The sequence below is a fragment of the Phyllostomus discolor genome, chromosome 4 (assembly GCF_004126475.2).
Source record: "Phyllostomus discolor isolate MPI-MPIP mPhyDis1 chromosome 4, mPhyDis1.pri.v3, whole genome shotgun sequence".
NCBI classification, from domain to species: domain Eukaryota; kingdom Metazoa; phylum Chordata; class Mammalia; order Chiroptera; family Phyllostomidae; genus Phyllostomus; species Phyllostomus discolor.
In genome coordinates, this window is record NC_040906.2 from 163460559 (window position 1) to 163596529 (window position 135971).

The 135971-nt window shown below is 35.8% G+C and overlaps 1 protein-coding gene across 4 annotated transcripts; it reads left to right on the forward strand.

Annotated features, from left to right (window-relative positions):
• Window positions 1-6235: 6235 nt before the first annotated feature.
• Window positions 6236-119402, forward strand: LIN28B (lin-28 homolog B). Of its 4 annotated transcripts, none has more exons than XM_036024527.1 (5): window positions 6236-6481; window positions 15601-15649; window positions 23157-23344; window positions 76055-76239; window positions 118621-119402. In XM_036024527.1, exons 2-5 carry the CDS (start codon window positions 15613-15615, stop codon window positions 118988-118990), a joined length of 780 nt encoding a protein of 259 aa, XP_035880420.1. In that variant the 5' UTR covers window positions 6236-6481; window positions 15601-15612; the 3' UTR covers window positions 118991-119402. The 4 variants fall into 4 exon arrangements, with proteins under 4 accessions (XP_035880420.1, XP_028365317.1, XP_028365318.1 ...); XM_028509516.2 differs by lacking the exon at window positions 6236-6481 and adding an exon at window positions 7073-7388; XM_028509517.2 differs by lacking the exons at window positions 6236-6481; window positions 15601-15649 and adding an exon at window positions 22074-22321.
• The last annotated feature ends 16569 nt before the right edge of the window (window positions 119403-135971 follow it).

Here is a 135971-nt window from a genome sequence, read left to right on the forward strand (position 1 = left end):
AGCAGCTGAGATGTCCCTGGCTCTGTTTTCCTAAAAACCTTAATTCAGAATCACAGAAGCCTGGCATTGGGGCCTGGACATCAGCATTTCTAAGAGTTACTTTGTGACTTCTTGAATCATATATTAATCCCCATCGGATAATTTAACATAATTAATTCACATAGTTAATCATTACTTATTGAATCTCTTCAAGCAAGGTGAACCTAGTAAGAATCTGCATGGCATTTTATTTCTGTTAACTGTATATTATCACTGGGAAAGAAGGTATAGACTTCAGGCAGTTGTCAGAAGTGCTTGTCCACAATTATTCTATCAAGCCTAAAACCGGGCCCCCGGGACTAAGGCTTACTAAATTTTACTTCGGTCCCCATTTTGTAGACTGGGTCCTGCAGAGGTAAGGCCTGCTTCAGTGTGGCTGGTAGGGTAATAATATGGGTGTAATAATTTATAGTTTTAACTTGAACATTTCACCTAAAATGTCATATGGTATGCTTGAGTATGATTTGTTATATTACAGAATTACATGCTTATGATTTTGTAATAAAAGATTTTGTAATAAGATGGGGCATTATTTGTGCCAGACTTATAGTTATATACATACACAGATATTTAGTGTGTATATAAATTTTAAACATGTCCCAATCACACATACCAACCCCTATACCCAAATTAAAACTATCTTCTATAAACATGGTTGGAAGCTACTACTTGTCTCTGTTACCACTCTTTGGGCTTGATGTTTGAAGCAGTGATTCTAGGTAAGTGGGTCAGTCCAAGGTCTAGATTTGGTAAGGAGTATTAGGAAGCTTGAGTGGTTGTTGATACAAGCCCTACTCTTCAATCTACCTTTCTTGCTTTAATCTCCATCTGTCTTGCTTCTCTCTATATACCTTAATTGGTTCAGAACTGAGAAAAGAAAAAGGGAGTATTATTCAATGTCTCATCAAGCCACCAGAAATTAGTGACAACCCCAAGGAACAGCAAGAGAAGAAACATTGGTATACAATAAGAAAGTAGAAAAGAGGCTAAAATAAGGAAGCAAAATAAAAAGAAGGATATATTTTTAAAATAACTAGAGTGATAAGAGTAGCTTTAACAATTGCTTTTTGTTCCATTCTGAACAATCAATTGAGGAAGAAACTAGGAAGATACTAAGGTCCAGAGTGTTGATCTTTTTCCTTAGGTGAAGAAGATGGGCATGAAGAAGACTAGCAAAGTGTTCTCTATGCTCCCTAAATACCATTTCCTACTCCCCAACCCTGTAAGTGACTCAGAACAAATTTGCCTATCCTGGAAATTCTTCCCCAAGAGTCCTGGTTACAAAGCAAAGTGAAAAATTATTTTCAAAAAAGTTCAGTCCAGATATACACATAATTAGCTAAGTGGGTGCTTACTTATATATCTGTAGCACAGTATCCCAGAAGAGGGATTACTGGCCATAGAGTATATTTATCCTTTGAATGTTTCCCCAAATTGCCCTCTCTAAACCTTGTGCCCCTTTTGCACCCTCAAAGGAGTATATGAAAGTAGCAATTTACCCATAGCCTTGCCAACAGAATGTGTCGTCAAACTTTAGGATTTTTGCCAATTTCACAGGTGAGCACAAGTTTGTCATTTTTATGAATGTTAAGCTTTTTCCCCATTTTTCATTATTCTCTTTTTTATGTTAGGGAGAGTTAAACAGATAACTTATAATTTGGATGATAGGGCTTGCTTCATATTAATTCCAATAAGCATACAGTAGTCTAAAACAAACATTTGTGACTGATCTTTTTTTTTACTATAATAAATGAGAAAAAAACACCTAACTATGTGGATCTATTCAGTTCTCTGCAGTCATTTCATTTTTCAGTTCTAACTGACAGATTATTAGTTGAATTGTGACCCTCCCAAGGATGTTGGAATACTAACCTCCAGTACCTGAGAATGTGACCTTATTTGGAAATAGGGTCTTTACAGATGATCAAGTTTATATGAAGTCATTAGGTTGAGCTCTAGAAAACAAATACTATTACTTCCTTATTTTAAACTCTATTTTAAAAATGGTTTAATGGCAGGAGAATAAATGTAATATGTAAAGATTTAGTTTTTTTTTAAAGATTTTATTTATTTATTTTTAGAGAGGGAGGGGAGAGAGGGAGGGAGGGAGGGAGGGAGAGAGATATCAATGTGCGGTTGCTGGGGGTTATGGCCTGCAACCCAGGAATGTACCCTGGCTGGGAATCGAACCTGGGACACTTTGGTTCCCAGCCCGCACTCAATCCACTGAGCTACGCCAGCCAGGGCTAAGATTTAGTTTTTTAATATTATAACATTTAATCTAATTCATAAGTAAAATGACATGATGTTTGGGATTTACTTTCATATACAAGGTCTGTCTAGAAAAAGTCCAGCCATTGTTAACGAGAACTGTTTGCGCTGCATTGATGTATCCTGGCAATAAAGGAGAACAGACTGGAATGTGCATGTGTGAACAATGACGACTTTACTGTACCAGCCAGTGGGGGCATTAGATGCCATTGAGTGAGCATGTGTACTGTGTGGCTGTCACATTCAAAATGACTGAGTAGAGCAACAAATCTGCATCAAATTGCACATGAAGCTTGAACATTCATTCCTCCATGGGAACTATTTGGATGATTCAGAAGGGCACAGCTATGGGCAACTGGTGATTGGTAGCTTCAAAAGAACAACATGCCTGCTCATGCACCATGTCTCATGCTGAGTTTTTTGGCAAGCCATCAAATTACCCAGGTTGTCAGTCCCCCTGCCGCCCAGATTTGGTACCCTGTGACTTCTGGCTTTTCCCCAAACTAAAATCACCTTTAAAAAGGAAGAAATTTCAGACTGTCAATGGGATTCATGAAAATCCAATGGGGCAACTGATGGCAATTGGGAGAACTGTGTGTGTTGGGAACCGCCCTGCCTGGTATCAGAAGCTGTAACCCCCACCTAGGCTAAGGCTAAGGGAACGCCCTTGGAACCCTAAGCCAGCAAGGAGACAAAAGCTTATCTCCTTGGCAGGAGCACTGCTTTTGCTGCTTCATTCATAACTGAACCCCAAAGCTTGGTCAGTTAGCCAAAGACGGGTAAGATTCCAAGGGGGGAATGACCTAACACAGGCACGATCACGTGAGAGGCCCCCAAGAAAGGACTTTGGGGGCTACAGCAAAAGGGGGTGATGGGCCTTCGCTCCTCGGCTTTGACATAGCCTGAGTCCTCATCATCTGGGAGAAAATTTCCTTATCTCTTGGTTGCCTTAGTTCCCTTGCTCCACCTAAGCCTGAAACAATGACAGGGTGGTGCAGCTCTGTGCTGAAAAGGGCGGATTCCCGGGTGATCAGGCCTAAGAAAGAACATGTAAATTACTGTGAAACCTTTGTTTAGAATGCTCTCAGTTGAATGAGAAGGGTCCAAGGAGGAAGTTAGTTTGTTCCTCAAAGTCTTACAGCTCTTTGACCCTGACTCAAAATAGACCCACAGAGTTCCTTGTTATCTATTGTTCCTTACTTCCTCATAATGAGTAATAGTACCTGAATTATTATGCAAAACGAACCCAATAAAAGCAGGTTTGGACGGTATCAGAGTGCTCCCTACTAGAGGGTGTGGCCATTCCGCCTACTTCTCCACAGAAACTAGTCTGTCTCTGTGCATGTTTTTTCTCGCGTTTCGTCAAGCCATCCGCAGAGTTCTGTGATCACTGCTGGCCGGTGACCCACGCGTCATGTGTGAGATCTCAAGGTGCCTACTTTGAATAGGGACTGAGGAGTCATTGTCCTATGTACTATGTTTTTGTATCTTCTTCAATAAATGTTTCTATTTTTCATATTACATGTCTGGATACCTTCTGAACAGACCTTGTACTTTGGTGAAAAAAGGGTGGGACATAAATAACACACTGCATGCTATATTTTCCAATGTCTTGTTAATTACTTGCTTAAAAAATAACCATGGTACATTCTCTTGCACCAATTAAAAAGCAAAATTTCTTTCACACACACTATGTGCCCAGCACTGTTATGGGCACTGGAGGCACTGAGAAGAATTGGATCTTGTTCTTTCAGGGAGTCATTATCAGATATAATCTTAAGAGTAAATTATCACCATGGTCCCAGGTAAAAAGATACATTTTAGAAATAAATTGCTGAGAGCCATATATAAATGATAAATTCATTTGCCTTTAACTTTCTCTTGTGGCTTTTCATTCACTTTTAATTATGCCAATTTTATTCTTTGGTAATTGCTTAGCCTATCGAGGTTCATTCTCTCCCCATCCTGGCACCTAATATAAAGTAATACAGTAAGTATTACAATGCCACGTTTTTCATTTTTCTCACAGCAGCATGATGCCATGATAATTAGTTTGAAATCAAAAAGGAAAATGGCCTCTTGACTATTTGGGATACCAACTCAAGGTTATATTTTAATCTGTTTTTATTATTTTCTATTTACAATACTCAAGACTTTAAACAAGTACTATATCAATATATCATATGTCTTATAAAGCACCTGACATAGTTATTAAAAAAAACACAAATTTCATTCTGTAAGAGCATTGACTATAAACCCCACTCATAAATAAAATATTACTATAATGCTTTTAAGTCAAAGCATATCGTATTTCAGATGGTGATATATAATTAATTGCTGTTTTTCACTTTTGTGATCAATGTCTGCATTTTTCATTAAATTATAAATGGTATCATAACATAAAGTATGTAGCATTATAACAAATCAATTGCAATTGATTGATACAATGGCTATAACTAAGAATTTCATGTGAACAAATTCTCTGTACTACTCAATGAGTAATATAAATACTTTATATACTCACTAATGAAAAGGCATCTTTAAAGTCAGTCACACTCTACACAAGCTCAATGGAAAGTTGGGCAATCATCTAGGAATGGACCAAAGGTAACCAATGGGGAAAGTTCTTAGGGGGTCACAGTGGGATTTTGCTTCTGATAAATTTGATTCCACTCATCTCACCCCCAAACCAGAAGTGTTTTTTTCTAGACCATGGTTATCCCTGACAGATGAACTGGTTTCCTAATCTAATCTAGGAATTGGAAAGAAGCATATGGTCATCATTATACAGTAATGATTTAGAGATTTGTCTTTTAGTAATAAATTATCCAGCTAACTGACCTTTATTAGTAATGTTCAAAGTTTTCCATTTTTAATTTGTTGTTATACCATATATAAGGTGTATACATATATTAAACATTTATTTTGAATATAACTGGATTTATTTTGCTGGAATATTTAATCCCTTAATCAGTTACACCAAATAGTCCATATTTGTTTGATCAAACCAGATCACAGATTACAAGGCTGTTTGATTTTGTAACTGGTCACATGATAGTTGACCAGGACTATTTGGTTCTGAGTGAATAAAGAGAAACTTTGAGTGACAAGAATAAACTACAAAGGCATTAGGTGAGAAGGCAGTGACATTTTGGGGAGATATACCAAAACAACAGAGTTAGGTATGCACATATTACAGTATTTTTGGCCACAGATATTTTGGCACTTTGAGAGGTAATGTATGTGTTCAATTTGAGGTTGAGTATTTTATTGTTTAGGAAAGTACAATGTAGAATACAGCTGATAGTAGGTTCCCCACACTTCTGATACTATCTACGACGCTCACTGTATTCTGAGATACATTACTAATTATAACTTTGAATTGCACAATTAGGAATTTACTATCTGTAGGTACCAGCAGAGCGTTTGTTAGTTAAGGAGAAAAAGAGCCGGTACCTTCTTACAGTTTCACTCCTGCCTCCCTCGAGGTGCCTCCTGGGGACCACCAAGTGAGATTTCTCCAGGATCCTGTGCTGGCGCTGCAGGACCAAGCGACAGGCCCTGACATTCGCAGCCTCCGCGAGAACAGCCCCATTCTGCTCTGCGCGAGAACGCGCCTTCAGGTCAGAAGAAGGCAGCGCGCATCCTGAGAGCTGGTGGGGAAAGCTCCGCCACAGCCGTGCGCGCCCACAGAGCCCGAGAATGAATGGAAAGTTCAATCTCGCGCGCTCCGCGTGAGCAGCCAATGACGCGGCCCAGAGCTGCAGCGGGCAGGTGTGCGCGTGCCGCCGCCTGACGCAGGGCTCGAGTCGAGCAGCCCGAGCCACCGCGGCTTCCCGAGGCCCCCAGCCGGCTTGGCCCGCTCCTCCCTATTCCCAGCCACCCGCCAGGCAGCGGGCCGCGGAGCTGCGGCCACAGCGGATTCTGCGTCCACCAGCCGAGCACCGCCCTCCCTCCCCGACCCCTCCGCGCCGGGACCCCTTGCGGGCTCACAATGTGCTGACCCTCCTGGCCCCGCCGGGCACACCCCGGGTCTCCGGAGCTCCCTCAGGAAGTGACAGACTTCAGGCCCTTTTCTCCACCCGGTCCCCTGGACTGAACGCCACACGCGTAGTCACACGCTGTCCCCCGCTTACACCCGGGCTGGCGACGCGACCATGAGGCCCCAGAGGTAAGCAGCGCGCTCCGCGGCTGTGCGAGTGCGGCCAGGTGTGAGTGCGGTGCGGGCGGCTCGCTGCCCCTGGTCTGGCACGTGAGCAACGTCGAGCGGAGCTCGGTGCCATGGGGCAGGAAGAAAGGAAGAGGTGCGAGCGCCGGTTAGGTTAGGGAGAAGAACGGGGCAGGCTAGGGAAGTGACATGTCTCGCAGCAAGTTGCTGTTCGGAAGCAGGACCCCACGTCCTTCCTTCACCAACCCTTTTTTAATGCCCTCTTGTTGTCACTGAGATGCAGGCGGTCGATGTACTTCCGGGTTCACACCTTTCTCAACCCCGCTCCGCGCCGCTGGGTTGGCGCTTGTTGCAAGCGAGGTGTTGCTCATTGCCCAGCTGCCCAGTGTCACTGCTGCGGTCTCCGCTGGTCAGCCAGATTGGGCTGTGAGCTATAGTGCTGGGCGGGGAGGGGTGCAGGCGACTCGGGGCACTATGGTGAGACACAGGGTCTTGGTGGCGGGTCTGCACGGCTGGTGCAGGCGCCTCGCACAGGCGGGGCCGCGTCGCCAGGGGGCGTCCGCACCTGCCCTTCACGTATTCCGCTAACGGAGCTGCTTTGTAGCCTGCAGGAATCGGAGATCGGCTTTTGCTTTGGTGTCGGTGATGTGAATTCATGAATTAAAGTTAAGGATTTGTGGAGGACGGAGAAAAATGCACTTGGATTTAGGTTGCTTTTGAAAACGACCAAAGAGGAAATGATACATTTGCAGAAGCATTAACTACTGACTGGAACACTGGATGCGGGTGCATTACGAGGATTTGTACTACAAAAACTTTTTTTTTAATTGCACGTTGCTAGACATTGAGTGTTTTCGAGTAACATCTTGCAGTATGTATATAATGTCCTCATTGCGGAAATTTCTTAAATGTAAGTAATAGTAAGTCCGCCATTTTGAATTGGTTCATGTAACACAGACTGAAATCTTAGGTTCCTGTGTTTCCTTGAGTTCCTTTTTGTTCTTTTTGTAAATTTGTTTTCATCCATAGGTTTTTTAGGTTACCAGGTATTGTTACTGTTCATAGGACTAAATTATCCAGTGAAGATTTTTATACCTACAATTGCTAATGCAAGGGAAAAATAAATTATGCTTGTGTTTATTGTTTTTATTTCTTGGCCATAAATACTGCAGAAGTTAAAAGTACACATAACTAATATTAGAAAATGTAAAACATTTTACATTTCTAATGTAAATGTTTACAAAACATTGTTGGCAAAGTGTGACATTAAGTGAATTTTGCCCTGATTAAAAAAATTCTTGTGTCATTTTTGTGTAGATTATTACTATATTTAGGTAGGTGGTAATACAAATGCATCTTTTGGTAAAACGAATTTTTAAGTTCAAGAAACACTGAAAAACATCACAATTTAATTTTATAAAGATTTCAGGCAAACTAACATTTAAAATTGAATTATTCAAAATTTGAAAGTATAAATCTGGTATAAATGACACATTTTTCATGTGAATCTGTTATTTGACATATTTTTTTCTGCTGTGGTTTTGTACAGTTTGATAGTCATAAATTAACAACAGAATATGTAATAATCAGTATTCAGTTTTGAATTATAATTAGATCCTTGGCCATATGGGGACAATTCTTGCTTCCCACACTCTATCTCTGAATGTATGAAATAGGACAATCCAGTGTGTCTAAATTTCCTAAAGAGCTTTAGCAATTAAACTGACACAGGCCTCTTTCTAGTCTTTGGAGGGGAGGTAAAGGTACTTCAAAGAATAAAATACTTTATTTGACTTTGCCATTTTATAAATAGGATCAACTAATCATTGCTTGTTAATAAAATGTCAAATAAATGTTAATACGAATTTAAGGATCTGAATCAATTTGTAATGCAAACTAATTAGAGCTGTTTATAGGTACTTTGTGATAATAGATCTGGAACCAAATGATCCAAAGATAAATTCTCATCCTTGTTAAACTTTTTAATGTCTTATTATATGTCTGTGCCAAACTTCTTTCAGAAACAATGAAAAATTTGTTGTGAAATTAATCAGGATTTAAATAAATCCAGGTTATGGGGGGAAAGACCGTCAACTACACTTCTTTGTAAGTGAAGGAGGTTGAATTTTAGTATAGTGGTGCTCAAAGTTAGTCCAGAATGACTTAAAGTGTGTTGCACATGTAAATTCTAAAAAACCACCAGAATTTTAATGAATATAGTGGATTTAAGAGTTCCCATTTATTCTGAAGAGAAGATTAAACAGATCTTATCTGTCATAGTTTGATAATGATTGATATCTGATCATGTCTCTTTTTCCAGTATTTGTAACACTGCTATCATAATTTACAAACTATGATTAAGGGAAAAATAAGTTATTAAATAAAACATGCATAATAGCTTTCAGGTATAGCATCAATGTTTCTTTAAAATAATTGAAGTGTTATTCATAAGTATCAAATATGTAGACTGTAAATGATCTTTAAACATTTAAGCTATAGTTCAGCTGATTAAAAGAGGGAAGCAGAGATTCATAGATGCATTAGTTTAGAAATAATAAAGGCTATTGAGTATAAAAGGGACATTACAAATTTTTGGTCAGTTAAAGATTTTCCTTATTTGGCAATTTTTAGTAGAATCTTATTTTCTTTTAAAATTTTATAGCCCATAAGTGTCCAAGTTTTATATTTAAATGCTTGAGAACATGTACCTGATTTTTTTGCCTTTAAAGGAACATTTTCTTTACCAATAAGTACTGTTTTCTGTGACCCACGAGGTAAAGAATTTCTAGCTTTCTAAGTAGAACAATGAAAAAAAAATTCTTTATATTAAAAGATTAAGATTGATTTACATGAACATATCTAGGAATATGTGAAATATAAAATTACATTGATTTGAGAAACTTGCCCACTAGATACATGTATACTGATTTGGATTTATCTGACAGTGACTCTGTGAAGTCGCTGACCATAGTGCTGAACCAGGACAGCCATATTGGTCATTGCTAAATCTGACTGAAAACCACACAGAAATTGCATAGAGATTCAAGTACTGTCCTCACTGTAAGAAATATATACATATGCTTTATATATACCTTTTAATGTGGTCTTTTTACCCAGCTTCATTGGAATCAACCAGAAATTGTAATAGAGAAATTTTACCCTTAACTGTATAACATTAATTTTGAATGTCAGTATAATCAATAAGATCAATGCTAGAGGTTTTCTCTTTCTTTGAAAGCTGCCACTTGCAAAGGAAGACAAGATTATAAAACCAATTTAAGCAACTAATGAATTCTCAAAAAAAGTACAATTTTAGCTGATACTGCAGTAAAGTTGTGTATGAATTTGATACCTGGAATTTTTGATTCAAGTTCATAGTCTGGCACTATCCATACCATCATCAAGACATGTGTTATCAAATTAATCAATTTAGAAATAAGTCATGAAATAAATTCTACTTGGAAACAATAACAATATATAAGCAAGTTTATAAATAGAAAAATATATATTTTTACATTATAATGATCTTGAGTTAGTTCTTTGGGGAAATTTTCTATTGTTTGAACCAGGACAGACACCAGGCTGTCACTGCTTATGATATTACTGTGTTTTACATTGTGTAAATTGAACACTGATATGAAATCACTGTAGAAATTACTTGAAAAGGAATGTGTAATACATTTTAATATTTCAGTAAAAAGTATCATTTGTACTATTTTAGATGTAGAACTTGACAATTTTTCTAAAAATAGAATGGGTTGATATGCAGGATCATCAAATTAAGGGTCAGAGGTGACCACCCAGGACAAAGGGCATGCAGCTCATTTTCAAGCAATCAGTTTCCAGTTTTTTCATGGCTGAACAAAAGCTTAATTATATAGAAAAAAGGACATAGTGTTGTATGACCAGTTGTAATGGTGGAAAAACACGTTTTAAATTTTCTAAATACTTTCAAATCTGTGTTTCTTTTATAAACAGTAGAAATGCAAGAGCCAAAATGCTACTTTTATATTTTTCAGATATTTCTTTTAGGTAACATTTTTTTAGATTCTATAAAACTATTTCAACTAAAATATTCTATACTGTATAGGTATAAAACAGACATACTTTTTTGTAGATTAAATATTTTAGAAAAACTATAAATGTTTTTTTTTTTTTTGCATTAATCTCTTGGTGTAATCTCTGCCAGTGAAATTCCTATTGTTTTTATTTAATATTATGTTTATTATACCATTAGATCGCTGGCCATGGCATAAAGATGAGCAGCCTCTAAAACATCTCTTCATGTTTATTATGTTAAATAGAGATATTCAGGTTTACATAAAATCTTTTGTTTTTGTTACCATACCAAAAAGCTGTGATAAAGTTTTTGGCTTAAAGTTGTGGAGGGCATTAAAAATATGTTATTAGCTTTTTAAACAGAAATTTTGCTATTATTTGGATTCTGTAATTTAAAACCACTTTTTTTCTTTAATTTTATGTGACCTTAATGAATCAGCTGTAGGCTTTATTGTATAAAACTATTGTTTTATAGAGTAGGAAATACAAACTATTTGCATTAACAAAACCAACTGTGCTGTTGCTCAGTTGTGCTACAACTTTCACATTTAAGTTAAAGAATTGTGTTTACAGTTAAGAATTGTGCCATACTCAGTGCCTTAATCAGTCTAGACAATATGTCAATTGACTTAAATTAATATTCACTGAGATTTATTTTCTAGAATAAGTTATTTTTAGTGCACTTTTTTGAAGAGAATGCTAGAGCTGCCTATATCTTATGCAAAACCAGTAAAATTTCAATTTCACAGTGGTAGAGAAAGTTACCATCTCTGGATTTAGCAGTACTAGAAATATTAGCCTCTAATTTAAAGTTAAGTGTTTATATAGTGTAAGTAATGAAAAATTAATGTATTAAAATGTAACTCATAAATATAAAAATGCAGTATTTTTGTAAATATAAATTTCTTTATTATCTCAAGAAAATGTTCAAAATATTTAACCAAATATAAAATTTCCTGTCTTAACATTCCAGTACTCATTATTTTTCATCTGTATAAAGTTACATGTAAATATTTATCTTTAAAGATAGTTTTTTAAAAATTGAACCTGTATAAACTTGATGGTACAAGATTTCCACTTACAAGGGGGACACCCCAAAAGCCCAGAATTTATTAATAAAAATTGTGTATTTATTCTTACATGCCTAAACTCCAGTACTTCAAAGTACTCTCCATTTGATGGAATACACCTATCAAGACATTTTTTTCTACTACTCAGAATAGTTTCTGAGATCATCGGTTTTGATGCCTTTTAGTGCTTCTGCCATTTTTTGTTTTATCTCTTCCACATTGGCAAAACATTTCCCTTTGAGGGTTTTTTTCATTGCAGGGGTGTCACTTGGGGAGAGATTGGGTGAATAGGGAGAGTGAGGCATGGGGGTCATGCCATTTTTGTTTAAAAACTGCTAAACTCTCAGTGCAGGGTGGACAGTTGAGCTCTAAATCATCTATCATGAAATGGGCAAATGCACCAAAAAAGCTTTTAAAAAAAAATCACTAAAACCAAACGCATCCTCTCACAACAATGCCAGCTGGTATACTGATACAGATGGGTTCCTAGAACACTCACCTACGGGGAGAAGCCCGTACTACAAGGGGCCTGCCCTCCAGGAGATAATTCTGGGGTTTTGGGGGTCCCCCTTCATATATACAAAATTACAGGAGAATGTTCAGTTGAATTGAAAAATAATTCATCCCAATTTTGCCTATGTAGCACTTGATTTGTCAGTTGACTAATCTGCAAAAAATAATTAGATCGAAGGTTTTTTTTAAAAGATTTTACTTATTTATTTTTAAAGAGAGGAGAAGGGAGGGAGAAAGGGAGAGAAACATCAATGTGTGATTGCCTCTTGCACACCCCCCACTGGGGACCTGGCCCACAACCCAGGCATGTGCCCTGACTGGGAATCGAACTGGCAGCCCTTTGGTTTGCAGGCCAGCACTGAATCCACTGATATGTAGTAAATGTTTCTTCAGAGGACAGTGTTAGAAAACATTCAATATTAAAAACTTCAACATTTAATATTTTATTTGATGTATGTTTATGTTATATTTGTTATAGTAAATCTAAATAAGTATTGTGGTTTAGGTTTCAGTCTGGTGTTTGTGTAGGATGTTTGCTATATGGTTTGAAGTTATTTAAAAACTTCTCCCCAACTATTTTTCTAGTAAAGAACAGTCACATTGCTGTCTACTTTACTTTTCAAAACAAATGTATTTATTTCAATGATAGTTGAGTCATACTGTAAATATACTATAATTTTTGTTATAAACCATAAATATTTTTGTAAACTATAATGTTTTATACTTACATTATTTTAGAAAATACCAGTACTAAGAAACAAAAAAAGTTGTTTTCTTAAGTATTTTTTAAATGTTGAGAAATTATAGAAATGAGAATAAGTAATGAAATAATTTTCCTTTTATTTTGGCAAATATTCTTGATTGCTAAATTATTTTGAGAACTAAAAGTAACTTAAAAAACACAATAAAGATTAAATCAATACAAATAAAATTCTTTTGGCTTAAAAAAAGTAACTTACATATTATTAATTTTAGGAGGGAAAACTTACGTGATGTAAATTGAACTGAAATAAAAATCTGAGTAATATGGTAGTATTGCTATTACTCAATTTTCTGGACTTAATAGCTTAATTGTCAATTTTTTAAAAAGCGAGTGTATAATGTGCAATAATAATAATTTTCCTTTACATTGCATAGTTACAATAGTGGATTAACACCAATATGTAAAGTACTTGAGAAGAATATTGTATGTTTTAATAGGAGAAAGTATGAAGTATAAAAGTATTTGTAACAGATAGTGTTTATAAACTAGGTAATTTTATAGCAGAAGTACACATATTTAGCCAAAATTATTGAAATCATTTTGTATGCACATATTTTATATTTGCAATAGTAAAAGGACTAATTTTCTATCATATCCTCTTTATGAAAAGGTGGTTGTTAAGGAAAATTTTTTTAAAAATATTTATTTATTTATTTTAGAGAGCAAGGAAAGGCAAGACATTGATATGTTGTTCCACTTATTTATACATTCATTGATTGATTCTTGTGTGTTCCCTGACCAGGGATCAAACCTGCATCCTGATGTATCAGGATGATGCTCTAACTGACTGAGCTTCTCTGCCAGGGCTGAAGAAAATTTTGTATACAAATTAATTTATTTCATAAAAGCATTCTAGAGATGGTCAAGCTAGGTTTGGAAATTCATTAAGTCATTGATTTAAAAATTGTGTATTAAACACTGAAGAATGCCTAGATTAAAATGATGAACTGAATATATACAATTCCTGCCACCATACAGCATAGAGTGAAGTTGGGAAGAGAACATCATCTTGGGCTATTACAGTCAATTACAGTACAGTATCACATGGTAGAAGCATTGGTGCTCAGTGTGCAACAATAAGAAAAAGAGATCAAAGTGGAGATTTAAATGATGAACAGGGATTATTCTAGTGAAGGATCAGAGAAGTATATTCTAGGATATCACAACTTTAATTAGTTTTTAATATTTACCCCCAAATATAGTATTAAATAAATATACCTGTGTATAAATTATAAATAGCTGTTTTTGATTATTCATGTATTTAAGGAATAATTTTAATTCCTTATTGTTATTTCAAATAGTCACCTATATTAAGAATATGAACATTTAATATTGTAAATATTTTATATAGCATTTACCTCCCTCATTCCTTTTTTTTCGACATGTTTAGAACATGTTGGTTTGAGCTTTTTTGTAAATATAAGCAGAGAAGATTAAGCATGGGCTGTGGGCTATTAGAACAGAAAAATGGGCTAGGGTTTTGCTGAAATTATGTGTAATGCCTAACATAAACCAAATGTGCAAAATAAAACAATGTAGTCTTACAGTAAAGGAAAGCTCTATTTAATAAGTTTTAATATTGAATTTTGGTAACATTAGGATCTGTCATCTTCTGTCTTTTAGTGGGTAGCACAGGATAACTGGAGGATTTAATGTACAGAGTTTCACATACCCTTTGTTCACATTCTTCCTCTAGTCTTTTCAAATGTTACTCAATGGGACTGTCATCCTTTATAAGAAGAATCTTGGGTCAACATTCATTAGAACTCTGCACTTGGAAAACCATCTGTTTAGTTTTGAAAAGAAAATTAGATTGCAACCTAAAGAATTTGCACATAATGGCTTATTTTGTGTGAGTTGATATAGTAGATATAGCGTGTAAAACTTAGTTAAGGAACAAAGGTAACCCTGGGTGGTAGTAGGTGACTGGATGTGTGTTCAAACAAATTATTTTCCAGTCCTTAATAACTCTTACCTAAGGATAAAAATGATAATCCAGTGGCCATTGGGAGTTTCTCTTCCAATTGCTATACTTCACTACTGGGTGACCTCTTCATTACAAGTTTTATTGTGTTGTGACATCTGCCAGCAGATCTTTTAGAAAAGTCAGTGCTTACTCGTGTTGTAAACAAGAACTGTTTTTCCTTTTAAAAATCAGGGTTAATTCATAATAAGAACCTTTAATTAAATATACTTAATGGTTAAATGAATTACCATTAAAGTAAATTTTTATTTTTGCAAAGAGTATATGAATGTAACAGAGAGCTCTAATATCAATGGTGTAGGTACCACAATTAGATTCTCATGATTTATCTTTTAAAATATATTTGAAGAGAATAGTTAGGTAAGTTCATCAAGAAGCACAATATTGTGGATTAGCTTGATTCTTAATTGTGTTTTTAAAATAGAATGGAATTATTGAATTACAGTGCAATAAGTGTTTTTTTTAAATTTAATTTCATTGTTCATGAAATCAGGATCTTTGACTACATCTTAACGATTTTGTTTAAAAGGCTTTTTAAAATCAGTGTCCTTTAATAGGAATGAAAGGCAAGTTTATGGCAATTGGTTATCTAATTTTGCTAGGTGAGTCTTAAATTTGACTTCACAGAGTCAAAACCTGGGCATTTTATTGCTTTCTAATGATCCACTAAGCTGAAGAAGAGGTAATTAAAAAGGCTATTAATGTAGTACTAACTTGAACTTTCTGGTTCTAGGTTCTTCAGAAGATGATGAGGTCATTCAACCAGGTTTCATCAGCCCCAGGTTAGTCTTTTTTTTTTTTTTAATAAATTAAATATTTTACTTGATGAACATTTGAAAAGATCACTAAAGGTATATTAGGAAATTTGGCAACTTTCAGGAATTCACTTTGGCTAGATGGGTAGCGTATCCTATTGGATTCCAGATCATTCTGTCTATAAACTGTTGCTCCCGCCTGAATACATAGACGAAATCTTCTAATTAACCCCTTTTCCTCTTGATTTTAGTAGTATTGGGTTTTGTGATTCTTTTTTCTATAACTCAGGGAAAATTGATAGATATTTACATGTTTATGTAGCTGAATGAAGAGTATTTGTAGTTTGTTCCTTTTTTAAATACCCATAGCAAAATAGGCACTCACAAATATAGGTTGAATTAATTTAAAAATAGAGACTTGGTGCTATTTTCAAATAATTTATCATAACATGAATAGCACAATGTATTAGACATTTTTCAGAGAATTAGGGAATTTTGCTACTTTAAAGAAGCTCCATTTATTTGGATTTTCATGAACTTGTATCATGTTTGTTCATTATACTGCAAAAATGAGTCATTTGAACTTTTAACATTTTAAACCTAGTATATGTATTTTCCTTTATGTAGATGTACTATAAAACCGAGATTTTTGATAAGTGTTTTCTTAAGTTACCGACATTCACTTAAAACTTACAATACTATTGTCAGTAACAGTTTTATTTGATAATGTAATACTCTGGGTTATACTTTGATGAATTTAATACTTTGGCTCTAGTCTTAACTGATACTACTATGAAAGCATTTAAAAGCTGTGATACGACAGGGTTTATGAACATTAAATACAAGTAAAAAGATGTTATTCTATCATTAAACTTATCAAATTCAGGATTATAGACAGCAACATGAAAATAACAGGGATCAAAAAGTTGAATGAGGAAACTGTTGATAGGCATTGCCATTTCACTTTCCTTTTTTTCTAGAAGGATTCTAGTGAATCCTTTAACATGGAGATGGTGCTCTAAAGAGTGTCATGAAAAAGAAGATACTGAAAAGATGCTACAATATTTTAATTTACTAACTAGTTTCTGATTACTGTTAGATTGTTTTTTTTGTGGGGACAAACTGGAGACAGTCCAGATACCTTTTTCTTTTCTGTTGGGAAATAATGTTAACACCAATGTGTTAAGTGACTGTAATAAAGTTTCATGTCTGTGTTTCCTTGTGAGTAAAAAGGGGTTGTTCAGGAGAGGTTCCACTTTCACCAAAAAGAAAGGTTATTTCCAGGGATTACATTTAAGATGAAATACTTGGACTTCAGCTGGTCCAGTCTCCTCCTTTGCAGATGAGGTAACTGTGGCCCAGAGAAGGTTAGTGATTAATAAAGCCAGCAAGTGGGACTAGAACTCTGGCTTCTAGTTTCTAGCTGGATGCTCTTTCTCCACAGATTTGCTTCTCACACAAGCATCTTTAAAGCCTGAAGATTTCTTTCCACTTCCCTCATCTTTTACTCCCCCACTGTTCTTTTTCTTTCCATTTTTCATCCACCTGCCCCCTTCTCCCAAATAAACCCAAAGTGAAAATACTAAAATAAATACGTCGGAAACAGCCCATACTTATTTCATTTTGATGAGATTAAGTTATTAAGATTTCTTTTGATGAGATTAAGTTATAAAGAACCAGCTATCATTGCTTTGGAGGGGAATTACATGTTTATACTATATAGTATTATTTCTATAGATTTAATATTTACTACAAAAAGATCTTCAAATTATGAAGCATACATATTTGACTCATGCAGGTGAAATATACTCATTTTTCAAATAAAATGAAGTTTTGTGCAATTTGGGGCAAAGTAATGTAGTGCTTGTTAGAAAATGATTTTTAACCCATTTCTGTTCTGATTAAAATCATTTAAGGAAGTATTTGTTAAACACAGTTCAGAAAATATTTGGGAATTATAATAAAAATTTTTATTTTTCCTTTTCATTGGGGGAGTATGGTAATAAAACAGTATTGTTTTGTTATTTCAGTTTTTTAAAGAAACTTTCTATAAAATGATGCTTCTAAAATGTCTTTCTTCTGATTTAATTTTTGTTGCTCTAAATACTTTGCTGAAACATAACTGATCCAAAAAGAAGGAAATGTTTGCAAATCTTTGTTCTTTTTTAAGTATGAAAGCAATTTGTAAAATGTAAAATATATGCTAATAAGTTCTTGTGTTTTCATAATTTAATTAAACCTGGGTAAATGTGTTAAGATATTTAAGAAAAAATTTACAGAGATTTGCAAACGGTGTAAAGATTCTCAAATTGGAACAATTGGGTTAATCCAAAGCATTTTGTTTCTAGATAAGGAAATTAAATGAGAACGGAATTTTGCTTTTTTAAAACAAAAACAAAATGTCCCTGTATTCTCAAGTGCTTTTATTATAAGACCAAGGCACCCAGCAGAGTATTCCTTTCATGGGATTCCGTATTGTAAGAATTTCAAGCAAGTTATTTGCCAAGTAGTTTGCTGAAACCGCAGTGGGAGGGATGGGGAACAGTTTGCCCGAGGTGCCGCTTTTGGGTTGGAAACCTCATTGGGGAGGACAAAGTGGGTTCCCTAAAATCATCTCCAGCCGCCCCCCACCCCACCCCCTTCCCGGAGGAGTGCTTTTTCTGACTCTCCGAAGGCGCACAGCGATGTTTTCGTGGCTGCCCTAAAGTACCGGCGCCAGCAGTCTGAAGACCTCTCCATTTTAGGCAAGGCCTGGTGGGGGGAAGGGGGTAGTGGTCATTTTTTCCAGGTTCTCCCAATTCCTTCCCCCTTGACTTCACTTCTCTTAGGTTTCCGAGACTCTTGACATCTCATAGATAAAGAGATCAAATTATAAATGTTATGTCTGGAGATGCAGTAGAAGTAGTAGACCGCGCCAAGTGTTGTCTTCCGTAGTGGTGAAGGAAAGGGTTTTTTCCTTTGTTTGGTTTTCTGGGGTGGGAGTGGTAGGGAGGACAAACGTAAAAATCCATTAATTAGTGAGAAATCATTAGCCGCCTTAGGAATGGCTCCACTTGTAGAGAGGACGTGGTGATGTGCTGAATAAGGGAAAGGTGACTGGAGAAGGGAGAGGAAGTGCCGGGCCGGAGGTGGAGGGAAAGGGGAGAGCCGCTGGCTGGGGGTCTTGGCGACCTTGGGGCTCGGACTGTGCGTGAAATTACAGGGCTGAGAAGGCAGCGCTGGGGCTGCAGACCCCGGCCTCATTTGCCAGGAGGAGAACCCGGGTGGAGTCGCTCGCCGCAGTGGCACAGCCCCTCCTCCTAGTTTTAAGAAGAACCAAAGCATTGTTTCTGCTTTGATAGAAGTCACTCATTGCTTATAGAAAAACAAGGACGGTGGGCTCTGGCATTTCTTTTGGCTCCTTGCATTGTACTGTTGGAATTAAAAACAAAATCGGCTGAGAGTGCGTGCACTTTGCTTTTTTTCATGGAGAAGCCTTAGATTGTGATAACCAGTGGGCATATATGATCGGTTATTTCCTTGATTTTTACCCCCAGTGCGTTAATGATCTATGTACCTACTTGAACTCATTTTATAGATATTTTGAAAGAACTATGATAAATTAACCTAGTGAAATATTTGGCTTTCACAAGTATAAAACATGCGTTTTGAGTCAAGCACAGGTCTTTCTGGCACTAAAAACAAGTAGGAAATGAGAAAAAAATTAAAACCAGGAGACTTCGGGAAGGTGACAAATTGGAAAGCATTCTAGGAGATTCATAGGGCCATTTTATGTGAAAGAGGCACTCTGAGCTTAAAGAGATTATGTTCAGTTTTATAAAAGGGTTTTAGACTCAAAAGGTGGGGACTGGAGGACAGAAAAGATGAACCTATGTAAAAGACAGTGCCGTATCCCTGAAATGGTGATATTTTGTTTCTCTTGTCTGCTTCCCTCACTTTTTCCCTCAACCCTCTTCCCTCCTCTTCCCTCTCTTCCCTTCTCTCCCCAGTTCTTTCGCCTCCCCCACCTCAGGTATGTAAATGCAGTTGCCTTAAATTCTTTGTGAATGAATGTTAGAGGATTTCTCAGAGTTCCCGGTTAGAAAAAGCCCTCTACACAACTTGAAAGGCTGATGTCCCCCTCAGGAAATGAATGAGTCGATAACCTCTGACACCAATGACCAGTCCAGTGAACCTTACCTTAATTCCACTAATACTGGAGGCAAGACTGAACCACACCATTTTATGCAGTTCAGTTATGGCATTTCACAGTTTTAATCTGTGTTACAGGTTTGAATTTCATAAAATGTAACAGTAAACAAGGATTCAGAATCCATCTATATATTGTTTTTTATTAAACTATTTTGTAATTAAAACAAACTTACAGATAATATCATTTACTATAAATGTGTGTCACTGACAAAATTAAACTACTGGTCTGCATTTTATGACAGTTTTACATAAATAATAGCTTTCTCCTTCAATTTACATGAATACTTTGCTAGATTGTTTCTGTTAACCAGATGTTGATGTTTAAAGTAATTCTTTCATTTAAAATATTTCAAGAAGCCACATAACTTATTTTAGTATTTTTTACTTTGTATTCTGTGAGAAGTTTAACGTGAAGTGCTATTGTTAAAGTTACTTCACTATAGGTCAGCGTAATCAGTTGATTTTTGTTAAAATAATGCCTAGTAAATATTTTGTTAGCAAGTAATTTTTTGAGAGGTTTGAGCCTGTGGTACTCTTTCTAAATCATTTTGGTTTCACAGTTTTTCTTTTCTACCATGCTTATTCCCTCTAAAGTAAATGAGAAAACTTTGCCCCCTTTCCTAAGAAACAACAAAATAAATAGACAAAAAAATTTTCTAAATTCATCAATTTTGTTTGAAGCCTTTTACCACAAGCATCTGAAAGTAGCACACACTTATCTACATCCATTTATTTCAGATCTGAACCAAGTAGTATAAATTTATATGTAGGTATTTAGTATGGGGAGGAGGTATACATAGGTGCTGTATGTGGATATTCAAAAGCTCTTGAATTCAAGATCCCTACAATTTAGTTTGTGTGCTAGTGTTAGGAGTGCTAAGAGTTAGTGTGGACCTGTTTGGAGACACCGGAGGGGATTGCGGGTTTGGTGGGGGAGGGTTCACTCAACTCGGTAGCCGTGCCTAAGGGAAGTGGTATCTGTACAGTTTCCCAGTAAACTGCTTGTTTAAGAAAATGGGGGTGGGGTGGGGGAAAGAGTGGTGGTGCGTTTAAGTGTTTCAAAAACTGATTATGTTTTTTAAAGGAACTAAGGCATTTCTAGTTGATCTAGATAACATTTAGTGTAGTATTCGATGAGGGTGGTAATATTGGTGTCTCCATGTAGTAGTCTGCAATCATTTGAACTGATCTGAAAGGTAAAGGGAAAGCATTTTAAAATAGGGTGGGCCAGGGACGGCGGTAGGAGCCTAATCCGTTATTAAATTTTCGTTTATTCTACTTTTCTACCCACTGGTAGTTGACTTTTAAAATGTAGGGGTCCAGTCAACATTATATAAATTTACCTTTTTTCCTCCCACTTGCCTCTCTTTCTTCGCCCCTCCCCCCACCAGCGCCTGCTTTTTCTCCCCCACCTCTTTCTCTGGCTCTGCAGCCGCCTCTGCTGGCGGCTCCTCTTCACCTCCCCTGCCCGGCGTACCCCTCCCCCTCCCTGCCCTACGTTGTCTTGCTCTTGGGGAACAATCGCCACTGATTGAGGTTCACTCTATGTTAGGCTGAAAAACTGGGCTGTTATTTAGGAAGTCATTAATCACATCTCCTCCCCCGGAAAAGAGGTGGTGGAGAAACCTGTGAAGTACGATTTCTTACCAACCTCTTCCAAAATGTTCCGAAATTATAATCCTAAATATGATTTGACTACATGAAGGTGGTAGAGATTTTTTTCAGTAGGATTTATTTTACATTTGAAAAATTTTAGCGTAGAATCAGGTAATTGTGTGCTTTTGTCTTATTGTAGGTGTATAACATTATCATTATCTAAACTTTCATGGGGATTTCATTAGATTTAATTAGATCTTTTGTAAATTATATATTTTCCTTTTAAAACTGAATAAATACGAGATTTGCGTCCAAAGCAGGTTTACTGCTATTGAGTAGGTGAATTCTTACGGGAAAAAAGCCGTAACCTCAGTTGCTTTATTTAAATGGCTTTTTCCCCTAAATGAGATTATTTGGACTGGCTTGTGTGTAAGGCACGCGTGTGCACATATACGACTGTGCCGTTTTTCTAAACGATTCACAAGAACCCTCCATTGTGTTTAAGTAAAAGCACAAAGTCAGCATTCTGATTTATCGTAAAGAAGCGTCCTAAATTGTCTTTAAGATAACATGTTTGAGTTTTTCGTGTTCATTCATAAATTATTTTGATGTCAGCATAGATGAAATGGCGATTGGTTATCTCTTCCTCTTGCCGGCCCCTTAAGGATCCGAGGTGAAATTAGTAGCAAGAAAGCATGTAATTGACAAAGTCACGTGTGCTCAGGGAGCCAGAAACTGGAGAGAGAAGAGAAAAAAATCAAAAGAGGGAAAGCACATTAGACCATGCGAGCTAAATTTGTGATCGCACAAAATCAAGATGTTAGATTGATGCAGAAGATCACTCCGTTGCAAAGGGAAAGTTTTCATCTCACGAGTTTGGAGCAGAGAGCCCGTGGGGCAACATGGCCGAAGGTTAATTTTCTTTTCTATTGTTTTACTGTGATTTTCTCTCTTCCTTTCTCTTCCCCTCCCCCTCTCCCACCCTTCTTTGCCGGTCCCCCCTTCCCGGTTTTACCCCAATACTGGGCATTACCCGCACCCCCCATCGCACAAGGGGGCTTTCGGCAACCTATTGTTACAGATCTCCAAAAATGTTTTGTACCGCCCACACTGATTCACAACTTGAAAAGCTTTCAGGGGGCTATTGTTTGAATTGTTTGAGTGTGATTAAGCGCAGTTTCAGTTAGAGAGCCCAAGAAAACTTTTATACACCTGCCCCCTCCCCCATCCCAACTTTAATCTAAAGTTATGGGGGAGGGGAACGCACAGCGCAGACAACCCTGGGTTCGCTGCGGCATGTGCGTTCAAGTAGTTCTAACCTTCTTCGCAATTTCTTTCCTACTCGTGCCTGCCAGAGAAGAGTTTTGAGGAAAAATTCTCTGTGTAAATGGGATCAGTGTTAAATCAGCACTATGCAAGTAAAGTATCTCATGCTGTACTGTAATGTGCGAGTGAAAATATGGAGTTAAATGAAAAAGTACACGTGTGTACGGAACCGTGGAAGTGGATGTGATCGATAGAACAGTGTGGCTCCCCCTCCCCCTCTTTCCTTTTAACCCTTTCCATTAAATGTTTTCTGTAGAAGAAAAGAAGGACTCAACCATTTAATCGCGTTTTAGTATTTCCTTCTCTCCCCGACTCCCCCACCCCCACTCCCTGAGCTCTCAAGCAGTTTTTACCCCCTCTTTCCATGAACTGTATAGCAATACAGACTAACTGACTTTTTTTTTTGTCCCGTTCTCCTCAGGCGGGGCAAGCAAAGGTGGTGGAGAAGAGCCCGGGAAGCTGCCGGAGCAGGCAGAGGAGGAATCCCAGGTTTTGCATGGAACTGGCCACTGTAAGTGGTTCAATGTGCGAATGGGATTTGGATTCATCTCCATGATAAACCGAGAGGGAAGCCCCTTGGATATTCCAGTCGATGTATTCGTACACCAAGTAAGCCAAACTTTTCCACCCTCTTCACTTTTTTCCACGTGGAGGAGTTCATCAGTAGTTTTGTCAGTGGCTGTATAATAATGTGCCCTTAGGTATATTGAAAGACAGAAATCTTTCTTACAGTCTCGAGTTAATACAGTTTTTAGGGTATGTGGGTGGGCCCCTTCCTGGGTCTTTTTCTTAAAGAGAAAATTAAATCTTTGAAATTTTACTGCTTTGGTGATGGTTGACGGTATAGCAAGTTCCCTCCCTTCATTCCACAGAGAAATTGCAGTGGTATAGCTTCCGGTGTTATCGGTTACAATGTATTCTGTCACTGACGCCTAGTGAATCAGTAGATAAATGAATGAAGGAACGGTGATCGTTTTAGTTTTAAAAAAAATAAAACACAACACACGGTTGCTGTTAAATCTATAGGTTCCTGTGTTTTAGACACCTCTAGTCAGTAGTCAGTAACTTTCCCTGTTATTTCATCTCTGCCGGCCCGGGAGTCATTTGTAGATTTAAGTCAAAATAATTTGATTTTACAGTAAAATAAAGCAGAACACTGTTGGTCGAGTATGGATGTGAAGAAATGCAAGAGTGGATGCTTAGTAATCAAACATTTTAGAAATGTGCGTCATGTAGGGCATACGTCCAAGAATACTGTCTCTTTAAGAGACTGAACTCAAAAAAGCATGTGGCCAGAGGCGGCTCTAGCTTGTGTGTTTAAAATGTGCTAGTCTGCTACTTGGGGGTAAATTTCCACCATTGCTTATAGTGTGTTGTAATTTTTTAAGATGCTTAATACCAAACAGAATGTTATTGGTTCTCATTTTTAAAATTTTACACAGAAATAAATTAATACCTCATCCCCTTTTAATCCACTCCTCTCTATTGCTTGATCTCTTTATAGTAAAAAAAGATATTTAGAGTTTGCAAGTTTGATCTTTTCATCAAAGAAGTTAAAGAACTATAAATTCTCTATAATTAACTCTGAGACAGAAGTAAAGGGATTTAAGAGTAAAGGGGTTTACTTTGTCCTGACATCTAAGTTAAAAAGAACTGAATGGCTATCAATACTACTGGTTGACAGACCTGGATACATACAGGAAATACGTCGTCTGCATGAAAATTATGTATTGTATTTGATACTATGTTTCATGTTCCTGGGTAATATTTACAATCTCCTTTTCCCCCAAGGAATATCATCTCCAAATTAACTATATAAACAATAGAAACATATGAAACCATTCTGTTTTGATCTGTTGTCCTGTGGTGCTTGGTAGCTTCCTGACCTTGCTGTGTGGTGTGTGTTTTCCTTTCCTAAAGGCCTGGCCATCATTATTGGCTGTTTATATGTGGAAGGATCAGCATAATCTGTGAATTGAAACAGTTTAAATATGTAACTAGACATCGGCAGACAGGCTACTGAATTTTATGCCTCCTACTTTATATTGCAAAATGAAGCCACATTTTCTGCTTTTTTTCTCCCTAGACTGAATGACTGAAATCATTGACAGATTCAGTTCTGTCAGGCTCTGGCTTTCCCCACTTTGAACCTTCTTTGGGTTGTTAAATTGTCCTTTACGATCTCATAAATTTGTTTTATAGATGAATGAAAAAAATAGCTCTTTTCTCCTTTGATCACACCTTGTTATAATTTTGTTTTCTATTTTACCCTTAATATATTCAAATTTTAGACATCTTGTTACTCAGTGTTTAAAACCACAAGACATCCAAATTTAAGCTATATAATGCTTATATGTTGATCATTCCTATATCTACTAAATTCAGGAATTATGCTGCCGAAAAAGTTTTATAGATAGTAGTTTCTAGTGTATAATAATTGATTAAGACTTGCTTTAATCTTCTGTTACACATTATGTGTTTACTAAAGAACAACGTTAAAATGACATGTGATAAAAATGCTCTTTAAATATGTGTATTTGTATTCTTCCTAGATATATTCTTAGGAAGAAGTATGTAAAAAGTCAATAAAACTTAAGTATTAGTATTTTTGTGATGTAAAAAAGACAGTGGTAATCTTTAACTTTAAAATTAGAAAGTGATTTTTAGGGGGTTTTGTATTTGTTTTTTTCAATATATGTCTTTTTTTTTTTAGGGAAAAATCACTTAGGTATTATCACTTTATTTATTTAATTTTTTTGCTTCTTGACTGTGATACCTGATTTTCTCTTATGTTGGGCCTTAAGATAAATTGCACATAAATTATGTGAATGATTGTTTGGAAGGCAGGAATCCTACTAATTTTAGCCCAGCAACTACAAGTAACAGACGGTCATAAGATGTGTATAGGTATCATGTGAGCATCCCTTTTGCTTATACAATCAGGTTGCAGCTCAGGACAAATTTATAAATGCCTTTTAAATGTTCTTAATTATTTTTGGTACCATTTTTACTGTATGAGCGTTTTTTAAAGCGTACTAGGCTTTATGAATAATTATAAATTAGATTTTCCCTCCATTATGTGTGTACACTCTTTTGTTATGAAAAATAGGCATGGCTATTTAGGAATTTTATATGTTCTCCTAGACCAATATCTACCCATTATTTTAAATATATAACACAGGTGTTTTCTGAGTGTTCAGAAATATATGTGTCATTGGATTTTTTTAAGTATTCAGAAACATGTTTTTCATAGTATATGGTTGGTAAATAAAAATAAATTATTTTAGTTTCTTAAAAATAACATTTAAAAGTTTATGCCAAGTCACCCAGAATGTACTTTTTCTTTTGAAAATATTGACTGCAAAGAACTGTACCTCAAAAACAGTTCAGCTGATAGAAATTTATATGTATTGTTTAAAGTAGATTTATATATTGTTATATGAAACTATTTAAAATTCGTTGGCAATAATAACATCAAACTTCTAGTTTTTCTAATATCACCAGCTCATCAGAAAGAAACATATGACTTGGGTGCTGTACTTTACCTATCCCTAGACTGTTTGGCAAATGCAGTGAGATTCTGGTCTTTGAAGATAGTGTGTGACCACTGGTGGTTTAAAATAACAGTCTCATTTGACTTCCTAATGTTAACTTGTGATTTAAATGATCTTATTTATATGGACTATTAATGAATATATATATATATATTCTGAAACATGTCAATACTTAAATATTGATAGTGTTCAATAATGAACATTTTACTTTTGCAAACTTATCAGAAATATAATTTGTGAATTTTGTCACAGTGCAGTCTTTGAGGTGATCCTTATAATATTTAATATTTGACAATTTTGATGATTAAGTATGTCAGTAAGATAAATTTGTAGGAATTTCTTACCTAAGAGTTCAATGAGAAAAGATTTGTTGTTTCAATTGCAGGACAGGTATACATGGTTAATACAGATTTGTAAGTCTAGGTTAGGTTCCTACTAAGGTAATTTCATCAATTAGAATACAGCTATTTGTAAGTGCTAATAATATTCCTGTCAGTTTACTGTTACTAATAAATTTTTAAAAACTGCACTCATAGTTAGAGTGTGGGCTTACATGTTTAAATGACCTGGAAAGATCTCTGGCAACTTTCTGAAATATTGTAAGCTTTTAATAGTACTTAAGTATTTGATGGTATTTTAGATAAATTTCATGGTAATTAAATATGAGGTCTTTTCTGGAAAAGGGCAGTATTCCCCAATAACTACCTGTTGATATTTGTTATCCTGTAAGGTTTTCTTACATATATTTTGACATTTATTTCCAGCCATTATCTCACCTTATAAGATAAAAGGGTCATTTGAAATTTATTTTGTTTAGGGGAGGAATTGAATCCATTCTTCCTATTGCCTTCTCTTAAGCTTATTTGCATAGCAATATTTCTTCACTTGTTGGGTTATATTTGGAATTCTTGGATTTTTAACATACAGTACTTTTTTCACAATTTATGTAAGAATTTATTTCAAAGAGAAATAAATTAATCAATCATTAATTAATCAATTAATGATTGTAGCTAAATTACAATCATTATTAATTCATAATGATTGTAATTTAGCTACATTACTCAATAGACTTAAATATATTTTTACTAATTTGGTTTTGAATTCTTCATTTACCTTTATAGTACTGATGTTTTCTCTTTATGCTCTGTATTTCTGACTAGTAGTTTGATCTTTATGGAGGCTACAAATGTATATATTACAAAGATTTTTATATTTTTAATGTTCTTTTTAACTACTTTGCTTAGAAAACATCTCAAAGAGTAATGGAAATAGAAGCAGTAAGAATGATTATTGTAACTGAGATCAATTTAAAGTATTTTATTGATAGTATAAGATGAAAATATTTGAGGGTCAATATGTATGAAAATTTTTAAGTATTATACATATTTCAATTGACATCATAAAGTTCATATCAGTTTTAATATTATACAATTTATGAAAACATTTAAAGATTTACTTAAGTATATTGATATTTAAGGATTTTTCATAGTATCTCATCACTAATTTATTAGCTATATCTAATTTTGTCATAGGCATGAAAACATTTTCACATGCACAATAGATTTGATTATTATTTAAACAAAGAAAAATCTTAGAAATTTTAAAATGTAATCATGTAATAGTTAAAGCTAATTTGTTAGTAAATTATGCATTTTAATATTTTGAAAATAGTTCTTAAACCTACCAAATTTTCATATTTGCCTAGTTGACCAATTTGGAAGAATCCCTAGTTAAATACCTTAAATTTAATCACACTTACAGGCATTTAAATAAAAGTTTTATACAACTTTGTTTTATAAAAGATACTGGATACTTTCTGTCTGATTTTCAAATGCTGGTCTATTTCCCCTTTTTGTGTACTTCTAAAAAGATGTTGTTCTTCTCACTCAATTTAAACATGAAATGGGAATTGGGTGCATATTTAAAACAGCCTTCCTCCTGCAGATTATTGATATAACTCTTAAATACTTTACTCTTTTTTATTTTTCAGTATTCTTTTATTCTTATGAGATCATTCACAATAACTGAAGGCAATTCAGCATAACATCTCTAAGGTTAAAGATGTATCTTTGACTCATTTCAGAGTTCTTGTGTTTCATAGGAGTTAAAAACTTTGTAACCTGCACTCAATATGGTAGATTAAAAAGTGTGCCCTTCATTGTAAATTTTGTTACTTTGGTGTAGCATGGAACCCTTATTACATGAATGTGATTGGATTATTCTTTTTGATTAATTATGTAAAATTGAGGATAGTTTTATGTATTTTAACTGAGGAGTTTTTTTGATTATGTGATTGATATAAAAGTTACTAGTTGAAAATATGGGGTATTTTTATTTCTGAACTAAGGTATAACCTAAACAAATAAAGTGATATTTCTAATTAATTAAACTGGAAATTTAAACTTGATAGGGAGTTAAATATGAAATAAGTTAAGTTAGTTATTCTATTCCTCATACCTTGAAATATTTCTGAATAAGTTTTAAGTGACTAGAAGTTCAGCTTGTTCATTATATCGTTGCTATAGGTTATAGCATTGTTAATGAGAAACTTAAAAGATTTTTATTTTTCTCTAAAATAATTTGATTATATTGTAACATCTAATATCAGAAGAGTTGATAACAATAATATATTCAAGAAAATAAATTGCAAAACAGGGGGATACAATTTAGAAATGATCTTTTTAGTGAGCTGCCAAAGAATACATCATGATTAATCTTATCTTCTATCTAGCAACAAATAGAAGATAATCTGATGATTTCTCCCCCACTTCATCCCTCAATATCTAAGTAATTTGGAAATGCCATCTAAAATAAGATTTATAAGTAATTGATAGATTTAGTCTTACATTTTTTTCTACAATCAGCTGTAAATAGGAGTAATCATACCTCACTTTTCAGTTTGTTGTAAAGAGTAAAGATATTATACAAACTGCCTAGCAAGTGTGTGTTGGATAAATGAACTAAAATGGAAATTAGTCTTTGTCACAATAAAATCATGGTTATCTTCAATGGCATATATTCATCATAGAAAATTAATTGGTATCTTTTATGTGCTCTCCTTAGAAATGAGCAAAATACGTTGTATAATATTAATAGCTTAATTTCTATTTTGGTGAACTACAAAGCTTTTTATTATGATTGTATGGTATTTGATATTGTTTAATGCATCAGAGTATAAAATGAGGCTTAGAAATATTTTTGTCACATAGATATTTTTAATAGTTTGCTGTCCCATGAGATTTTACCTGTGTATTGAGGTGTACATATCCAGTTTGTTCATTTTTCAGTGTAAGTTAGGGAAACACTGTTTTAAATAGACCTGCTGTGATAATTTAATGTCTATTGCTGAATTAATAATTAATTAATCCTAGTGAGCTCATATATTATGGCATAGGATCTGATCAAATAGATCAATATTCAAATCCTAGTTTATTATATGTCTGGAGGGGAAATAAGTTACTTTGTCAGTGTCTCAGTATGCTGTATATGAAGGGACAAAAATGTTTCATACTGTAGAGGGTTATTGTGAGGATTAGATGTTATTACACACATAAAGCCTTCAACACAGTGTGGAAGATAGTAAAGGCACACTCATGTATGTTGTACATAGTTATTACAAAGCAGTAGTAGTGCGGTGGAGTGAAGGAAACAAAGATTGGAAATGCAGATTTGGGTTTGGCTCTGGGGCTTGTTTGATTACTTACTATTGGCTGTTCACTTCCTCAGAATTTCACTGTGCTTATGGGTAAAATCTTGTCAATAATATCTTTCCTACCTATATTTAAGGGTTAGGGTATGGATTAATTGATGTAATATATATATAAATAACTTTGAAATTATAACAAGCCCAGGTTTCAGTTTTAACTTCATTTTGGGTACTATATTTTTACTAATACTTTAATCATGTAAAAAGTCATTGTCAGAATTTTTAAAAGGTGGTAAATAAGCCCATGTCATTTATTTTATTTTTTGCCTTAGCTTTATTGAGATACAGTTTGAGATATATTGATATATCTCAATATTATATCTCAATATATAATCAAGATATAATATTGAGATATATTAGGATAAAATTCACAAAATTTAAGTATTCAATTAGGTGAGTTTGACAAATTGTATAGCTATTACCATAATCATGATATAGAACATTAAATCATCCCAGAAAGTTCCCTTGTGTCCATTTGTAGTCACCTTTAAAGAGAAGAGGCTCAGTTGTACTATATGATTATTGGTGTGTTATATTACTGGTTAACTGACCTGGTTCCTTTGAACATCTTGTTAGATATAGGCTGCAATCTAGTATCCTTGATCAAATCCAATTCACATTTATTTTCATGTGTTTTGCTGGTTTCTCTTTAGTTACTTCTGCTTGGAGATTATCTTTACATGAGTAGTTTCTGTGCTTGTGAAAGTGAGATTAATTAGTATGGGTTTCACTAATCTTCAGTCTTAATTTCATTTATTCTTACGGTGTTTTCCATAGAGTATAAACTCATTGCTTACCTAAAGGGAGGATTTCAGTTTGTTTGCTTGTTTGTTTCATCACTAGAAGTCATGTTTACTGATTTTAGAGAGAAGGGAAGGTGGGGACAGAGAGAAAGAGAGAGAGAAACACTGATCAGTTGCCTCCCATAGACATCCTAGTTGGAGACTGAACCTGCAACCTAGGCATATGCCCTCACCTGGAGTCAAACCCAAGACCTTTCAGTTTACCAGGATGACTCTGACCAACTGAGTGACACCAGCCCCAGCAGATTTCATCTTACTGATATTTATGTTTCTTTTGGGAAATATAATGACTTTCTGGCTTAAATGAATTTTTGTATAAACATTCTTAGAGGTGTAAATCAACAAGATGACTTATTCTCGTATAAAAGTATTACCTTTTCATTTATTCAACTTCTTTTTATCGATCACATACTAAGTGTAAAATGTTTTATGATAGATTTAAGAGTTCTGTTCTCTAGTTTGCTATATATTTCTGTTTTGTTCCTTTTAGCAAACTTGTTAATAAAAAATTTTCAATTCTCATTCTTTTCATACAAGGTATAAAAGTACATTTTTCTCATGTACTATTCAGTTTCTTTTGACAAAGTCTAATTATATATAACCTCTACACATTTAGTTTGGGGATAACTATGAATTTTAAAAATGTTAGTTTTTAAATTTTGAGCTAAATATAGTGATTTCTCATCAGTTTTAACATAGTTTTCAGATTCTGTGCATAGAAACTATCATTACCAGTGCTTAGAATCATATCATTTTATTTTTTACTTAAATACTTAATTTTTACCAGCTGCTTAAACCTTTTGTTAAGAGTCCACTTTTAAAAATCAAAACCCACTTATATTTATTACTTTTGTCGATCTTAAAGTTGGCCTCTATTTCAAAATCTTGTAAGTTTAATTTGATAATAACTAAGATTTTTGTTCAGTTTATTGTGCTGTATTATGTAAAGACTGTGTCAAATTTAAAATTAAGTTTATTTTGGCCATGTTTGTTCATGATCATTTCTTAAACTTTGCAAGCAATTCCCTAGGTCATTACTTATATGTTCTCCGATATTACAATGCCTAAATTATTTTAACATTTTCCATTCAAATGAATTATTTTTATCCTTAGTTGAGTCTGTAACAGAAGGCTGATAACACTCATTATATGTATCCCTTAAATGCTTAGTATATTGTTGATATCTTTTAAAGCTTGGAATGAATTCTGTCTACTTTTTTCTGAAGGTTTGATTTTAATAATACATGATTTTCCTTACAGTATGGAGACGCTTGTGCTTGCAAACTAATTCCTCTTTTTAACAACTCCTCTAAATAGATTAAATGATATTAGAGATACATACCTAACACAATTCAGTATGTTATGTTTAAAAAAATAAATGAACAAATCTTTAATTTTACCAAGAAAAACAGCTTCCCTTTTTAGGATTGATTAAACTATGAACCAGAAATTTAATCACAGTATTGACCTCATTTTATTTTTAGCTCTCCAGTTAAAATTTTTAGTTCAATACTAAATCTAAGGACAGTTGGATTTGCATGTTTGCCCCTTTCACTGTTTCTTCCCCCATGCCATTGAAGATATTTGAATGGTGAGGAATTTGCGCCCTTTGGCTCAGGTTGCAGACCCACTTGATCAAGCCAGAGAAGCTGAGGTCAGAACTATTCATTGCTTATCTTTTCCTTGGGCCACTTGTAAATCCTGCCTTTCTGCTCTGAAAAAAACAAAACAAAACAAAAAACCCAAAAATCTTTATATTATGTTTATAATAAAGCCTGGAGTATAAAAAAAATGGCTGGTACTTGATTCTGACTCCACGTGGGTTAATTTCACTATTTTTACAAGTTTTTCATTGCATTGCAGCTTATTTGATGTGTACAATTTTATTTCAATATGTTATTTCATAAATATTGTAAAAGAATCCTGTTGGTGATGAATATATCTCAGATTGAGATTTTACATCTTTGAGATGTAGTGATCACTTTAAGTAAATTGAATTAGTTAATTTGAATCAGGCCTATAAAAAAACCACAAAGTATTTTGTTTTGATGTGCTTAATTCCCAACATTTATGCTGACACTAAAAACTTGTCTGAATCAATTATACCACAGGTTTACGAATTGTATCAATAATGGTATAAAGAGTTTAAATATAAACCCAGGTTTAAACAAACACAAAACACTTTGTTCTTATCGCAGCATCCTTTAAAAGTATACAGCTCCAGCTCTGGTTCAGGACCTCAGGACCACCCATCACCCTGGTCATTGGATACTATTTATTCAAGAAGCTTGTGAAGTGTCTGTGTGCCAGTGGGGGGATGGTCTGTGTATCTGTGTAGGATATCATAGTTAGGTGATTTTACCCCAACAAAAGCAGTAACGTTGCTTATAAACTGAATTATGTCCTAGTAGCATTTTCTAGTTCTAAAATCTAACTTCATTTAAATACTTGTTATGTTTTGTAAGCACTGGTTGCAGTTTTCACATTTTTGATGCTTTCAGGAGACTAAAGTAGGCCCCCATTAAGATTAACCTCAATCCATTACAGCTTTTGGCTTGCAGGCCCCACCCATTGGCCTTGGATAGCTAATACCGAGCTTTTGTTTCTTCCTGTAGAAAGGAAAGAAAACTGTTCTTTCTCTTTCATTGTGTAAGTCATGTGACTTCCCTTTTAGTTACAGATAGTGCTGAATGAAGTGAATCTCAAAATGAATAAGCTATTAAAGTTTTATGTTTATACGAAATATTTATTGAAATCTGCTTCAATTCATGCTTTTTTATGCATTAAAATATGTTTTGAACCACTATACTAATTTTATATCCATACTGTTGTTTTTCTAGGAAGCCTACAAAAGTTTACTTAAATAGGTTTTTTAAATAATACTGATCTTTTTAACTGCATCATGAGAGTTTCTCAGTGTACTTATTTTTCTTATCAGTTATCTTTTAGTATCATTTGAGGTTTCTGAACCACAGCTTATTTCTCAGAATTCAGTGTAAAGAAAGTAGGGGTAGTGGTTGGGATGATTTTAGCAAGGAAAAATTGCTGGTAGGGAGAAAAGAAAAATGTTATAAAACTGCATACAAATATAGGAAGGAATTAATTGAATATATATATATTTTTGCTCTTTTGTGTCACCTCTCTATAATAAGCAGTGTAGCTAGTTACTAGGGAAAAACTGCTCTCCAGCTCTTAGAATATTTATATCAGACTAATATTTTGTTATGATATTAGATACCATGAGGATAAGTGATATTTAGTCCCAATTTGGTGATGTAAACATAATTTACTATTACATATTTAATCTTTAAACTTATTATACTTTTTGTTAGCTATTTTCCCAAACATTTGAATTCTCTTTCAATGAACAGTATAACTGCCCCCATATAGTAAGTAAAATGTTTGAAACAACAGTAGTTTTAAAAGAAGTATCTTCTCAATGATTTTTCTGTGTTTTTTGGAGGCACATTTTCATGCAAGTACTTTTAAAAGACTTCTAAGAATAATACTACTATTAAATTTAATATGCATTTCTTAGGGGGAAGTGTCAACACAGTATTTTTTAAAATACTATGTTTCAATAAAATGTTCCAGACGATTGCTACATAAAAAAGCTTTGTTCCTTACATTTTCATAGTCTTATAGATCTTAAAGGGCAGTGATATTTAATCCTATGATTTTGCTTGTATCAATCCAAAATGACTTGGTTAATTTGGTTTGTAAAAATAAAAGTATTTTTTGAGGTATATAGAAAAGCTACTTAAGTTTCTGTTAATAACAATGGGTTATCAACTTTTCAGTAATTAGGACTGGTAATGAAACTTGTAATGTGCTGGTTCACGTTTTCATTGACATTAAAATTTATAGTGAGTGATTTATTTTACATGTGCTTTACAGTTGAACATATCACCTTCAATTTAATTAATTAATTAACTTAAATATTTAATTGACATTTTATTTACTGTTTATTTTTGTCACTAAAATTTTGCTTTGGGGAAAGGTTTAGGATACTAAACCTTTGAAATATGTGATATTCCATTTACTATTTGGATAGCGAGGTATTTAGTAATGGCAGTTATTGTTGAAATAAGCCATTTGGAATCTTAGTGTTATTGTGAGTTTAAAATAAAAAGATTAAGAAATGTAAACCTAATTTTTATAAATTGGTACCAGGTGTTTTTGTGTACCACATCATTTTTCCTCTAACAAAATTTGATATTAAAAATGAAAAGTTGAGATTTTTTTCTTTTATAATTCTTCCTGCGAAAGCTTTCTTTATATGTGTAAAAGTAGTTTTTAAAATGAATTTATATGGCTTTAAGTATCTTCACATTTAGTCAAACGTTCAAGTCTCATTTGTGGGAGTAACACCATTTGGGATATTGCTACTTGTTTTCATGTGATTTGTTTGTACATGCATAGTTGATGAATGGTTTGTTTTCTGGGTTTTCTTTCTCCTAAATAAACTTCATAACAATGGGAGATAAATTTTCAAGTCATAGAAATGTGGAAGGGCCAAGTAAAGATGGACATTTGTCTCAGTACATAGTCTTTAGTTTCAGGTTGTGTATTTATTTTTTTAAGATATCATGATATTAAAACATTTAACCAATAATGTTTGGGAAATTGTCTTATTGGGTACTGACCACAGTGTTCACTATTACACCATTAATATTTCTGAAGGTAGCCAGAATTTCCAGTGAGATTCAATGTTCAACATATATTCCACTACCCAAATTTACAGAATTCAAACAATTTTTGGAAAAATCTCAAAGACAAGAGATAATGTTGTCTCTGTGAGAGCTTAATAGAATGGAGTTCATTATTTCAACTTATATTTTTTTCAGTTTTTAACTGTAAATTGAAAAAAGGAATTACCCAAGTTATTAAAACATTAAGCTGTTTCCAAATTGTTCCCTGCCCTAATATTACCATTTGATCTGCCACCAGGAATCATTAGGAACTCTAAGAGGTCTCGCTGTTTAGTCTCCTCCTCCTTTTCTCCTCCCTTTCTCCTCCCTCCCCCGCTCACATTCGGAAGGAAGCCTGAGGCCCTAGCTTCAGAGATATTGGGAAGAAGCAATCATTCAGCAGAAAGTGTCTTGTCTTCAGCAGAAGTGAGTCATCCCTTAGAGAAGAATGTAGTTGAGAAGAGGTTAATATATGTGAAGATATTAGAGTTTTTCAAATTTATTCTTAATTAATTTAGAATATTTTTGTGAACCTGGATATTGTTGTCATTATGAAAAAAGAAGTTTACTTTTAGTGTTAGCAAAGTCAAATCCAGCCCTTCACTTTTCCCTGTTAGCTTAGCTTTGGTTAAATCTTTTATACTTTTTCTAAAGGCTCTTGTCAGTGATTTTTTTAATACTGAAGAACAGAGTGTGTTCTGAACAAAAGTAATGGGACAGGTTAGGCAGTTTTAACATTTCTAAACAATGACTGATATTTGTAGTACCTAAATTTCCAAAGAAAGTATATATGAAATATTTCACTCTCCATCTTTTGTCATCTTTATAAAGATAATCTTTTTGTGTCTAACATTTTTGCATAGAGGCTTTTAAAACTACAAACTTACTCATATAAAATAGGCTAACAGTGAAAATAAGATGATATTGTTGGGTCCAAAAATGTTTTAATAATTTATTTCCTTAGACAGACTCATGAAATCACTTTTATTTGTTTACTTGGTTGGTTGGTTTCAGGGTGAGTAAGAAAATGCAGATTCCCTAGAGAGATCATCATGAAATTATTTTTGATTTGGCTGGTTGGTTGGTTGGTTTCAGGATGAGTAAGAAAATGGGGCAAACACTATGAACTGAAGGGCCCAAGTTACTTCCATTGTGCTCTGGCTATTTTTGGTAGCATTTCTTCTTAAAGGGCAGTCTCTTCCCTTAGCTCCACATGCATTTGTTCAGGTCTCTTATATGGTTGACTCTAATTTGAAAAACTAGGGTAGAATGATCACAGAATCTTACAATTAGCTTTAAGAGGGTTTTAGAAGTCATAATTTATATCTGCAAAATAATAATGTGAATATAACCTAATACTTATATTTTATGGAATGAACCAAAGATACTTTGAAATTTTTTAATGTTACTTAAGTAAAGGGCAAATATAAAAATGTAACAAATATATTTAAGAGAATATAAGAATGGTAAGGGTAAGTAATCTTTTGATAGAACAGCTTTAAAAATAGTTATATTATAATCACATACTATATAATCACATACTATATTTCTTTGTATTGGTCCAATGCCTCACCAGATCAAGGAGCATTTGTATTTGTTTTGTTTTAGCGGCGTACTGATACTAGATTGTCACTGTTACCATTCCCTGGGTAGAGACCCCAGTTTGCCACTATTTGATCCTATCTCCCAGTCATCTCAAGGCTCTAGGGTAAATTCTCCTCTACCAAGGCTTTTGTTCTGCACTTAAATTCACTTTCAGAAATCCATGCCATCTTTCAGAATCTAGCCCCAAATTCAAGTCCTTCATTCCCTAAAGTCTTTCCTCATTATTCTAGTTAGAATTGCTTAATTCCTTTTTATAAACTCCCGAACTCTTTATAAATGGGTCACTTGAGTTTTATATTCTCTGCAATATATAGGCACATGCTTTTTGTATAATTTCTACTCAAAAACACTTTTAAAACAATGATACAAGTATAATACAGTAGAGCTTTTTTTCCTATCTGCCATTGGATTAAACATATGGATTATAGGAAAACTAGCTGGATTTATATTGTTGAGAGCATTTGTGAACTCTTCTTGCTCTCGTTTATAAAACCCTAGTGTTCAGCTAATATTTAGTTTCTCTTTAATGTTACTATTATGTGTTCATTATGCATTCAGTATTATATGATAGACTGTGGGCCCAGAACACCTTTAGGCTTCTGGGGGTTTGTTTGTTTGTTTTTATAACAGAAAAGATGTTGGTTTCTGTACTATGTTTATTACCTCACTTTACTGCTAAGTCTAAAGTAAACTGCAGTTTATTAGAAGGGAAGGGCTTATCTCTCTAATTCTCTTAAGGACAGAGAACATTGACATGAATGTTCAATAAATGTTTTAAGTGGCAATATCATTAAGGATATGAGATGGCAGTAAATGTAAATAGTGGAGACCGTGGCATGACATGGACCTGGGTTTGAATCCCAGCTCCACTGTTTGAATTTTGCCACATTACCTTAGATAGCAATACTAATTTTCTGAAGTTGTATTTGAGTTAATGTATTTTTAGTCTATGTAGTTTAGACTATGTAGTTTAGTTAATGTCTAACCTAGTGCCTGAAAAGGGAATAGAGGGTATCCTTACTGTCATTTTCTGTTTGTTTTGTAGATTTTTTAAAAATGTAGATGTGCTACAGTTAATATAATGCAGAGAAGGATCTCTGATACAAGGGTGATGGGGTAAGACGTAGCAGGTAAATGAGACCCACCACACAATATGAAACTTAATGGAGAAAAAGGTAGATTATATGCATCTTACTTAGTTAATTAACAAAAGTCAAGAGCATAATAGTTCCCCAAGTATAGGATGAAGGTAGTCTTTCTTGGTATCTGTGTGGTTGAAAAAGGTCTGAGGTTTTTGTAGTAGATACTGGTGGTTGCATACCCAGCATTCATTTCTTCCTTTTTTCTTATCAAAACCCCTATTCTTTCCTTCATGTGTCCACCTCTGTCTCCCTATGTTCCTGGGAAAGAGACTCTGTCTCTGACATAAGGAGTTGTTCCTATCAATTTAAGGCAGCGATTTCCAGCTTTTTTCATCTCATGGCACACAAACTAATTACTAAAATTCTTCAAAACACCAAAAAATATATTTTTGCCACTCTGACAAAAAATAGGTATAATTTTAATTCATTCACACTGGACAGCTATTGCCATGTTGGCTGTTTTCACTTTTTTTTTAATTTGACAATCTAAGGGAAAAGAGGTCAGTGCTTCTGACTAAATAGTCAGGTATTGCATGTTTTAAAAATTCTTGTGGCACACTGGTTGAAAATTGCTGGTCTGAGCACATAGCATTATCCGTGCAGCTATTAGCTACTGAGTCTTGAGGGAACATTTATTTACATTTTACTGTTAACAGACTCCCTGTTCCTCTACATCTGTGATTCTTACTGTCTCTCTGCCTTTGTTTTTTTTCCCCCTTGGGTAGAACTTCCAGCAATAAGCATTCCTTTTTTATATGTCCTGATTTCCAGTCTAGAGGACCTGCCTCTTACCTTTCCCATCTCAAGCTTTTTCTACTGAATTAGCTTATTTGATGTCATTTAGTGTCATTTCTGACTCAAGGCTCTTCTCCATCCTTCATGTACAAACAATAATTAAGTTTCTGTATAATCTCAAAATGCCACATACATTCCTATCATCTGTATTTGAGATATTAATGATCAGAACAGAGTCTTGATTGGCTCCCCTAGAGTCTGTACTTAGAACTGGGACAAGAAATTTAGGCAATCAGATAAAAAAGCTTTATAATTAAAGACTGGCCTATGATAATAATTTGATGTTAGGGCCTTCGAGGGGTGAGCTTCTGCAGGTAGATAACCTTCTAAAAGGAATCTGGTGGCAGTCAGTCTCCATCAAGACTTAGCTCCATCAATTTATTCAACAAATAATTATTGAACACCTAGTACATGATTTTTCTATATTCTGTCTCCACTGTAAAAAAATGGGAACACAGACTAACAATATTCAGTGTAAAATATCTTTAATTTTTAAATGTCACAGGAATATTTGAACTCTCAAAATCAATCTTAGGAGAATTTGAACATAAGCATAAAAGAAGGTACTTTAATTGAGGGGCATGGGAAAAGGTAAAAATAATATTTATGAGATGATGACTCTAAGTCTCAATCCCAGAACATTCTAAAAATTATGCTTTGAGGTACGTGTAATACCACTGTTAGTAAAGACAAGAAGTCATTAATGAGCCACAGAATTTCTTAACCTCAGCCCTTTGGGTCAGGTTAGATTTTTTAGGCCAGATAATTCTTTGCTGTGAGGGGTTATTCTCTGCTTTATAGACTATGTAGCAATATTCCTGATCTCTGTCCACTAGATTCCAGCAGCACACCTCCCCATTTATGACAACCAGAACTGTCTCCCAGCATTGCTAAATGTCCCCTTCGGGGACAAATGCCCCCATTTGAGAACCTTTAATGACTATGATAAGTGTCTACCAAATATGTAATACTTTATGGTTATTATTTATAATCCTTTGTTTAGACAGAAGTATAGTCTAAAATGATTTTAGAGGGCCTGAACATTTGGGATAAGAAATTACCAATTAGTTCATATTTTAAGTAGCAATATGAACTGAAAGCTAAATATGAAACATTTTAACATTTTTATTTTCAGAATCTTTTATATTGTGTTATTCAGATTGTAAGTGTAATACATGTTGCTTATAGGAAATTTAGACAAAGAAGAATGTAAAGACAATAAGAAAAAGTCACTCATTACCCACCCTCCCAAAGATAACCACTGCTTACCTTTTAGAATATTTTCTTCTCTTTGTAACTTAAAAACAAAAGCTGGTTTTGAATCATTTAATTTTTATGTTATTTGCCTAAACATTTTTCACAAATGTGGAAAATAACTTTCAATTCCCTTTCAAATTATTTCCAATTATTAATTAGAGGAGTTTCAAATTAATTAAATTATAATAAGAGAAATAGCATTTTATAAGTTAATTTTGAAGTTGGGAAAAGAAAGTATAGAGACACATATATACTATGCACTGGGTGACAGATTTTAAATAATGTTTGTTAAAGTGCATTTTTGAAATAAGAATAAACCTAACATCCTATATTATTTCTTATTTTAATCTCAGTTTCACAAGTGTGAATATGTGACACATTTTGAAAATGTAAATCCTTTGGGAAGTTTTGTCATCTAGGAAACTTGGAAGAAACATAAGTATACATGTCTTTATTTTCACATGCAAATATAAAAAGAATTGCTATATGTATTTATTTTGTATAAAAATTTAGGAGGTCATTAAATCTTTAGCTAGCTCTTTAGTTTTATAGGCAAGTTAATATAGGCAAGTTAGTAATCTTATAGGCAAGATTTTTTTCTTTTAGCTGAAATGGAATTCAGTTCTATATTATAGAGGTGACCTTCACTTCTAAAATACATTATTTAAAATTCTGTAACACAGTTGTCTTAAAATCAAATGCTGTGGAATATTAAAATGTATGAGTTTATACAAGTTTTGATGAATCTATATATAAGCATGTATACTGTATACATAAATATGTATACTGAAGCATATTAAGTAACTTGTCAGTATCATTTACAATTAAACAGAAGGTGAATTTTTATTTCTTTGAGAAAGGAAGATCTTTGGCCACAGAGCAAAGAGGAAAAGCATTCTGGGCAGGGAAATGATGCAGGTATTAAAAGGCAGAAGTAGTACTTTGCATTTGAGAGTTGTATGGACATCGGGAGTTTCTAGGAGTCCCTTTCAACTTTAAATTCCCAAATTGTTTTCAGAGTTGCACAAATGTATATAATTCTTTTTATGTCCAGATCTCATCCTGACCTAAATTTAAGTGTCATATATACTTTCAGGTTCTGTCTTGCATTATAGAAATTAAAAATCTCTATTAAAAAGGCACAATTTTTATTTAATATGAAAAGAAACTCTTTAAATGCCCCTATCTCAACAGTAATTAATTCATTACCTGCTCACCTAATGTTTTAGTTGTCACCCAGGTATCTTCTCTATTCACTGAGCTTGTCTCTGCACTCAAACCGCATTAACCTTTCATACCATCTCCACTTACGTTGTTGGCCATCCTACTCATTTACTCAACACAAAGAGTAGGGGCAGCTCATCTCTAACCTGCTACTAATTTTATTCCTACCATACATTGAAAAGTATGCCTATTGCTATCATTTTCTGCTATATATTTCATGCTATAAATTTTCTCTTGTCTCCTGGTTGTTTGGCCAATTCTTAATATAATACTAACAAGAGCTGAGGTTGGAAACCACAATAGATTCTGGAACATCTTATTTAACTAGCAAAAATATAGCATCACAAAGGATGCAGGACATATCCGTCAACACTATAAAGTCACCTTAGCCTTTGTTTCCTTTGTGCAATTATTTTCCATCTTTTCTAAAACAGTGCTATTTTAATTTTTTTACTCATTTTTCTCCTCTCACCACTTTGTGTATGTTTTTCTCCTCTTTCTCAGCTTCCACCCCCACTCCCTCTTCCTGGTGTAAAGAGTTTCTGTAGGAAATTGATAATGGGTGTCTTTCTGCTTCAAAGTCTTTAACACATGGAGCTGGCTGCTAAGAGAAATTGACCAGGTTCCTGTGATGTTGTCAGTTTCTCTGATTAATCAATTTTCCTTTACTGGAGAAGCTGCTTTTAACAAAAGAAAACTAGCTTGAAATTTCAATCATTTACCCATTTCTGCCAAGGTTGTATCTGTTCTTCAGTTGCTATCACTTCACCTTTTTATGACAAACTTTTAATTCTTCGCTTTCATTTACCTCATTTTGTACCAGAGAATGAAGAGCCAATTTAATGAATTTATATCTCCTCAATGATACCAGCTAATTCTAACACTTGTGCAGTTTAATTTATAAATCTGCTTCCTATTCAGAAGGCAAGGACTGCAGATCAAAATGAGTGTATTTCTTTTCTCATTCTTGTTGACTTTTCTATAAAAAGCAAGGCAAAGCAATTACAAAGCACTTAGGAGGAAATCATGCTGCCATAGAAACTAATGCAATGAGATCCAGAAAGACTAGGGAGAATTACTATATTGCTTGTTTTTAAAGCAGGGATATATCTTTAAATATGTCATATACTATTATGCTTAGATACAAAGTTAAAAGAATTTGTCTTTAGGTCATGGACAAGTTTGATCACTCAAGTTAGTCCAGAATAAGGGTGTAAGATCTGATGAGAAAATTTACAAAATGGCCAGAATGTGTTGGAATATCCCTTAGGCATTATTACATAAAAGTGTTTGCACCTTGGGGTATTAAATATAGACAGGATTATCATAGGAAGGAGCTAATTTGATTACCTTAGGCTCAGTCGTGAAATTGAGTGATGGCTAATGCTTGTAAGCATGTTTTGCCAACAAGTGCTACTCTGGTATATTAGTAAGTGTTCCTTGAGAGGAAAAAAGCCCCTTTTTAGTAAGTTTGAGAAATTCATGGTTATACAAAACTCAATCTGTTTCTTCATCTAGTATATGACTTCTCATTGCTATATTATACTATAGTATGCTATCAGTCTCCATGACAGGGATATAGTATGTAGTATTTTCCATAAAGTACTGGCTCATGGGACATAGTTCTATGATAGCAAGCACTGAGAAGTTCTTAGCTGATGGCCAGTAATCTGTGTATTAATCAATTTTAACTTCTTAACTCTTTAGCTCATAATTTATCATTAAGTTAAAGGTCTTTAATTTTTTAACTTTAATTCAAAACATATTCTAAACATTTTTAGTAATATATTTTTATTTTACAAAGCCAGAGACACAAATAATCTTCAAGACATATAGAAAGGTTGGGAGCAGGGTTGTTCATCATATAAAAAACCCTAACAGAACTAAAATCATGTGAGTATTTAGAAAATATCATCCGTGCACATTGGCATCTTAAAAGGAGAGTGAAGACAGCTCAAGATTGGTAAATGGTGGTAGTGGTAGTGGTGGTCGTGGTATAGTATAAGGAACCTGAAATTTGCTCAGGGTAATTTCTGTGTCAGGAAAAAAAAGGATAAGTGATACACATTTGTCTTCACTAGCAGCTTCTGGGAATGGCCTATGGCTTGTAGCACCTGGCAGACTTTTTCCTCCCCTCCTCTCCCCTCCCCTCTTTCCTCTGCCCCCTGCCCCCTCCCTCCTTCTCTCTTTTCTCCCCTCCCCCGTCCCCTCTTCCTCCTTCCCTCTCCTCCTCTCCCTTCTCCTCTCCCCTCCCCTTTCTGTAGAGAAATTTGCTTGAAGGCAGCTACTCCAGTTACTCAGCAGGACAATATGAGCCTGGCAAATTATGGTATCCTAGAGCATTGATTCCACGCGTTTTTTTAATTTGTGAAATTTCTGATTAGTTGCAGACCAAATATATTTGTACAAATGCTTTCCTCAGTTTATATACTTGTCATGGTCCAGTAATGAACAGCACTGGTTCTCAGACCAACCAGCACTATTACTAGAGAAAGGATCACCACCTCTCTGCTGCTCCAAACTTGGAAATGTCTCATCACTTACAACTGTCTAGAGTTCTTCCCACTGAGAACTAAATTTTTATTCCACAAGAAGAGAAAAATCATTTAAAGATATAAAATCTGTATCACATTATAATTCTGGTAATTTGTGGATCAGTAAACATGTAAAAAAACTGGGAATTTGGTAAATGCTTAATAATTGGCTTTCTAAAAGCAAGCCAATGTTATAAATTTCACTTTTATAAAGAATGTAGATCACAATTTACAAATAATAATACATATACAATACTCTCTTATAAACTCCTTGTAACAAATTGATTCCCACAGATTGTATTTGTTGATTTTTTTCTGAATTCTTACATTTGTAGCTAAACTGTGCTTATAATTAATGAACAAGTGTAGTTCTTATATGAATGTTGAATGATTCTTTAAATACTAATGAGTACCACAAAAGTAAAATAAGAAAGGCAAAAGATGTATGTCAGAACTTTATTGTGACTGCTGTGCTGAATTGGATAATAGATTTTTGAATTCTGTAAGACTATTTCCTCAATTTTTGTGCTATTTACAATGTAACAGCTATAGACAGGATGCACTGTTAAATTTATCTACATTATTAACATTTTAACCATGACTTCCATCAGTGTCTAGATAATCAACAAAGGAATAAATAAAGCCTTATAGCACTTGCCAGTTTCCTTGAGGTAAATACTTGCACCAGGGCCAGTTTCAAGTGATCAATGTCATAGAGATGAATGTGGATTTCAGGAGAAATAGACTGTGACATGCCATCATGTAGTTAAATTCCACTGTATAGATTCAACAGCTGTAACCTCAAGAACATAGGTAATAATGAAATGTAGTAAAATAATTAAGTAATGACTTATTTTTTACCATTTTTCATTTTTCTTTATTTCTTTGTATCATTTATAATTTAACTTTTCATCATAGCTGTGTTTAACAACTATCTCATGGATTATAATGATAAATTTAGAAGTCATCATATTTAGATATTAGTAGAAGTAAGGTAGAGAGCATCATAAAAAAGAAAATGTAGAGTGGGAAGGATCCAGGAACAAAATTTTGGGAAGTGCCTGTAAATAAAAGAAATTCATGATATATCTACAGCTGTCTTGTAGTGCTTTAAAGAGACAAATATTTAGATCCTTAAGGGCTTATCTTTTTAATGGGATTAAGGAGCAAATGTGTATGTGCTTGTAATAGAAAAAAAGAACATGTAAGTAAATCCATGAATGTGATATGAACAGTAAAAATACATACTAAAACTAAAAATAGCTTGGTTTTAGATAATAGAGACTTTTTAGATGTGTTTTGGGCAAGATTAAAATAAATAAAAATATTATATAAACATATGAGGTCTGTCCAAAAGGTATCCAGCCATGTGATATGAAAAATAGGACACTTATTGAAGAAGATACAACAAACATTGTACATAGGACAGTGACACCTCAGTCCCCTTCCAAGTAGGCACCTTGGGACCTTACACAGTTCTCCTAATTGCCATCAGCTGCCCTGTTGTGTTTTCCTGAATCTCATTGATCACCTGAAATCTTTTCCTTTTCAAAGGTGATTTTAGTTTTGGGAAAAGCCGGAAGTCACAGGGTGCCAAATCTGGGCTTTAGCAGGACTGAGTCACCTGGGTGATTTGATGTTTTGCCAAAAAACTTTGCAAGAGATGTGATGCATGAGCAGGTGTCTTGTGATGAAGCTGCCATTCACCAGTTGCCCATAGCTGCTGCCTTCTGAAACATCTGAATAGTTTCTAGGGATGAATGTTCAAGCTTAACACAAAATTTGATGCAGATTTGTTGCTGTACTTGCTTAATCATTTTGAATGTATCAGCCACACAGTACAAACACAAATGGTCACTCATTGGCATCTGCTGCCCCACCTGACTAATACAGTGAAGTCATTGTTTATGCATGTACATTCCAGTCCACTCTCCTTGGCTGCCAGGTTACATAGACATGTGCAAAATGTTCTCATTATGTTAAGAATGGCTGGGCTTTTTCTGGACAGATCTTGTATATACTATATATAGTGTGTATATATATAATACGTGTATAAATAAAATGCCATCAGGAATACACTTGAATCAAACAAAATTGGATTTACTAACATGTGACAGTGAGGCACAGGGCACATCATGTGGAACCTTCCAGTGTCTCAGTGAGGGGGTGTTAAAAAGGATTTATAGGATTTAGGTTTATGTTAGATGATGTAAGGGGGAGATCAAGGAAGCAGGGGTTTGCCCTGGATTGGATGCTGTCAAGAAGCAGGAATAATTCTGTGATTGGGTGTCTTCATAACTCTTGTTTAGAAGGCAGAAAGAACATAATAGTGTCAAACTGGGATTGGTAAAGAAGCAGACATATTAACCAGAAAAGGAGAGTTGTTTGGCCAGTTTTTGGTTTGGACAATGTTCTTGTTTTTGTTTGTTAAGATAAAGTTCCACAGTGGGCCTTGTCTGACATTGGTATTCTCTGAAATTGTTTATATTCAAAATAAAATGGTATGTTATTAACACTCTGCCATAGCTCAGAGTGCCAAGTCTAACAGTGACAAACTAGACCCCAGCTGCAATGGCCACCATTGTCTTCCTCTCTTTCTCACACTAAAGGGAAGAGGTTCGGAAAAGATGGCAGAAATGAATGTCGAGTGTCCTTAGGAAGTACTCGAGTGTGTCTGTAGTTGGAATGCAGTAATAAGAGTATTTAAAGGAGGTAGAAAGCTAAGTAGAGACCAGATGGTGAATGATTTTAAATGATCAACTTTGAATATACTTCAGGTAGAGCCAGGGGTTTTTGTTACTTTTTACAATTGGTTTGAGAGAGAGAGGGAAACATCAGTTTGTTATTCCACTTATTTATGTATTGATTGGTTGCTTCTTGATTAGGTATGTCCTGACCAGAGATCGAACCCACAACCTTGGTGTATCAGACATGACCAAACTGAGCTACTCAGCCAGGGCCTCAGGTAGATTCCGAACCAGGTTATGATATGGTAAAATTAGTGCTTGTGGACAGTACAACTACCTTTTAAGATTATTAAAATATAAAACTGATTTTAACAAACATTACCTTGCCTATAACTCAAAATAACTATTTTTTCTTAATGTATTTGTTCATATACTTTTTTACATTATTTTATATTCTGCACTTCAAAAAATTTTGCTTAATGTGCACCATACACTTTATTCTGTATTTTTACCTTGTTTGAAGAGGATTATTCTGATAGTTGTCTGTGAGAAAATCAATTTTCTCAGAAAGGAAAAAGCACTAAAGGCAGTAATATGAAGGAAGTGGGAAATTTGGAAGAGGAAGAATTTACAAGTCTCTATTAGTGATAATAAGATGGTGTAAAGGGCATGGCTGGGTAGCTCAGTTAGTTAGAACATGGTCCTGATACACCACGTTGTGGGTTTGATCTCCGGTGAGGGCCCATATGAGAACCAACCAATGAACGCATAAATAAGTGGAGCAAAAGTCAATGTTTCTCTCTGTCTTTCATAATCAATAAATAAAGATTATTTTAAAAAGATGGCATAAAGGAAGAGAATAATTAAAATCCAACTCCTTGACAGTGGTAAAATTGAACTATATATATGTACATAGTTTCTCATTTGGACACAATATTATAATACAGTATTAACAAAAGTATGTAACACCCACCACCAATATTTTTACAGGATATTCTAAAAGTTGTAATATACACCTGATAAAATGATAACATGTTTTCAGGTTGAAAGCTTTGCTATTTAATGACAATGGTGGAAAATAATGATGAGAGTAGAATTTACTAGGGGTAAAAAGCTAATACTCATATTGAAATCAGAATTTATAATCTGCATTTGGCTGAGTTCACAACTGACAAAAATTATTCTGAGAGCATTAGTGGAAGCTGACACTTCTGAGTTTAAGATGCCTACTACCCCATTAGTGTTGGTGGTATTCATTGGAAGAAGCACTAGCCTTTCATCCTTAATTTATTCCCCTGTGCCTTTTTGGTAAGGTTGTCTTCCTTAGATGACGTTTTAAAATTCTGTTTTATTTATACATGGTAATAATGTGAGAAAACTCTTCCATTATTAGAGAAGATTGATTGTTGAAAGATAGTTTTAAACCTTTGTATATTATAAGTGCTTTTGTTCTCTACCTAATCTGTTTTAATTATATATATAATAGTTTTAGATATTTGTAATGCAAATCAAATCATAGTATAAGTGAATATTAAAATTAACATGCCTAATTACTGGCATAATTATAAGTACTAAATGTTACAAAATTCCATAAGGAAAAAACTAGAAATGGTTCAAGGTCATTTTAATAGATTTTAACTATCATATAATTGAAGTCCTGAGTCTGTATTTCATTCATAAAGCATAAAGTTCAACTAAAATAGATGTAAAATTTATTTATATTTTATCATTTCATTTAGATTTTTCAGTGTTAAACAGGGAGCATATTTAACAATGAACATACCCCTAAATAATTCAGGATTAGATGATTTACTTCACCTAACTTTTTACTCTTAGTATAGTAGTTTAATTTATTGGTTAAATATAGGCAATAGTAATGAAGTTATTATTTGTGATTTAAATTTTTTGACCTTCACCATTTATATTTAACTGCTGTTTTTATCCCCAGATGCCAGCTATGTCATGTTACAACAGCACATATAAAAAATTTATTTCTTCTTGCCAAGGCATTTCCTCTTAGAATTCAACATCATTAATCATTCACTAATGTTGACACTTAAAGTCAATTTTATATTTAGATAACCCATTGTTTATAAAAGTAAAGATGGATGTTCAATGACCAAATTTTTTTTTCAGATATAGTTTAATTTCATAAAGTAGTTTTATTTATACATTGAAGTCTTGTACATGTAAGCAAAGTGAGTAAATTATGTATAAAATAAATATGTATGTGTCTGCAAAATAGAGTAAACCAGAATTTTTAATATTGAGTATGAACATGGATCTTTTACCTATTACTGTATTTTATCATTAATTGGATTTAAATAGCTTATAGAAACTTCTTAGGAATTTGAAAGGCAAAATTCAAAGAAAATTATTTACAACACATACACAAAGGGTTAATATATCCTTTCAGTGGAAAGAAGTCTTGTGAATTAGTAAGAAAAATCAAACATCCTTGTAGAAAATGGGAAAATGGCAGGAACATAGAAATTCACAAAAGTGTAAATATAGAAACAAAAGAAATGTAAGTTTAAAACAGCATTTGCAGATGAAAGTTTGTCAGTTACTGTTATTTTAATGATACCTAATGTTGGTGAAGTTGCAAAGAAATGGGCAGTCTCATACAGGTACCTTTGGCAGAGATATATTCTGATACAGGTTTCTACAGTATAATTTGGCAATGCATATCAAAGCCTGTAAATAAGATAAATGTACACAAAGATTTTTGTTATAGCATTTTTACTTTATCTTTTTATTGTTACAGTTGTCTCCGTTTTCCCCAAACCACCTCCTCACCCTCGCCGTCCCATCCCTACCTCCCACCCTTGATCCTACCCCCGTTTGGCTTTGTCCATGTGTCCCTTATACATGTTCCTTGATGGCCCTTCCCCTATTTTCCCCCATTATCCCCTCCCCCCTTCCCTCTGGCTATTGTCAGTTTGTTCTTTATTTCAATGTCTCTGGTTATACTTTTGCTTGCTTGATTGTTTTGTGGATTAGGTTGTACTTATAGGTGAGATCATTTTTATAATAAATGTCATCATTAGGTTATTAGATAAATTATGGACATCCATGTAATGTAATACCATGTAACCAATTTTTTAAATGATGTTATCAAACTTAGATTGTTAAACTATATTCAGAAGTGACCTTGATTTCCTTAGAAGTACTTTGAGAAGCACTGGAGAGGGGGCGGTTGAGCAAAACTCCATTCTGCTTCAACCTGAGCAGCTTTATCTCTGCAGTGGGTCCTCACTTAATGTTGTCAGTAGTTTCTTGGAAACTGTGACTTCAAGTGAAATGATGTATAATGAAACCAATTTTACTATGGGCTAATTGATATAAACAAGAATTAAATTTCTCTGGCATATTTCTGATCACGAAAACATCACCAACTTTAAAGTAAGGCCCAAAACATTTCAAAAAATACATTGAAATAAATGTGAGCTGTACATACATTTTAAAAAGACTAATGAAAACAAGTAAGATGATTATTTTCCAACCCACTTATTCCAGTTCAGCGTCATTGGCTAAGAGCCAACCAATCCTGGCAGCTCAGGGCACAAGGTGGGACCCAGTCCTGGACAGGACGCCCTTCCTTCACAGAGCCACTCACCCACACCCACACTCAGACTGGGACATTGTAGACACACCAGTTCACCTCACATGCGCATCTTTGGGATGTGGGAGGAAACCAGAGTACCTAGAGAAAATCCTCGCAGATGTGGGGTGGGTGTGCAAACATTCCATACAGACAGTGGCCCCAGCCAGGAATCGATTTTTTGTTTCTTCACACAGATGTTATAATGGAATGACCTTATTCAAGGACCTGGTGTATTTGTCTTTTATACAGAAGTTTGAAATACAAGTTTCCCTGGTAAAAGGGTAGGAGACAGATACATGTGGCTGCTCAAAACATGTCCTTAAAGAGTGGTCAGTGCAATGGAAAGATATTTGTGTTATCATGCTAAATGAAAAATATGAAATATAAAACATTGGTAGATCTCAATAGTAGAATATTAATGTTTAAATTGATTTTTTAAATTCTGTATACATCTGTCTATGCATATGAAAAAATGAAAGTTTTGGATAGTAGTAACAAAAATAGTAAAAAAAATGGTAACAGGAGTGTGATGGAATTTCAGGTGATTTTTACCCTCTTTTTCTAAAATATGTGTTTTATAAAATAAACAGGTACTATTTGTGATCAGGAAAAAAGCAATAGCAATCCCTTATAAATACTTTTAAAAGGTTATCAAGTTTACATGCAGAGTGCCCTTTTAATGTTTGTGTGGTCTAAGTATAGAGTTACTGTATGTCAGTTGACATACTCACCTAATTCTTAAAACAACCCTACATAGTGGTACAGTGGACCCTTGAACAGCACAAGTTTGAACTGTGTGGGTATGTTTTTTCAATAAATACTGAAATGTATTTTCTTAACATTTTCTTTAGCTTACTTTATTGTAAGAATACATTATATAATTCATATAACACACAAAATATGTGTTAACCAAATATTTGTGGTAAGTCTTCTGGTCAACAGTAGGCGATTAAATTTTGGAGAGTTAAAAGTTGTATGTGGATTTTCGACTGTAGGGAGTTGGTCCCCCTAGCCTTCAGTTTCTTCAAGAGTCAACTGTATTATATACAAAGAATTTAAATAACATGGCTAAGGTCACGTGGCTGATTAAAACTACCTTGATACATTGCCTTTTGTTTTCAGAAAATTCCATTTCCTTGAACCCCAATTCATATTACTAATTCTATTAAATATCAGAAATAGTTTACAAATGGTAGATGTGAAGACATACAAGTAGTTGAGATGTTTGTATATGTTTTATGTTTTGTTTGTATTTTTGGTTTTTTATTTGATCCTGCTAGGTAGACATTTTTGACATGTTGCTACTATTCCTTCACTTATTGCCACTGTCACATGCATATAAGAGAGAAGAGGATCTTCTTGCCTATTCTTATTAAAACATTGCAGAAAACTGTATGTGGTAGCCCTGACCCTGTGTTACCATGTTAGTTTTTAAGCAAGGTGAGCACCACACTTATTGGGATATGCATGGTGTCTACATGGCATGCCTCTGGAACACGTGTAAATCATTTGTCCTGGGAACATATGCAGTCATGATTTCTTTATTCTTGAAGATAGCATTGTTTTGATATTGTTTCCTGATCCAGACTTCCCATTATCAGCAAGATTTACGTTCAGCTTATGGCAGTAGCAGATTGTGTTGAGATGCTCCCATATTCTCTTATCTGTGGCTCTGTGGGCCTTCTCAGAGTTAGGTGAAAGGGCTAGGAGAGGTGTGAGTGCATTTAGAAACCAGTAATCCCTATGTATGTGCCTTTCTTTATTGTTGTTCGATTACAGTTGTCCCAATTCTCCCCCCTACCCTGCCCACCCCATCCCAGTCAATTCCCCCTATTGTCCATACCCATGCATCCTTTATACATGTTCCTTGACTAGACCTTTCCTCTTCTTTCACACAGTTGCTCCCTTCCCCCTTGCCTCTAGCACTGTCATGTTCCTTGTTTCCATGCCTCTGGCTCTATTTTGCTCTTTTGTTTATTTTTTCAACAGAAGATGGTTTGTTTCTAAAATACTGTTTAGAGTTGATGAGTGCCAGAAAAAAAATTATCAGGACTCTAAAGAAAAAGGTACATGTGTAAGAAAAAGGAAGAATTATTAACAAGGGTAATGAAGTGTGCTCAGTGAATGAATGAAGTCAGGAGGAAAATAAGTGTTGGAGAACTGTGCTAATGAAAATATCACAGACATTGAAATAGCATTACTGAAAGATGATGAGCTAATTAAGAAAATATTATAATATCACTATGAATAAAATTAGCCCTTTCCAAGTTTTTTCTTGATATTAAAAATCCATATCTCTAGCTGAAAGTTATTTTTCTTAGCAAGTATTTAAATATTAGAGAAAGGGGAAAAGAGATAAAATATATAGCACAGTCATAAGTTAATGAAAATCTTGATTAATATTACATCTATTTCTTTTCTATTTGGTTATTTGGAAGAATTTATAATAATGTAAAAATTGTAATGTGGCATAGCTGGGACATTGCCACAAATATTTGCTATAGTTTGGAGTGGAAGAGGTAATCCAAAGAGAAAGAGAAGGTATTGATGAAGCTTACATATATCCAGGGAAAGAATTAGAGGGGAGTTGTATACCGTTTTTTCATGTCTGGAAAGATCCCTTGGGACTTTGTGACCCTTCTGTAATCATTGGAGCAGGCCAGGCATTTAAAGAAATCCTCTGATTTTTTAGGAGTGTTTTTTCATTTCTTTGCCCAATATAGCACCAGCCATAAAGATTTTCTTCCATGTCACATAATATCCTGCTGTCTGGTACATAGATTTGAAGATGAAGATGGTCAGGTAGTCAAGCAGTTAATATTAAAAACATTTCAAAATGGTATGATATCTCATAGTTATTACCTATGTTAATTCATTTACATTAGTAGGACTGAGCAGTATAGAAATATGATCTGCTTTTAAACCTTCTTTGCAAAGTACCTCTGAGATCTTCATGTCATAACTCTAAGACTGCACTGTCCAAAATGGAAGTGATTAGCCTGTGTGGTAATTTTAATTTAAATTAATTAAAAATTTGGCTTTTCAGTTGCATTAACATATTTCTAGGGCTCAGTAGCCACATGTGGCCAGTTAGTAGCTACCATCTTAGCATAAATACAGAACATTTCTGTCATTCATCACATTCTTTTGGTAAACACTCCTGTAGAGGATATATCTTTTGAGGAGCTCATTGATGCTGTCTTATCCATGCCTTTCAAAATGTGAGTTTATTGAAGAGAAACCATCATGTTTTTCAAATTGTGCAAATGCTGTTCTTGTATTTTGACAGTATTTTATGAGCTTCTTGAGAAAAGCTGCATTTAAGTGCATCAGTAATAGAGATTTACTGTGTTAAACTGTAAAATACTATAAAGTTGGGCTTGTGGGAAATAGGTACTAAAAAAGAACATTAACCTAGACGACAGGAAACTTGATCTCATCCAACTTTGCCATTAACTACTGGTGATAAGACTTTGAGCATTTGCTTTTCCAAAGTTAATTTGGAATTCAGTTTCTCGATCTCTAAATTGTAGGTTTAAAATAAAATTTTTTTAGATGTTTCTTATTATAATAGTTAATTGGGGAACTTTTGTTCTTTAGATACAACTTTTATAAAAGAGCTATAGTTTGGAGTGGAAGACATAATCCAAAGAGAAAGAGAAGGTATTGATGAAGCTGATAAGAAAACCCTGCCTTTATTCACAGTTATTTTAAGACAGATCAGTTAGCTGTACAGACCACTAACCCACTGCCCAGGAATAGGAGAAGGACTCTGTTCATCTAAAGTTGTAGCAGCTTATCATAAATATTGCTTTCATCGTGTTCAATCCTTCTGCATAAAAACCTTCATTAGCATTGGAGTCAGGAAGATCTGGAATAGATAGCATTTCCTCAGATCACTAGTTGTGTAACCTTGATTAAGTTACATGGCCTATCTTGCTGCAGTTTCCTGTTGAAAGGATGAAGTGAAGAGATATCATTTCCTGGAGCTTGTAGCCACTTCAGAAAGACACATTATTATAATAATAGGTAGGACCAACAGTCATTGAGGTGTATCAGGTATTACAAAAACGGAAAGGAAGGCTTCTTAACCGAATCTAGCCAAGGCAGAGAGGGAGTAGTGGTATTCTGGGCAGGATGAGAAGCATGTGCAGATGCTGGCATGCAAGGTATGTAGCTAAAGCACAGAGGAGTGGAAGAGTTAGGGATGGAAATACTAGCAGAGACTAAGAGGTATGTACTAGGAAGTTTAAACTTCATGCTTCAATGTGCTCAGTTTTCAACGTGTTGAAGATCTGTACCTCAATATGTTCACTCTAGCAGCAATGTGGAGAGTATATTAAAAGAGACCAGTAGGAAGCTGTGTTCCAGTTTAACTGAGAAATGATGAAGATTTGTATTAGGAAGATGGAAGAAAGAGAGCAGATTCTACACACATAATGGAAGTAAAATCAGTATTAATTGAACTTGGTTACTAGTTGATGTGGGGTTGAGGAAGAAGAAGGTTTCTTTCTCAGACATCAGGATGATGACTTTTGACTGGGTAAGGAGCACATTTAGAAGTGACTAGTGAGTTAATAGTGTGATATGTAGGAGGGTATACTTCGAAGCCCGGCTGCCACTGCCTGGTTTAAAACTCTGGCTTTGCTGTTTATTAGCTTTGTGACCCTGGACATGTTACTTAGTCTTTTCATGCCTTGATTTCCTTCATTAGCTTAATTTACACATGAGTTAATGTGTAAATTAATGTATAAAATGCTTAAAATAGTTCCTGACAAGTAAGTACTATATATGTTAATTATTAGTATAGATATGAGTTACATTTTAGATATCATGGGGGAGAATCATGTTAGATGAGGCTGGAGCATACATGTAGAAAAGTGTGCGCTGGAGAGACTATAATGGAAGTTATTATACGAGTAGTAGTTGAAACTAAGGAAATACAGCAGATACCCCAGGGAAAGCAGCGATAGTGAGAAGGCCAAGCTAGAGCATCAGGAAAGAAGGATAATTTAAAAGTCAAGAAAGATGAACGTAAGGGTTGCCAGAGGCATAAGGAAGTAACCAGAGGCATGAGGAAGAAAATTAGGCAATAGGGTTCCAGATACCAAGGGTCATGAGGGAGTGGTTAATGTCAAATGCCTTAAAGCTGACAAATATGATAAAGACTGACTAGTCCACTGGATCTCCACACAAAGGGTCACAGGGTGACCTTAATACATTTCTCTAGAGTTTAGACAGAGGTCACTTTACCAAGGACCGAGGAATAAATAGTTGAGGAGGCAGTAGAGATGGTGAGTTTAGATCTCTTTTTGTCTCTGATTTTGTTTTTTAAGTTTAATTTTGCCAAATTACTAGTAATAGTTAAAAAATCAAATAGTTCTATAAGGCTTAGAAAGGAAAAAGGAAAATTAATCCTATAGTCCTTTCCTCCCCATAATATGTTTGTTTTTTTATGCAGGAAACCAAATTAAAATTATCTAGTTATTTCTTCTGGTATTTGCTGATGTGTTCTATATGGCTGTTTTTCTCCACAGGTATTATCTATAGACTTTCTACAGCAGAAGATAAAGACCTAGTTCTTTACCCCTTCACTCGTTATTTTTAAAAAAATTAGCACATTTTCACTGACTAAATCAAATCACAGTACACAGTGATTGCTTTTCTTTTTTTTTAAAACAGTTTTTAGAGTTAATTGCTTTTTCAAAGACATTTATCTGACATATTCTAGTGTCGATGCTTTTTTTTTCCTTTTTTAAAAAAGATGTTATTTATATTTAGTGAGAGGAGAGTCAGGCAGGGGAGGAGAAAGAGAGGAAGAGAACATCTGTGTGAGAGAGGAGCTTTGATTGGTTGCCTCTAGTACATGCCCCACCCAGGGACTAAACCCACAACCCAGGCTTATGCCCTGTCTGGGTATCAAACTGGTGACCTTTTCCTTTCCTGGACAGTGACCAAGCAACTGGGCCACATTGGTCAGGGCTAGAGTTAGTTTTTTTTTTTCTTCTTACTTTCTAGGTTTGTATCATTAAGATGTCTCCAAAATCTTCAACAGAACTAGAACTTACTCAGTACTTTCAGACATCTCATGTCATCTGCCAGTTGTTTTCTCCCTTGGACTCTTGCTCCAATCGAAACTCTATTCTAAGCCTGGTCAGTGTGGCATAGTCCTGCAAACTAAAAAGTGGAAGGTTTTGATTTCCTGGTCAGGGCACATGCCTGGGTTATGGATTTGGTTTCCAATTGGTGCAAGTGCAACCTATTGATGTTTCTCTTTTGCATTGATGTTTCTCTCCTCTCTTTCTCCCTCCCTTCCCATTTCTCTAGACTCAATAAAAGAAAAAAAATAAATAAACTGTTCTCTATGGGCCAGTTGAGTAGTTATTGTCCAGTGCTAATATCTTTACTCTTTACTCTTATCTTGGGAATTTCCTTTACCTCTTTACTATTTCTGGATCTTATGTCTTCAGCTTGGTTTTTCTCCCCTCTTTTAATGGAATACATCCTTAAATTGCTTTCTAAGAAGGAATACTAAGGAGCTAAAGTTTTCAAGACTATATGTCTAGTAGTTTGGCTGGGTGTAGAATTCATATGGCAATAACTTATCTCCCAGAATTTTGAAAATATTTATTATCTTCTAGTGTCTGTAGTTGCTGTTGAGAAGTCAGGTAGCATTTTTTTCTTATTCCTTTTTATAGGACCCCACCTTTGTTTTTCTTTCTTCTGAGAAGCTTTTAGATCCCTCCCCTGACCCCTCAACCCCAACCTGGGTTGTGATGTGTGCAGGGTTTTTAATTACTTTTTTTAATGACTTGAATCCTTTTAATGGGGAAAAATATTTTTTGTACTTGAAACTATCTTCAATAAAGTCCTCTCCTCCTTTCTTAGTTCCTTCTTCTTGCTACTTTTTTAGGTAGATGATGTATTTTATTTTAAGCTTTTCACTCTTATTTATTATTTTTTTCTTTGTGCTCTTTTTGGACTATCTAATCATTTTTACAATGCTTCTGTTGAGTTTTTAGTTTCTCTAATAATGTATGCAATGTCCAAGAGATCTTTTTTGTTTTCAGGAGTGTCCCAAATTTGTTTTGTAAGTACAATGTAATCTTCTCTGTTTGAGGATGTTAATTGTGAATTTTTAAGATACCTTTTCCCAACATTGCCTTGTTTCCACCAGATGTTTGTTTGTTTGTTTGTTTACTTGTTTTGCTTTCTTTTACATTGAAATGCCTGGTCATTTCTTGGCCGTCCATTTTTAAGGATGACAAGGACATTTTGTTTTGTTTTGTTTTTTAAGATTTTATTTATTTTTTTTTTTAGGGATAGAGGAAGGAAAGGAGAAAGAGAGGGAGAGACAGATCAATGTGTGGTTGCCCCTCACGTGCCCCCAGCTAGGGATCTGGCCTGCAACCCAGGCATGTGCCCTGACTGGGAATCGACCTGGCACCCTTTTGGTTTGCAGGCCTGCACTCAATCCACTGAGTCACACCAGCCAGGGTGGACATTTTGTTATGTGATAGTTTTACACATGCTTTGACACCAAAAATCCACAATGGTATGGATTGCCATCCATGATGCCATAATGCCAAAATTTTAGGTTTTTGTTATCTACAACTCACTTCTAGATTCCCATTTTGGTACAACTCGGAACAGCCTAGGTTATGTTTTGCTAACAAACAACCTCACATTTTCGATGGCTACACAGAGACAGTTCTGTCCCTCTCACACTACATGTACAGTGTGGTCTGCCGTCCAACAGAGGCTCCATCATGAAACATTCTTCCATGGTTGTTGAAAGGAGAATAAGGCAGATTGTGCAGTGGCTCTTAAAGCTTCTATTCCAAAATATCAAGCCACTTCCACTCATACTTCATTGCCTAAAGCAAATTATGTGGGCATCCCTAATTTAAAAGACAATAGTGAAGCACAACTTGCTATTTTCCCTGAAGAAGAAAGTAACCAGAATATGTGTAATAGCCATAATGGCTACCACAATGGCATTCCACTTTTGCATGTTCTATGATTGCGTTATGCTTTTGCTCTTAATGGATTTTACAACATATGTGTCTTCTAAGAGTGAGATGTCTGAGCTCCCTCCCAGCTTCAACTTCTGTTATATGATTTGAAAACTGCCACTCACCCTTGACAACTTGCTCAAAATTTCTGTGTTCAGTAAATGTAATGAAAATAAAGATATTATTCCATAAACTGTAGGAGCTATTAATCTCAATAGCAGTTTCTTTATAAAAGAAAAGAAAAGACACAAATTCAGAAGCTTGAGAGAACTGTAGGACATTTTTGATTCTATGTTGAATTACTGATAATATTTAACAATTGCTCATTCCCTTAAATTATAAATGTCCAATTTTGAGGTCTTAAATGACCAGATTCTTGAGCTGACTTAAATATTCTTTCTTGGTTGGAAATAAACATGTGTATTTAATTTTAGTTTTTACAGTTTTTATTGTTGTTCAAATACCGTTGTCTCCATTTCTTCCCCACTACTCCCCCCCACCCCAGCCATCCCCACCTCCCACCCTCGATCCTACCCCCCTTTGGTTTTGTCTATGTGTCCTTTATAAATGTTCCTGAAAACCCTTCCCCCTTTATCCCCTCCCACTTCCTCTCTGGTTACTGTCAGTTTGTTCTTAATTTCACTGTCTCTAGTTATATTTTATTTGCTTGTTATTTTGTTGATTAGGTTCCACTTATAGGTGAGATCATATGGTGAAAATAAACATGTATGTTTTAAAATGTCTTTTTAATCATGTTATTCTATACTGTCATTTAAAAAATGTGAAGACCTTTGTGTCATATAAAGCTTTATTTCTATTTTATATTAGTTCCAGTTATAAAATTTTCGTTCAAAGTTTTATATTCAAACTTTGTTTTAATTTTACCATTGACATCACATAAGCTTAGTAACATTGTAACACTACACTGCTAAATTAGTAAGCATTTCCTCTGCCAATGTGTTTTTCCCTTATATTCAATTTAGTAGGTTATTTTTAATTATATAATTTTGTTTTCCAAACCACTAAATTTTGTCTTGCCATTCACTAAGTTGGTCACTTTACACTAAAAATAAATTAACAGCTTTATTATGATTCCATATTTGAAAATGACACTGTCTCTTGACAGCAACCATATGAACATTTTGCTGAATTTCATTATTTGAAGCTCATATATGTTGGACAATTTTTATTTTCCACGAAGAATACCACAACATCAAATAATGTCATAATACTTGCTTGCCTTTGAATAATGATTTCATTGAAAGTTTTGGGCACTGTCTGCATAGTGGATACAGTGGAAGAATTTGTTGTTGTTAGTATAATGTAACTTGTTCTGTCTTCAGGTTAACAACTTGACACATTTTCTTTTATGCTCTGCTTTTAATAAAGAAATAGAAAACTTTTTCTAGTTTTTAAAGGTAGTTATTTTCATTTCACACACTCTCAAGTTATTGAGAAGAAATCTCAAGTTATAACAAAGCATGTTATATGTTCATTTGTTAATAAACAATTGCATTATGTGTCTAAGTCTTGCCATTTTTGTGTATATCACATGTGCTCTAGTAGCAACTATGCTCTTTTCAAAACTTGTTATTTTTTAGAGAGAGGGGAAGGGAGAGAGAAAGAGAGGGAGAGAAACATCAATGTGAAAGAGAAATTTTGATTGGTTGCCTTTAGTGTGCACCCTACCCCATCCAGGGACTGAACCCCTAACTTACACATGTGCCCTGACTGGGAATCAAACCAGTGACCTTTCGTTTTTCAGGATGACACCCCACCAACTGAGCCACACCAATCAGGGTATAACTGCATTCCTTTGACTTTTTTGTGAGTGGCCATGAACAAGCCAGAAATTTTAATGAAAGCAATACAGAGCTGTATGCAGTATTACAAATCAAAAGCACAAGTTTTAATACATGCACTGAAAGATACTAACTATACAAACTATTATGAGATCTGCAAACAAACAAAATATGTGCAACCCTAGTGGTACCAAGTAATATGTTAAGGATTCCACTGATGTAAGTTAGAGTGTAATATAACTGCTTTGTGTTACAGATTTTAAGATGTGTTAAAAATATATTTAAAAATAGAAATTCACATCAGTTGTTGTAGATCACTGAAGCATTTCTCTGAACTTCAGAGTTTTAAAAATAGCACAGTTTAAAAATCACTCTTTGAAAGGGCTTCAGATGGGAGTGAGGAGGGGAGACTGTGGAAAGCTGAGGTTTTTTGTTTGTTGGTATAGTCAAAAAGATAAGTGTGAAATTTTTGTCATTACTTGTGCAGCTGGAGAAATTCCCCCTTTTCCCTTCGCTTTAAAGGGAAAGTGGACACACTTCTCATTGATTCATCTTTCCTATTACCTGTCCCCATCGATGATCCTTATAACATGGATGAATATCATACTGTTATCAAAGCCAAATCAGCTTCACACGTAGGGCAGAAACTGCATTGTAGGAAAGTATCAAGTGTAACTCCACTTAGAAAATGTGCTGTAAAGGAGGACAGGATCTCTGTTCTCTTTAGTTTCTTGATCTTTGCTCCCATGAGTTCTCTCAGTCATCTTCCTGCTGCCATTCAAATTCAGGCATCAGCCCAGCAGCTGAGAGTGGCATCAACCCAACAGTCTGAAAACAATTCTACAAATTCACTCCAAAGTGCTTATATTCACTTATTCTGTTTCATTCCTGTCAATGTGTATTACTTCTTTTTTAAAATCTGTTTTTCAATTACAGTTGACATACAATATTTTAGTGACAGGTGTACGACAATAGTGATTAGACATTTATATACCTTACAAACTGAATACCTCATCTGACATTATACACTATTTTTTTAAATTGCCAATTTGTACTACTTAATACCTTTCACCTTTTCACCCATTTTCCCAAACCCTCCCAATCTGGCGACCATCAATTTTTTCTTTATATCTATGAACTTGTTTCTGTTTTGTTTGTTCTTTTATTTTGTTCTTCACATTCCACATATAAGTGAAATTTTATGGTATTTGTCTTTCTCCTATACACGTCACTGCATAATACCCTCTAGGTCCATCCATGTTGTAGCAGATAGCAAGATTTCATTACTTTCTTATGGCTGAGTAATAAATAGCCCATTGTAGTACTTCTTAGTCACACATCTCTGTCTCTCCCCCTCCTCTCTGTCCCCCATTCACCTTCTCTGGTTTTTTCCATTATACAGGAAACATGTGATGTCAGATTGTAAGTCACTAGAATATGATTTTCTAAACTTCACTGCTAATGTCCAGTATAGTGCCATGTACACACTGGTCTTACTAAATATTTTATAAATATAATAATAATTTTAATACCAAAATATTACTTTTTTAAAATTTAAATTTAAGCATACCAGGATATATCTCACCTAGAAAGTATCTCCATGTCAAAGATATATTTTCCAGTATTTGAAAGTGAAAAATTTAAAATAATTTGAATTTTAGCAATAAACACCATTATATCCAACATCTAAACTATAGAATTAATGTTTCCCTATGCATGTTTTTTCAGATAACTCTACATCTGTTATCCCTTTGTGGACCCATTAATCTATCTTTTTGATGTATTTCAGAAGTTGTAGACATCAGTAGTCTCCCCTAAATCTTTCAGTGTGAATATCAGTAACTTGAGTTTAGTAACTTTTTTAAGTAACATCGATACACAATGAAATGCACAAATTGTTAAAAGTGTGCATTCAAGAACTTTGGCAAATGTCTGCACTTTTGAACCTGAACTCCTCTCACGACATAGAACATTATCACCACTTCAGAAAGATCCCTCATGTCCCTCATCAGTCAGTTCACACAGGCACTCACCCATAGGCAACAACTATTCTAGTTTTTTCCTGTCCTAGGTTAGTTTTGTCTGATCTAAAAATTCAAGTAAATGGAATCACACAGTATGTGCTCAATTTTGTATAAAGCCACTTCCACATTAATACCGTTGGGTCTCTCACTCAGCTTGCTGCGTGTCTTGTGAGTGAGGCTCTGATCTCCTCTGTTCCACACTGTTTTGGAACATTGTTTTTCCTTTCAGAGTAAAAGGCCAGCATGCCTACTCTTACTTATCTGTCTTTCCTGTTTGTTTTCATAACCATGTCTTTTGATGTGAAGATGTTAATTTTGATGAAGTCTGATTATGTTACTGCTTCTTGTGTCCTCAGAACTCTTTGCCTCTCGTCAAGTCTCAAAGCTATTTTTCTATATTTTCCACTAAAAGCTTTATGGTTTTCATATTTTGACTAGATCTGTGATTCATGTCAAATTAATTTCTGTTCTTTGGATGGAATAGGGATTGAAGTTTGTTTTTGAATAAAGATTTCAAATAATTTCAGTACCATTTTATTGAAAAGACATTTTTTCTTTCATTGGCTTGCTTTGGCACCTTTGCCAGAGGTCAGATGACTACATAAGCATTATTAGTTGACTTCTGGTCTCTATTCTGTTACTTTGATGTATTCATTGATTCATTCACCAGAACTTTTCTTGCTTACAATAACTGTATACTAAATTTTGTAGTGAGATAGTGTAAGTCCTAGAGCTTAGTTCTTTCTTTATAGTATTATTTTGTATACTACAGATAGTTTTAATTTCTATGTAAATTCTAGAATCAGCTTCTCATTTTGTACAAAAACTTGATTGAATTATGGTTGGGATTTTGTTGAATTTATAAACCAAACTGGGGAGAATTCATACCTTAATATTATACCAACCAATTCATGAACATGGTATATTACCCAATGTATTTAATCTTTAAATTCCTGTCAACGAAATTTTGTAGTTTTCACTGCAGAGCTCTTTTATTTAATAACTTTTCATATAAGTGGTGTTTTTGAATTTTTATATGAAACTGAATTCACTTACAGTTCTCATGGTTGTATTTAAGTTTCTTTAAGGTATTCTATCTACACAACTATTCATGTTATCTATAAATAGAGACAGGTTTACTTCTTTTTCAGTATTTCTGCCTCTCAGCACCCTCTCCTCCTCCTTTTTTGCTGTGGCTAGGATCTTTAGCACATTGTTGAATAGGGATGATGAGACTGAGCATTCTTGCCTTATTTCCAACATGAGGAGTGTTCAGTATTTCATCAAGTTTGGTTTAGCTTTAGGTTTTTCACATATGACATTTAGTGGACTGAGAGTGTTTACTTCTATTCCTAGTTGGCTGAAAGTTTTAGTTGAATTTTACTTCATTTTATTTTCAGTTATTTTATGTCTCATCTTATGCCTTTTCAGTCTTATTTTTCAAGGGATTGTCTGTTTCTTCTAAGTTATTAGGGTTTTTTTTTCAATCTTTTATTCATAATCCTTTATTATCCTTTTAATATCCTTTTAATATCTGTAGGATTGATAGTAATAGGCCCCGTTTGATTTCTGATTTTGATAACTTGTGCTTTTTTTAAAAAAAATTTAATTGTTACTCTATTACAGTTGTCCGAATTTTTCCACCTTTGCCCTCCTCCACCTATCCCACCTCCCCCCCCACTTGTGATTTTTTTCTTTTGTTTGACTACCTAGGAGTTCATCAATTTTGTTGAAAGCACTGACTTTCCACTTTCTTAGTTCTCTCTCTCTCTCGTTGATTTATGCTCTTATTCTTTTCTTCCATTCACTATCTTCAGGTTTGTTTTGCTTTTTTTTTTCTCTAGCTTCATATGGTATTGATATGTAACCTGTTTTTCTTAATATAACTATTTAAATATGCACATTTTCCTTTATGGATGGTTTTAGCTACATATAACAAATTTTGATATGCTCTATTTTTCATCATTAATCAAAAAATTAAAAAATATTCCCTGTGATTTCTTCTTTGTCAGGTTAATCAAAGTACATTTTTAAAAAAGATTTTATTTATTTATTTTTAGAGAGGGAAGGGAGGGAGAAAGAGAGAGAGAGAAACATCAATGTGTGGTTGCTGGGGGCTGTGGCCTGCAACCCAGGCATGTGCCCTGACTGGGAATCAAACCTTCGATGCTTTGGTTTGCAGCCCGCGCTCAATCCACTGAGCTACGCCAGCCAGGGCTTCAAAGTACATTTTTAAATTATAAATATTTGTAATAATTTACCTATTTATCTTCTTGGTATTAGTTTCTATTTTAATTCTGTTTTGATAAGAGACAATACTTTGTCAAATCTTCTGAAATGTATTGAGACTTTCTTTTTTTCTTTCTTTTTTCTTTTTTTTAATATATTTTATTGATTATGCTATTACAGTTGTCCCATTTTCCCCCCTTCACTCCCCTCCACCCTGTACACCCTCTCCCACCCATATCCCCCCCTTTAGTCATGTCTATGTGTCATAATTATAAGTTCTTTAGCTTCTACATTTCTCATACTATTCTTACCCTCCCCCCGTCTATTTTCTACCTACCATCTATGCTACTTATTCTCTGTACCTTTTCTCCCTCTCTCCTCCTCCCACTCCCCTGTTGCTAACCCTCCATGTGATCTCCATTTCTGTGGTTCTGTTCCTGTTCTAGTTGTTTGCTTAGTTTCTTTTGGTTTTGCTTTAGGTGTGGTTGTTAATAATTGTGAGTTTGCTGTCCTTTTACTATACATGTTTTTTCTTTATCTTCTTTTCTTAGATAAGTCCCTTTAACATTTCATAAAATAAGGGCTTGGTGATGATGAACTCTTTTAACTTGACCTTATCTGAGAAGCACTTTATCTGCTCTTCCATTCTAAATGAAAGCTTTGCTGGATAGAGTAATCTGGGATATAGGTCCTTGTTTTTCATGACTTGGAATACTTCTTTCCAGCCCTTTCTTCCCTGCAAGGTCTCTTTTGAGAAATCAGCTGACAGTCTAATGGGAACTCCTTTGTAGGTTACTGTCCCCTTATCTCTTGCTGCTTCTAGGATTCTCTCCTTCATTTTGACCTTGGCTAATGTAATTATGATGTGCCTTGGTGTGTTTCTTCTTGGGTCCAACTTCTTTGGAACTCTCTGAGCTTCCTGGATTTCCTGGAAGTCTATTTCCTTTGCCAGATTGGGGAAGTTCTCCTTTATTATTTGTTCAAATATGTTTTCAATCTGTTGCTTTACCTCTTCCCCTTCTGGTACCCCTATAATTCGGATGTTGGAACGTTTAAAGACATCCTGGAGGTTCCTAAGCTTCTCCTGGTTTTTTTGAATTCTTATTTCTCTGTTTTTTCCTGTTTGGTTGTTTCTTTCTTCCTTCTGGCCCACTCTATTGTTTTGAGTCCCAGTTTCCTTCCCATCACTGTTGGTTCCCTGTGCATTTTCCTTCATTTCTTTTATGGTAACCTGCATTTTTTCATCTAATTTGCGACCAAAATCAATCAGTTTTGTGAGCTTCCTGATTACCAGTGTTTTGAACTGTGCATCTGATAGGTTAGCTATTTCTTGGTCGCTCAGAAGGATGAGTTCTGGAGCACTGATTTGTTCTTCTATTTGAGCCATCTCTCTCTCTCTCCTTTTTTTTTTTTTTTTGGTCTGGTTGCTTGTGTTACAGTGAGGGGCGGAGCCTTAGGTGTTCACCAGGGCTGGGCACCCCAGTCGCTAGATTGTGATGTATGTGAGGGCAGGGTCAGGAGGGAACAATGGCCGTAGCTCCTTACTTGTGGGACCTCAGTCCCTTCCCTGGGATCCTGGGTTGCGGGCTCTGCCCTGCTCCACAATCACCACCTCACTGGGTCTGCCAGCTGCCGCTTGCGTACTCAGGATCCACCCGCTGTGATCTTGTGCGCCCCAGATGCCTTACGCACTCCCGGTTGCCTTATGCGCCCAATTCTCCCTGTTTTCCACACTGCGACCTGTGCCCAGCTGCTCGTCTCTGCCCCTCCTACCGGTCTGGAGGAACAGGTCTACTTCAACTTCTTGGCTGTACGACTTCCATTCAGACAAATTTTCTGTCAGTTCTGGGTGTTATTCTGCCTCTAATTGTTGTTGTTCCAATCTTGGTTGTGCGTGGAGGTACGGTGCGTCCACCTATGCATCCATCTTGGCCAGAAGTCCAAGACTTTCTTTTATAGCCCATCTTATGGTTTATTTTGGTGATAAACTATGTAGAATTTCAAAGAGTTATATTTTACAATTGCTGGGCATTTAATATATATGTCAATTAAAGCAAAGTGATTGATAGAATTTTTAAAGATCTTAAGTCCTATGTGATTTTTTCTAGTGTTATCAACTGATGAGGGTGGTATATAAAAAATCTTCCCAACTTTCAACTGCGATCAGGATTTATTAACTTTTTTTCATATATTATTCTGTCAGTTGTTGACTTGGGCATCTCAAAGCTATGTTACTAGGCACATACACATTCATCAATCTTGTGTCTTAATGAGGTTTTTTATTTTATTGTGAAATGCCCTTCTTTATTTCTAATACTTTGTTTTGAAGTCTGCTTTTACTGAATCTTGTCAATATAACTGTAGCCTTTTTCTTGCTTATGTTAATGGTAAACCATCTTATTTTCAATTTCCATCTTTATAGTTAAAAGAGCTCTCTTATAAATACCACATGGTCAGATCTTGCATTTTATTTGTAATGTTAAGTTTACGCTTAATGTATTTATTTATATAGTTTGATTTACCACTTTGCTATTTTTTGTCTATGCCATTGGGTTCTTTTATTGTTCCTCTTTTCTTCCATTTTTGCCTTCTATGTTAATATATTTTTGAAATTCCATTTTAATTCATCCACTGGGTTTTAATTTGAAAAATTTTTTTGTTTGCCATACCCAAGGTCATTTAGATTTTTTAAAATGTTATCTCTAGGAGTTTTACAGTTTTGCATTGTAAAATTAGGCCTGTGATTCATTCTGAGATAATTTTTGTAAAAGGTGGAAGGACAGTGGCTATGTTTGGCCACATCGAAATGTTGTTACAGCACCATTGAGATGTTGAGGTATATTTTATAAGTAAGGTCTACTTTAAATATCTTTCAATTTGATGAAACATGAATACCTAAGAAGCTTTGATTTGACAGGGATTTAGTTTTTTAAAATTTAGCCATTATCTATTAAGTGTTTTTTATTTTCATAAAGAAGCAATAAAATAAGATGTCCTACCATAAAAGGATTGATTTCCTAAAGGTCAATATATCAGCTAAAAATTTTTACAGAAAAAAGGTTTTAAAAGTTAAGGGATAAAAGATGAACATGAATTGAGTCAGAAGGTTTGTCTACTGGAGGCCTGTAGCTTGAAAATTGTAAAACTTAAAATTGTGATTAGTTGTTGAGGGACAATTGGTATATCCTGGAGAACATTACACTTGGCATCATGGTGTACAAAGGCTTTTGGTGAAAAAGATCTGCTTTGAGTCCTGGCTCTGTTATTCATCAGGTATGACCTTGGGTCTCTGCATGTTCTTATCTAACAGAAAGCAACAACTACTGTTTTCCTTGATCTCCACCACCCTGATTCTCCCCCTCTGCCTCAAAATGATATTGAGCACCCTTGTTTCAAAGATGAATTTAGGCATGGGGATATATATAAAATTAAGATATTTTCTTTTCAGGAAGTTTGTAGCCTTATAGGAAATACACATGTTATAATACAGTATAAGTGTTATAATAATCTTGCTTGCCATGTATAATGGGAACTCTGGAAAAGGAGTACCTTTATTTGCTCTAGAATGTCATGAAAGGCTTTAAAGATGAGATCATGTTTAAACTGAAACTCAGTAATGGCAGACAAGGGTAGAGATAAGTGTAGTGAAAGCAGTCAGCAATGGTGCCTGCTGTGAATAGGTTCCTGATACCTGCTTGTTTTCTCCTACTGGTCACACTTATGTCAACAGGGAGAGGAGCAGACTAGATACTTATAAAAAATAATATTAACTATTTACTGACTTGCTATTCAGTGTGTTATACACTGTTCTTGGCATTTTACATCAGTTATTTGGAATCTAACAGCTACTATACTTTAATATTTTTTTAATTCCTAGAAGATACTATTGGCAGTTGATAGATAAGGGTTAAAGGTTTTTCTTAACATGTCTATAGTCATTCAGTTTGAGGTTTTAAGTAGCAGGGTCAGGATTCAAACACAGGATTCAAATTCAGCTCTAAATTTTGTGTGCTTTCCATTATGCCTTTTAAAATGCCATCCTAGTACTTTTGCCCATTTTAGTGTGTTCTTCCCATATTTGAGGTACAGGACAGATGGAGGAACTTACTTAAAGGGTTTCTTCAATTTCAAGGAAAATATTTCAGGATAGGTAAAAAAAGTCTCATTGTTTTTGACCCTATTCATATGGAATTTAATGATTTGACTGGGGTTAAACTGGATTTTAGCTATTTTAGTAAAACTTCATAAACATTGACTTCTACAATGCCAGCACATTTTTTAGCTTCTGTTTTCTTAAAGGATTTGAGTTAAGAACTAAAATGTTGCTTTTCTTCAGTAAATTGGGAAATATTAAAAATGTGTAAAAGGAAATCCCCTTACACTTTAGCATTGACAAAAAAAAAAAGCAGTGCTACTCATTTATTTCCATCTAGGTCCACATAGGGTGAGGGTTAGGGTCAGAATTTTTTTAAAAATCTTATAACAAGGACAAAGTTCTGAGTTATATAACAAAAAGAGAGTGACTTATTCAACAGTAAGCAGTTTTCCATTAATTGTACAGACAAGGCTAGATCCCAGATCTCCTGAGTCTGGTCATAGTTCTACTGTGTGTGTGTGCCTCAGGCTTAATGATCCCTTGAGTATGTTGGTGTGTAGGTCAAAAGCATATAGTCCTGTCCTGACTGGTGTGGCTCAGTTGGTTGAGTGTCATCCCACAAAGCGAAAGGTCACTGGTTTGATTCTTGGTCAGGTCACACGCCTGGGTTGTGGGTTTGGTCCCCGGCTGGTCAGGTTGCAGCTGATCCTTGTTCCTCTCCCTCTCTTTCTCCCTTCCTTCCCCTCTCTCTCTCTAAAATTAAATAAATAAAATCTTTTTTAAAAAAGCATATATTCCTTAAGAGTGTTAACCATTACTCATGCATATTATGTGATATCTCTACCACTGCATATTGTGTAATAATTAACTCCCCTTCATTAATTGTAAATTTGTCACTGATACCTTAGAAAAAATTAGTCTTTGCCTCATAAAAACATTAAAAAGAAATGAAATATATTTGAATTTTCATTAAGTTTTTTCAGCTTCTCAGCCTATTAAAATTATCTGTTATTGCAGAAATATGATTTTTCTAACATGTCACCCAGCTTTCTTGGACTGAAATTCTAATGTAATTTACTTTTTAATTATATTTTCAGTATACTTCCTAGTAATGGAGAGAAACACTTAAATTTATCGTTGTTACAATGAGAGAAAGTCAACTATCAAGATACTAGTTAACTTGTTCAAGAAGTGGTGGTAAAAAAAAAAAGCCAAATTTTGAGTTTTAGAGTTGTCTTCCCGCTGACTGTGTTAAGTGATCCTTCTGTGCCGAAGCTGTTGAAGTAGTCTTACAAAGATGTTTGTGTTACTTTGACACACCTATTCGTTTTAACAATAAACTGTTACATGGGGTGTTAGGGCATTGGTGACACAGGTTGTGGAAGAATTCACAAAGGGAAGAAAATGCAGACAGCAAAGTTTTATTTTATGTTCCCAAGAGGGAAAAGGACTGGGTGGGGAGATATGCACCAGCCCTGAGGGGCTTTGAGCTTTTGTGAGGTGACTGGGGTGGTTGTAGAGCAGGATGTTTCAGTGAGTCTTGTACAGGCTCCAGCTTGTCTCGATGTTATCTTTGGGTGCAGGGTCCTGTTGCTGTGGTCTGGTCTGTCCTCTTTCGTAAGTCACTGTGCTCTGGTATGTCCTGTTTCGTAAGTAGGTTCCTGTAGCCTCTGAGCCTTCAGGGCGCTTCCAGTAATTCTTCAGTCCTGAGGATAAAGGCTCATAAAACAATTAGGGTCAGTCATGCTTTATTGGGTTTGGCTAGCTCTGGCAAAGAGAGCCTGAAAAGAGGACTTTTGTCCTATTAAGGGGCAAGTAATTTACAGCCAGTGATACGTATGACTCCTAAAATGTTTTTGCAAAACCAGTTCCTCCTCTCCCTTTTTTAGTGTAGTTTTAACAATCTTGCTAAGACTATGACAGCACCTTGTAACAAGTATGCCCACATACATTCCTTTCCACACAGACACACATTATTGCCAAAGAAACTATATTTTTAAAATACAGATTTGATCTTGCTACTTCTAAAAGTGTCACAGGTGGGTGCAGGTAACCAGGTTCTTGGTGATCTCAGACAAAGAATTGAACTGAACACACAGCAAGTTTATAGCTGAAAGAGAGAGCAGATTTATTAAGCAATAGTACACTCCACAGAACATGGGAGTGGGCCAACTCCGAGCAGAGATTGACCCTCAGTGGCCGGAGGGATTCTGTTCTATAGGATGGATATTTCCTGGCTAGTTTTGGTGGGCTTTTATTGTGTGCATGTGCAAGCAGCTGTATTACTTTTAAGCTACTGCATATGCTGTCTCCCATGATTTTCCTTCCTTGGCCACCAGGGCAGGGGGGTCCCACAATGCTAATTTATTATAATGCTGTTATAATAAAGCAGGGGTCATATAGCGTCTTCTACGCAGGTGCGGTCATGATTCACTGTGATTCAGCGCTTTTCCAGAAGTGGAACAAGCACTCTTAGAACAGGGTCTCTGTCCTGTATCAATGTCCTTGGTCGTAGCCCTGAGGCACCTCAGGAGTTTCCTCCTCCTTGAGGAACGGGTCTTAGAACACAGTTTCTGTTTTGTACTGATGTCTTTTGTCTTAGTCCTGGGATGACTCTGGAATTTACTCCCTTGTGACTGTCTCCTGCCTCAACAGCAAAAAAAGTATCATTAGGTCTTCATTTTAGACAGAATGAAACTATGATGTCAGTCAACTTTATTTTAGACAGAATAAAATTAAGATGCCAATCAACAATCTCCATCATCTGGCTCTAACTTACATTTTCCAGCTTCATTTTTGGTTACCCCTTCACAGTAATACACTTAACTAAACTACTTGCTATCCCCAAACATCCTGCTGCACAAGCATATAGTTAAACCATTAGCTCAGTATGTATTACTACTTTCATTCTCCATTAATTAGTCTTGTCCTGCCTTCATGCACGCAAAACTACACCTCATGTGTGAAAGCCTCCATACTGCCTTCTGCCCAGGCTAGGCCTCTCCTTGGTATTCCCTTTAGCTCTGGGAAATTTTCTTACAGTACTCATTTAATAATTTTTCTTAATGTTCTTTTCTGTATTGTCTCTTCCAGGAATGCTAGTTAAAGTTGGATATTTATTCTTTTGTATTCATCCTCTACTTATTATCTTTTCTGTCTTATCTAACATATATTACTTTGGTTGGGATGGAGGATCTATTTATGTTTTGAGAGATTTTTCTAACCTTTTACTTCTAACCCACTTAATTTTAACAATCATTTTTAACTTTCTAAGAGTGATTTTTAAAAATTCTTTGGTTGTTTTTGTCTTTGTTTTTATTGATGTCATATTGTCTCAACTATCTCTGAAGGTACTATTTGGATGGTATGTAAAATTTCTTTTGTTCCCGCATTTATCTTGGCTTTTCTTCATTATGCTGCATATTTTGTGAATCTTAGTTGACCCTTCGGATGTATGAATGAGGGATAGGAATGATTTGAGATTGAATGGGTGGGAGCCAGCTCTTGGGCCAGCGGCCTCGTAATTGTTAGAATGAATAGGGGTTTGTGTGTGGGATCCAGTATTTCACCAGTTGCCCAGTTATTTCCTTCAGTCTCTTAGAGAAGGGCCCCACATTATTTGCCTTAGACTATGAATGGTCTCACCTACAACCTACAGAAAGGTATTGTAGATTTTTGAGATGGGAAAGTAACTGGGTAAGATGAACTCAGAGAGAATATGCAGGTGTGGAAGACACTAGAATAGGGAGAAGACTTGAAATGTTAATGAAGAAACTATCACACTTACCCAAGTAGGAGAGAGTTAGAACTTGAATTAGGGTGTTAATAACCCAATAAAATAGTTGGGGTGGATGAAAGAAATTATGAAGATAATAGAATGTACAAGGTTCAACTGATGGTTTGTATAAAGCTAAGGACTGGAACCATTGTGAACAAAAATGGAGATACATTTAATAAAAATTGTTAAGTCAAGGAGAGAAGTTGATTTTTGTGAAGAAATATAATAAGCCTTAGACAAGTAGCTCAGTTAGAGCATGGTCCTGACACAGCAAGGTTGCAGGTTAGATCCCCGGCCAAGGCACATACAAGAATCAACCAATGAATATATAAATAAGTGGAACAACAAATTGATGTTTCTCTCTCTCTTTTCCTTTCTTTCTCTGTCTAAAATCCATCAGTAAAAAAAAAAATTTAAAGAAATTTGGCAAGCTAATTCCTCTCCATCTTTCAGCTAATCTTTCCCACCTATGTAGCAGCAATTTTTGATATAATAGAATATGCTGTGTAAATCATCTTTTTCTTGCAATGCCATTATATATCTTCATTCACAAACCATGCAGCATAATGAATAGCTAGGGATATTATTTTGTGTAAAGTATTATACATCTAAATGCTTTATATAGTAATTTGGGGAAGGATGAGTATGTGATAGAATTTTAAAAGTGTTCTTTCAGATTATCACAAAGAATATACAGAATTCAGTAGTCCATAGAAATGTAAATGTACATAGCAATGGAAATGGACAGGGTCCGGCAGAAGTAAGGCCTGCTTGAGTGTGGTTGGTGGGTTAATAATATGTGTGTAATAATTTATAGTTTTAATTTGAACATTTCACCTAAAATGTCATATGGTATGCTTGAGTGTGGTATTGTTATGTTATAGCAGGATTACATGCTTATTATTTTGTAATAAGAAAGGTGCATTATTTGTGCTGGACCCTGTGCTTTAGATTTGGAAGAACCTATCTAAATTATCAATTATAAGTTTACTTGTAAATGATACCTATCAAAAATTGTAATAATGGAAAATGAAATCAAAGTAAGTTGGTGATAATGCCTCTGGACACTAGACATGAGGAGGAAATAAGTAAGTCATGGAGTTTTTACTGCAGAAATGAAACATATGAACATATAACTCTAAACTTGTTCCATTCTCTTAATTGCAGTAGTTGACCTATGCTCCACTTCATCTGATTTCCTAATCTGCACTTTCTTGAGTGGGGAGTGAGAGAGGGAATGAAAACAAAGGCACTCCTTACAATTAGTAAGGAGAAAGCTTAGGAGGAAAAATGGAAGATTTAGAAATGTTAAAAAAAGCTTTAAAACAATAATTGTTATTTTAAAGCATGTAGGCAGTTGTGGTTCGTGTTTTCTTCTGATTTCTTCATAGCATCAGACAGCAGAAATGGTACTGCCAGTTGCAGACTTCCGCATGAAGGATTTTGCAGTGTCAGATGACCTGCACTGAACAGGTTAAAAACCCTGTTTTCATGTATCATATTACTTTCACAATGAATAGTCTTCTTTTGCATTGAATTTTGAAGTGCTGTTTTTATTTGTTCCAAGTAATTATTTGGTTATATGTAATTATTTAACTGCCTTTTGAACCATGGGCTTGGGAGGGCTAAAGATTTTCTGGTTCAGTATTTCTTTAAATACACCAGTCATCTGTGCTTATAAAGAAAGGACTCTGGCATCAATTATATCGGGAAATTGCTAGGTTAAACACAGTTAAATAAGATTTTTATTTCAATGGTGGTAGAAGAGGGTAGGGCATCTCAGAAACTTTAATACGACAACTAAGAGAAAATAATACATAGTGTAACATTTCACAAACTTAGAAGGGGGTAACCCGCCCCCTCCAAAACAGACGTATCTTCTGGAGGGCATGCACCTTATGATACAGGCTTCCTCTGCTAGGTGAGTGTTCTAGGAACCCATCTGTATCAGTACACCAACTGGTGTTGTTGTGAGAGGCTGTGTTCAGCTTCAGTGAATTTTTTTTTGAAGACTCTTTCAATGCATTTGCCCATTTCATGATGGGTGATTTACAAGCAAACCTGCCCCATACTCCCTATTCACCAGATCTTGCCATGAGTGACTTTTTTTTTGTCTCCCTGGATGAAAAAAGTGCTCAAAGGGAAACTTTTTGCCAATGTGGAAGAGGTGAAACCAAAAATGGCAGAAGCACTGAAAGGCATCAAAATCAACGAGTTCAGAAACTGTTCTGAGTAGTGGAAAAAATTTCTCAACAGGTGTATTGCATCAAATGGAGAGTACTTTGAAGATGACTGAAGTTTAAACAGATAAGAATAAATACACAATTTTTTATAAATAAATCCCAGGTTTATTTGGTCCCCGTTCATGTTTGACTACAAAATGCTTTCTTAATAGAGCCTTTTTTGGAACCACTGTTCCTCAAAACACATGTGGGGAAATTCAAGTCCCTTAAATTGACAGATGAGTAGAAAAGAGATGAAATGACTTATTCAAAGTTGCATACCCATTTACTTAAAGAACTGAACTTGAACCAAGTTTTTCTACCATATTTTATTTTGCTCCCTTTGTCCTCGAATTCAAAAAAGTCTGTTAATACTACCTAATGTTCCAAAATAAATCTGTAAAATATATTCAAGGGGCTTGGGGAAATAAACTAATGATTTTTAATTATTTTTAGTATATTTTTAATTGGCACATTTACTTTGACAAAGAGACTAAGATCCAAAGAGGCAGTTCATATTTGTTACCAAGTTACACTTTGGTAATCAGGAAACTTTCTTGCAAAAATCAACAATCTTTCGTAGAGATCAGAAGGAAAGCTAGTAGGGGGTGGCCTATTAAGGGGATGGAGGGATCGAGCAAAAAGGAAAAAGGACTCACGGACATGGACAACAGTGTGGTGATTGCTGGGGGGAGAAGAGTATAAGGGGACTAAATGGTAATGGAAAAAATACAATAAAGATTAAATTAAAAAAGTAAAAAGAAAATATATGCTTACCACAAATCAACAATCTTCAAGTTATAAAAATCTATTTCCTTTCAAATTATAAAAAGCTCACACAGTACAATCATGTGTATTGAGTGCAATCATGTGAAAGTGGGAAGGATTCCCACTTCCCCAGAAAATGACTGTTTATGATTTGTTGTCTGTTCTTCCAGACCCCATCTCTACATAACAAACATGTAACTTTTAAAAACTTCTTGACATAAATGACATTATGGCAAATACACTTTTCTTGAACCTTAATTTTTAAAATCAACAATGGTACATGTTTATCTTCCCAGATGTACATGTAGATCTTCTTTTAATAGCTTGAAAATGTTATACTCTGTAGCTCTACTATAATTTATTCAGTTTACCAATGATGATAGAATAGTTGCAATTTTTTTTTACAAGACAGTGCTGTGGTAAATTTTGATATAGGGTTTTTTTGAACCTCTGTATATATCTGTAAGAGAGTCATTGAAGTGGAATTGCTGTGTCAGAGAATATGAACATTGAAATTTTTGTAAGCATTGCCAAATTGTCTTTAAAAAATAGTATTAGTTTACAATGACAGCATTGTAACAGGAAACTTTAAAATGAAGTTTAAAACTTTAAAGAAGTTTGTTTAACTTCTCTGAACTTAAACAAAAAAGGACCTTATACTTAGTAATGGATAACAAAGAATATATTGTATGTTAATCTTAAAATGATAAGAGTTAATTTATAAAGCATTGATAATCATGATGTCTCTTTCTCTCCCCCTCTCTTCCCTGCTCTTTACAGAGCAAATTATTCATGGAAGGATTTAGAAGCCTAAAAGAAGGAGAACCAGTGGAATTCACATTTAAAAAATCTTCCAAAGGCCTTGAATCAATACGGGTAACAGGACCTGGTGGGACCCCCTGTTTAGGAAGTGAAAGAAGACCCAAAGGGAAGACACTACAAAAAAGAAAACCAAAGGGAGATAGGTAGGTAATCATTTAAATTTTTTAGTTTATGAATTTATTGTATTTGGGAAAGACTTTTGAAAATTTATATTATTATGTTATCAGACCTTATATATAGTCTAGCAAAATTAAAATGCTACCACTCTGTAGCTGAATGGAATTTATCAGCAATATAGGCTATCTGGCAATTTGAACTGTCTGCAGAAACACTGAACTGAGGACTCAGTGTTGAGCACTGAATAGGAATTATCCTACTAGCATTTTCATGAGACTCTTGTGAGACCACAAATAAGGTTGGAGTTTTCAACAGACAGCAATGCCTTTCCGTACATCCCCACGCATCACCTGATTTTTCAACTGAAAATGCACTTTTTAATAGATAACTCATATAGAAAATTCAAGTAATATAAATAGACTAAAGAAATATAAACAAACTAAAGAAGTTAGGAGAAAACCCACTTGAAATCCTAACTAGAGGTGGGAATCAAATTTTTATGCAATTTTTTCAAACTTGGGTTTCTTTTTTACTTAACAGTGTATCAAGGAACATTTCATGTCAATTATTAGCACCTGCCTAGGTTCCCACAGTGGGAATGCTCTTAATTTAAGCATGGTTATGTTTATGGATAATTAGGCTCTTTCTGGTCTTTTGAATTTATCAGTGATACCAGAGTGAATCTTTATACGTACATTTTTGGAAAGTGGGTCATTTGGAGTCTGGTTTATTTTTTGTTATTGGTTTGTATAATTCCCTTATATATAGGATCTGGCAGAAGTAATACCTACTTGAGTGTGGTTGGTAGGGTAGTGATATGGGTATAGTAATTTATTGTTTTAATTTGAATATTTCACCTAAAATGTTAGATGGTGTGCTTAAGTGTGATATTGTTATGTTACAGAACTATATGCTTGTGATATTGTTATAAAAGAGTTTGTAATTAAAAAAGAGGCGTTATTTGTACCAGGCCCTATCAGATACTATGATATGATTTCAAATCAATTTGTTAATGGTTTACTTTGCTGTGCCAGAAGCTTTTCAGTTTGATATATTTCACCTAGTGTTTTTTTTTTCCTTTGGTGTGTTTGCTTCTGTGGTCAAATAAAAAAAAAATCAATGCCAAAGCTGTGTCAAGGAGTTTACCTCTTATGTTTTCTTTTTGAAATTTTATGGTTTTGGGTCTTACATTTAAGTCACTTATACATTCTGAGTTGGTATTTGTGTATAGTGTAAGATAGTGGTTCAATTTCATTCTTTTGCTTGTGGCGGTCTAGTTTTCCAGCAAATTTATTGAAGAGACCAACCTTTCTCTATTATATATTTTTTGTTGTAAGTTAATTGACCATATGTGTGTGTGTTTATTTTTGATCTCTCTACTGTTCCACTGATCTGTGTATCTGTTTTATGCCAATACCATACTGTTTTAATTACTGTACTTCTGTAATACAGTTTGAAATCAGGAAGCATGATGCCTCCAGCTTTGTTTTCATCAAATTGCTTTGGTTACCTGAAGTCTTTTGTGGTTCCATAAAAATTTAGGATACTATTTTTGTGGAAAATGCCATTGGAATTTTGATAGTAATTGCATTGAATCCGTAGATCACTTTTGCGGTACGGACATTTTAACAATATTAATTCATCCAATCTATGAGCATGAAATGTCTGTCCATTTATTTGTTTTTTCTTCAACTTTGTTCATCAGTGTCTCAGTATATAGATTTTTTGCCTTTTTTCTAAACAGTTGCTTTTGCAGTTTCACTTTTTAAAAAAATAGATTTTATTTATTTATTTTTAGAGAGAGGAGGGGAGGGAGAAAGAGAGGGAAACATCAGTGTGAGGTTGCCTCTCAAGCGCCCCCTACTGGGAACCTGGCCAGCAACCCAGGCATGTGCCCTAGACTGGGAATGGAAACCCTCAATCCTTTGGTTCCCAGGCGGGCACTCAGTCCACTGAGCCACACCAGCCAGGGCTCAGTTTTTCACCCTTTTTTGTTAAATTTATTCCTAGGTATTGTATTGTTTTTGGTGCATTTGTAAATGGGATTTTCTTAATTTCTCTCTCTGTTAGTTTGTGTTTGTGTATAGAAACCAATTAATTTTTGTATCCTCCAAATTTACTGAATTCGTTTATTAGTTCTAACAGTTTTCATTGAGTCTTTGGAGGTTTCAGTATATAATATGTCATCTGCAAATAGAGACAATTTTACTTCTTCCTTTCCAGTTTAGATATCTTTTATTTCTTTTTCCTATATAACTGTCCTAGCTAGGACTTCTAGTACAATGTTGAATAAAAGTGGTGAGAGTAGGCTTCTTTCTTTTGTTTCTGATCTCAGAGGAACAGCTAAAATCTCTTGTGTGAAGTGAGCTGTGGGCTTGTCAGATATGACTCTCGGGTTGAGGCACATTCCCTCTGTACCCACTTTATTGAGAATTCTTATGATAAATTGATGTTGTCACAAGTATTTTTTGCATCTGTTGAGATGATTATATGATTTTATCCTTCATTTTGTTAATGTGGTATATATCACATTAATTGATTTGCGGATGTTGAACCATCCTTGAATCACTGGAATAAATCCCACTTGATCGTGGTGTATGATGATCCTTTTATTGTATTGTTGAATTTGGTTTGCTAATATTTTGTTGAGGATTTTGCATTCCAGTTTGTCAGGGATATTGACCTTTAATTTTTTTCTTGTTATGTCCTTGCTGGTTTTGCTGTCAGGGTAACATAACATTGGCTTCATAAAGTGAATTTGGAAACGTTGCCTTGTCTTCTATTTTTTGGAAGACTTTGAGAGGATTGGTATTAATTCTTCACAGTTTTGGTAGAACTCACCAATGAAACCATGTGGTGCTGGACTTTGTTGAGACATTTTTGACTACTGATTCAATCGTATTAGTAATTGGTGATTTTCTATTCATGATAGGTTGATAGGTTGTGTGTTTTTAGGAACTTATCCATTTATTTTAGGTTGTCCAATTTGTTGGTATATAATTCTTCATAGTAGTTGTTATAATTCTTCGTATTTCCATTGTGCCAGCTTCCTTACTGTGTAATTTCCTTATTGTGTAATGTTTCCTTTAATTTCTAATTTTATTTATTCAGTTCCTTTCTTTTTCTTAGTAAGTCTAGTTAAAAGTTTGTCTATTTTGTATATCTTTTTACAGTACTAGTTTTTAGTTTCTTTGGTCTTGTCTATTGTCTTTTTAGTCCATTTCACTTCTTTCACTCTGATCTTTGTTATTTCCTTCCTTCTAGTAACTTTGTGCTTAGTATGTAGCCTTTTGAAAATGACTTTCTTCACTCAGCATAATGGCTTTGAAATTCATCAAAGCTGTTGAGTGTATTAGTTTATTCCTTTTAATTGCTTAGTAGTATTCCATTATTTGGATATAACTGTTTATCCATTTATCTGTTGAAGGGCAGGCATTTGGGCATTTGCAGTTAGGTAATTATAAATAGAGCTACCACAAACATTTGGGTACCACTTTTCATGTAACTAAGTCTTTATTCATCTCAGAGTAGGATTGATGGATAATATGGTCATAGGTATATATTTCACTTTATGAGAAGCTGCCAGCATTTTTTCCAGAGTGATTATACTGTTTTGAAGTCCCACCAACAACATATGAGATTTCTAACCTGCTATACATCATTGACAGCATTTGGTATTGACAATATTTTTTTATTTTAACTATTCTAATAGGTAGATATGTTATCATGGCTTTAATTTTTATTTCCCTAATAGCTATCAATCTGAGCTTCTTTTTATGTTTTTGTGTCATCTTTTTACTTTCTTTGATGCAGTGTCTGTTCATGCCTTTTGCCCATTACTGGATTATTTGTTTTCTTACTGTTGCATTTTGAGAGCTCTGTATATAATTACAAGGAGAAGTCCTTTGTCAGATATATGATTTGCAAGTTTTTTTAAAATTTGTGGCTTGTCTTTGCAATTTCTGAAGCATCTCTCACAGAAGAGAAGTTTTAAATTTTGATAAAGACATTTATGAATTTTTTTAAGAGAGGGAGAGAAACATCAATGTATGGTTGCTTCTCATACACCCCATACTGGGAACCTGGCCTGTAACCCAGGCATATGCCCTGACTGGGAACTGAACCAGTGACCCTTTGGTTCACAGGCTGGTGCTCAATCCACTGAGCCACACCAGCCGGGGCTATCAGTATTTTTTATATATATGTTGCTTTTTTAAAGAAATCTTTGCTTAACCCTAGATCACTGAAATTTTTCTCCCCATGTTTTCTTCTTGTAGTTTATAGTTTTACATTTTACCTTTACATTTACAATCTAGTTAGAGTTTGCTTTTGTATATAAGGCGTAAAGTTTTAGGTTGAAGTTCATTTTACTTTTGTCTGTGAATAGTATGAATTGTTCAAATGCTATCTGTTGGAAAGAGTATCTTTTCTCTTGAAATGCTTTTAAATGAGAAAGTCTAATCTGATTTCTGGTATTTTAAGTTCAGAAATTAAATATTTAAGTTTTTATTATATGCAACTAAAACATTTTACAAATTCAAAATTTGGTTCCATTACTCAAGAGAACTTACTTTTTCAATTGTACTATACATGCAATTCTTTTTTTTTTAGTCTTTTTTTTAAGATTTTACCTATTTATTTTTAGAGAGGGAAGGGAAGGAGAAAGAGCAAGAGAGAAAGAAACATTAATGTGCGGTTGGTGGGGGCCATGGCCTGCAACCCAGACATGTGCCCTGACTGGGAATCAAACCTGCAATGCTTTGGTTCGCAGCCCATGCTCAATCCACTGAGCTACGCCAACCAGGGCTACTATACATGCAATTCTAATACTTACATAATAGAACACATTTTGTGAAGATTTATGTCTTTGTGGCAAGAAATATAAAATAATTTTAAAGACTTTACCTTAATTTTGTGTAAACTGTTTACAAAAGTAAGTGGGATTATTTTTAACCCTGACTCAAAATGGTACTGAATTTAGTGTTCAGTTACCAGTGTCTAGTTACTCAATAGCAAGTGTCATCTTGTTTTATTTTAAATCTTCAGCATTTAGTCCTGACCAATGTGGTTCAGTTGGTTGGGCATCATCCCACAAAGTGGCAGGTTGCCAGTTGGATTGCTAGCTAGGGCACATGCCTAGGTTGCAGTTTCCTTTTAGGTTGGGTGTGCAGGAGAGACAATTGATTGGCAACCCGATCAATGTTTCTCTCTCACATTTACGTTTCTCTCCCTTTCTTTCTCTCTCTTCCCCTCTCTCTAAAAAAAAAAACACAAATATTTAAAAAATTAGATTCTCCACATTTAAAATATTTTCTTAAAATTTCAGAGGAGCTCTGACTGGTATGGCTCAGTGGTGGGCATCAAACCACAAACCAAAAGCTTACCAGTTGGATTCCTGGTCTGGGCACATGCCTGGGTTATGTGCCAGGTCCCTAGTTGGGGGCAAGCAAGAGGCAACCAATTGATGTTTCTAATGCTCATTGATGTCTCTCTTTTTCCCTCCCTTCCCCTCTCTGTAAAAATAAATAAAATCTTTAAAAAAATTTTTTTAAATGAGCCTGGCCTGTGTGGCTCAGTGGATTGGTCATCAGAAAAGTTGTGGTTCGATTCCTGGTCAGGGCACATGCCTGCTTGGTGGGTTTGGTGCCCAGTTGGGGCACATGCAGGAGGCAACCGATTGATGTTTCTCTCTCACGTAGATGTTTTATTTTTTCTCTCTGCCTTCCTTCTGCTCTTCCTGGAATCCTTTTTTTTTTTTTAATTTAAAACAAATTTCAAATGAACTAATTTTAGATTTATTTTTGTTTAATTCTTTCTTATGTTCATTATCAAGGAGTAAAGAGATTGAGTGACACCTATAAAGCTCTTTATAGTAAAAGATGTTAATAAAAAGATTTTGAACTTTTTTTCCTCAAAAACTGGCTTACACTTATATTTTTATCCTTTAATAAACTACAATTTACTATGAGGAAAAAGAAGTATTTTTTTTAACAGAAGGAAGTTGTGGAGGAAGGTAGTAGAATGATTATTCTTTGCCACTGTTGATCTTTAGTATTTATATAAAAATAATTATATAACATAATTAAATATTTTATATAAGATTTTAGTTTATATGAACAAATATGTGTATTTATAATAAAGCAGTGTGCTAAAACAAATCATTTGGAAATCTTTATGTAGGTTAAATTATTCTAATTCTTAATAATTAAGGAATAAAAATACATGTAATTTTTTAAATCATTTGACATACTTGAGTAATGTTAGTTGTATATATTTGCTATATATATATATATATATATATATATATATATATATAGTTTCAGATTTTAAATTGTTTATGGTTTCTTTCTTTACCTCCTTTTTTATTCTAATTTTTTTCTTGGGTAGCGACTGTCTTCTTTGTTCTCTCTAACCTTCCACATCTTTTGACCCAGCTACACAGTCCAAGTGCTATTCATACTAATGCAAGTTTACTTTCAACAATGTTGAGATTTTTAAAAACATATTTAGAAAATGATACCATCATTCTGCTTTCATTCCATTTCACTCAGTATTTTATTTGCATCACTGCATTAGCACATGAGTAAGCTTTTGAATTTTCTACATGAGTTGATGTAATGTATTTTGTTTAGAGAAAAAGGTAATTGTTATATAGTTCAGTATTAGTGCTTTTGGCTTCGAAGTCTAGGAAATTCCTTTCACTTGATCATATTTGAGAGTCTTGTTCATTTATCATTTTTTAAATGACCTTCATTTAGATGTAAAATTGATTATGAAATTTGACATTCCTTTTAGCCCAATATTAAATGGTATGACAGTGACACAATATGATATACTTAACAGTTTATGGTCAGAACAGAAGCTTAATATGTATATCTAATTTATTCTCAGTTCAGATGAGTTAACTTGCCTTCTTTTTAAATGGAAGTAAAGATGTATGACAGTCACGTTATTTTTACAGGACAGTGATTTGTGGTTTCACAATTCTTTAATTTGAAAAAAGGTTTGGAAGCCACAAGATGTTGTTCTTTATTAAAGTACTATGTATTTTCATGTGTTTATTTAAAAATATTTATTGAATGCCCTCATTTACCTAAAGTAAGCTCAAAACTTGTGGTTACCCTCCTCTACCCCCTCCCCACCCACATCTACAGCAGTATAACCTTTTCCATTCATTATCTCTGTGGTATAATTTGAAGTTTTTCAGATTCTTTATTGTTGGGAATTCTAGTTATTTAATATGTGTATGTGTGTATAAAATCTACATAGAGTTCCTTAAAATAATAAATCAGTACTTAGGTTTATTATAAGGTTATATTAAGGGTGTCTATTTCATGTTAAAAGTTTTTTCAATTGTTTTATTTTCATATTTATTATATGCTAAAACCTGCTACCAAAAGAAAAAGAAAAATGCTCCTTAAGTGGTAGAGATATTTGAAAATGTAAATCAACAAATTCCAATAAATAACTGTTTCACCCTGATACTTGTGTGATTAGATTTAGGAATTTGCTGTTTAGTAGGTTCCTATTGTGGAAGAGAAATCTCTCAGGCATGAATTGATAGTCCAGATCCTTTGAGGTCTGTCTATTCTGACCTATGACCCCTATTCTTACAAGGTCAACATCTGAGGGCAGGAGATTAAGGCAGTTTAAAGACCGGAATGGTAAATGGAATGGAAAAATTAGCCAGCACATTTTGGGTGCAAAACATCAAAGTCATCAAATAGTTTGCTTATTTTAAACCTGGCTTATGGGTATAACAAGCTAATTTTACTGTGTTTGTTGGAATCAGAAAAATTTAGTAACCATAATTCACTTCAAGAACCTATATAATAACAAATTTTAACTGTATCATAAGAATTAAGTTCATAAAGTTTAACTTCAAAATATCTGGAAATGCAAAAATAATTTGTCACAGTGTCATTGTGTCCTGTTTGGATCCTTAATTTAAATTTAAATTAGGAAAACATTTACCTTAGATTTTACTATGAAATATTTTAATTTATGAGCAATGTTAAATAATAATATATGCACCTATATCAGCTGATAATTTCAGGTGGCTAAGGATTTAGTTGTAATTCTATGCTGTTGACCTTTAAGAAAAATCTATTTTTAAAAGTTAGAGGTAGAAAGTAGAAGAAAGTAAATTGATTAAGCAGGGACACTTTGTTCTTTTTTTTTTTTTACATTGTCTTTCTGAGATTTTGCTCTTTTAATTTTACTTCTTTACCTCTAAAAATGTTCCTTATGCCTTTAATTATATGCTTTTCATTGTAATTTCACCATATAGACCAGCAGGTATCCCTTCTTAGTTCCTATTTTTGATCCCTTCTAAGCAATTCCCTCCCCAGCACCCTGTATTTTACATTTGTTTGTATCCTGGACAGCTGTGAATTTGCATCTTCTGCTTCCTACTAATGACTGGCAAGGGCTGGAGTTGAATAACTGAACTGTTGCATCCAAGTTTCCATTCATCCATACAGTGACTAAGGATATTAGTAAAACCAATAGAATTCCCAAGTCTCCTTAATTCTTTCTTCTGCTTTTTTTAATCTACTTCAATTTTACTTTATTATAGATATAATTTTAGGGTGGTTTTCTAAGTCCTTTCTTCTTGTGATTATTTGTCCAGAGACCTCTTAATGAGGCAATTATAGTTGTTTCCTTCATTCACATTATCTTAGCAGATGCTCTCCCTGCTGTGACCTCTCTTCATACTTGGCAGACAATGTGCCGTTCTCACCACCCTCTGCTAGACACTGTGTGGGGCTGAGCTTCATTCAGCGCTGCATAGGTCTCCCAAGGTGCCTGATGGGAATGGTCAGAAGCTGAGGGGCAAATAATCAAAATTTTAGGTTGATTTTCTGATTGCTATCTTATTCTGGGCATAATAAATAGTAAAATAATGCCTGAAGAAAAAAATACATATGTTCCAGAAAAAACTCTAACAATATTTCAAGTAGAAATTGTATGTTTAAAAATGACTTTCCATACCTTTCTTCCTCTAGACTCTGGTCTTGGTGAAAATGAGATCAAAGCCCTGGCTGGCGTAGCTCAGTGGATTGAGTGCAGGCTGCGAACCAAAGTGTCGTAGGTTTGATTCCTAGTCAGGGTACATGCCTGGGTTGCAGGCCATGACCCCCAGCAACTGCACATTGATGTTTCTCTCTCTCTCTTTCTCCCTCCCTTCCCTCTCTAAAAATAAATAAATAAAATCTTAAAAAAAAAAGAAAATGAGATCAAATATTTATTGGATGGTTTTCATTCAAGGGATTATGAGAATTGGATAACATTTAGAAATTTTGAGTTGCTTTCAAGAAAGGAAGTTAATTTAGCTTTTAATATTAAGTATGTATGTTTTTAATGAATATATGACATTGTTTGGCATATCACTTTTAAACTCTAAAAACAAATTCTTATGTTTATATCCATTGTGATGTTCCGTCTGTTCCTGTGTGAATAGAATAAGGACTGATCAAAATGAAAACTAATCAAAAGAAAATTTCCATATTTACCCTGTTAAATCCCTCCATTAAAATATGAGTCTTATGCCCCAAGCCCAATTAATAATCCTGGGAATCACAAAGTTGTTAGCTTCCAGCTAGCCTTTTTATTCTGCAATAATTAAAAAGTACAAGTCAATTCTGTCCTGAGGAATCTGAAGAGCCTATGTAGAGGATCTTATAAATTTACACTGAAATTTTAATTTTTTGAAATTTGGTTAAATTAAACAGACTAAGTTAGAACTTGAACTATTCTCATAAAAAGATTTTTCTTTTTGTTGGTATAAATAGGATTGCCATACTTATAATTTAAAATATATGTAATTATATATAAATTACAATCTGTTTGCACTTACCAGTAAGAAGTAGTAATTTAAAATTAGACTTCATTTTTGTATAATCAGATTCACAATCAGTAAGTTTCCCTATAAAGTAATATTGTTAACATACACATTTTCAAATAATGAAGGGCTGTTTTTAAAGTATAGTTCCTTTGGATATAATCAGAGAACAGATTTTAAATTAGAAAATGTTTATTAAAGGGAAAAATACTCTTGTGCTCATCTTTAAAGAAAAGCTAGAGCAAGTCAACTAAGAATTCAAGAATTTTGGTCTCTAAAAGTTTGCTTTAAGTTTTGTCTTATCTGTTGCAGATCATTTTAAATACAGAGATTAATAAGGAACAAAGTCAAATGTTTCCCTTCTTTTTGAGAGGAAGAGTTATTATATGTAGTTCAGTGGCTATAGAAAATGTTCAGAATCTCTAGAAATGCTAAAATGTACATAAGCCATTCCATGAAGGCTAGAAATAGTAGCTGTGCCTTTTATAATTATTTTTAAATTTCTCAGTTTTTTAGGAATCTTATACTGAGGACAACTGGATTTCATAGCTGTCCTTATTAATTGGGAAACCAAGATATGATCATAGTTAGACATCTTAATTGCCTTGTACTAAATTTAGACCAAGGGCTCTTTATAGTTAGTCTGTCTCCTCCCTGGCCATTCTACATGGTTACAAATAAAACCAGTCCTACCTTCTTAGTAACCATTCTACACTATACAAATAAAAGCCAGGGGGAGGATAGCGATTTTTCTTTTTTTTACAGGATCATTGTGTGGAACTGCTAAGTCAGTTCCTGCTTTTTTCTACCTTGCTGACTCCAGACTCTGTTTTCTGATTTAAGTATTTGCTCTTAGTGCCTTCCATTTTAGTAGCCCATTTAGAGAGTCCCCTCTTGGGTTTATTACTGATAGTACTAGAGGTACTACCAATGCAATAAGAAAAGAAAAGAAAATATCTAAGGATTGGAAAAAAAGAAACAAAATGCTTTGTTATTTACAGCAATATGATTTTATATCATTGTTATCTACAGGTAAATTATTAGAATTTGGAATAAAAGAATTTAACAAGATTGCCGGTTAAAGGCTTAATACAGAGGAATTGAACTAAGGACAATGAAATATCAGGAATGTAAGAACAATCATATACCACAGGATCACAATTAGAAACTGTAATTTCAAAGGAAGGTTCACTTTATATTTGGAACATAAGTCATAATGTACTGTACCTAGGAATAAATCTAATAAACTATGAAAGAGTTTTATGGATAGATAAGTGTATCTGTCAATTCTTATATTGATAAGTGTATCTATCAATACTTGTATTGATAGATATAAAAGCAGACCTGAATAAATGAGGAAAGATATTTTGTCAATGAATGCTAAGACTCAATGTTTTAAAAAAGATAATTCCCCATATATTAATCTACAAATTTGGTGTAATTCTATTCAGAATTCTCATAAAGTTAATTCTGAAATTGATTTGGAAGCTCATAGGGCCAATAATCAACACAGTTTTGTAGATGAAAACCAAAGTGTGGGGCTCTTATGGCCAGATATCAATATTTATTATACAACTATGTAAGTATATGTAATAAGTGAGGTAATTAAGATTGTATAATTAAAGATTTTAAAAAGTATAATTAAGATTGTAAATGGTCCTGGAAATATGTCTATCCATTGAGAAAAGGTAAAAATGGAATCTCTACCTCATACTATATTTAAAGACCGAAAAGTATAAAGCAAAACTTTACAACTCTATTAGAACATCATTGTGACCTTAAGCCTAGAAAAGATTTTTTTTAAGATTTTATTTATTTATTTTGAGGGAGGGAAGGGAGGGGGAGAGAGAAAGAGAGAGAGAGAGAGACAGAGAGACAGAGAGACAGAGACATCAATGTGCGGTTGCTGGGGGTTATGGCCTGCAACCCAGGAATGTACCCTGGCTGGGAATCGAACCTGGGACACTTTGGTTCCCAGCCCGCGCTCAATCCACTGAGCTACGCCAGCCAGGGCAAGATTTTTTTTAAACAAGACACAAAAAGCACAACCAAAAGGGATATGATTAAATTGATTACTTTAGGTCTATTTAAAACTTTCATCAAGAAAATAAACCTACTCTAAGTATTATGAGTGTTGGGTATTTAGATCTTATACAAATGTAGGAACTGCTGAGGAAGGGAAGAGTCAGTGGATAAGAAAAGTAGTTACTAACAAGTCTTCAGAAGCTCTGGACTAGATAGACAAACCAGAGCTTGCAGGGAATTCTAAAAAGCCAATCCCATCTGGATATTGCAGGGGACCTGGGGAGAGGGAGCCCCTAAGGAGGTCTATGGAAACTGCCGCCTCCTGGTAGCCACAGCCTCCACGGGTGTGCACACAAGGGGCTGGTGGCACAGTGCTGCTGGTTAGCAGGCCAGTAGCTGGGCACAGAGCTCCAGAGAGAAAGAACAAGTAGGGATTGCTGGGCTTATCTGTGTGTGTTACTGTGTCTGACCACAGTGACTCTCCAAGAATCACTGCTTCTGCTTCATTTTTGCCTTCCAAATCATGTACAAATTTATCTTTTGACTGACTAACCCAAAGTCATTCAGAGAAAGGGATTCTAAGAAGCAGAGTTACCAGCCATGACCAGAGAAACAGAAAACAGTCCATCACTAACAATATAAACAAGAAAATAAGATACAGAGTGGGAAAAGATATTTGCAGTGCATGTAGTTGATAAAGAATTAATATCCAAAATATATAAAGGACTACAAATCAAAAAGAAGTAAAAACCTAATAGCAAAGCTAGCAAATATGGAACAATTTATAAAAGAGGAAAATAAATATTCAATAAACCAAAAGATGCACAGCATTACTAATTAAGATGAGATACCATTTCACTCCTGTTGAAGTAGCAGACATTTCAAAGTCTGACCATTACCAGGTGTTGTAAAGAATGTCATACAATTGTGATGGAATTCTTAATTGATACAAAACTTTAGTGAACAGTCTGGCAATACCTGGTAGAATCAGAATGTTCATATCCTTTGATTTCACTTCTAGGTGGATTTCCCAGAGCAGTGTTTTTCGAACTGTGGGTTGGCACACACTAGTGGCTTTTAATACTGATTCGTGGGTTATGACCAATATTATTGTTGCTTTTTAAAGAAGTAAAATAGAATAAAAATTACCAGTTCATCTGTAATAAGAGTAACTATTGTTTCCTAAACTTTTGGATTGTGCTATATTTGTGCATGAGTCCTAAATAATAATAAAAAATGTTTTCTCAGCATGTCTCACAGTCACATGTACAGAAATTGTGCAAAAAAATGGTTATTGTAGCATTGTTTGTAATAGCAAAAAATGGAAAAACCTCAATGTCTGTTAATAAGAGAATGATTGTGGAGTGATAATGAACAGGTTATTATAGTTATCAGTGTAGATAATTTTTAAAAATACTGTATTTATTTTTAGAGAGGGGAAAGAAAGGGGAAAGAGAGGGAGAGAAACATCAATGTGTGGTTGCCTGTCGTGCACCCCTTACTGGGGACCTGGCCTGCAACCCGGCCATGTGCCCTGACTGGGAATCAAACTGGCAACCCTTTGGTTTGCAGGCCAGTGCTCAATCCACTGAGCCACACCAGCCAGGGCTCAATGTAGATAATTTTTAAAGCCCTCTGTGATATTGAATAATAAAGTAATTTACAAATGATCTATACAATATTATTCCATCTTTATGAAGTTTTAAAACCATCAAGAAATATTATGTATTGTCTATGGACACTTACACATGTAGTAAAAATAAAAAGACATGATAAAGTATGAAATTAATCATATTGCTTAGTCTGAAGAGGCAGAAAAGGACATTGGAGGAGTATATGGGCAATGTTGACCCATTTTTTCCAAGTTAGCTCATGTCCTTCAATGAGATATTTACATAGATTCCATACCTTCCTTATGATGTTTATTCTTAGGTATTACAACTTTTTATAATATTGGGAATGACTTTTTATCCTTTTGTTTTAACTGGTTATTGATGTTACAGAGAAAAGTGGTGGGCTTGGGGGATAATTTTTGTCTCTTCTTCAATAGTAGTACCTATTATTTCGTTTTCATTTCTTAAGCAGTGGACTTGCATTTTCTAAACAATGTTAAATAATGCTGGTGACAGCAAACATCTTGTCCTCATATTTAATGAAAATATCCTAAATATTTCAAATTTAATCTATTTGCTGTTGTTTTTCAGCATATAGTAATCACGGTTAATTGTTTCCTTTCTCTTCTTTTTTGCTCAGTTTTATTGTGGATGGTTACAGGATTTTATCAAAAGCCTTTTCCGCATCTTTTAAAATAATTATGTATTTTTCTACTTCTGTTTATTGATAAAATGAATTATAACTATAGATTTTCTAAGGTTGAACTACTCTTATATTTTGGGGGGAACACCCTTCTTAGTCATGATATGTTCACAATATATTCAGGTTTATATTTACTGGCCATATATGAACTTGGACTTCTTTATGTTTTACTCATATTTTATTTTTAAGGTTATTTTAGCTTCATGTATTAGGGAGTTTTCTGTCTCTGTGTTGTAAAGTAATTTAAAATAGATGAGAATTAAAGTAGTGGTCTCTGAAGTGGAAGGTCTATTCCAGGGGATAGATGATAGATTCATTTACCTCATACACAGGGGGTGGATTACAGTTTGTGTTTTTATTTTACGTACCTTATACTTTTTGCTTTATAATGTATAATAGTATGTATCTAATTTATAAATACAGAAATAAACATATTGGGATGGGTGTTCATAAATATTTTGCTAGTAAGTGTCATGGCCAGTATATGCTCACAGCTTTAAAAGGTGATAGAACTGTTACAGAACATCTAAGCCCTTTCTTCGTCTTCCGTAGTTTAAAAAATTACATTTCTAGAGCATTCTCTTCTTATCTATTAGTTTTTTTTACTTCCATTTCAGTCAAATATGATATATTTTGCTGGGAAATTTACTTCCTTTAGATTTTCTAATTTGTAGCAATAAGATTTCCTTATTTGTTTAGTCTCTTTCATATACATTTTACATTTTTATTTTCTTTCTTTTTTTCTATTTAGGCTTCTCATTGATTTATCTTTTCAAATACTTAGTTTTTATCTACATTTCCTGGGGTTTTTGTTGATTTCCTACTTCTTTACTTTCAGATCTTACCTGTATAAAGTCTTCTACTTTTGTTAATTTTGTTATTTTTTTCAGTTTTCTAAAATTAAATACTTAGCTTACTATCAGTCTTAGTTTTTGTAAATAATGATTTCAGATCATAGATAGTCCTTTAAGAAAGGCTTAACCTTATTAAACAGGTTTTGGTATGAATTGCTAATTATTTTAATTATTCCTAGGTAAATTAAAATTTTAATTTTCAGTTTGCTTCAAGGGTTATTTAATTGTTTGTCATCCGATTGGGAATATAGTAGTCACTGATTTTTCAGGTGTAAGTGCTATAAACCAATTCATAGTGGCTTAAGGCCGTTTATTCTCGTGTGGTCACTAGACCAGCATCAGTATCACCTGAGATCTTTTCAGAAATAAAAATTCTCAGGCTTCTGCCAGGCTTACCCCAGGGTGTGGATCCCAGCAGTCTGTTTTTTCTCTCTCTTTTTTTCTTTGTTAAACAGTCTATAGGTAATTTTGATGCCCTCTGAAGTTTGAGAACCACTGGCTTTAGGAAAAAAAGAAAATTTATTGACACACATAATTTATAACTCCAGGAATTAGAATAGTTTCAGATACATCTGGATTTGAGTGCTCAATTCAAGTGCCAAGAAGGCTAGAATTGCTAGCAGTTGTAACAAAAATCTAGAATTGATTTTACTGATGTAACCTATAAAGTGACACTGGGATTCCATTGACTTGAATCATTTGCCCACCCCACAGCTTGAGCCAAGGAGTGAGGTAAGCCCCATCCAAACCCCAAGGATTAAAAGTAGGAGAAGGAGGACTCTCCCGAAAGAAAATCAAGGTGCCATTATGAAAAGAGATACTGAATGAAATAAGGCAGTGACAACTGATGTTCATAAAACAGTGCTGTTCACAATAGCCAGTCTGCAAACTGTTTCCGTTTTCCAACAACACAAGGAGCTTGTGTGATAAGGTAAATCAACATGCTACTTCCTTTGTCCAGAAAGTCTTGCTACAAAACAACGTCACTGCTTCTAAATATTCATTCCTTCATGTGTTTACACATTTTCTTTTGTTATTTGTTTACATAGTTTTAAATTTATTTTTCTCCTTCTGGAACTCCTGTTAGTCAACTATTAATGCTCCTAAATTTGTCTTTAAAGTTTCATACCTTTTCTCTCAGCATTTCCATCCTGTCTTGCTTTTTGTTGTAAAATTATTCTTGAACTTACAGAACACTGAGTTATTAGGTGTGACTCTCTGTTATTACTATTTTTTTTCAATTTCGTTTTAAAATCTGAAACCATGTTTTTAGTTCCAGAGAACCTTTTTTCCTATTCTAAACTAAATAGTTTGTTAAAACGCTCTTCAGGAAATTTCACTGGGAGCCATACCTTTTAAGTGTGTCTTTCTTCCTTACATTGTCCCTTTAAGTTACTGGATTTTTTTTTCTTTCTTCAAAATCTCCCAATTGTGGGTTTTCTTCCCTTAACTAGAGTATAGAGCTGCCTTTTAGCATTTCTGGAGCAGAGGCAAATCCCTGAGCTCTGGAAGCTATAGTTTCTGCCCTTCTGATCTGGCAGTAAACAAACTATCAAACCAGGACCCTTCTGCTAGGAGAGATAGGAGCATGAAGGATGGATGGCTGAGGAGAGAACCTCTCTATCTTTCTCTGCTCACTGAAGAATATAGTCCATTTACCAAAGGAAAAACAAAGAGACAAGATTTAGGAGTAAAGCTTAATAAGAAATATGCAGAACCCAAATAGAGAAAATTCAAACTATACATTATTAGCATGAAATAAAAGTTTAATAAATATAAACACATGTAAAGTCTATCCTGGGTGTAGTGTGTCTCTTCTTTTAGTTTTATAATCTTTTTTTCCTAAATAGGGTTGATCTTGTATAAATTTGTAACCAGTCACCTTACTAACTTCTACTAATTTAATAAATTTTCAGTGCATTTATAGTTTTTAATTTATAAAATATTTTACCTACAAATAATAATTTTGCCTCATCCACAGTAATTTTTGGCATACCTAATTTTGTTGCTGTTTTGTTTGGCAAGTTCTTTCATTGTGTTTCTGTGTTACCCATCTGATGATCAGATAAATCATTTTTCTGGTTCATTTCTTTAAACTCTGAAGTCCATCTAAAATTTAATTTGTAACTTTATATAATATGAAACTTTATTCTGAATTTCTTCGTACTCAGCATTTCTTGTTTGAACTCTTTTCATTGATTTGCGAAGCCTCTTTTCTTTTATAATGATTTCTTCTCTATGATTGCTTCTAGTATTCATGTTCCAGGCCTCTCTAATTTTGCATTGTTTGCCCTGCCTTTTCTTCTACCAATAGTTTTAATTTCTGTATATTTGTAATATAGTACCAACAAAGCAAATCTTTTTTATTACTATTGTAAATTATTCTTGTAGCTATTTTAATTTATTTTTCTGGATGAACTTTAAAATCACTTTTTGAAATCTATCATTAGCAAGAGAATTCTGTTGGTATTTTTAAAAGAATACAAGTTATTTTTGAAATTCCTGTGGCACAGGAATTCCAGTTTTACAGTTGACTAATCTAATCATAGTTATAAACTGAAGTTGTTTCCCTATCTTGGCTACCATAAATTAATGCTGCAATTAATACAGGGCTACATCTATCTTTATGGATAAATTTTTTCAAAATTTTCGGGCAGATACCAAGGAGAAGGATTGCTGGGTTGTGTGGTAGCTCTAGTCTTAATTTTTAGAGGAAATGTCACACTGTTTTCTGTAGTGACTGTACCAATTTATATTTCTACCAGTAGTGTATGAGGATTTCTTTTTCTCAGTATTTTCTCCAACACTTGTTTTGTTTGGGTTTTTTTTTTTTTCTTATTGACAATAACCATTCTGACAGGTATGAGGTACTATCCCATTGTGGTATTTATTTGCATTTCCCTAATAGTTAGTGAAGTTGAGCATCCTTTTGTGTATCTGTTGGCCGTTAGTATGTCTTCTTGGGAAAGGGTCTGCTGAGGTCCTCTGCCTGTGTCAAAAGACTTTTTTTTTTAAAGTTTCAAAGGGGGTTGTATAATAAAGCAGTAGGCCATGAGACCTACTGAGTTCTTTTGATGTGTATAGTCAGTCCATGAGGACATGGTCTGATTTTCCTCATTCATTATTGTATATGTAGCTCCAGTCACCCAGTATGGTATACACTAAATCCTTAGTAAAGATTTCTTGAATAAAGTAGCTGTGACCTTGGGCAATTAACTGTCTATGCCCCTCAGTTACCTCATGTGTAAATCATTCATCCCCCCAACTTTTGTTACGTACCTCCTGTGTGCCAGGCACTGTTGTAGGCACTGAGCATGTAGCCAAAATGGGATATGTAAGGGTTTTGCCATTTTGGAGTGAACATTTTAACATCAGGCAGAGAAACGAAAATACAAACAAATGTATAATGTAAAGTCAGGTGGTGGTAACTGCTGTGAAGAAAAATACAACAGTGCAAGGAGCCAGGGGGAAATAGTAGGGAGGTTTTAGGTCTGATGGTCAGGATATACCAGAGATGAGATCTGGGCAAAGACCTGAATGAAGAGATGGAACGAGCCTTGTGCAGCCCTTGGGGGAGTGATTTCTATTCAGACGGCAAATGCTATGCAGAGACTCTGAGGCAGTAATGAATTTAGCCTCTTTGAGGGGCTCCAGCTCGTCAGTATGACCAGAGTGACTGAGGGGAGAGGTGCGAGTTGAAGGCCAAGAAATTGGCAGGGCCCTGTTTGTAGAGCACTATGTAGGTGATAATTATTTATGCAGTTTGATATCATTCCTAGTGAAATGGATAGCACATGAAGGGTTTTGAAGAAAGGAGTGACATGAGCAATTTTTTTTTTTTTGCACTCTGACTGCTGTGTGGAAAATAGACCTTGGTGAGGAAGAATAGAAGCAGGAAGACCAGTTTGGAGGCTGATGCAATAATGCAGGTAGATGAGAGGTGATGCTGGCCTGGACAGGGATGTGGACAAGGAAAGAAGTGGTCAGACTCTGGACATGATTTGAATATAACAACAAGAATTGCTGGTAGACTGGCTGTAGAGTTTGAGGAAAAGAGGAATTAGGAGGACCAATTTCTGGTGTGAGCAGTTGGGTGAAGGGTGATGCAGTTCAGTGAGATGAGGGCAGCCAGAGTTGGAGAATCAAGAGTACTGTGTTGCATATATTAATTTTGAGTTGCCTGTACAGCAGAAATGTACGATATATAGTTCAAGGTAGAGGTGGGGGCCAGTAACATACTGACAGGATTGAATCCCATGGGGATGGATGAGAGCCCTTTGAGGACTGAAAAAAATTTAGAGGTGGAAGTCACAAGATACAGCTAAGGAAAGAGTGGACAGAGAATAAAAGTGAAGAGAGTTGTTCCTCACTAGCCATGTCTCAGAGAGAGATCTCGAAGAGAGGGGTGAACTGCATTAATAGGCCGATAAGCAGCCATCCAGTTTGGCAGGATGGAGGTCACGCAGGGGTGTATCTGGTGTTTAGAGGTGAGAGAGTTAGTCAACAGCTACTTCCTTATTTAGCAGAAAAATCACATTAATATTCATTTTTATATTCCTCCTAGGTAATCTTTTGTTTTTAATTTGGGAAAAAAGGAGAGATTGAAATCAAAGCAAAATATTATCATTTAAAAGGTTACTCACTGGGTTAGATGATTTTTCCAGATCCTCCATTCTTCAGATGTTTGGTGTTAATATTTAAAGTTTCTGAAATTATATATGTAATATACATAACATTTCATTTTAAAATAGCAGCTCTGCTTTACACAGTCACAATAACTAGACAACACATAGTCCTATTTTTAAAAAGAAGTCCTTTCTCCAAGTCTGTTTTCATCCTTCCAATAGTTGACCACTGTTCTTAGTTTCTTGTTTATGTTGTAGAGATTTTAAAATGTACATGTAATTAATTGTAAATTTTTATTCTTTTTTCCATGAAGGACAGCAGACTGCAACATAATCTTTTGCCCTTTTACAGTTTATTTTTTAAAATAAATTTTACTTAGACAGTATATGACCATTACATAAAACTTTAAAATACACACAAGCCAAAAAAAGAAAAGAAGTATACTTACCAGAGTAAGTACCAACATGAAAACTTTAGTATATAGTTTTCTGGATCGATCTTCTAGCCCAGTGTGTGTGGGGTGGGTGGGGGGTGTTTGTGTGTTTTCGTATCTGTGTGTTTGCCAAAATGTACAGCTTTTTTAAAAAAATGTTTTTCTTTAATTGTTTAATTTTTATTGTTCAGTTAAAGTTTGCATTCAATACTATTTTGTATTAGTGGAAGGCAGTTTTGTTAGTTCTGCCCTAATAAAAAACGAGCCTGGTCCCCTAGGTTGACTGAAGATGCATAATCAATTTTCTTCCACATCAACCCGCACTCCTATTTCTCAGGTGAACACTATTTACCTCCCTCTACTCTCTCTTCCACTCTCTAAGTCAGTATTTCTCTAAATGTGGTCCACCACCCACCCACTTGACAAGCAGCTAGGGTGCTTGTTAAAAATGCAGATTCTCAGACTCCTCAGACCGAACCGACTCTCTAGGGTGCAGCTCTGGGACCTGCAACAAGATCACCGGGTGATCCGACAGTTTTAATAACCTGTGAATTTTTTAGCCAGTAATCTCCTTTCTTTTTATGTGTTATTATCTTATCTCAAACCTGAATATGTTCAGATTTCCCTCAAATAATCCAAAATGTTCTCCACAGCTGGTTTGTTCAACTCAGTATCCAAAAGTGGTCGACTTGTCAATTTCTCCCTCCAGATATGTCCATTTTTCTGTGCATCTGTATGAATGAATTGAACCATTTCTCGTTACTCAGCATCTTTCTCTATCCCTAAGAATACAGAGTGTGACAAAAGTAGGTTTACAGTTGTTTGAAAGGAAAATAATACAATAAATAATAGTACAAGAAGAAACTCTGTTTTGTGTACTCACAGCTATAAACCCTACTTTGGCCCTGCCCTATATATTTTTGTCTCAAAGTGTATTTTCTCTATATTATTAATAAAACCAGCTTTCTTTTGGTTAATGTTTGTCTGATGTCTTAGGATTGCCACAACCAAATACCATAGACCAGGTGGCTTAAACAATTTATTTTCTCAGAGTTGTGGAAGCTTCAAGTCCAAGACTGAGGTGTCAGCAGGTTTGGTTTCTCCTGTGGCCTCTCTTCTTGGTTTGCAGGCTGTGCCTTCTTGCTCTACCCTCACATGGCCTTTTCTCTATCCTCTTCTTCTAAGGACACCAGTCATACTGAATTAGGATCCCACCCTATGACTCATTTAACCTTAGTTACTTCTTTAAAGGCGCTCTGTTGAAATGCATTAATGAGTAGGGCTTCAACATATGAAGTGGGTGGGGGCACGAGTTCAGTTGCTGCTGGTCCATGACTCAGTCTGTTCACTTATTAGACCCCTAATATCATTTGCCCTCAGGGCAGTCATGCCTTTAATATTTGCTTATAGCTCACCGCTTCTTGCTGTGACTCTGCCTCCTAATTTATTTGGGGGGCCATTTCCCTTATTTCCTGAAAGCCCTGTAGTGTATTAAAAAATGTGGTCTTTTTCCAAGTGTTCTGCACATAGTTGTCATACTGCTGAAAGCAGAAGTTCTTAACATTCTTTTCATCTATTTTTGATCCAGTTGCTTTTTAAGTCATCCATTGAGCTTTTAGTGAGTCAATTGTTTATTTTTTCTGTTTCTAGGTATTCTATGTATTTTTTCAATTTGCTTGGTGATGTCTTAGAGTCTTTTGCTCCTGGCCATATTTTCAGTTCCTTCTTATTTATTTAACATAATAGTTCTTGACCAAGGTGGTACCATTACACAGCTGTTTGGAAATTTGTGGGGGAAATGTTGGTCCTTTGTTTTCCATACAAGTGATGGCATCTAGTGGGTGGAGGTTAGGGATACTGCTAGAAGTCTTATAAGGCAGGGGACAACTCCCCATAGAATCATCTGTCATAAAACGTCAAATGTATATGTCAGGTTTTTCTTACATTGTATTTTTTCAAGGAATGTGTCCTTCTTACCTAATTTGTTGAATATTTTTGACATAAACTTATTCATAATACTCTTTTACATTCTTTCAATGTCTGTAAGATAGGCATCAATATCCCCTCTTTTATTGCTAATATTGGTAATTTCTCCTGGGGTTTTTTTTTACATTCAATATTACTTTTATTAGTTTCAAATGTACAGCTTAGTGGTTAGATGACCAGACTTTACAAAGTGTTTCCCCTTGATATTTTCAGTGTCCACCTAGTCTAATAGTTATTATAATATTAGTGGTTATACTCCCTATGCTACCAAAAAGTTGAAAATGGAACTGCCTTATGACCCAGTGATTCTACTTCTGGGTATATATTTGAGGAAACACAAAATAGAATCAAAAGAATATATGCACCACTGTGTTCATTACAGCATTATTTACGATAGCAAGCTATGAAAGCAACCCTTTGCCCATCAACAGAAGAGTGGATTAAAAAGTGGTGGTACATATATGCAATGGAATATTACTTTACTATAAAAGAGAATGAAGTCTTGCTATTGGTAATAGTATGGATGGACCTAGAAGCAGGGGTGTCTAACCTTTTGACATCTCTGGGCCACACTGGAAGGGAAAAAGTTGTCTTGAGCTACACATTAAATACACAAACACTAATGAAAACTGATGAGCAAAAAAAAGGTGTTAAGTAAATTTATGATTTTGTGTTGGGCCTCATTCATAGCCATCCTGGGCTGCATGCAGCCCACAGGCAATGGGTTAGACTCTCCTGAAGGGTATTAAGCTAAGTGAAATAAATTGAAAAAAGACAAATACCATTTGATCTTACACAGAGAATCTAAAGAACAAAATAAACAGACAAAATTGAAACAGACTTATAGATACAGAGAACAGACTGATAGTTGCCAGAGGGGAGGGGTGTTGGGGGGCTGGTGAATAAAGTGAAGGAATTAGGAAGTACAAATTGGTAGTAACAGAATAGTCATGTGGATGTGAAGTATAGGGAACAAACCGGTAGTCTTTCTCCTGTCTCATTTCTTGATCAGTCTTACCGAGAGTTTATTAATTTTAGCAATGTTTTCAAACCAGTTTTTGGCTTTGTTGCCTTTCTCAATTGTTTTCTATTTCTTTGATATCTACTCAATTATTTAATTCGGATAACTTACTTTGGGTTTGTTTTGCTCTTTTTCTAGCTTCTTAAAGTAAAAACTTAGACCACTGACTTTTTAAACATTTCATTTCTAATATAAACATTTAAAGCTTTAAGTTTCTCCTGAGTACTTCTCTTACTGCGCCCCCCAAATTTTTAACATATTTTGTTTTCATTTTTATTACTCTTGTGATTTCTTTGATCTAAGTGTTATTTCAAAGTGTATTGTGCCATTTCTAAAATATTTCTAAATATATCTAAAAGATTTTCTAAACGTCTTATGTATTTCTAAACTTGATTCCACTGTAATCAGAAAACATATACTATACAATTTTAACTTTTTGAAATTTCTTTAGACTTATTTTATGTTCCCAGTTATGTTCTATCCTGGACAATGTTCCATGTTCACTTCAGAAGAATACATATTTGCAGATTTTATTTATTTATTTTTAGAGAGGGGGAAAGGAAATAGAAAGAGAGGGAGAGAAACATCAGTGTGTGGTTGCCTCTCACACGCTCTCCCACCAGAGACTTGGCCCATAACCCACACATGTGCCCTGACTGGGAGTCGAACCAGCAACCCTTTGGTTTGCAGGCCCACACTCAGTCCACTGAGCTACACCAGCCAGGGCGGATAAGTTTTGCTTTTTAAATGCAGGCTGATATGAAAGCTGTCACATAATCTAACAAAATTGTTTTGAAGGAAGTTACAGACAACTAAGCACTACTAGAGCGATCTAATGGAAAAAAACAAATGAACTTTTTGGCTAACCCAACATAATATCTGTTAGATAATTGTGGTTATAGTGTAGCTGACATATTTTATATTGTGTGTGTGTGTGTACTTGTTTTATCAATTACTGAGAAAAGTATATTAAAATCCAACCATGATTGTGGGTCTCTTTTTTCTTTGACTTCTGACAATATTTGCTTTCCTCCCTTTCGAAACTCGGTTAATAGCAGGTTCATTTCATTCATACTTGTATTTGGAAATATTAGGTTCTCTGATGGATTGATCCTCTGTGTTTCTGAAATTTCCCACATCTTTTGTAATATATTTCATTTTGAAGTATCTTTTGTCTGATACTTATATAGTCACACCAATTTTTTATGATTATTATATCCATGGTTTATTTTTCATTTCATTTTAATTTTAGCATCTCTATGACTATAAAGTGTCTCATGTAGTCAAAATATAGTTAGGTTTTAATTTTTAAATGAAATCTGACAATCCCTGCCCTTTCATTGGAGCATTGAGACTATTTGTATTTCATTACTGATATAGTTAGACACAAGTCTTCCATTTTGCTACTTGTTTTCTCTTTTTCTCATTTGTTTTTTTGTTTGTTTCTCTTTATTTTCTGATTTCTTTTTGGTTAATATTGTTTCATGTGCTAAAAAATGTAAGAATCTTACAAAAGTGTAATTAGTATAATTTCACTCACTACTAATGTTATCCTTTGTGCTACTGTGCTATATATTTACTATATTTTAACTTATACATCCATAATTCATTGTTATTACTTTTGTTTTAAATTAGTATTTACCTCAGAACTAAGAATAGAAAATAGTGTTTTATGTTTATATATACATCTCATTTCAAGTTCTCTTCATTCCCTTGTGTACATCTAAGTTCCATGCAATGACATCTCCCTTTAACTTAAAGAACCTTTTTTCTTCAGCATTTCTTTTTGTGAAAGTGTGTGGTTCATATATTCTTTCAGCAAGTTTTTTGTTTGTTTGTTCTTAGTACTGTGAAGGTGTTCTGTTGTCATCTGACCTTCATTATTTCTGAGAAGATATTAAGTGTCATTCATTTCTTTGTTTCATAGTATGACATGTCTTTTTCCCCCTTGCTTATTTATTTGGGCTTTTAGTGTTTTATTTATAATGTGGCATGGCATGATTTTCTTTGATTTTATCATATTTGGGGTTCTATAAGCTTTTTCAATCTGTTGATACAGGATCTTTCCCATAAAACTTAGATAATGTTTGGCCTTTTTTCAAGCATTTTTCTGCACCATTCTCTCTCCTCCTGAGACTCCAACTGCATATACATCACACTATTTTATGCTGTTCCACATGTCATAGAGGCTCTGTTCATATTTTTCAGTCTTTTTAAAGTTCCTATTTTTTTGTAATCTGTCCTTAAATTCACTTCCTGTTTTCTCTGTGGTTTCTAATATGCTGTTATCCAATTAATAACTCTTCATTTTAGATATTATAACTTTTTGGTTGTAGAATTTTTAGATTACTTGTTTTTTATTGTTTATATTTTTCAGCAAAAATTCCCAACTGTTCATTCATTGTGTTCTTCTTTACATTGTTGAACATTTTTACCATTGCTGTCTTGAGTCCTTTTCTTCTATATCAGTCATTTTGGGTCTCTTCAAGGTCTTTTCTATTGATTGCCTTTTTCCCTTGAGTATGGGTTTCCTGCTTTTTTACATATCTACTAATATTTTTTAAGTGTATGCAGAATGGCTGATAGTTGTAGTTAGTCTGCTTTTGTATCTCCTTTACAAGATGTTGAGTCTTGTTCTGACTGGCAGTTGAACAACTGGGAGATTTTTATTCTGCCAGCCTTGTTTTAGTTTAGTGTGGTTCTATTTTGGTTTTATGTTTAGTCCTGGGGTGTGACCCTTCCTCTAGGGTATGGTTCTTCCTTATTCATAAGGTATGAGCTTACTGAGATTTCAACTGAATGCCCAAGGTGCTGGACTTGGACTCCATTGTGGTCTCTCCACTCTGGCTGATGTCTCCCACCACAGTGTGCCCTTGGGTACTTGTTTACTTCTTCACCAAACCAGTCTCTTTCCTGTTTTCCACTCTCACTCTGTGTATAGGTGTGGATGGTTCTCTTTTGCACTGATCTCTCCTCTCCAGTAGTCTGTCCCACAAATTGCCTCATGAACCCTGAACTCAAATCTGTACCTCTTTAGCTCTCTGATACCACTGTACCATGCTTGGGTTCCAACTTCTTGATCCCTAGTCCCTGAAGTCTACTCAGGCAGAAAGTCAGGTCAAATGTGGTGCTTACTTTAAACATCCCCCCCCCCCCCCATAAATCATTACAGCTTTCCACTGCCTATTGTTCCATTCAGTGTCTGTAAACAGTTAGTTCATACATGTTTTCCAGTTCTGTAGTTGTTTACTGAAGAAGAGGAAGTCTAATAACAGTAAGCCTGTCATGGTCAGAAGTCTACAGAACCTATGTATTCTTAATTTTCTTTGTAACACAGAGCTAAAGAATGTATATTGTAAAAAATTACATGTAAAAATCATGTATTTTGGGATTGCAAATTATTTTTCAGCCTTACTGTGGTAGTTTCCAGAAGCGCTTCCTTTTTAACTTCTTGTATATTTTTTTTTGTTTTTCAATCCATCACATATTCCCCATCAGCTATTAAACGATGGTGGTTTCCAAGGTCTTTTTGTATGCTTCACACTGAAGTTATGTCTCAGTGTGTGGTGGAGCTAAAAGATGCATGATATGTTTCCTATTATACTTTGTCACTATTGTCTACCAAATTGGATATTGCACTTTTGAAATAAGTCTAGCTCATTTGAAGAGTATTATATATTTTTATTTTTTAATATTGTTTTTAAATTTGTCTTGACATGTTATGCTCCTTCAATTAAGGTGATTTTCCTTTCATTTGTTGTATATAGGTACATTCATATTGATTATTCCTATATTCCCTTGTACCCCCTGTATTTTCCTGTACCTGGTATGAAATGGTTTCTATGAAATCCAGATGTATTTATCATAAACAAGTACAAGCACTGACAATTTCATTATGTCTCCTAGTGTGGTTTTGTTACTGTATTTTTCATTGAAATATGTATTTCCCCTGCTCCTGCCATATATTATAGTTAAGTTATGTAAATGTGTAACAAATGCACACAGATGGGTAGAGGTAGGTTTACAGCTGTTCATATGGAAAAAGGCATGCAGGTTATGAATATTACAATAGTTTTATTAACTCAAAAGAATGTCACAAAGACAAAAAGCCCTGGTTTTGCCCACTGCTGTGTGTGTGTGTGTACACATATCTGTATATATAAAATTTCTTTCAGGATAGGGGCATTACAAAAATATTTATTATAAAAAGTAGGCATTGGCTTGATAATGTTAAGAACCATTGCTTTAAACATGTCAGCATTTACTTTTTCTATAGTCTGTGTCTGATCAATCCAATACCTGAGGTCTTTGGGTCTGATTCTACTGGCTGTACTTTATGGTACCCTATTTTTTTGTGTCTTTCATGATTTTTTTAACCACTTGTATTTTTTGAATTTTTATCTATTTGTATTCTTTGACTCCTGGCTTGCTTGAAAGGTGCATTTTTCCCCAAGGACTTTTGTGTGTGTGGGTGTGTTTGTTTTGTCTTGTGCCTAGAAGCACTTGTACCCAGTGAGAGCCATTAATAACAACCTCTCAGCTCATGCCACATCCACACTTGAGCTGCAGCACCACACCATGCACAGTTTGGGTCATAGTTATAAGTTCCAAAGGGAGATTTGTTTTCTCTTCTTCCCGTGTCAGGGATAGAAAAATTTTCATGCCATCCCTTTCTTCTGTCAGGTTTTTTTTTTTTTCTTTTCTCATTTATCTTTACATTTTGTGTGCAGTTTGTGAGGAGGGTTTCTAGCTCTACCGGGCAGTGTATCTTATTAGACTCCCAACTTCCAGATAGGTTCTAGGCTTTGTTTCCTCCATCATCTCTTTTACAACATCAAAGCTTAAAGGCATTACTGGGCATTATCTCACAGGCATCTATAGATACCTCCAAAGTAGAGTTTGTTTCAGTGGCCTACTTTTACCACCTGAGTTTTCAACTTTCATTTTATTTTTCATTTCTAAGCTTTCCTTACATGCTTGCCTGATAAAAAGATGCATTTTCAAAAGATGTTTTTAAAATATTTTCTCCAGGATTTTTCATTGTTTTTTTGTGGTATGATAAAAGTATTTTCATATGCTACTTTCACGAGAATACAATTCATTGACTTTTTTTGTATGACTAATTTTTTTAAAGCTTTTCATTTTTGCTCATATGAGTATTTAGAGTATTTGGTCATATTCTTCAGCCTATAATAGCAAAATATTTTTATTTCTAGACATTGACTAGGATGATCAATTCAATGAGCTTGTTCATTTCTCTGCTACTTACCCCCTTTCAGTCAGTGCCTTTAGCGTTTGTCCACCTATTAAACTATATCAAGTGAAAGTACTTTTACAATTGTCCTTTTAGCAAAAATTTATTCTAAAAGAAACAAAAAGCACTTCTGGCCAAGATGATGGAAGCATAGGTAGACACACTGCGCCTCCTTGCACAACCAAAAGAAGGACAACGACATATTTAAAAACAAAAAACAACCAGAACTGACAGAAAATCAAACCATATGGAAGTCCAACAACCAATGAGTTAAAGAAGAAATATTCATCCAGACCGGTAGGAGAAGTGGAAATAGGCAGCTAGGATAGAGAGAACTCACAGCAAAGCAGCAGCTGGCAGACTGGGTGGTCCCACATTCCCATGTAGATAACCGGGAGGAACAACCAGGAGACAGACCACGCAACCCAGGGCCCCAACACAGGGAAATAAAGCCTCAAACCTCTGACCGAAAACATCTGTGGGGGTTGAGGCAGCAGTGCAAGAGATTCCACAGGAGACTTCACAGGAGAGTTTGTTTGAGGGACCCACATGGGTCCTAGAACATACACAAGCCCACCCACCCGGGAATCAGCACCAGAAGGGCCCAATTTGCTTGTGGGTTGTGGGGGAAGAGACTGAAAACCAGCAGAGCGAGGAGCAAGTGGCATTGTTTCCTCTTGGACCCCTGCCCCACATACAGCATCACAACCCAGCAACATAGATTGCCCCGCCCCAATGAACACCTAAGGCTCCGCCCCTTACTACTGACAGGCACACTGAGACAAAAAAAAAAAATGGCCCAAATGAAAGAACAAAGTTCCAGAAAAAATACAGCTAAGCAATGAAGAGATAGCCAATCTATCAGATGCATACTTCAAAACACTGGTAATCAGTATGCCCACAGAATTGGTTGAATGTGGTCACAAATTAGAGGAAAAATGAAGGCTATGAGAAGTGAAATAAAGGAAAATGTATAAGGAACCAACAATGACAGGAATGAAACTGGGACTCAAATCAATGGTTTGGAGCAGAAGGAAGAAAGGAAAATTCAACCAGAACAGAATGAAGAAACAGGAATTCAAAAAATGAGAAGAGGCTTTGGAACCTTCAGGACATCTTTAAATGTTCCAACATCTGAATCATAGGGGTGCCAGAAGGAGAAGAGGAAGAGCAAGAAATTAAAAACTTATTTGAACAAATAATGGAGGACAACTTCCCCAATCTGGCAAAGGAAATAGACTTTCAGGAAGTCCAGGAAGCTCAGAGAGTCCCAAAGAAGTTGGACTTAAGGAGGAACACACCAAGGCACATCATAATTACGTTACCCAAGATTAAAGATAAAGAGAGACTCTTACAAGCAGCAAGAGAAAAGGAGACAGTTACCTACAAAGGAGTTCCCATAATACTATCAGCTGATTTCTCAAAAGCAACCTTGCAGGCAAGAAGGGGCTGGAAAGAAGGATTCCAAGTCAGGAAAGGCAAGGACCTACATTCAAGATTATTCTATCCAGCAAAGCTATCATTTAGAATGATAAAGTGCTTCCCAGATAAGGTCAAGTTAAAGGAGTTCATCATCACCCAGCCCTTATTATGTGAAATGTTAAAGGGACTTATCTAAAAAAGAAGATAAAAAATATGAACAGTAAAATGACAACAAACTCACAGCTATTAACAACTGAACCTAAAAACAGAAACGAAACAAACTAAGCAAACAGCTAGAACAGGAACAGAATCACAGAAATGGAGATCGCATGGAGGGTTATCAGGAGGGAAGTGGGAGGGGAAGAGAGGGGAAAAGGTACAGAGAATAAGTGACATAAATGGTAGGTATAAAATAGGGAGAGGTTAAGAATAGTATAGGAAATGTAGAAGCCAAAGAACTTACATGTACGACCCATGGACATGAACTAAAGGGGGGGAATGCGGGTGGGAAGGGGTATGCAGGGCAGAGGGGAATAAAGAGGGTAAAATGGGACAACTGTAATAACATAATCAATAAAATATATTTAAAAAAATTTTAAAAAATATTGTATGATGCCATCCTCCCCAACTGGATAACAAATTTCCTTCTTGTCTTAGAAATATATTATTTACTCTTTGATTCTTGAGTTTGAGAAAAATATGCATGTATCTCACATACTACCTTATGTAAAGACTCATGATCTGAGTTACAGCTTATCCAGTTAATTTCACCATCATGGTTAAGAGTCTGAGGTGCTGTTGTCTTTGTATTTGTATTCTTATTCTTCTAACAATTGCGAAACATCTTCTGGCAATTTTCTTCTATTTGCCATTAAAGACAGAAAGTGAAAAATTCTGAATTCTCAACTGTGTTCAATGCAAGATTAAAAAGAAAAAAGACTACAAAAAATGCTGTCTTCTGAAGTTTTTCACATCTTCTGGGAAAAGCATATAATACTTGGGGCAATGCAGTATGGAAACTGATGTTGAAATAGTATTATCCAAACAACCTTTTCTCTTCTCGCCCTACCTGCCAGGATATTTTTCAACATTTGTTAGAAAAAAAATAGAAGAATTATTCAGTGACTCTATTTCTTTCATCTTACTGAGAGAATAAATCAAATTCTTCATGTAAATTTCTACCAGTCAAAAATCAAAGGGTGATCAAAGGAGATGAAAACTCTATGGTTGAAATACTCAAGGAATTGGCTTTAAGACAAGCCAGTTTGGGCAGTTACAATATGCACACATAAATTTGTTGATGTGTAGAATCCAGTCCTAATGGGTAACATTAAGAGTATTTGGACGCGTGTAAACAATCCTGTCTCTGTCCAGGGACCTATATGCTCTTCTTATACCTCCACCTTCAGTTTTTACCTCCATCCTTGGTTGACAGCTGTCTCTTTTTATATAAGTGGCCACATGTTCACATGTTAAAATGTTCAAATGGGGAAACAGGACTTCCTTAAGGCAGCAGTGATCAGAGAAAAGGTCTGCTGAATTCCTTAGCAGCATGACCATCAAGCTTTAGTCATATAAAAGTCTGGATGACATGAAGGACAACTGCAGACAGTAAAGAGGAGGGGAGAAGTAGCCCCAAGGCCAAGAACACCTTACATGACTTTACCTTTACTTTAATTTTCAAAATCAGACCTGCGGAGAGGAGGTAATATCACAGTTTACGGAGTTATCCAAACATAGTAGCAATTTTCCTTGTTCAGTTGTCACCTACCTACCTACGTGGCGAACAGTTTAAGAACTGCTGATTCTTGGTAAAGGGCTGTATAAAGTGAGTCACAGAAAGACCAGTTGGGCTGGGGGGAGTGGACAGAGGTCATTTACTTCTCATCTGTACCTCATCATTTTCCTCTGCAGCAGCTGGTGCTGGAATAGATCAAATTTATCGATCATTAGAGCCTTTCCTTGATGATTTCAGCACATTAGTTTTAACTCCTTATGATTCCTGAGTAAGTATAGAGAAGGTTTGGCACAATCTCCTGTTGCCTCTTGCACATGAATTAATCCTGAGGGTCTATTTTAGATAGATCCTGCAAAACATTGTGCCCTAGGACAACAGGTCCCTTATAAAAATTTTTATGCTATTTATATAAACTTCATTTAGATGGAAAGTGTACACATAGTTCTCACTAATTCAGTAATATAGCAACAATTCAGTAGTAATATTAATTTGGTAGTATAACAATAAGGAGGTTTTTGACACTCAGTGTTCATAAAAACTCATACTACCAACATTATTACTTTCATCAAAGATAACTCAGTCATGGTAACTTCCTTCAAAGCTTTGAATTACCCATTTGACTGAATAATAATAATAATGACAACTCATTTTGGCTAAAAATAAGGTAGCATCATCTTTTGATCTGCCCTCTTTCGCCTCCAGCTTGCGAACAGTTTGCACACCTAGAACTGCTGTCTAACCTTCTTCTTCATGGTTCCTCTGACATGCTACTGAAATTGATTCTTGACCTGTGTACAAGCTCTTCGAAATTTCTCATATTGTCTCTTCTTTTTGTGTTCTAACAGAGTATATGTGATAAAATGTGAACTAGTCACATTTTAATTTTGCAGTTATTATCTGTATACCTAAGGTTTTTTTTAATATCTAAGTAATTTTATTTATTATGTATATAAATTCTTTCATATACTGTTTGGATATTTACATTCACTTCTCCAGATAACAAACTATTGCTTCACATATAAAGTAATCATGACAAAATTCCTGTTTTAAAATTTGTTGTGCGTCTAGGCAAATGTTTATTAGTAGTAAAAAGAAATTTGAATGTGCCATCAAGAAAAAGATACCACCTTAGAATGACTTGTGAAATCATGCCAACCATAAAAATAAGACTGTTTTACAGAGCCACAGTCTAAAAGAAATCATGTGATGAGCAAGAAAATTCCCCATAGAACTTGACACAAAAGCAGTCATGGAATTGTGTCTCGCCAGGCCCACCCAGTGCTTATTTACAGAGCCTGTCACACCCCTGGCACTGGTGAATGTGAAATGGTCTGGTGAAAAGCAAGCGGTGTAGAAGTTTTATCTTTTCAGCATCACTGCTATCATAGATAATTGAACCAACATTTTCAGATTGCATATTATTATGATCTGATTCTTCCATCTAAGCAAACATCTAGTTTTGATCATCTCAGGATAAGTTAAACACTAAATGCCTTTCCTTTCCTTCATATTTGATACCAGCACTAACCTTCTAAAAAGACACTATACCTGAAGGTCAGTGTGACCAAAGATGGTAGATAAACTGACCTAGGTTTCAACAAGAATTGAAACCTGCAGTTTGGGTAGTTACAACACTGCCACTTCAGAAATGCATGTGGCTTTTATCCAGTGCACGTTGTCCTGACCTGCACATTCCTCCCGGGTTGTGTTGAGATCACTGTCTGCTGCCTGTGAGACAGGTTCTGTTTCCCAACACACTTTTTGCTCCCAAGAAATTGGAAAGCATTAAGTTATCTATGTTAGTACATTTTTCTTCTTGTTTTTTCTACTTTTCCATTAGTCAGAACAGATTACCTGCCTGGGATGTTTTTTGTCACTTAAATGTGAGATAACATTTCTATTTGAAAGACAGATTTAACTTTTGACCCAGAATTCATGGTACAAAGTGGAAAAGTCTCAACAAAGGTTTCTGTTCCATGAGAATTGCCACTAACTCTACCAACTACTTTTAAACATGATGGAATGAAAAACAAAAATGTCTGGCTTATAATTGTACCTGATGGAAGTGTCCTTACGTGAAAAAGACTCCCTTTGCCCCCATTTCTCCAATGATTTCTGGTCCCTTCCATGTCCTCATTTTAAACTGCTGTGTGTTCCATTCCTACTTCTTCTAGTACCCTGCATCCCACTCATCACATATCCATCCCCCACATTTTCCATCTTCCCTTGTTTTTATGAGATGATGAAAGGTTTATGAATAGAGTATTTTAGCTGATTTTCAAGATACTCTGGCGCATTTTTAGCTGGCATTACAATATAGATGACAGTCTATGGCATTAATCAGAAAGTATCCAAGAACTAATAAACAAACATAAGACAATCCAAAAAGCAGTCAGAAGACATTGTCAAACAAGATAAAATATGTAACTATGTATCTTACCATTCAGCTAATGATTCACATACATTTCATTAGGATCTAGTACAAAGTTGTACATATAGTAGATACTAAGTGCCTGTATTTTTCTGTTTTTCATTTGAATTTATGAAAATTATTGCATCAGTATTATATAAGTAGTTGAACCCACTAACAGATAAGGTACTGAGATAATTTCTCATCATGGAACCAACCACATAATTTATGAAGTTAGAACAGTAGTTAGCAAGTTTAAAAAAAACACACACCCACTCTTTGAACTCAGTACAGATCCCAGATAACTTTAGTAAATGATCCGAAAACTGAAGTTTGGAGGAGACAGACTATTCATTTCTACTGCCAGAAGTTCTAGAGTTTGAATGCCCATTAGTTCCATGCCAGAACAGACTGGCTCTTGCTTGCTATGAGTAGAACTAGGCGATACAGAACTGTCCAAACATCTATCATTTACCATGCACCAGAAAGAACAGAATGGCAATTACAGTGACTAAATTTTGCTTTTTAAATATAACATTGCAAACTTACTCTGAAGGTTGTAGACCACCTGTTATGGACTTGCTTATGCTCTAAGTATAGAAGACAGAGTGAGAAATAGTTACTTTATCAGTGGCACTCTTTTAGACAATATGTGATCTTAGTATTAGAGCTTTAAAGAATCCCATGGCTAGTATATTTTATTAAAAGCAGAGATGTTATTATTGTATCTACATACATAAGAAAGCAATTTTCTACTTCAAAGCCAACAGAATTTAGCTATTAGGAGAAATGTTTAAATGAGTATATCCATACTAAACAAGTGTAAATGCTTTTGAAAACTGTTTTAGATGGAGGCAATAGAAGGTGGAGAATTAAAAGAGTTGTTATGGGAAATCAATAAAAGTTAATTGGTAATGATGGTTGAAGTTTAGAGAAAGCATCAATAGATTCAAGAGCTATAAATTATCACCCATTCTGATGACATGGGCGACTACACATTGAACCCATCTTTGATTGATGAACTAAGAATTGAATAATGGCCTCAGAAAAAGAAATCACTTCTGAAGCCAAACTCAGTAGATTTACAGTGTTTTCCTTCCAGAAATAAACAAGGATTGGTGATGGTAAAAGGTTGTGGGTTTTTGTGCTACCACAGTCAGAAATTTTAGGGAGTCATTTTTCATTCCCAGTAAGGAAACGAAACATACATACCTTTCCTCTTTCCTTTCTTTCTGCCTTCCTTCCTCCTTTCCTTGCTGCCTCATTCCCTCCCTCTCTTCTTCCTTTCTTTTTCTTTTCCTTTTCGAGGCATCAGTGATCTGTTGAAACAGTATTTTGGGAGATGTATTTACTGGTTTGAACCACATTCTTCATGGCTGAGATTATATAGTAATCCCTTGGTAAGGTTGTTGGTGCAGAACCTGGGTTTGTACACAGCTGTGGTTCTTAAGGCGCTTCACACTTTAGTTTCTTGGGAAGCTTTGTTTGAGCAAAAAAGAAAAAGAACTTACAGACACAGACATCAGTGTGGTGATTGTGGGGAGAGGTGTCGGGGAGGTGGGAGAGGGCATAAGGGGGATAAATGGTAATGGAAAAAATACAATAAAAAGAAGTATTTTTAAAAAAGTACTGATGATGCCTAGAGCTCTGCCTTAGAGGTTCTGATTTAATTGGTCAGGAGTAAGACACAGGCATTAGTATTTTTTAAAAGCTTTTAAGATGATTCTAGAGCTATTTGGTATGCAGGTTCATTGTCGGATGACTAACAATAATGAATGTCAAATTAAAAAATGGAAGTGAAGATTTATAATTGTTCTTTTTTCTTACACAAATAATATATAGATTCTTGTTACTTAAAAAAGAAACCACTAAAATTTAGGAAGTAAAAATGAAATTCTCCTTTACCTTACTAACTCTTCACCAGATGTAACCACTGTTAATTTATGGTTTATCTTTCCAGTGGTTTTTCTGTGCATTTAAAAATGCATGCAACTACTTATATATAGTGTTTTTGCAACAAATAAGATTATAATACATGTATGTATTATCCTGTGGTTTGCTTTTTTTTCACTTTTTAGGAGATCTTTCCAAATCAGTACAAATAGATCCACCTCATTTTTAAAATACTCTTTTACTTCACTCCTTTTAATGCCTGCAGTGTTTCTTGGTATGAATGTACTTTAATCTCTTTTTTATTTCCATATATTTACAACTTAGTGGTAAGGAATATGGACTCTGGTCCTAGCTGGTGTAGCTCAGTGGATTAAGCGCAGGCCTGCAAACCACAAAGGTCACAAGTTCCATCCCCAGTCAGGGCACATGCCTGGGTTGCAGGCCAGGTCCCCAGTAGGGGGTGCAAGAGAAGCAACCACACATTGATGTTTCTCTCCCACTCTTTCTCCTTTCCTTCCCTTGTCTCTAAAAATAAATAAATAAAATCTTAAAAAAAAAGAATATGGACTCTGTAGCCAGACTACTGTATTTGATTATAAGCATTTATTATTGTTGTTAGCATTATCATTTAATTTTTCTATTTTTTGCCAATATGGACAATACTGTAGTTAATATCTTAATACCAAAATCATTGTGCTTACTAGTGAATATTCCCACAGGGCTGATTGCTGGAGGTAGAGTTGCTAGGTCAGATGGTATGTGTATAAATATTTTGAAGTATGTCAAATTGCCCTCCAAGAGAAGCGGTCTCAGTATGCATTTGTTTCAATGATAGAAAATCCAAATGTAATATTTATTTCAAGGCCTAAAGAGACCATCTGCACACAGTGTGACTATACGGGCTGACTAAAGCATTAGGTTGCTTTATTTTGACTGGGGTTTCATTGAGTCAGTTTGCTAGCTCTGACTGTAGCATGTCAACCTGATGTTCTGATTTACAGTCATAAACAGGTGACTAAGGGGAATGGAAAATTATTTACTAATTTTTTAGACAAAATATTCTGACACAGAAAGTACGAGAAGGGTAGAAATAAAACTGGGCAGTGATAGTGAAAAGTCTGGACCGGACTAGTTTCAACCTTTAATCTCACAGAGAGAAGCTCACTTCCCCACAGCGTGGTGACGGAGCAGAAACCCAAATCTGAAGAAAGATCTACTTCACATCTGTGTGCGTGTGTTGATGTTTTAAATTCAGGGCCCTATATGTTTTTAGGCTGACATATAGTAAATTTACATCAATGTTGTTAGGTGTGATGTTTTTACATAATTAAAATACAAATGAAATTTATTATTTTCAATTACAATTTCCTTTATAGAAACTGAATCTAAATATTTTCATCCGTACAAGTAGATATAGCAGTACTTCATAGGACTTGGGGGAGGACTGATTATACAACACATTCAAAACCTTTTATACGGTGTCTGGAACATAGTAAGCTCTCAAATTGAACCTATTATCATTTCTGTTATTGTCATTTTAATTCTGTTAACATTATGTTCAGCCCTGTTGTGGTGTATAGATCACTTTATTTTTAGCATTCAAGTAACTGAGAGGGATATGGAGTTCTGTATTTCGAAAGATACAAATAAATAATTTTTGTGTTACGTATGTATTTGTTCCATAAGAACCTTTTTAAAAGAACATGGAATCACCACTAATATTTTTGAAAACTGAATACTATTCTTACCACTGTACTTAGGAAGACTCTATAACAGTTTACTTAAGTGTTTTATTATTTAATTGGCTTATGGTCTTAGGAGTTTGGGTGTAAGAAGGAGGAAATTAAAAAAAGCATAAATTCACATAAAGAATAGGTTGCTTTGATAGAGGTCAGAGAACATGTGCACTGTCTTGAAAGGCATTTCTAGCTCTGTGATTCATCCACGTTTTCTAACTCTCCCCTCGTTATGTTGGAGCAGATTGTGTACTGTGGGCAAACTATACCCAAGTATAAATTTAGATTGTTTGGGAGATATCAGAACAAAATGGGGCATTCATCTGGAAGGTTGGTCTTAGAATCTTTCTCTCTTGCCCTCAGGAAATACAGAGTGGGCAGACTGCTTACAGAAGCTAAACTCTGGATCTTTCCTTTTCCTGATCTTTCTTGGGTTCTCTGATGGCATTTCTGCCCATCCACCTCCCACCACCATCAGACTTGGATCCAACACTCCCTGTGTTTGGTTGATTGACACACAATTGAATTAGATAACAAGTGTTCAGACACATTAGCATTGAAAACTATAGATTTGATGAAAATTATTAGTATTATTAGTTCTGGATTTTAGTGGGACCGTATCAAGATTAAAATGATAAACAATCTCTTTAGAGTCAGTTATCTTTTTCCCAAAGTAGTTTTCAAAATTCTTTCCAATGAGGCTTTCCTTTAGCCCCTCTGGCCTCCCATTGGGAAACTGCATTGATTTTTTTTCCTCTCCATTGATTTTTTTTCCCTCTCACTTTTCTTCTCTGGAGATTTTTATGTGCTCCTTTCCAATATTCACTCCTTCCCACCCTGTATCTTGCAATTTTTGTCCACTCCATGTTCTCTCCCTGATACTGCTTTACTTACTGTTCTTTTAATATATCATTTTTCTTGAAAAGCTTACAAATCATCATATTCTTATTCTTAATGCCTCCACCAAACCCCCAAAAATACAGATTTAAGTTTCCAAATTCTTATTAAACTAACACTTTACAAATACTTAGATGCACCTAAGTTACATTTTTATCCACTACATTTTTAGACAGGCAAATCTGGCTCTCTGTCTGTGGTATTACACCTCTGGACAATTTTTAAAAATCACTTTTGGGATCCAGGGGAAATACACAGTTGATGAATTATTTCATGTAAGCTATTGAGGTGTTTAAAAATCAGTGTTTCTATATATCTATATAATCTAGTGGTCTTCAGTTGAGCTCAGTTCTGTTATTGCTGATGCTGATATAAGTTACTTATTGGGTGTTCTACACTCCCAAAATGATAAGTTTTTCAAGGACTGTAGCAGATCTGAATTCTGATTTCCTAATCAGAGTTTCCATTTTTTATTATGGAATCCTGAAAACTTTGGCTATATTTTGATCAACCTATTAATTAATGTACATTTTGGGGATTAGTTTATAAAACTCATAATTACTTTTTTCATAATGTAATTAAATATTCCTAAAGATATAAATCTAAAAGATTTGTTTTTATTTATTTGCAATTTTAGATGCTAGTATAACAATTGTTGGCTTTCTTCTTTTTTTTTTTTTTTAAGATTTTATTTATTTATTTTTAGAGAGGGAAGGGAGAGAGAGAGAGAGAGAGAGAAACATCAATGTGCGGTTGCTGGGGGTTATGGCCTGCAACCCAGGAATGTACCCTGGCTGGGAATCGAACCTGGGACACTTTGGTTCCCAGCCCGCGCTCAATCCACTGAGCTACACCAGCCAGGGCTGCTTTCTTCTTTCATTTAAAAATTGTGATATTCTTTTAAAAAAGTGGCTCCAATATGATTATTTCCCATTTTAAACATCCTATAAAAAGTAATATAGAATTCTATATTACTCTCTTTAGGATTAAAGAGAATAATAATTCTCTTTGGAATTAAAGTATAAAGTAATTCTGTGAAGAATTTGATAACCTAAGATAATTTGACCATTTTGTTTATTTTTATCTTTATGTTCAATATATGAGAAAATATCCTTTGTGCCACTGGTTCATCATTTTGTAAAATACTTAACATTAGTTGGGTTATCAAAATACATACAGAGTATGGTTTATTTGTATATAGTCTTTTGCTTGTCAGTCTGTGCCCTTATACAGGGATGGGCAAAAGTATGTTTACAGATGTAATATAAATAAATAGTACAATAAATAATAACATAAGAATAAACTGTTTTTGCGTATGTATACATACTTTCACCCACCCCTGTATTTTTTAAGCTTGTAGCTATACACATGCACACATGCCATTTTTATGTTCACACCACAGTGTAATTCATTCAAACTAACAAAAGTAACCCTATTTGGAGAGGTGCGGAGAGTGAGCCTGGGAAACTAGTGCCCCACACAGCCTATGTGGAGCATGTGGTCTGGTAGCCTTTGTGAGCTGAAAGGTAACTGAACATTTCCATTTTGGTATCAGTCCTTTGGGAAGGAAGGGGTTTCATAATGGTTTGTGATCTGCACTCTTAGTAAGAGTGATTGACATCGAATGATTAAATAGAAGAGAATAAATACCACTCTTTCCCTTTAAAGGCTGAGCGCATATATATACACTGAATGCAAATCTTTTCAGAGTGGAAGGCTGACTGGCCTAATGATGGCACATATCTGAAAAGATGGGGGGTGGGGGTGAATTAACTATCCAAGTCAGAATGCAAGGAAACCAAAATGATATAGTATCCTTAAAAATAACTTTTAAAACCCAAATGTAATGGTAAATGCACATGTAGAATATGATGGAAGACCCCATTTGTGAAAGCGGAATCCTGACACCAGGCCCGTGGTAAATGAGTGGGCAGAATGGTTCCATAAATTGGATAACGCGTGTATGCCACAGTGGCTGATGAAATTGATGTGTCCGTGGGAGAGCCTGCTCTATTACTGCAGCCTTTAACCCATTTTCCCCTTCTTTGAAAATGAGCTCCTAAGTGGATGTTATCCTCAAGAAAGTGAATTTAAGTCAAAGGAGATACTTTATAGATGGGCTAATTTAAGAATTCACTTACCTGTTATAGAAGAGAACTATATGGGAAAACATTATTATAAGTAATATGGTTACTTTTGAAAGGTGGTATTTTTGAAAGATGCCCTTTTTAAGTATTATTTTGGAGACCTGAATTTCCAGCATTAGTGATTTTTATTCTTTAATTTTGCATTATCTTTTAAAACACATGGCTGAAACAATAGTGAGACTTCATTGTGGTTTTAGTTACAAAGTTTTATTTATTATATTAAGGCATGTAATTACACAATAAATAATTTAATTAGAAAAAGAACTGTCTTGGTTTTTCCCTTTAATTTTTGATAATATGTTATATTTTTCCCCTAGGTAAAATACTTGTTAATATCGCAAAGAATAAAAGCCCATCTTGTAAATTCATTATTCTAGCATCTATTAGGTACCACTGATAACTGGAGAGGCAGGCTATAGTTTTCCTAGTTTTTGCCAAGTAAAAATTTCACTCTTTATAACATATCCCAGAAAATAAAATACCAAGTATCCTACATATACTGCTCAGTAGATTAGTATTAGCTTACTAGTTTGTCTTTGAAATATATGGTAATGTAAGTTATTACTTACATTACTGCTGTTCTCACACACACAAATCTAATTACAATTATTTTGTTACGATATTCTTAAGCTGACTCTCACAGTTACCACTTATTTTGTTCTTTCTTAAAACTTTGCGACCTATTGTTTGTGCTTTATAATGAGAATTAATGGCGTCATCAATGTATTTGAAAATAAATGTAAAATAGAAAGTCCTTAAGATATTTCATTTAGATACAAATCAATAAGCAAATTCTATGCTCAAAAAGTAGATTAAAAACATTTGTAATTATCAAATTTTATTTTCTCCACTTTATGCTGTTTAGTTGTTTTTAATATAAAATTTTAGAAGAAAATCTGACTGAAACTGAGCATGCATCTTCCAAATAATTTAACTTGTTCAGCTTTTAGAAGCAAAGTCAAATTTTCAAACATCTAATACAAAGCTATGCAGACTTAAATACTAACTAAGGAGGGCTTTATGTTTCTCTCAATTTAGAATAATTACCTGAGGAGAAAACAATTTCTTATAGAAAGTAAGGATAGTAAATTCTTTCCATCACTGAACTCTTCCAACCTTTTTAAATCCAACCTAAGCAGTTAGAAGCTTTCTTTTATAGCATTCTTCTGGGTCAGATACTTACCGTATTGCTCCAAAATTACTTGGTAATTTGCCAGATATCATTCACCATAGACATCTGATTTTCACATATATCAAATTTCACTGCATTACTTAATTTGTACAAAGGAAAAACATTCTTCTAGTTGACTGGCTTCCATAGTCAATATAATTAATACTCAAAGAAATGTTAAACTGATAACATTTAAGTTGCTCTGTAACTTTTCCAGTTGCTGAGCACATTGCTGTATTATGTCAACAGTTGTATCTTTTAACTATCTTTTAAAGCTAGCTGGGGTTTTTGTTGTGGTGGTTGTTTAGCATTGGCTGCCCTCTAGTGGGCTAAACTGTTCTGCTACAATAACCTGTCAGACCTTTCTAGATGGAAGTGATTCATTAGCTTTGATGTGTTACATTGACTGGTGTGTTGAGGGCAGCTCGCTTTGTAACTTTGCTGGAGCGTTTTGGCGATGATGGCCTTTGAAGCAGCTGCCAAGGTGAATTTCATTACATACTTATTAAGAAGGTACATTAAAATAAGGTGATCTCATTGACAGTATGTGTCTTTTGGTATCTTTTTCAATACACAAAATAACGTTTGACACATACTCCCTACTTCTAAACTGTTTTTGTTATTCTTGTTGCAGATGCTACAACTGTGGTGGCCTTGATCATCATGCTAAGGAATGTAGTCTACCTCCTCAGCCAAAGAAGTGCCATTACTGTCAGAGCATCACGCACATGGTGGCAAACTGCCCGCATAAAACTGTTGTGCAGCCGCCCGTCAGTTCTCAGGGAAGACAGGAAGCGGATTCGCAGCCATGCACGTCGGCTCTCCCACGGGAGGTGGTGGGAGGGCACAGCTGTGCATCACCCCCATTTCCTCAGGAGGCTAGGTCCGAGGTCTCAGAACGGCCCGGCAGGTCACCTCAAGAAGCTTCCTCCATGAAGTCGTCTGCAGCACCCGAAGAACAAAGCAAAAAGGGGCCTTCTGTTCAAAAAAGGAAAAAAACATAACCCTTCTTCTTAACGTATTGTTTTCTTTCCCCGGTTGGGAAGTCTACCTCATGCCAATACAGGGGAACAGTATTTCACAGACAGCAACTGACCTGGGGTTTTAACTACTGTTGAGGAACTGTGAATTTTTTTAAACAGACAAATCACTCTAAGCAAATTACATTTGAGCAGGGTGTCATGTTTTGTGTAATCCAGAGAATGAGATACTATGTATACCTGTATGTGCACGTGTGAGAGGGGGAGAGCCTGAGTGCGGGGTGTGTGTGGAAGGATTTATATAGGGATGTAGACACACATATATAGAGTTTGTCTCTGTACATGTGTGTATAGAGATACAAGCACGCACCCTCCCTCCCAGAATTTGACACCCCCAGGAACTAAACACTTGTGTGAAGCGTTTTAGATGGTGTCAGAAACAACCCCTGGAGGTTTTCTTGAAATACCACTCCCTTTACATCACACAGAAATAAAAACACGACTGTTACCTTTCGTGTAAACCAAAGGACACTTCAGATCTCAGAGCTGCCAATCACATGGTACTAAAGGTTTTTAAATAATTAGTCCCCCCAAGTTTGGGATTGCCTTTTTTCTTGTTACCTGTCCCATGCCCCTGCCCCCTCTGAAGGCAGTACCTTAACTCCATCTGCCTCTGACTGCCATGAGCTTTTTTGAATCCAGGAAGCATAACCCCAGAAAAGACAATGAATGTGTAGCTTCTGTGCCGACATTTCAATGTTTTTATTTCATATATTTTTATTGTAAATTAGATGCCTATTAAGAGAAAGGAATGGGAGAGGGCAATGTAAAAATGTAGTGACTTGATCACTTCCAGTGGTATTTTGTGACCAGCTCATTACCTTTTACCTGTTGTGAGGTTTTCTAGGGGACTGTGGCAACAGCAGCTTCCCTGGACTAAATCAGTCCTTTTAACCATCACTTTGAGCAAGGGCTCTCCTTGTTTACTACTGAAGACCTTGGAGGAAAACTCCAGTTGTTTGGTATATATTTTGGTGGCTAGTTTTATTCCCCCTGGAGAGTTATCCAACTTGTTTCCAAAACAAACAAAACATCAGAGATACGAATAAAATGCCAGGGTTAAGGGTAAACTAAGTGGGTGCTCAGAATTGCCCAATATGTATGATCTTGGATATGTTGGAGAGTGTTTGGTGAGAGGCAGCTAGAGTGATGAGCCTGAGGCAGAGGTACCAGAGCCTCTCCTACCAGAGAACTAGAAGGATTTTATACAATAAAATTGATCTCACATGAGTTCCCTTGGTTACTCATGCTAAAGTAACCTGTATGGTGGATCCAGGAGGAACATGCAGTGATGGGGATAAAGACACTTCTCAGGCTGGTCCTCAGTTATGTTAATTGGTTAGGGAACAGTCATAGTATTGGTCCCTTTCAGGTTTCAGTCATGAAAAATTCATTTTGGTGTCACCTGTTTATAGATGTTATGGGTATATTTCTGAAACATCTCCAAGAAGGTACCAATTCCTTGTAATGCTTAACATTGACAAATACAGTTTTGGTGTAAGCTCAGATAATCAAAAAAAGAAAAAGAGAAGAAAATCCAATGAGACCTATTCTAGTGAACAGTCTCAGCCCCACCCCCACTCGTCCTGCTGTAGGAGACGTGTGCAGCTGCTGCGGCGGCGGCGGTGGGCCGGGCAGAAGGACACACACCTGGGGCTGGGCCACCAGTCCTTTAGGGCTCAACTGGAATTCCACCGCAGAGTTTGTGAGCATCTCCGTGGCGTGCGTACTGAAGGACCAGTGTGTAGTGATGCAACACTTACCTTTGACGATATTGAATGTGATATAGCTGTAGAGAAGTCCTTCCTTGCCTTATGCGAGGATTGTAAGCATATTTAAATTATGTAGACAAATCAAAGTGGCATTGCTTAAATTTTAGCAGGTATAATAAGCAGGTTAACAGTAAAAATGCAAAACATAATAAGTCACTTTGAAAGTTCAAACCAAAGTTCCTTGACCTTATAGAAATAAGTTATGGACTTGAGAATTGGACATGCCCTGTTTCCATGTTTAAAAGTTCAGAGCCAAGGTCATTTCTTTTTTTTTAAAGACATTTTATAACTGTGGACCTATGGGTGCGATTTAAAATCATTTTAAGCATCTAACCAGACTGAACTAAGACCACATACCAACCCTATCTTATAATTAAAAAGTCGGGGTTTATTTTTTATATAAGAATATTATCACTATTACATAATGTACTCAGGACAAAGAACTTTGCTCAGGGAACATACCATATGATGATGATGTTGTTTCTTTACAGAATAGTCTACAGTCCTGCTTACTCAAAACAAACCAAATAACTGACCTTTGTATAAGTATTATATGCTGGTGTTAGTAAACTACCTCTGTTTGACATAGATCAGAATTTCTGAATTTCAGGTAATAGTTCTCCTACTTTTCTTTCATGTGAAAATACTCTAAAGCAGAATTCCCAAACTCCTCGTATATGTGAATATCACTGATGTGAGCACAGTGTCCATTTACGTGGGTGAAATATAACTCTGTTTACAACAAAAGGCTACCTCGTAGTTGATGCATAGCACACCTTTATGCTGCTCCAGCCGCACAATGGCTGATAATTCTCTGGTACAGAACCTTTTATACTATAGATAGCAATTCACAGCTGCATGTTTTTGACAAAAACTCGTGAATAATGAAGCATCTCATTTAGTTAGCAAAGTCTCCAAGGATTTCCTTAAACCTATCATGTACTTAGTTGAAAGAATTATGGGCACTCTTACACTTAAGCAAAGCAGAATACAGAAGCAATCTTGGAAATAGCTGATTTGCCCAGAGGTCAAGGCAGGAAGGGATAGCAGGAGGAGAGGTGAGTGTATGGGTTTATTCATGCTGGGCAAACAGTATAAAAGATGCCAATCTCCCTCATGTGTTTCTGTGCTGCCCTGAAGCCAAGCATATTGAAACATTACTGCCCTAGGCACACAACTTACTAGCACTGGCTTGCCAAGGAGTGGACGTAGAGTGGATGTGCACTGCCATTTCTAGATACTAAGGGGAAAGGTCTGTGTGAAGCATCAGTTTACAGGGGTTACTCAGGGGTTGGGCAGGAGGTCTGTGAATTACTTGCCCCTTGACCTCACCCCCATGTCAACACAAACATAATTCCTAAGAAAGATGCTTTACCAGTCTCAGCCCTGTGAGGTATTTGTTTGCTACATGGCAGATTATAGTGGAAACATTTTTATACTTGCATTTCTAGTCTTTACTAGAAGACTTTGGATGTATTTTTACAATTGAAAGATAGAACGATTTTTACCTGCTTATGATGACTTGGAAGTTTGGCGTGCAATGTAGGGGGAAAGATCAGGAAACATCATGTTGTTAACAAGCACCAATCCACCTACAAAACAGGATGTTTTTATTGCCGATTTTTAAAATACTCTTGCACCAATGTGGCCCCAAGTTACTGCTAGTTGTATTTAGTTTGTGAATAGAAGCCCGTAAGTGTTAATAGACTTTGTAACATTTATACAGGACATGGGAAATCTCATTAAGTCTTAAAGTTAATTTAAATTAATTTATCTGTTTTCTGTAAGAAATGTTTATCATAAAATATATATTGTGTATCTCCCCTTTGGTTATAAAAATTGGGAAAGTATGTACAAGTGCAGCTGCACTGACTTTAATTTTCTAGATGTCTTAATGAGATCTATTTGTTTTAGGGAAGAACAACTTGTTAAAAGCATCAAAGTCTGTCTTACATAGCTGTCATCAGCCTCTTTAAGATGTGGTGGTTGTGTGATCTGTGTCATAGTTCAGTTAGAGTGAGAAGTTCACCTATGAATCATTTTTAAATTTTATATGTGGAACGAAGCTGCAAAGTTATGGCAAAGTACTGTACTGTGAGAAACTATTATGATATTTAATACATCTGTGGCTTAACACTTGTGAGCGTTACCAGCTTGAAAATGATGGTGTTGACTACCTCTTGAATTACTTACATCTGTCAACCACTGGCACCAACCACCAAGCTGGCTTTAATAAGTATGTGTTGTTGTTGTTTTTTTTGGATTTTGTTCTCTTTTTTTTTTGTATTCACAACCCTAACCATACTAGAGACCAAAGTGAACACTGATTTCTATATGTCTTTAATACAGTTTTATCTAGTATTTTTAAATTATCCTGTGTAGTATTTAGATTGCCTCGTTGTCCAATGTAACTCATGTTGTTTACAAGTGGAAATAAGCGAAACACTTGAACTGTATGTTTTTACAGGACAAAAAAGGAGATGTTGCAAATGGCGCTTCACTTGTGTACAGTCATTCCGACGGGCTCAAGTACTGCTGGCCTTTCTGCAGACCATGGGGTTTATATTCTCATTTTATGCCTAATGTCTTATTCTATCAATGCCTAGTGTCTTATTCTGTCAACTATGGATATTTTGAGGTCTAAAGAAATTACGTGATTAAAAATAAAGCATATAACGTTGGCATTTATGATGAGTTTTGGAGTTTTTTCGTGATTTGTATGATTGCTCAATTGAATGAATGGGTAAAAGGCCATTTAGGCAGTATTCATGGATCTGAGCATAAATTAAGTAGTTTTAACATATCCTTATAAATATGGGCCTTCCTTATGACGGTAGCGATGGTGAATGAATGCACGAAGAAGGAAAGGCGGGTTCCGTCATCGTCACGACTTGTCCAGGTGTGGCCAGTGTGGATTGTGGGAGCTTGTCCATCAAAATGCTCCCTTCCTTTGTTCAGGAAAAGTCACCTGAAACGAGGATGTTCAGGACCTGTGGGAGGAACCATTTTACAATTTTTCTACTGTTTTTTCTTATAAATGTAAAAGTATTTGAAAGGAACAATGACAGCCAGGTTACACCAGTACCAGTCCTGAAAATGTGGGTGTGGATTTACCCAACGACTTGTGCGGCGTCGCTACACTGCAGAGAGACCTGTGAGACTTGAGCTCTGTGCGCAGACCAGCCCACCGCTGAACTCACGTTACGTCAGCTCTGTTCAGGACCTGGAGGATGCGCTGTGTGGGTGTTCGGGGGTCTACTAGGAGTCCTGTAGTTTTGTTAATTGTGGTAAAAATATATTTTCCCATCTTAACCACCTTATATCACACTCCGCAGTGTTCTGCATGCTCGAATTGTGAAACATTGAATGACTCCCTTTTAGAGTGTGAAGGGCCTCCACCGTGACTGCTCATGAGGGCACGGTTGCGTGAACACTTCAGCCACATTTTTTAAAATAATTATTATTTAGAAGAGTAGCTATTGCAAAAGTAACATTGTACTTTACTGTACAGAATAGAGAGAACCTTAAAGAAATAAATAAAATTCATACATAATCCCATCCCTTAGAAATAGTAGTTTTTATTAGTTTCAATTATGGAAAAAACTTTTAAAAAACACATAAACGCATCACCTAGAAATAACCATTAACATTTTGTTAATTTTTTTTCTGGTCTTTTTTCACTAAGACAAATTTTAAGAATAAAGTTAGGTTATATATATTTTAAAACTGTACACTTTCCTCTCATAATGTTTTGTCACCACTAAAAATTGTTAAGCATTTTTGATATTTTTGATAAATGCACTAGTGGTTTGAGGAAGTGAGGCTCAAGAAAAATGAGGTTGATTTGGATGGGTGAAAGTGACTTGGAGGCGGAAGAAACAGCATAAGCAGGTCAGAGTGGAGAATAAGCAGTGCACAATTCAGTCAGCAAAGAGACGAGTTTGGTGAGACAAAGTGTAAAAAACGTTTTGAATGCATTGGAGGGCAAGGCGAGGCGGCCAGGAGCTGGAGGGGCTACCAACTTTGAAAGACGGGAAAAGCACCATTTGAGGGTCACCTTTACAGTTCTTGGTTCACAGTTCTTTTTATTGCTGATGTTTTTGGTTTTGGGGTGGGATTGGGGCTCGTATTGGAACGTTTAGACATTGTGATGGGTTCTAATGGGACTTGCGGAACCTTCGCCAGCAGGTTTTGGGAATAACTCTCCGGGATGATCTGGCGTCATCCTAGATGAAAATAGAATATTGGACAAATGGCATTCCAAGGGTCCTTCTAAACATTTTGTTCTGTTAGACTTTCCCTGGCAGTCCGGTACATCTCATCCGTGCTGTGCAAGATTAACAACCAAAGGAAAACTCAAGCCTGAGGAGACAGCCAGCACTGGCACACCTCTAGGATGCTTCTGCCCCTCGGTATTTTCCAAATTTTCTACCATGAGAAAGTTCATTGTGGGCATAATTAGATTTTACAATTATTGTTTAAAATAGACTATTTTGGGTTAGTGGCAGAAGCAAATTTAACACACAACTAGCTAAAGTAGTATCTGGACTAGTTAATGAAAATATTTGTACAGAATTAATTTTATGAAGCAATAAGAAGTTGAAGAGCTAATGTGGAAATAACTATAATGGCTTGAATAGGTGATCTGTCAATCTAAACAAAAGAAGTGATCGATAGAACTTGAAATATCTGACCTGCCAGTAGTGAGGCCACACTTCTAAAGAAAAATGTGGAAAAGCAATAAGAATGTCAAAAGTAAATATGGCTTGATTTCCTTACACTCTGATTTTATGGCATTGTTGCTATTATAGTACAAGGGACAAGTCCAGTTTTCTCAATAAAAATGCAGAACGAACCATGACATCTGGGGTGTAATTACCCCAAGGTTGGAGTTAGTACTTCAAAGACTTTTTATAACCTAGAGCAGACAGGTAGCTATGGATGCTGAGCAGTTCAGAAATGAAACAAATCGAGGCCCCTGACCTTCAGGAAACAGCTCACATCTTCAAGAAACTTTGATTAATTTTAGAAACAAAGTACATGCATAGATCTTAAAGACAAGAAACTTTTTTAAGTGGAAGTTGTGTTGAGTAGCATGCCTCATAGGCAGTCTCAGAAACATTTACCATTTGCAGAGCAACTAAAGCCACTTCAGAAAGAGTGTGTGTGAGACAGGGGTTGGGTGGTAGGGGGCTGGTTTCTAAACTGAGGATGACAAATTGTATTTGTACTCAACGCTAAAAGTGTCTTTTATCATTTCAAATGTTTCTAGAGAGCAAAGCAGACAGGAGAACCTCATAGAGTTTGTGAGAGAAAAAACCAATTTCATGAAAACAAGAAAACAGGAGCGGGATCTGTCACAAAATGATAAATTGTCACATAAGCAATGTTTTGATAGAGTAACCTGGCAAGACCAAGCTTCATACAAGGCTCTTACAAATGCTGGCACACAAGGCCCAGCGGACTAGTGCAAACCCAGTCAGTGCTCTGTGTACAGGAATCCGGGGCTTCCTATGATCCTGAACAGGACTCGCATTTGTTCTTTATTAGGAGGAAGAAAAGAAACCTTAATTGTTGCAAAAGCATATTGGACTATGTATATCTTAGTTGTCAGATTCAGCTATCATTTAAACACTGTAACTTCTTTCCCCCAGTGCAGCTGTCTGGAGAGGACAAATGCGGTGACTAAATCAGCCTGTGGGCTTGCCAGTAAAACACAGTTATTTCTCAGCATTTATAAAAAAATTTTGATCATCCTATTCAGTGATGGTCTAAAGGGTTCCATTAAAATACCCAAATTAAGTATCTTTCTTCCCCCAACCCCATAAATGCCATTTAGAAAACAACCCAAATCAGTCTTAGTCCATCTTCCAGAACTGTCTGTCTCTAATGGTTCTACCCTCTCTGTTTTCAAATGCATGCTTTGTATCCTTAAAAAGTAAGTGCTAAAGTCACACGAAGACACTATTAATGTACAGATCCAAAGGGCTGCTTTTTCCTGGCATTAGGGTCAATCTCTTGTCTGATCGCCTGCCTGTTTTATTGTGAGAGTCACTAGGATTCAAACCCACAGCGTGGTGCTGGGGGAGGGAGCCACCTTCAGGAGGAGAAGCAAAGAGCAGAATCCAACCGGGCTACCATTTTAGCAAACAAGATGGGAAGCAAGACTATAAGAACATCGCAATAACTTGGTTGAGGAAGGAACTTTATAATAATTGTAGTAATTTTGTCAACTCCTGTAGCTTTCCCACATTATAGCACATTATTTTTGTTATTTGATGAAATTTTCCCCATCATGAAATTAAATAGTAAACAAAATGGCATTTGGTATTTTTCATCTTGAAAATTTCTGAACTCTTACTTTTTCTAGTTGCTGCATAGATGGCATGCGGGCTTCCTCCCGCTCGCTCCCATTTCAAACACGTGGTATGGGCCATGTTGCTGTTCCTTAAGCCGCTGCAATTTGGTCCCACCCATTTTGCTCCACTTAAAATTTTCTGTCCATAATTCTAGATACTTTTCATTGACCTGTCTTCCTGTTTATTAAGCTTCTGTTCTGTTGTTTTTCTGCTTGCCTCCTCCCTCCCGTGCTCTCTGCAGTTGACCTGCTATCTGTTGAATACTTACTGTTAGTTATTATAATTTTTCGTCCTAAAGTTACTGACTTCTGTATCTTCTCCACTTGCCAGTTATTTTTAACAACCTTATATAATAATTGCAACATCTGAATCGCCTGTGTATATGTCTGCAGTTTGCCTTTGTTTCCGGTGAATTGGCTCTGTTTATAAACATGCTTCATGTTATTCGATTAGATGCTGGGCATTGTAGATGAATATTTGTAGAGGCTTTGGGTAATTTCTTCTAAGGAAAGTTGTTAAATTTTGGTAGGTAGGTATTGTGCTTGCTGGTTACCTTGTCTCATCCAGGGTGAGTCTATTTTAATTTTGACCCTTCCCTGGTGTGTGTCCTGTACCCTTAGGGCAGACGCTTATTCCTAGATTCAGCTTTTCTGGGACCCAGGCAAAAAGCCCAGGTGTTCACCAAGGTCCACCTTTCTCTCAAATTCCATCTCTGTCAGTCCAGCACAGCTGGCTGAGGAGACTGTTACCTCCTTTAGCCTCGAAGCCAGAGGGCAGAGGAGGGTGAGGTGCCTAGAGCAAGGGGCCATCCTGAAAGTGAGTACTGCTTTATGCTTATGCCCCGGGCACCTCTCTTGCCTCACCCAGGTTGGGTCACTGCTCTCAGCTGCTTTCTGCCAAGTCTGAAGCTTCAATGACTTGAAAGATGTCTATACGATACTTAGGGGGCCTCATTTTCCTTGAGCTCTCCTGTGGATCATATTATTCAAGAAATCCCATTTGTAGGTGCCATGTTCACCCACAGTGCTTCTTTTAAATTAAATTATGTCTTAATGGAACACTGCCACCAATGAAACTGTCTCTAGGGCACAGGTGGCAAACACAAGGCCCACAGGCTGCATCCGGCCCTCCACCTTGTTTTATCCTGCCCTCCACCTTGTTTCTACCCGGCAGGAGCACGGAGCTCCTTGCCCCTAGTTAAGGAGTAGTTACACTTATGCAGTCCTAAAATTACATTCAGCCCTTTGATGGCAACCTCCAGGCCTATGTGGCGCCAGTGAAAATGACTCTGACACCCCTGCTCTAGAGTGTCCATAAAAGATAACCTAAATAACAAACACAATCCAAATACCCTGCCCTAATGCAGTACACTGCACAGCAGATCTTCGGAAATGCAGACATTCCTTTTGGTGAAGATGAAAATCTGACTGTAGTTCAGTCAGACTGTAGTTCAATAATTCCGTGATTCAAGACGCAATACGATGCATTCCACCTGCTGCACGCTACCACCAGAGGGCACTCTTCACTTGCTCTCTGAAACAAACGTTTGACATGGCCTCCGCTGCCTTTTGGACTTCTGACCATTGAACATGTTTGATAGACTTAACTAGGAAACATATGCATCCCTAAGAAGTGACTTCATGGGCTCTTGTGCAGAACACAGAGGCTGTGAATGTGGAGTGTGTGGTGCTGAAGGAGATACTGATACTGGTAACCTGGCTAGGACGAAGTATTTTATGAGTTTTTCTAGGTCTTCTTGTAATAAGAAACCTCAAAACTGTAAACACCCATGTTGCACTAAATACTTATTTGCATTACTGTCCCATAAATTTCTCATCCAGTTGTCAAGCTATAAGAAATGTAAGACATAAAATTTTCATCTGAGATTTTATTGCGCAAAACCCTGAGGTTGTGTCTCTCGCTCAGACATCCTCGCAGTTCTGCCTGTGTCCCCGGCATCCGCGAGGAAGCCGCGTTCCGGGAAAGTGCTCACACTCTCGTGCCCAGGGGCTGGGGGCTGAGATGGGAATTGTGTGCCCACAAGGAAGCAGATTAGTTACAAGTTCCCAGAGAAATTCCAGGTGTAACATAGCGAAGAGCTATTTCTTTTATCTTCAGCTTCTGTTTATGTGTCGCTGGTTGATACAATTACAACTTTGATTTTTCTAGTGATTTCTAGTTTTACACGGGCTTTGAAATTTGGCTCTCACAAAACCCTCTCAAGGTAAAGGGGGCAAGTATCAATATTCGCACACAAAGGAAGAACAACCGGGCTCCGGCAGACAACCCCAACTGCACACGCAGGTCACGCGACCTTGCTTGGAGCTGAGGAGGACACCTCCGAATTCTGATTCTAATTATCCTCTTCTCCCAAACTCGGAACCAGCTTGCAAAGCTTCTTTCTGACTCCGTTATTTAAGAAGCACAGGGAGCCACACAGAGAGACTAAGGGGAGCTGATCTAAATCACACACCAACGGCCGTCAAAAGGTACAGACTTCCAGTTATGAGTAAGCTCCGGGATCCGATGTGCACCATGGTGACTGTGGTTAGTAACACTGCACTGCATGTCAGTTTTGAAAGTTACTAAGAGAGGAGATCTTATAAGTTCTCATCCCAAGGAAAAAAACTGTAGACATGTGTGGCGATGAATGTTGACTAAACTTGTGGTCATTTCTCTCTCTATATGTATACATATATCAGATCATTATACTGTATGGTTCAAAGTAATATAATGTTATAGGTCAATTACATATGAATAAAAATAAATGTTCCAAGAATAAATGATACATACAGGAAAAAATCACAGGCCAACAATACTACCTACACTTGCTTTAACCTGAACGTTTCCATTTCCACCCCCCACTATTCTCGCTTCAAACCCCACTCTATGCTCCCCCTGCTGCTCTGTGTTTCCTTCCTGCAGCAGAAGCAAGCCCAGGCGAGCGCTTGCGGGCAAAGTCTGTGCCAGAGCGACGCTGGACCCAAATCACCCGGGGTGCCTGCATAAATGACCATTTCTGACCTTCCTCTAGACTGGAGAACCTCAAATTTAATACACTTGAATCACCTGGGGAGCTTTTAAGACTCCAGAAGCCCCAGTGAATTACTGACTCCAGTGTGTAGCCAGGGCTGAGAATCACTGTTGCAGGTGTATTCAGTTCCTGGGGTGAGATTTTAACTAGTTTCCTAAGTGACTCTTATTAAAACACAGGTGGCAAACACAAGGCCCGAGGGCCGAATCTGGCCCTCCACCTTGTTTTATCTGGCCTGGCACCTTGTTTCCACCCAGCAGCAGTGCCGAGCTCTCGCTTAACTGTTGAGGAGTAGTTACATTTATACAGTCCTAAAAGTACATTCGGCCCTTTGAAGGCAACCTCGAGGCTGATGTGGCCCCTGGTGAAAATGAGTTTGACACCCCTGTAAAAGTTCCAGAACCACTCGCCTAGAGCCAAAAAACAGAATAACAAAAAAAAAAAAAAAAAAAAAAAATCAAAAAGAAAACAAACAAGTTCCTTTTAACTGAAAGACCCCGAATGAGGATACTTGGGTTCCAGTTTATCTTGAGTTTGATTTCCCAGCCAGTCCCCTCATCTGCTGACGAGGGAGAGTGGCGCCCTGGTGGCAGTGCGGACATTATCTGGGAACTGAGAAATCCACTTCCCAGCTTTGCGCAGGATGTGCTGAATCAAATCCTGAGGTGAGACCCAGCTAGCTGGGTAATTTTAAGGGGCCCTCTGGTGATTCTCCCGATCGCCACTCAAGTTCATGAACTTCTGAACTAGTTAAAATTGACATACTCCATCTGCTTTGAAATTTGCTTCCCCCAAATCTCAATTGACAGACACCATTTTGAAAGGGCCAGGGGAAGGTTTTCAGCAAGCTGACTGCTTCTCAAAGAGAACTTCTGAGAAACCCTTATTGAACTCGAATGCTCAGGGATAAAAGGACCTCACACGGTTCTGGTGTTGATGATAATGGTAACATGACTCAAGCCAACACCGCATTTGAGAAGGATGGCACAAGGATGGGACTGTCCTGGACAGGAAAGATAGCCAGAGGGGCCTGCAGCCTCCTTTCCAGCCTAGTGCTCTCTGGGGCCACTCACTGAAGTCAGGATTGGCTCCTCCTCTACCCCAGTCCAGCATGCGCAGAGTGTGGCCTGTGGGCACTGGGCTCCCGCACCTTCAGCCGTGTCTGCTGTCAGCACAAGGGGTCAGTCTCCGTTCCCCGCCCTGCCTCTACCTGAGGTCCCGACACTGACCCTCTGGCCCTTTACAAAGGCTGTGGTTGCTAAGATGCCAGAGCCTAAAGGATTTGACTTGACAGCCTAAGGATAAAGGGAGATGAGAACCAATATTTACTGAGCACCAACTATGTGTTGGGAAAGGTGCTCATGTACACGTGGGGTCACAGTGGCTTTCAAAGGTTTAACAACTTGCTGAAGATCACATGATCAGAGACAGTGTTCAGAACAACATCTAACCTCAAAGCCAAGTTCAAGGAGAAAAATTCTACTTCCTTTTCAGGTGGGTGATGTGGAGCTGCTTTGAGCTAGGAGGGTAGTGGAGGCTGACAACAGAGATAAGAAATCTGTTTGGAGCGACATGTAACTCGGCCCCCACATTTTCACATAAACAGATAGATTGTTTTAAAGGGCAATATCAGATTTTATTTTTTTTCTAAAAATATGCCTCTCTATATAAGTGCATGTACAAAAAATAAAGTATTATGTTATTATTCTCACTCATAATACATATCGGTACTAGTAACAAGATTTCAGAGAGATCAGATGAGAACAACAAAAACAATGAAAGGCATCTTGAAAAAGGTTGGCTAGGTCCCCAAGATGACAGAAGCTATTGTAACCGAAAAGAATTCGGAGCGGATGAATATCTGGTGGTTCTGTCTTGCGTGCAGTATCGTCGGCCCCGTGGAGGGCTCGGCCTGAGGTTTGCTCCCCGTCTGAGCCCCTTCCAAGGGGTCACGTGGTTTCACCTCAGCCAGGCTCTGCGCAAAGGGCTTAATTATGTGTAACCATCAACAAACATGAGCAGTTTGGTGTTTTCAACATTTGCAAAAAAATATTCTCCCCTCAAGACTGCTGTCCTCCAAAGCCGGTTTCCAATATAAGAACCGTGGTGTAGTGGTGGCGTGTCCACTTACAGGGCAGTGAGGTAGTTCAGCTCAGCTCAGGCCTCACTTGGTTCTGTTGGCCTGTCCTGAAAGGAGCTGGTACGGAAAATCCCGAGTCACGGTTCACGGTGCTCCCTTCTCCAGGGAGCAGCCCTGCTACGGTGAGTGTTGCGGTGTAACGAGCAGCTGTGACCGGCGAAGGGGGTAGAAAACCAGAAAGGCTTGGCTGGAAACTGGAAAGAGGTGAAGCCTCTCTTGACGGAATGAGCAAGGGGCTGGCAGGTCTTGAAGGCCCGTGGAGATGTCTTTGCCCCTGGTCAAGTGTCTCATGTCCTGGGCCCGGGGATGTAGCAAGCAGAGAAGCCTGGTACAGATGATGTTAGAGCTGTGAAAACGGCCCCAAAGTAGAATGGGGAAAAGGCCTAAGAGTAGATTAAGAGCATGGTGGGACAGAAATAGGTTTCTGAGTTGGGATCTGGAACTAGGAAAGTGCCCAGACCAAGCATGCTGTCAGGTCCTGGTTGCTCATCTGCCAGCTGTGTGACCTTGGACCAGTCCCTCATCCTCTCTGCACGTCCCTCCCAAAATGGGGATGCCAATGCCTGTCCTGCTACCTTCAGGCACTGTGCAGCGTTCAGATTTTCAGTGGGTAAGGGAGAGGGCTGTGTCAAATTCAACAGTGATCTGAAGGAACTTTAGACTTAGGTGACATGGCTTATTGAATAAAAGAATTAATTCCTTTTCTGGTAGTATACGATGCTCCTTCCATTTGGGTCTAGTCTTGGGGCTGATTGGGGCAAGTAGCTGCTTGCTACTAAGAGCCGAGGGCTGGGCTCTCAATTTCCCATTCCAGTGCTCGGGACAGAAGATGGAAGAACTGTGGGTCTCTTCAAGCATAGAAAGTTTAGCACTGCTCCTGCCCACCACAGAATAGACCCAGGGGAGATTTCCCGCTCACTTCATGTGACTTCTTGTGCTGTCGAACCTTAGGAAACTAGAAGAGAATGCTCAAAGCAGGTGGAATACAAAGTAGAGAAATCTATGCAGCCCCACAGTGAAACTCTGAAGGCATCTCAGTTGCTGTTTCCAGCCACCACTGCCTACACTGCCTCATGGCACCCTCTTTCCATAGCCAAAGGCTGCCAAGATGGCAGACCTTCGGAATTAAGTGGAACTGACCCAAGAGCCCTGCCTCTGCAGGTCTGCTGAGATGACCTAAACCAGAACGTCTCCCATAACCTCCGGGGATAACCGAACCAACCCTAGCCTTTGGGTGTGGAGATAGAGCACACAACTACAGCAGGTCCTCAATAACATCACTTTCTTCAGCGCTATTTCATTATAACACTGATGAGGTGCCGTATCTTAATTCCTGTTTATATCGATTAGTTTATGGTAGAACTGGTTTCCTTATATGTTGTTTCTCTTAAAGTCACAGAATCAATCGACAACATTGAGGACTTACCATATATGTAAGAAGAATGAAAAAATACACATATTTTCTAAGAAATTTATTTAATTACATGACAATGTATGAAGATATTTTAAACTATAAGGCTCTATTCAAACAAAATGTGAATTTATTATAAAGTAAGTGTTCTCAATGTAAATGGCACCTGAAAACAGAGTTCCCTGCACGTACTGTGACTGTATAAAGCATTCATAAAATCCTCATGTACTTTAAAACTGGGTTGCAATTATAACAGATGAACCTATAAATAGTACTTAGAAGCAGGTTCCTTAAGTGACACCATTTGTCATTCTATGCAAGGCATTTGGGGTTCTGTGACAATCAAGTCACAGCTACCTTCAATGAGAAAATGTGTTGTCCCATGAGCATAACTGAAGCCATGATTGTGCCACAACCTCAAGCTCCCTACACAGTATCCTATCCTTCCAAACCCTTGGGAATCTGCATTGAGTAGGTGGGAATTCCTAGTCAATCTGGTTGAAGATAATTAGAAAAACAAGTTGGGAAACTAGGGTTGGAAAGAGGGAAGAGAGGGGAAACCAAGGCATGGCAAGGTCAGAGGTTTCTACAGAGCAGCCTTAGAAATGACCAAGGAAATGATGAAAAAGAAAAAGAACAGTGACTCCTTGAAGCTGCATGCTGGGTCTGCAGAGAGGAGGGCAGCAGGACCCCGAAGGTTGGAACCAACCTGCATGCCCAAGTTCACGGCTGGGGCCGCCACACACTAGGATAAAAGTCTTCACTGGAGGGCGGAGTCGTCACCTGGGTGCCTCAGGAACAGGGCGGAGTGTGTAGGTTGCACCCACTGTCCCCAAAGACTTTCCCAGCATTCAAGTGACTCTTTTGAGGGCCAAGATAGGGCCTGGGACACAAGAATCAGCAGCTGCAAGTTATGAAACCAGAAAAGTTTCAGACGTGTGCATGGAGAACTGTACAAGGAGGTGACCTCTCCTTCTCGTGTGCACACTGTTGGCAGCAAAGCACTGATGCATCCAATTGCAACAAGGTGTAGCCAGGGGTGGGGGGCAAATAGGGATTTGTAATGGGGTCTAGAACTCAGGGTATCCAGAAAATATTAAAAATATGGGATGTCCTCACCCCAACAAGTCTGAACTGGGGGATGGGACACATGGAGCAGGGCCACTGAGAGTTGTTTTGCATAGCAACACTTTTACAGATAACCTCTAGAATAGTCATTTGACATATCTATAACCTTTAACTGGTTTCATAGATATGTTAAATAGCTGTGGCCATGCTGTAAGTCAGGGGGATGGGAGTGACTTCAACCCATGGTGTAACTGGGAGGCAACTCCCCCTGGTTACAGAGCCTGCATAAGAGCTTAGAGATGATTGGCTCCACACCACAGGGCCACAGCTGCCCAGACTTACTATGGCAGCCCAGTAAAACTGGAAAAATATGGGAATGCTGGCAGCTGTGGCCAGTTGTGGGAGGAGTTGGAAATGGTGCAGCACAGGAAGATTGACACTGGGATTTAAACCCAGGTGCCGCAGCCATGCGGGGTCTTTTTGGGACCACTCGGGTTGGACAGAGAACCATGGACTTTTATTTCTTTTCTGAGACACAGTACCCTGGACTGGGCAGAGGGGGAAGAAAGGACTGTGCATTTGTGGGTATTCTAAAGGACTTTGGGATCTCAATGAGGCATTAAGTCATTACTCTTAAGTTTGTATAACTCTTTAAATAAATAATCCCTTTCCTTTTCACCAATCTCTGGCATTGAGAGACATCTTTCCCTGGCAGTGGGCAAAGCAAACTTAGTATGGGGTGGGGGACCCCTGGAGCCAAGGGTGGGTCCATCGGTAATAGTATATCATTTACCCCACCCTGCTCTAGTCTGTTCTGTAACACAATAACTAAAGAGGAACTGAACCATAGGGAGGTACAGAAAAGATCCCAGAATGCAGAGGATGGTAACTACAAAATAATTATATAGCACCCATTACTACTAATTTAAGACATATAAACATCACTGAGAATCTATCTAGTGTCTGTGCTTTTATTTTATAAATATGAGGGCTTTCAAAATATTATAAATGATACATACATTCTGGTATAAATGTCACACTCCAGAAGCATACAACAGATGATGTCACATTTGACCATAGCCTTTGGGTTATATATAGAATAATTTTTGCAGACCACTTTCTGAACCTTGGCCACGCAGCAAAATGAATACTGAAAAACAC

Excerpts from the sequence above, each read along its gene's own strand:
- LIN28B (XM_036024527.1), top strand. The coding sequence starts at position 15,613 with ATGATGAGGTCATTCAACCAGGTTTCATCAGCCCCAG. Across the intron at positions 23,345-76,054 it reads TCGATGTATTCGTACACCAA|AGCAAATTATTCATGGAAGG; the intron begins GTAAGCCAAACT and ends TGCTCTTTACAG. Across the intron at positions 76,240-118,620 it reads AGAAAACCAAAGGGAGATAG|ATGCTACAACTGTGGTGGCC; the intron begins GTAGGTAATCAT and ends TTCTTGTTGCAG.